General features: G+C 43.8%; 3 protein-coding genes across 6 annotated transcripts; all 3 read right to left on the bottom strand.

Moving 5' to 3' along the window:
- Window positions 1-1,560: 1,560 nt before the first annotated feature.
- PIGQ (phosphatidylinositol glycan anchor biosynthesis class Q) lies at window positions 1,561-51,428 on the bottom strand. Of its 4 annotated transcripts, none has more exons than XM_072982397.2 (11): window positions 50,733-50,865; window positions 43,575-44,275; window positions 39,492-39,623; window positions 36,883-37,003; window positions 33,445-33,571; window positions 31,592-31,745; window positions 28,938-29,049; window positions 26,048-26,128; window positions 24,199-24,313; window positions 21,749-21,810; window positions 1,561-1,803 (listed from the first exon to the last, which is right to left on the bottom strand). In XM_072982397.2, exons 2-11 carry the CDS (start codon window positions 44,246-44,248, stop codon window positions 1,753-1,755), a joined length of 1,629 nt encoding a protein of 542 aa, XP_072838498.2. In that variant the 5' UTR covers window positions 44,249-44,275; window positions 50,733-50,865; the 3' UTR covers window positions 1,561-1,752. The 4 variants fall into 4 exon arrangements, with proteins under 4 accessions (XP_072838498.2, XP_072838496.2, XP_020668251.3 ...); XM_072982395.2 differs by lacking the exons at window positions 1,561-1,803; window positions 50,733-50,865 and adding exons at window positions 17,033-18,876; window positions 51,214-51,428; XM_020812592.3 differs by lacking the exons at window positions 1,561-1,803; window positions 50,733-50,865 and adding exons at window positions 17,033-18,876; window positions 51,309-51,392.
- A 2,106-nt stretch (window positions 51,429-53,534) lies between these two features.
- On the bottom strand, window positions 53,535-56,551 carry NHLRC4 (NHL repeat containing 4). Its single transcript, XM_072982615.2, has 2 exons — window positions 56,438-56,551; window positions 53,535-55,067 (listed from the first exon to the last, which is right to left on the bottom strand). The coding sequence occupies exon 2, from the start codon at window positions 55,056-55,058 to the stop codon at window positions 53,970-53,972; it is 1,089 nt and encodes a 362-aa protein (XP_072838716.2). The 5' UTR covers window positions 55,059-55,067; window positions 56,438-56,551; the 3' UTR covers window positions 53,535-53,969.
- Window positions 56,552-65,118: 8,567 nt separating this feature from the next.
- Window positions 65,119-104,684, bottom strand: PRR35 (proline rich 35). The gene is made up of 3 exons (XM_072982575.2): window positions 103,018-104,684; window positions 71,691-73,416; window positions 65,119-70,082 (listed from the first exon to the last, which is right to left on the bottom strand). The coding sequence occupies exons 1-3, from the start codon at window positions 103,355-103,357 to the stop codon at window positions 69,158-69,160; spliced, it is 2,991 nt and encodes a 996-aa protein (XP_072838676.2). The 5' UTR covers window positions 103,358-104,684; the 3' UTR covers window positions 65,119-69,157.
- Between the last annotated feature and the right edge of the window lie 13,953 nt (window positions 104,685-118,637).

The following is a 118,637-nucleotide window of genomic DNA, read 5'->3' as shown; positions in this document are numbered from 1 at the left end:
GAATTTAGAGTCCCACCTCTTTTCTCGGCAGCTCCTCATCTTTAATAAACAATCGTGGCTTCTCAGATACAACCAGGTCCTCTCCATAGAGCTGTTCTACTAACTGGTTGATATTCTTAAATTTAATTTAACGTGTCTTTACGCGCTGGGCACTTAACACCCAGCATTGCACAATTGATCATGTGGTTCATTTCACAACCTGCATCTTCTGCCTTGCTGCAATTTTTTTTTCTGCCACTTCCGCTGCTTCTCATTACAAACTTGTCAATGTGCAATTTCAGCCACTAAATTTGGTGAATTTCAATGGTGGAGAATGTGACCACCGCTCAGTTTAGAATAATCTGCCAACATGAGGACTGGTTGCCTGAGTGGGGTTTTAAAAATGGGATTGTTGTGTTTTGCTGCTTTGAAGGTGTTTTTATTATTGCTTTTGTTTACCACTTCTTGGAGTGATATCTGTTTGATCCTTTTTAGCATTTGCATAACGATTCTTTTTTTTAACATTTAAATATTGTCTTTTAAGAATGTAAGCCACCTTGGGTCCCTTTTAAGGAGAAAGGCTGGGTAAAATATTTAAAACAAATAAATAATAAATAAATGTCTCTATACATGGTGCAGAAATAAGTTGAAGCTGAAACAACTTCAATGGGAGAGGAAGCATAACCAGATTTTCCTGCCTGTACTTAATGCACGACATACATTAAGAAGTCCCAGTGAGTTCGCTGGGTTTCCTCTCAGATAATAATTACTGACAGTTGACCCAAGTAAGACTTTCTGGCAAGTAAATGTTGTTAAGATTGGACAGTCAGAGTGTTTTTTTTTATTATTTCTGGTTCTTGTTTTGATTGCATCAGTGCGACAGACACAGCCACCTCTCTGGAACGTTTTAGAAGCCAGGCATCGGCCAGCTTGTTAATTATATGTCAAAGCATTTGGTGAATCATTTTCTGTAATGGATCACGATGCTTGTTTGTTGTTTTTTTGCTCACAATGCATCCATGACAAACAAAAATCCAAATTAACTGTTTTTTTTAGTTTATTTTTGAAAGAGAACGTTTTCAAAAGGAAAAGAAGAGGGAAAAAAATATTACAGGCAACACCAGGTTTGTAAGAAGAGTGAAAGTCTCATTTATGGCTGTAAATCTCCTTGCACACACACGATGGGCAACAATACTGCCTGGACAAAGGATGATTATTACAGCAGGAGAGATTCCCCAGTAGGCTTGCCAGATGTCCCTTGTTTTAAAAGCCAACCGTCATGTAAAGGGATTGTCCTTTATTACATATCACCCCAGCCACAGCTAATGTAATGGGAGGGGATTAGAGTGGCCAGTTATATATTACCAAAAATGGAAGGCATGGTCAGTCAAAAGGAGGATAAAAGAGGGCACTGTTACCATAAATTAGCATATGCTAATTAGAAACTATTGTTATAATTTAAATAGGATTACAGAGCATGTAATTTAGGTGGAGAAGATGGTATATTGGACTTATTTTCAAAGAGGTACCTGTGTCAGTCTGTTTCAGCAACAATATTAAAAATCATCAAAAGGACTGCGCTACCTTTAAGACAAATGCATTTATTTCCACGTAAACCTTTGTGGATTGCAATTCACTTTTTCAAATACAGATTATTTATATCCCGCCAAATCTGCTTCCCAGATGCTCACTATGGACGGGTAACTTCAAAGTCCCTTATCACTCTCCTTCATGGCTCTTTGTCTTTAAATAAGACGTCAGATGGATGGATCTTCAAAAGGAGGATCGTTGCCTGGCAGCCTCTCCCTCGGAGGACTCTTCTTCCTAAAATGAAAACATGTGGACACCCTAGAGAGGTCCTTTGTTACACATTGCATGGACACTGCTCTGACAAACATCAGAGGCATGATTATCTCAAACCTTTGGGTTGCAAGATTATTTTGGTAACCCTTTGATAACAGTCACTTGAGACAGTGAGAGACCATTTCTGTCTCAGAGGTCTTCCAGAAAGAGCATTTGTTTTCCTTAATCCGTGGTTCCCAACCTTGGGTAACCTAGATGTTCTTACAGTCCAAGAACATCTGGGTTAACCAAGGCTCGGAACCACTGTCCTTAATGTATTTGGTTCCTTCTAAACTTATTGATGTTGTTCCTGCTTGTCTTGGTTAGTACAGAGACATCGTCCATGACTTTCAACATCTTTCCTTCCTCTCCTGAAAGTATGGTTTACTTTTAGTACTGTATTGCTTTGTTCCAGCGTGTGAAGTTTAGTGCTATGGTGCTTCCTATTTGAAACTGATGTCTGGTGGGAGCCTCCTGGTCAGAAACATCCAATTAATACTCAAATAAACAAAGCCCCTGAAGAAAATCTCCAGTATAGGGGTGCATGAGGAAGAGCTATGGATTTGGCTCCCTGATTTATGGTGCCAGTGTGGCTGCATTGCCGAGGAATTGTCTTGGGACCCGTTCTCCACTGGGCTTAGGACTTATTTGTGGTTAGTATTTATTATAGAGTTTTTACAATCTTGAATGCTGCCTCTAATAGGTGTGGCTGGGAGGGTCTTTTCTGGGTATGGGCAACTGTCAATCTATTCAGCACTGACCAATGATTCCTTTCTGCCTCTGAATTCAAAGAGAGACCCTCCTCTCTGTAGAGTGATCTTTTCCCTCTCTTTAGTCTCCTCGGGGAAGTTTGTTTGCAGTGGATCTGTTCACAATGGATGTGGCTTTCTCGTATGGATCCCTTAACATGCCCACATGGGAGTGGCAGATGTTGAAACAACAATGCACGGTAATAAGTAATAAGACCAAAAGAGGAGAAAGGGGGGTGGGGAGACATAAGGCTAGTGTGGAAAAGATACCATGTAGTGGGATCTGCCAGAGAAGGCAATTAGCATACGGTTGAAAACGACGTGATAATAATGACCAGCATCTGTTTTTCCTCACTGGTGCTTTAATTGTGGAGTCTCCAAAAAAAGCTTCTAAGGGACAAGCCAAATGTTTTGCAGAGCATATTTTAAAAGACTGATACAGTGGATAATAATTTATATAGCATCCCAAACTGCGCATTACATCAGATCTGTTCCTGATTTTAAAAAAACAACAACAGAGAGCAGCACTCTCTAATTCATCTATATTCAGGGGAAGGAAGCATTGATGTGTTTAAGAGGCTTAATCTTAGGTAAGCAGAGTTTCTTCCTCTTTAGAGAATAAACAAGTGTTCACCTCTTGTGTTTACTTGGGGTGGAAGTTAAAGTACAATAAAGATGCATTGGTGTCTCTATGTTTCAAGTGTGTGGGGACTGATCTGCAGTCTGAATTTCCTCCTCCCTTTTGATACAGCTCTGTTTTAATCCAAATGTTCTTTTTCCTTGGGGGGAATTTTTATTCCTTGGATTAGCTTGATGGGCAGTTTTCAGGCTGCTGAGCCCCTTTTGTCTTGGAGATCTTTGTCCCTAAATTGGACTCAGATCAGACAGCCCTTCAAAGAGATGACACCATCAAACAGAAGACGGCCATCTGTGGAGAAAGGAGACACGGCCACCCTGTTACTATTGCTCCAGAAACAACTCCAGAAAGACATGACCAAGGTTGTGTCTTCATCATATGGAAACTGTTTCACACGGTTGCAGGATCAGCAGCGTGTTGGCTGGAGTGAGCGAGATATGGTCGCCGTTTGAAATGCATCTGTATTGCACTGTTTTCCTCTTACTGCAAGAGGAAACACTTTAGGCACCGTCTTCCATACTAATGCCCGTGAATGCATCAGACGCCATAACATTTCTCAATTGCCCATTAATGGGAATGCTCCTCGCCTCTGTGCAAACTCAAGCTTTAAGGGCCTTCCCGTCTCACGCTCCCATCCAGGAGCCAAAGCGATGAGTAAAAACTTCCCCAAACGGCATACTGATGACAGAGACCCTGGGTGGGGGAAGCAGGCTGCGCAGCCCCCTTTGTCTTCCTGGCAAAGGAAGCATGGCTTTCACCCAGCCTGGCTTGGGAGTTTTAATTAGCAGTTTGTACAGCTATAAAAGGATTAGCCCAAAAGCATTGTCTACCGTGCCGATTTGTCATTGATAGGGGCTGAGCAGTGGCCAGGCTTTCTCTCTCCAGACACGGCCTTCGCTGCAGCTACAGAGGTGTTGCCTGGAAGAACTGGAAATGCATCTCTCTCCCTCCCAATGAGCGGGGATGGACCTACATTTTGGGGGCCCACAATCTTTTCAATAGATTCACCTCCTTTCTCTTTCTTCACCTGAAGCCATTTCTTAATTTCTTCTTCTTTTTAAGTTAAGCAGATCTGGACACATGGGAGCCCATTTAAGGGCCTCTATGAAGATCGTTCAGCATTTTTTCAAAAAACTCCACCACTACTTGTTTTATTAATATATGTTACTTATTGTTTGTTTGTTTTAAACAGAATCCGGTGGGTGGGGGTGGGGACTCGTTTGTGAATGTCACAACAAGCTTTGCCTTCTGCTCCCAGTAAATAGCATATAATCCTAATGAGAAATCCTTACCAATCCACCACAAATCACCCTCCAATCTACCAGTAGCATCTGGTCACCTCTGCCCTGTATCTATAATTTTTCTCTTTTTTTGCTACTGAAGATCCCCAGATTCCTTCTTTCATACCCGTCCTGTCCTCATTTTTCACCGGCTGCCAATTTATTCAGCTCCAGCTGCTGTAAAGTTGCATGCTGTTTATTTTTAATGCAATTCTCTATACACCTCCAACATACACACATTCTCTCTCTCTCTCTCTTTCTCCTGGTTTCATTTCACTGAATAATTAAACTTAGGTGGGCTGTAGTCTCCTAAGAAAAAAAGTTGGCTATGTACAGTAGCCACAGAACCTTTTTTGTGAGCATGGGTGCCGGCGTCACAAATTCATTCTCATTGTCGCTATCATCATCAGTCAAAATGCAATATACCGTAAATACAATTAAAACAAGGAGTTCAATAAAGTTCAATGGCAAAAATTTTAAAACCTTCTAGCAGATAAGCAAGCAAGCAAAATAATCTTATTGCGTGGCACACAGGCCATTGCATCATACATCAGATAAAACAATATAATATACTCCATTAAAATATAGTACAATAAGATATTAAAAGCCATTTAGAATCGGGTTGATTTCTATTACAGCACAAAATTTTGACATCTAAGGAGAGGACAAAGACAGATGGAAAACATTAACCAATGGCAGCAGCAAGCACCTATCGCAGGGGGAATAAGCCCAAAGATGTAGTTACTTAAGTATTTATTTAATTGGTAGAGGCGGGGATACAGATTTCATTGTTATCAATGTAGAGATAAAGTGTGCCATTCGGAAAGTGACAAATTTGTCTCTGTCGGAAAGTAGAATCTTGAGTTTTTCTTGTTCAGAATTACTAGAGTGTTTTTGTAAAATAGGGTTGAGTCTTTCACGATAGGTGTCTAATAGCGGACGATAGAGCACTACATGTGCCAAATTCTCCACTGATTTTTTATCACAAGAGCAAACTCTCTCGTGATACTGAATTTGTTAAAACAGTAAAAACCAAACTAAACGGGCCCATGTTTGGTTCAATATTTCACTTGTGACAAAACTGACTTGTACCCTGCTGTAACTGGTGCTTGGGTGGGAAAGTGTCCCATAAGTTTTGTCATGTCTCTCTTGAGGTCCCCGATTCTCCCCACAGGACCCTTCTGCTTCCCGTCTGCGTCTGAATGTTGCTAAGGCAAAAAAAGCAAGAGCTATCGAAACGAAACAAAATGAAAAGGTGGCCTCTCTGGAAAGCAGTGAAATGCCAGGCGAGGTGGCTGCGCTGAACGAGTGTGTACAGGAAGGGATAATTTTAGATGCTAAATAGAGCATTGTGGAAGTGAATTATTAATAGCACAGCCGAGAAGTGACCTGGCAGCTCATGAAATACTCATAACTCAGCTCACTTTTTAAAATCACTCCTGGCTTTCTGAAATGCAATCTTTGCTTTTTGCTCCTTGTTGAGTATATCGTACGAACCAACCACAGTAAATTCATTTCTGTGCATGTTGTCCATTGAACCTTGTTGCTGAGTTAGGCTCTCTCTGACCAGGCGGGGTTCACCATCCCCCTTGAATGACTGAGGTTCTACACAACTCCCAGGTGGGTCTCTAAGCCCAAACCTGAAGCAATATTTATTTTTATTCCCGGTGAAGAGAGGGGCGAAGGAAGTCTTGAGAGGAAAGGCTGGCAAGAGTTCTGTTTGGTTGTTTTTTTATAAGAACCCCACCACCACCACCACACACACAAACATTTTCCCATAAATCTGGAAGAAATAACTCTAGGTTAACAAACTTTCAGCCTAGGAGAGCGTAAAACATCACAGATCTACTTTTAGAGAAATGCAATTTTGAGCAGCAAGCTCGTAAGTCTGAAGCATAGGACTTCTACTCAGGCTGAAGCTGATCCGCACGCTCAAGCTTGTATAGTAATTGAACATACTTGTTTATGAGAGGATTCAAAGTGGCAAACGGACTGTCAAAAAGTAAATTTGATCTTCATGGATTTCGAAGATTCTGGGGGACATCGCACATACAAGCTTTTGCTAGAAGCACTAATTGCATCCAAGTCTTTGACAGCATCAGCTCAAGAGCAGCCTTGGTCATCCCACTCTATACCCCCTAGTATTTTTCCAGATCTCCCAGGCAAATCAAATTTAATTTTTATTAGGCTTGCCTTCAGCCCAAACACATGAGCCCAGGCGTTTTAATGAAACAATAAAAAGCAAATGTTTTAATGAAACATAAAAACATAACCTAACAACTGTGGTTTTAAATCAGGTATGCATGGAGAGAATATCTTTTGAACACAGTTGGGGAGGTCACACAATTCTATTTATTATTTTATTTTAGCTCGCTGTTAAGTAAACAGAGAGCTAAAATAAATGACCCTCTGGTGGCCGTTTATTTTAACTGTCTTCCTAAGAGAACAAACCAAGTCCGGGAGGAAAAAAACACATTTTGGAATTCATTGTGTGAACGTGAAACAGCACCATTCTTAACACAGGTCAAACCCAGGTCTTCTAGCTGTGTGACCAGGCCCTGATTTGACGTCTCTGTATTCAGCCATATTTGTTGTGATGAGGGATTTATTTTATTTTATTTTAATACCCCCCAATTAGAGAATTCACACCACTCTGGGCAGTTTACAAGCACGAAAAACCCCACAGCTGCGTTCCCATAAAAACAAGTGCCTCATTTTAAGCAAATACTTTGTAGGCAGCTACTGTATAGCACAGTCCTCTTCTTACCAACGGCAGCAATAGCTGTTAAATAGCAATAGTACTACAGATGGGTCAGATTTATTATTATTTTTAATGTGTGTGGGAACTTCAGGTCGATTCACTTTGACTTGTGCATCATATAGACAACAGAAAATAATGTAAATCTGACTGCTCCGATTCTGGAAAATTTATTGTCGCATTTGCCAAAGTAGTCGCCCCCACAATTGGAAGCTGATGTTTGGAAATAAGATTTTGCAGCCTGCCTGTGAGAATTTCCTGCAACTGCATGGTAAGCTCATCTTGGAAGCCAATGGTTTCGTGTGGCTGAGCAACACCATCCGTCTTACTCAATCATGGTCTGTTCAAATCCTTATTTGTAACAATGGCCTCGGTTCCTGTTGAGACTTCTTGGAACTGATGGGTCGGCAACGCTCAGAACTTCTCCCGTCTGCACCTCTTTGCTTTGGCCTCCTTGAAGTTTCCTTGTCAAGCAGAAGCAGCTCCCAAGAGGAGGAAGAAGAAGTCGAACACATGGCAAGGACTGCCCGAAGCAGCCATGATTAATTTTTCATACACATATTTTTTTTTTAAAAAAAATTCATTTGCTACTGCTAGGAGGAGAGGAAGAAAAGAAAACGGAACCAGAGAAGATCTGGGTGGAAGTCAGAACTGGAAAAGCGGACAAGTTGCCCTGAGGAAAATGCTGTATTTAAGACTAGGATTCCTCCCTAGATTCTAGGCCAAAGAAGGGCGGGGGAGTTGGGATTCGTTAAGGTGCTCCTCTGGCAGCTATTCTCCAAGGCCCAGAATTATTTTCTTTTGACTCACATTCAGCATTGAACAGCCTGAGTTGGGAGGAAAACTGTTAAGCGTGTTATTTTCTTATGCATAGCGTGCAATGTGAAAAAAGAGGACACCAATTTGCATAAAATGTGCATGTGTTGATTCATATGTAGTGATGCATGCTATGAAACAATGACTGTAATTTAAATAGAATACGCATCACCATAGGGACCCAGTGGCCTGTGTGCCTCCAGCTTAGCTTCCAAGGTGCTAGGTATGGACAGGCAACTTCAAAGCCCCTGATGATCTTTTCTTAAGCTTCTTTTGCTCTGAGCTAGACTGGAATGGACCTAAACATTCAAAGAAGAGCATGTAGAATGCATGGCTACAAGAGATGAGCATGGATTGTCAGTTCGGTGGTTTGGTTGGAAGCTTGTTCCACAGAATAGGGGCCACCACCTATGCATCTTGTTCTGGGTTTCAGTGGTGTGGTATAGCAAGAATGCTTCAGTTTTCTTTCTTATTTTAAAAAGTAATGTTCTGTTTTAGAAATACAGTGGTGCCCCGCATGACGATGATAATCCATTCCATAGAAATCGCTGTTTAGCGAAATCATCGTCATGCGAAAACCGTTTCCCCATTGGAATGCATTGAAACCCGTATAATGCGTTCCAATGGGGAAAATACATCGTCGTTCTGCGAAGATCACCCATAGGGAAGCCATTTTGCGAGCACCAATCAGCTGTTAAAATGGCTGTCCTGTGAAGCATCGGTCCCGACAACACCCATTTACCGAAGCGCCGATCAGTGTAAAAATCATCTTGCGAGAAACGGTTTGCGAAGCAGGGACCCAAACATCGTCCAGCGAAAATCGCCCATTGGAATGACTGTTTTGCGAATTGTTATAGCAATTGCAAAACCTCATCAGCATGCAGATTCGCCATTTTACGAGGTCATCGTCTAGCGAGGTATCACTGTACAAGACAACGGGGGGGGGGGGACAACAGCCAATACAGTATCAGCTGGAATCAATACGCCCAGCCTGCTTTGCATTATTCATTGCAGGTTCTGTATACATTTCAGAAGAGTTGTCCCTTGACATACATCATCTGCTTTCTTTACTCTTTTGGATGTCCAGTTCCTTAGTTCTTTCTTCCTGTTCTGAAAGGCAGAGCAGCTGGTCTCTACCAATAGTTCCCAAAGCCAGCCACGATTGATGTTAAACACTCAAGGGAGACCCTTGATCCCAATAATCCAAAGGTCACTGGATAGCTATGGGAGCTTCCCATCTTTGGGAACAAGGCAGGCGGTGCCCAGCTAAGGAGTTTTCTACTTCTTGTATTTCCTCTCCTATTGGAGGTTGCACATCATCACGGCTGCTTTAACTTTGGAGGCAGTCAGTCTACACAAAGCTGTTGTATAGCACCCAAGCCTGTCTCCCAGGTTCTTCTGATTGCTTTGTCTCCTTTCTGTACTTCTTTTTCCATCGATTCTACAATTAGAAGCCACAATCTATACCTTTAGATTCTCTCTTTTACGACGGGTATTTGCATATTAAATTCAACCATTGTATCACTGCATGTGGTGCATTTTGCATGGCATCAGGATGAACTGAACCCGAGGATGTAATACAGTACAAGGGAATAGCTCATTCTTATCTCAAGGCTCAAATATGAAGAGATTCAGCCCTGGGAAAGGTCTGGGCTGCATGTGGCCAGAGGGAAAGAGAGAAGTCATGGTAATGGGACTCCCAGATGATATCTCCTCTTCGGTTCCTTTCGCAAAGCCTCGAAAGAGGAAGAGACGTCAAAGGTCAGCAGATGGCCCTCTCTCCATTAACCAGATGACATAAATTTTCCTCACTTCTGAAGCTCTGATCATGAGTATCAGAGGGTGCTTTTTCTCACCGGCTTTTCCATTCTGAGAAGTGTTTTCTTCTTTTGCCGAGAGGAAACAAATGTCCTGAAAGAACCTAAGAAGAACTGTGCTGGATCAGATCTAGTGCCGGATCCTGTGCACAGAGTCCGCCAACCAGTTGCCAATAGGAGACTTGGCAGTGACACATGAATATCGCAGCACACTCTGCTCCATGTTCCCCAGCAACTGGTGTTTAAGGACATACTGGCCAGAATCCAATTGTGTATTTGTGCCAGCGTGAGTACTGTGTCAGAGCTCAAATCAGAGAATAGCTGCTAATTAGAAAGCACCAGATTGAGTTCCTAGTCACGTCCTGGGTCATGTAACTGGTGTCATGACTAGGAATTCAGTCAGGGACTTGTTAATTAGCAGGTATTCTCTGCTCCAAGTTATGCTACTCCACTTACACAAGCATCAATTTTCAATGGGATTTTGGCCACTGCCTCTCATACAGCGGATCACCTTCTTTCTCTGTAGTGGAAGTAATCCAGTGGTGTTTCTGGAGTGGATCAACTGACAGGATGATTTCTTTTCCCAGGGGGTGCCCAAATGGGTCCACAGTCCTCACCTTTTTTAGGGAGATCCCTTCTGTAAACCCACCCACCCCCCATACTGGGGTGGTGGTGGTGATATATTTGGCAGTAGTTGCTACCCATAAACTCCACAATTTTATTTAACTGTCTTTAAAGCCGCCCCAACTTGCACTCAGCATAACATTGTGTGGCAGCAAATTTTCTGAAAAAAAGTGCACTTTTTCTGAGGGTGCCTCACTCTTGACCAGTGTGGTCAGTGCTGAAGGACTATACAGTACTTTTAAAGAAGTAACATGTGCCCCTCCCCATTTGAGTGTATATTTGTTAACGCAAGGCTGGCACTCCATCATGTGTGAGAGGCTTCCCATCTCAAGTAGGGAAACAGAGAGTCTGTCAGTCTCACCTTCTCCCAACCTAGAACTTCTGAAAACGTCTGGGTCTTTCCATGAATATGAAGGAATTTGTGAATGTTGGTCAAAATTCTTCAGAATGAACTCAAATAGACTCCTCCACCGTGTGCACCAGCCAAATTGGTAGGTTCATCTGTTTCCCCCTAAGGAGGACACTCGGTTGTGTACTTGCCTGTCATATAGGTCAGTGGTCCCCAACCTTGGGCCTCCAGATGTTCTTGGACTACAACTCCCAGAAGCCTTCACTGCCACTTCTGCTGGCCAGGATTTCTGGGAGTTGAAGTCCAAGAACATCTGGAGGCCCAAGGTTGGAGACCATTTATATAGGTGGTAAGGATGAGGAGCCTTTAAAAGAAAGGGAGGGAGGGAGGGTGACAACTCTAATTCAGGATTAATTTGGATGTGGTTAAATTCACATGGATTCAAGGCACAGTGTTTAAACAGAAGGCACCAACACTCTCTAGTTTGTAGAGTGAATCTGTTAGCTTCAGTTTCCCCCAAATATAGGCTATTTTTAAGAGCTCAAATTCTTTCTATCTCAATTCTGAAGACATTTGCAAATGTGGACAAATGGCTGATTTAAATGATTATATCACAGATGACAGCAAAAAGTTTACCCATCTGAGGGTAGAAATGGATGGCGACTGTATCAGTGGAAATAATCTGAAGTAAGAGCCGGCCCACTTGGAAGTAAGTGCCTAAGGATGCTAAGAGCACATGCAAATGCTGCTCTAGATAATCAGGCCCCAAACAAAATAAAAAATAAAGATGACAAAAACACCTTAATCAGCAGTGTTCCTTCATTTAAATAACAAAGGACACTCGTTTGATGACCAAGATGTCCTCATTTTGGACAAAGAAGATAGGTGGTTTGAGAGAGGGGTCAGGGAGGCCATACATGAGCATATAGAACATCCCTCATTCAACAGGGGTGGAGGCCTTAGAGACAACCTGAGTCCTATTTATCATGCTACCCCTTAATCCCTCCCCAGAAGGATCAGAACCACACAACAGAAAGACCACTGTTAACTATTGTTAACGTAAGGATGGGTGGAGAAAGACTGCAGAAGTGGGATTACCCCTCACCCCCTGTCCTTTGTCCATCTGACGAGCCTATTCATTTCAACCAAATAAGAAAGAAGTCCAGTTGCCATGACTCAACTTCCAGATAACCTCACCGGGATGACTGAGAATCTTCTCAGATACAGATAAGAGAACGCTTTCAGACCGGCTGGGGAAGGCGGGGCACCCCTGAAGCTCATGGGCATGTGTGAACAATTGAATGCGAATGAGTGTGTGTGCACATACAAACGGTGGTGCGGCAATTATGCACACTCGCTCACTCGTGCGCATGCACAAATGATGGCACGGTGCTCACACGGGTGCGCGCAGTATGCGCAAATCAGCTGTGCAGGGGTGAGTGCGTGCACGGGGGGGGGAAGTCTGTCTCTACGGCCCGGTTTGGCTCAAGCCACGGACCAGCACCGGGCCGCGGACCGGTGGTTGGGGACCTCTGCTGTAGGACTTGGATAGCCAATGGTGGCTCTACAGATGCTTTTTGTCCGATTGCAACTCTTATTATCCATCACTATTGGCTAAGTTCACTCGAGCTAATGGGAGTAATAGTCCGACATCTGGGCATAGGTGAGCTACCTCTCTTCTTGGGACCTGCTGCAATAGACTATTTGTCCGCTCTACGTTGATGGCAAACTGTGTAAATTGTGTGCTTTGTGTTTCCTGGTACAGAGGAATCTCCCTTCAGCTAAGGGGGCTTAACCTAGTATCCTTGAAATCCTTTCCCAGCACACATGGCACACATATAAAAGACAAAGTGGCTTATCATTGCAGCAGCAGCAGCCACAGAAATTTGGGAGGAGCTGATTATGAAGCTGAAAGCAGCACCACTGTATTGGTACTGAGCTCCATATTAAAATTATTTATTGCAGGACAAATGCTGTTCTTTGGAGGGCTTGTTTTTCAATTCCTGTAGTTAAAACTACAGAGTCGGAAGGTAGCACAGCAAGGGCCCTTGAGATCATCTAGACTAGTGGTTCCTAATCATGGGTAACCCAGGAATTATTGGACTGCAGTTCCCAGAAGCCTTCACCACCAAAATGCTGTCAGGGGTGTCTAAGAGGTGCAGTCCAAGAACACCTGGGTTACCCAAGGTGGGGAATCAGCAATCTAGACCCTAAGATCTACCAGTAGATCCCAATCTTCTGCATGGCATTGCCTATCCTGTCTGGCAGGGGATCACCAGGGTTTCAAGCAGGAAGACTTTCTCTGGAGATTGCAGGAACTGAAATGGAGTCCTTTTGCATGCAAAGTCAGCCACAGAGACTGGTGAAACATCAGGAAGAACAACCTTCAGAACACAGCCAAAGAGCCTGAAAAACCCACAACAACCATAAGCTATGAGTCTTCCTCTCCACTGCCGGCAGCTGTACAAATGGTTTTCGCAGGGGGAATAAGAAGGCTTTAAAAAAAAACCATGAAGATTTTGAATGTCAGCTTGGTGAAATGGTATTTGAGTGACTGCACTAGAAAAGGCTGCAAATCTCCATACATACCACAACACACACACACAAACCAGCTGGCACATCCCCTAGACAAACAGAAAGCTCATGAGATCAGCTGGTTTGCAACCCTGACTCACCAGATGGTTTAAGTGGTTTGAATTCGATCCAGACCTAAAGCAACAGAAGGGGCTTTGGAAAAGGCAGAACGAGAGGCAAGTAGAGATTCACATTCTTTTCCCATTCAGTGGACCATATTGGGAGAATTAATCCTTCTGTTCTCCCATCTACAAGAAAGATTAAATCGTGTTGACAGTGCCATGGATATACAGGATAATTCATGAATAAACTGGAAAGTTATTTGCTATCAGCACAAGAAGTGCACATGGGCGAGGGAAGGGGGTTTCAAAGTGCTGCAAAACACCAATACTATTATACCAATGAGCCGACACCCTCCACTCCCCTATTATTGCTTGCTGTGCCCCAGCATAGTTCACTCAACTATACTCAGTCATATTTTGAAAGGCCTGGCTTTGATTTCCACGACGAAATTGTTCAGAGACAGGAAAAGCTGATTGGGCTCGCTGGGGCTTCTAGTCCAAACATGTAATTTTCCCAAGCTTTGGAAATTCAACAACGTTCAGTACAGAGCCAAAGAAAAAGTCCAGCAAATAGCAATCCAACAGTGGCCCAAAGCTGTCTTTGTTCCAGAGTGCTATCCATGCCAGTGAGCTCACTGGAGGAAAAATCACTACAGGTCCGGGAATTTTGCTCCAGTGCAGAAGAAAAGTGGCAAACATAGGACCAACAATGTATGGGGCTCCATGCTTTGGTGGTGACATCTGAGCCAAACAGATGGATTATATCCAAAAGAAAACACCAAGATGCCACAAACAGAGTATATATTTTAATTGCATTTTAATTGTTTTGCCTTTTTATTGTATTTTAAATGTTGTAAGCCGCCCGGAGACCTTCGGGTAGTGTGGGCGGCATATAAGTTGAATGAATGAATGAATGAATGAATGAATGAATGAATGAATGAAAAGTCTTCATGTTTAGTTTAAAGAGGTAAGATTATCCTTAAAATGATGCTGCACAGGAGAGCCAGAGTAGAGTAATTGATAACATGTTGAAGTAGGACTCGGGGGACATGCTTTAAATCCTGGTTGGGCCATGGTAAATCACTAATTAAGCATTTCCCATATCTTGAAAATGTAATTAGAGGTGCTGTAAGTTGGGAGTCACTTAATTGCACATAATAATAACAAATGAGGCATGGGCATTTGAGCAAGGAAAGGGAGATGCCCTTCAACTTTGGGCAGCTATTACAGTCCATAATAACTTAAGATGATTTTCAAAAAAAAATATCCATCCATGCTATAGCAGCAGAAAAACAACAGCATTTAGTGGACTCCAGCCTGCTTCGGCCAAGGCCTCTCTGATGAAGTGGACTGCATGCAGCGCATGACAGCTGACACCCGATAAATCCTGTTTGCCACACGACTCTTTGGTGTTTTTATGGTGATGACTTTGCATGTCAACCTCCACCCCCCGGGAATTCACATAACAAAGAATTTTTATTAGCAACAGTGTTCGGAGATGGAAGGAAAGAGAAACTCCAGCCTTGAAAGTGCCAGCGCATAGCGCGAGTTCCGGTTCTCTCCAAAGGCTTGGCAGCTTCCGAGGCAGTCCTGACAACGTGCAAGCTCATGGGACGGAGAGTTGTGAAGGCTTCCTCCCTGACTCCTGGACCCCTGGAATAAGCACACCAAAGGCAGCTCGGCTCAGCAGGAAGAGGAAAGCAGCTCCCTTTCCACACAGGGTGAGTTAAAAGGTGCTGGGAAGGAGGAGTTCTACGTTGGCCAAGAGAAATAAAGAAATCCCTTCTACACAAGAATGCGTCTTCAAAAGATGATCTGCAGGACTTGTGTGTGTGTGTGTGTGTGTGCGCAAAGGGACCAAGATGGAAAGAGGGGTCATTGAACCATTGTTTATGACTGGAGTAGGGTGGCATGCGCTGCCTCCCTCAGGCCAGCAACTCCCACACAGGAGCGAGATGTGATAAGAAGCAGGCACAAGAAAGATGTCATCCATATAAATAACCAATAAATCGATGATGATTAAGAAACTGGAACGGATTGTGGCCATATTCTTGTGGTTAACATGGTATGGGAAGACATACTGAGTAAGGATATTGGAGATTTCTGCTTCTGTGTCTAAAATATAGTTCCCCTGAGGGGCACCCTAGTGTGGTCCAGAAACCAGGTATATGTGTGTGGGAGAGGGAGAGAGATAAATGGGAGGAAATCTTCCATGTGATGTGGGAAGATGTTATGAAAACCCACTGAGCATGTGACAAAGATCTATGGGACCAAGATTATGACTAGACATAACAATCACTGCTAAAAGGCTTGCCTCCTTTGCTATGGCTTAGTAACATGGAAGATGAGCGCATGGCAGTGCGCATCATCATCTTCAATGCCTATCTGGGCTACTGCTAAACAAGAGGCATAGTAGCTGCTCAAAAGGCAGTCCAATTAGCAAAAAAAGGCAGGGGTCATTGCAAATGTTACAATGTGCACATGGTCATATGGCCCCAAGACATACCACTTTAAGCGGAACATGTCGTTAGAGGAGTCTGTCTATTTAATACAAGAGGTTATGCTAAGCCTGCATCCTCTGTTATCTCTTTGCTCATGAAAAGGTGACAGGTTTGAAGAAGGGAGGCTCCTCTATTTTGTGAAGGATCTCTGTGCAAGGCCAAATAAGGGGGGAAACTGAGGTTCTGGCTCACATGAGGGGCTTTCGTGAGTAGAAAATTCCATTTTCAAGCCTAACGGTTCTCTGTGAGCAAAGCAACAATGGAGGGGCAGGGCTACAGCACCTTCTCCTTGCTCCATGATGCCTAAGCACACTGCCCTGCATCTTCTGCTGTGCCTGTGTTGGTGGCATATCAAAAAGTCCTAAGCAAGGGCCAATTCCTGGTTTGAACACGCTCAAGGCAAAGTCCTCCCACTGGCCCCAAGGCAAGAACAGACGGAATGGTTTCAGAGGACTCCTAGGAGAAACCATTTGAGAGCAAGCAAGACAGCCTGTGTGCGGGGCTTTTTTATGATCAAAAGATCCTAGTCCTCAGGCTATTTGCATAGAACCAGTCCTATCGGCTTCTGTTCATCCTATTCTAACATCAGAGTGTGCTTCAGATTGCTAAACCTGGAATGGTTTTGCCCACATCAAGTTGACTCTTACAGCCACAGTGCAATGAGGCCAATCCTGTCCCTACTTTAAACACCACATAAGATGCAAGAACAACCCCCACTATGTTAGAGACACCCTTAAAAAAGTTTCTATTGGGTTTTCAAAGCAGGTGTGCCTTTCCTACAGACTCCAACTATCAAATTCTCTTTTTTTTGTAGCACCAAAAGCCTAGATACAGAGACAAATTCCTGCACAAAAGCACTCAAAATGTTAAAATATTATCCAATAAGGATGATATGGGAGATTTCACCCCCTCTGAGCTATGCAGTCTCTTGTTATTTTATGAGCAAGGCAAGTATGCACTCTGTGCTAAATATATCTCAGAAGTCTGGACAGTTTACATTTGGGGGTGTCATTCCAGATTTTAATAATGATTTTTTTTAAAAAATGTATTGCAACATTTTTATTGAAACATTGGGACAAGATGAGTTGGGAATGCATTTTTTGAAAATAAAAATATACATTTGCAGATAGAAAACCTATGAAAGACAAAACTCTAGGATAAGAATCCTTTGTGATCTGAGAATATATTTACATAATTTCAGAAGACTGTATCTAATTTATTCTGCAGGGTTTGTTTTTTTGACATAATTTATTCTGGGTTTCCTAGTCACAGGGAGGAAGGAGCCTTGTAGACACAATTAAACATGACAACAGTCATGCAGTTTGCTCTTGTGTAATTGATTTACTCCAGTGAAAGTCAGACTAGAAGCAGGCAGAAAGGTGGGCTTTCCTTCTGCCTCACTGCAGCCCTGATTAGCATTCTAGCTCCCCATACATACTGGCTGCTTATATGAGACCTAAAACTCCCCTTGATATCAGTGGAAGCCTTTCTATCTGTGAACAGCAGGTATGGGGAGTAGCTCCTATTGAACCAGACATACTGTGCTGGATTACTATGCTGAATGGGAGATTCTGGGACCTGGAGCCTAAAATGATTTCCCCCGCCCCTAAGATCTGTCCTGTTCCTGCATCCCACAGCCCTAATCTAGTTCATTCTGCTTTCCATCAGTTGCTATTTATGTAGGAGACTTTCACAGCAGGACTAGCAGGATAACAAAGTTCACACCTAGTTTGGCCACAAAGCTGCCACCCCTATGAAGAAAGGCAGAACCCTACAGGATGAAGAGGCAGCTCCATTGAGTCCTGCAACCCAGTTCTAGCAGGAACTGTTTCCCCAGGATGGCCCTTTACAGCCTTTGGACATGTGAGGCAGTTGTCCCATTAGCTCTCCAGATTTCGGCAGGAATTGCCCACAAACTTCCAATCCACCTTCATAACTATATAAGGGCTAGAAACTTGCATGCTGAAGGAAGAGAAGGTGAGATTCTCAGGAAATGGAATACCGTGCCGGTTCCTTCTGGGGTGGCAGCATCTTATGCTAAATCCTTTTTGCTATGAGCCACTGCGGACTGCCAGTTAATTTTGGCCCCTGCTACTTGCAGCGCCACCATGTCAGAGGCGATGTGGTGGCGCTGCGGGTTAAACTGCAGAAGCCTCTGTGCTGTAGGGTTAGAAGACCAGCAGTCGTAAGATCAAATCCACGCAACGGAGTGAGCTCCCATCGCTTGTGCTAGCTCCTGCCAACCTAGCCGTTCGAAAGCATGTAAAAATGTGAGTAGATAAATAGGTACCACCTCAGTGGGAAGGTAACGGCGTTCTGTGTCTAGTCGCGCTGGCCACGTGACCACGGAAACTGTCTTCGGACAAAACACTAGCTCTACGGCTTGGAAACGGGGATGAGCACTGTGCCATAGAGTCGGACACGACTGGACTAAATCTCATGGGGAACCTTTACCTTACTTGCAGGCAAACAGCTCTGGTTCAGGAGAAAACATTTTATATAAAAAATGAATATCTGATGCAGGTGAGGAGGGGGAAAATCACTCAATCCATAACAAAGGCATAGCCTGCCTCCCTCATTTCTGCATATCTTCAAGTTCCTGGCAAAGAAAGTGCCAACATGGGCACCATTTGGCACATGCCATTTCTGAGGATGTCTCTGGACTAGGAAATGGTCCTTCTTGCAATGGCTTCTTTTGGCACCGACTCTCTGGAGTCCATCTTGGTTGCTGTCCATCAATCCTGCTTCTCTCTTTTGTGCTTCCAAGGGTAGATCAACTCGCCGACAAACAGCTTCTTGCACAAAGAGGCCCAGGAGTCCTTGGGGTAACAGCTGTAAGTTGGGAGCCTGTACATTTGCACCACATGGCCATAGGTCAGAGGGTTTATCTGGTGGCACAGAAGGAGTGAGCGTTAGACACACAGAATTAACTCTAGTGGGTGCACAGAGATTTTTTGAGTCTTGTGCTTTACCCAGCAACGTCCACTCAAAGCGCTTCACTTCCAACTACATGATGGTTCATTTCACCCTTTGGCAAAAAGAATACCCACTGACACAACAAAACAGAACAAACGGTACTCTACGTGGGGCGTCTGACTAGGTTTGGAAGGGAGAAGAGCAGCAACGAGGGTGTGGGGCTCTTTAAGGATTAAGGAACTCACCAGAAATGACCATAGGAGGCATCATGTGAAGATGTAGCTCCCTGCACTTCATTGTTAAGCATAGTCCATTGCAGACATGGCACAGTAAAATATAACTGTTCTGGCTCTGACCCAGGAAACCACTTACACCCAAGCTTAGCTCAGCATCTAAGCAGATCAAACTCTGTTCAAATTGGACAGGATCCAAAATAGGGCAGCCGACACCTTTATTAGGGGGCTACATAAGTGACTGGGGAAAAGAGCGATACAGTTTCGGAGAATAATGAAGAATAGCTCTCTGGAATTCACAGCAGGTTGGCAGAAACCTTGCTCCTAAGTGCTATTAGGACAATTTTTAAAAATCTCATATTTGCCAGTTTTAGGCACTATAACACCAATTAAAGGGTGGATGTGCTTATGCTGAATATTTCTCTGCAAACAAACAAAACATTTGAAAACAGATTCTTGCTGTTTTCATATTTGCTTTCAGCCCACTTCCTAAGCAGCTGAGATCCAAATTTGTAAAAAAACACAAAACATAGAGCACTAGAACACTTTATACTTAGTACATAAGGGGAAATGTGTAATGTGCACCACAGTTATTCTAAAGGAACAGTGAGTGATCAGTTTGGTAACAAGCTATTTGATCCAGGGTCTGATTTGGTTTGGCTTTCACACAAATCAGAACCAGCTGGATGATGATTAGTTTTCCAAATGCTGCTATAAGAAAGATCAGATGGTGCTAGCGGGGAGGAAGGATTGCAAATATCTTGAGTCCCGTTCCTATTGTTTGGCAATCTTTAAGGTCCAAGTGTGAATACCTAGTGACAGGACAAGAAGACAGGATTGGGATTCAGTTGGTATCTCCTATGCTGCTAGGCAACTATTTGTCTGCCTTAATTGGAAACGGCAGCATCACAAATGGTGCTGATTTCCCCAGAACTAAATGTGTTGCTGGATGTTAACATTCATGTCAAGGCTCCTTAATCATATCAGGAACCACTCAGGGTTACGCAACTTTCATGGCTGCTGTGGGCCTGTTTCAATTGATGTCAGGACCTACATGTGTGGCATTGGCGACGCTGGATCTGATTCTGCTGGCTAGGGCAACAATGACTCTTCTTCTCAGGAACAGGTCATTTTCTAAGAGGGTTTTCATGTGCTGGGACACTCAATCTCTGTGGGGACAGGGGAACTGTTAAAATGGCCCAATGAATCCCTAAGGCTTCACAAATGTTCTGGAGGGATTTCCCAGCAGCTATGAGAGCTGCCAATTGTGCTGACATCGTGATTTATCAATGGAATGGGGAGACGACTAAGGCGATCAATATAATTGCTCCTAAGCATTCCCTATGTGAGTGCAGAGCATGGGCTCCTTGGATTCCTGAAGAGGTCATCTGAAGCTTTGGGGCTGGATCTCAGCACTAGGTTAATAATATCTAGTTTTATCTCTCTTTTTCAACCAACAGCAATGAGGGTGTGGGAATCCTGAATTGCTGTGTGGACACAGCGAGAGAGGTGGGTCAAAGTGGCAGCTGGACTGCTAAGACAAGCCATGTATCACCTGTTTTGCACCAACTGCATTTGCTTCCTATTGTTTTCTGAATTTAATTCAAGATGCCGGTTTTGTCTAAATGACTTGATGCCCAGATACCTTCTCTGAAATGTGCCTGCCCGGACTGAGAGATCTTGAACAAAGGCCCTGTTGCACGTTGCTGAAAAGCGAGGCTGGTGTGTACACGAGAAAGGGCTTCCTCCATGCCAGCACCATGGATCATGGAATTTCCTACCAAGGGAACTCAAACTTGCTTTATTCATTATGAACTTCAAGTAAGCCAAGAAAATATTATTTTGTACTGTGTGTGCAGAGTGGTTTTGGAGCTGGCTTTTAGAGTTGCTGATCTGTTCTTAAAGAATGCTGACTTTTAACGTTGGTTTTCAAATCACTATTCATAAGTTTGAAGGAATGTTTTTCTCTTTTATGTGGTTGAGCCTCATTTTGGGGCTCCCTCATCAATTCAGAAACAACTAATAACTACTTTAAATAAAATAAGAAGAGAGAGAGAGAGAAAAAAATCCAATCATTTGAAGGAGCAAAAGGCCTTCAGAGAGGTTAGGTTGTAGAGCTAGATGAGCAGAGTCATGGGTGGGAATATGCTTTGATTTAAATGTGGAGAAATGAGGATAGCAAAAAAAAACTATATAGGATCTCTCTCTCTTTCTCTCTCTCTCTGTGTGTGTGTGTGTGTGTGTGTGTGTGTGTGTGTGTGTGTGTGAGAGAGAGAGAGAGAGAGAGAGAGAGAGACGAATTTGAAGGAGAAACAGTAGACAAGAACTGTCCCTCCTCCCCCCCTTCAAGGGTCTGCATGTGCTGTGTGAATTAATGTAACCCACTCCTCGTACAGAGGATGAAATCTTTTATGTTTTTCACTATGTAGCACAAAAATATCAGTTGGGAGATGTGCCAGTGACACACACAGCAACAGAAGCATCAAGCGTGTAGGCTAGGAAAGGAGCGGACCTGGGAAGTGGAATCAAATGGAGAGAACTGGCCACATGTTATTCCAAAAGCAGGAACAGTCCCCACCTCCGCACGTCGTCAAGCAGTGAAAGAATTTACCTGCATCAGAAGTCGGAGGGGTTTTCCAGCCTCTTGCTCCAGGACTCGAAACTTCACACCAGCTGCAAGTACATAAGGAGAAGCAGGTGATGGAGAAATAGAGGCTTGCCCAGCTGTGTGTCTGCAGTGAGAGAACTGCAAACTAGAGGAGGAACATATGGCCCTGCACAGGTTGGTGAGTGACAGATCCTAGGACCCACTGGCACCAGCTGCATTGGCTAAGGCCAGCAGGGGCGGCAGTCCAAAAAGATCGGCAAGGCCACACATTCTGCAACACTGCCTTAAATGGCACAAGAAAAGTGAAAACAAGGAAGAAGATCATAGACAAAGGAGACAAACTACAGATAGAAGTCCTGCTTCCTACTCACTTGGCTCGTGGCTGAAGTGTACTGAGGGTCTGCTACCTGTTTTGCAAACCTTATGCTCGCGGGGCATCATAAAAACAAGGAGGAGGAATCACAGCTCCCTGGTAGAGTTCTGCGTGCTGAACCTTCCAGGTGCAAGCCAGGCTTGGTCCCTCCAGCCCAAAGGGGTGATAGGAAAGGCCTGCTTCCACCTGAGATTCTGGAAAGTGGGCAATGTTGGACAAGATGCACAGTCCCTCCAGGTAGAAGGCAGTGCTTCATGAAGAACTCCCCTGCATTCGGATAATCTCCCTTCTGCTGTGTTAAATAGTGTGTCCCTACCCATGCATGCATCAAAGAGCAGGAGCCTGATTGGACAACTGTGTGGTTTCTTAGTTATTAAAAGCATGTTATGCCTTCCCATAAGTCCATTTAGCACTAGGGTTGTGACCTGACTCCTGGATTTCTATCTTCTTGCACAGGAGACCCTAATACTTGTACCAGCTTCTACCTTGTATTCCTTTGTGGAATACAGTTTCCTCTTTTTGTTCCTTTGTGGTATACAGTACTCGTTAGCTGCCTTCTTTGATTCAAAGTCCTGCCTAGCTTCTGGTAGCACTTTTGCTTTAGAGCAATGGCTTGGCAATGGGTTAGAAACAACTGTTTCTAGTTTCAGCATACCCGAACCAAGGTTGGGGGACCCCACAGTCCCTTATTATGGGACATGCTGGGCAGGGCATCTGGCAGGGGGTGCTCAAAACCATGCTGATATCAAGGATGTGAAGGCTTTACATTTGTTCTTCCTAATGCATTTTATCTGAACTGGGACATTTCCTCCATTGATTAAAGTGCATTTGTGTGTGTTTTCTACCTGAGTTGCAGCCATCCATTTTTCAAAATGTGCAACCTGTTTTGGTGTATTATTTCTCCAAAACACTGTGTAAACCTCACACATGTGCAAATTCTCAAGACTGGATGCATTCTTTTTTTGCAACAAGTTCTGAGAGGCAACTTCCATAGAGACTACAATGTTTCCCTGAAAATAAGCGCTAACCTGAAAATAAGCCCTAGTAGGATTTTTCAGGATGCTCGTAATATAAGCCCTACTCCAAAAGTAAGTTCCAGTTAAGTGAAACCCAGCCCTCCGCCCTTGTGCAGCAACCAGAAGATGACATGACTGTATTGGAATAAATGTAGATTGTTGTCCATGAAAAACATAAAACATCCCCAGAAAATAAGCCCTAATGTGTTTTTTTTGGAGCAAAAATTAATATAAGACCATGTCTTATTTTCAGGGAAACACCGTATCAAACCGACTAAATCTTTTCCACCCCTAGCTATGGCTACTCATACACCCCAATACTCCTGCACATTAATCAGCACTTTCTGCCGGCAGACTAGCCTAATATCATTTTTAGGCTTCTTTTTCATTCATTGACTGGCCTTGCATTGGTTTTGAGCAAAGTCTTTTGAAATCAAGTCCCTAAGACAACCCTAACCTTTTCTAGAGACAAAGTGTGCAACGAATCCAGAATATTCATTTTTCCCCAGAAAAACTATAAGAAACACTGGGTGGTGATTATTTCTTCTAGGACCTCCAATCTCTCCAAACAATCAGGGGACAGAAACAGAGCAATGGCTGGGCCACAAGACAAGACTGGGAAGAAGAGCGGGCAGGTGGAAAGGGTGACTGACTGTTCGTGTGGCAGGAGAGAAAAACCAGTAAGAAAGAGTGGGAGCAGGACAGAGAAAACAGAAGAGAGAAACAAAAGGGCAAAGATAAATTATAGGATCTCCATCCCTGGCAAAGCTACATACTTTTGCTATTGAAAAACAAGAGGTGCAAAAAAAAGAATAGTAACTGCAGAACATAATTTTTTTAAATCAACCCCCCCCCACAAAAGTAGGAAATGTTCCCCTCTCCTAGTTAACTGAGATTTTGAACATATCACACCATAGGGACAACACTGATTTAGATCATCTAATTCTATTGCGGCACTGGTGTTTTATTCTGTGACTGAACCCTGGATTAAATTTGCAAAGCCCTGAAAATTTCCCCAGTCAGGAGTCTTTGCTGCGGCTACAACATAGCCTTGTTGAACTCACCTGCAAGCCTGTAGGATCGGCAGAGCCGAAGAATGACCGAATAGAAGGGCAATGAGTTGATGAGATCCACCAGAAGACGGATCAAACCTTGCACAATCACCACCAACAGACGAAGCTAGGATGGGAGGGAAAAACCTTTAGCCAGTTGTAAAAGCCTTAAGCTCTTACAACAGTTCCTTTTTGGAATGAAGAAGCTGCAAACACCTTTGCAAATTCTGTGCTTAAGAGAGAAAGTCTGAGGACACTAACATGCCAAATATTCATCCTGGGGTCTTCATCTGGGCCTGGTAGGAAAGCCTCAAACATGTATCTTCTCATGCAGTCAAATGCTGTTATTAATAGGTGAATAAAAGGCAGGTGTGGGCATGGAGAACCAATATAAATCCATGGTGTGCTCTCTCCTCACCATGCAACATTTAAGAGGCTGGATAGCATCATGCAAAACTTCACATCTGGGGAGGAGATTATTTAGCTTGTGTGTCTGGCAGTGCCGATCATAAAGGAAAAGAGCCTGCCACAGAATCACAGAATAATTGAGTTGGAAGGGGCCTATAAGACCACTGGGTCCAACCCCCTGCTCAGTGCAGGAATCCAAATACACATCTGTCAGCAGATCTGACAGAGGGTGGCCCAATTTTCCCTTGAATGCCTCCAGCGTTCGAATGCCCACCACCTCCTAAGGTAATCAGTTCCACTGTTGTACTGCTCTGTTAAGAATTTTTTCCTGATATTCAGCCTAAATCTGGATTCCCGTAGCTTCCCCATTATTATTTGTCCTACATTCTGGGATGATGGAGAACAGATTCTGCCCCTCCTCTGTATGACTACCTTTCAAGTATTTGAAAAGTGCTACCATATCTCCCCTCAGTCATAATTTAAATTGGGTACTTGATTCATTTTTTTTAAAAAATTCACTTCTCAGATCTTGGAGGATGAAAAGATTGGGAAATGATAATAACAAAATGGTATTTACTTAACAGAAGTGATAAAGTGTTTTTACCGAATTTAGGTAAAACCATATTGTGGTTTATTGCTTGTGAACAACGTATTGAATCAATTCAACTATCATATCAAACCATAATTCAGGATAGTTTCATGTGATGTCTGAATTGACAAACCATAGCTTGTTGCAGGAGAGCCACTATGATGTAATGGACAGAATACTGGAGGAGGACACAGGAGACTAGGAGTCAAGTCCCAGCTTGGCCATGGGAACTCACTAGACCAGTGGTTCCCAACCTTGGGTTTCCAGATGTTCTTGGACTAAAATTCCCAGAAGTCTTCACCACTTGCTATGCTGGCCAGGATTTCTGGGAGTTGTAGTCTAAGTACATCTGGGGACACAAGCTGGGAACCACTGACCCAGCAATAAACTACACTTTGAACATCTCAGATATCTTGAAAACTGTATTCTGCCTTCAAAGGCTTATGCACTGTGGAGATGGACGAAAATCTATGAAATTACTAAAGAAAGTGATGAGAAAATGGGAAATTAGACTGAGGAAACATCTCTGCTGTACACCTGGAAGTTCAAATCATGTATGGCTTTTCAATTCTGATTTCTGCAAATCATAGTTTGGCATGAAGTTTATATTGACCTTACTGTCATATAACCTATTTACGGAATTTCGAATACTGTGCTGCTACTGCAGTGCATTGATTTTTTAAAAAATCTTGCCTTTATACCAGAGAGTTCAACCAGTTCAACCCAAATCTTAACTAAACTACACTCCACAGGCTAGGAATATTTACTTCAAATGTTTGCACATTGCTTTGAGTTGAGAAAAAGAAAGGCACAAATGCATTTTTTTAAAAACCATAATCATAATCACCACGAAGGCAAACTTACCAAAGTAAAGACTAAATAGTACAGCGCAGTTGTTGGCAAGAGGAACAGCAAGATGGTAAATAATAAAGTGCCAATAAATAACTAGAGGAGGAAAAGGACATTAAAAAAACATATTAGCAGACATTAGGTGTAAAAGAAGATCTTAGCTGTGATGGAAACGTAAAGCGGAGAGTGTGAGGGATCTCATCCTCCACATTCTCAGCCAAATAGCACTGCAGTGATCTAAACATTTCAATTTATGTCTTCCTCCTCATTCCCATCAAGGCTCTCTCCGCAGTACGGTATACTACGCAAGCCAGGAAAGATGTGTTTCTAATGCTCTGAGTCTGCAAAAGAGGAGGCAATGCAGCAGAGGTTCATTTGACCCTCCAGAGGCTTTGAGATAGAACAGCTGCTGCCTCCATCCAGAATGGAAAGGACCTCTGTAGTCGAAAAGATCTGGAGAATCCAGGTTCCCATACTTGCTTTAAGCTGCAAATACCGTTTTTCACCCTAAATAAGACAGGGTCTTATATTAATTTTTGCTCCAAAAACGCATTAGGGCTTATTTTCAGGGGGTGTTTACTTTTTCCCCATGTACAACAATCTACATTTATTCAAATACAGTCATGTCATCTTCTGGTTGCTGCACAAGGATGGAGGGCAGAGTTTCACTTAACTGGGGCTTATTTTTGGGGTAGGGCTTCTATTACGAGCATCCTGAAAAATTCTGCTAGGGCTTATTTTCAGATTAGGTCTTATTTTGGGGGGAAACAGGATAGTTATGCAGGAACTCCGAGCAGGGTATAGATGTAATAAACAAATCAATTAGTAAGTTGCCTCTCCAACAGTGCAACGAGGCTAACAGAATGAAGATCACTGTATCAATTTACAACTGAGATGTTATCCGGACCCAGACCTTCCTGATTTAGCTGCTACACATTGCTTCCTAATTATGGAAAGAAGCTAGTAAACAAATTCCCTTGTTAGCTGTGGTGTTCTGGGGTTGTAGTCCAAAGACGTAATGTCTCTGCCCACATGTTATGATGATTATATGGAACATTTTGGTTTAGAGGCAGTATACCAGTGGGAATGATATGCTGGGGAGCAACACATAGAGAAGGCAAGGGTCTGTGTAGTTTTGCTTATGGGCTTCCTAGAGGCAGATGTTTGGCAACAATAGGAAAACAGACCCAGTGGAGTTTCTTTTATATTCTTGTGAGATGACTGAAAAGGGAACAAACTGGACCAGATTTTCAGCTGTAACTTATCAGTACAAGCCAAATGTATCTAATGTTTACGTAAAATTTCAAGCTCAAATATGGAAAAGGCACAAGTAAAAAGAAGATCTACTCTTGTTTCTACAGAAAAAAAATACATAGTATTAATGAGATGTCAGGAAAATGATGGAAACACCCTTCTGCTGAACAACAAGGTACACTGGGGGTTGAGCACTTCTCTAGGAAGAACTTAAGAGATTGGGCATCTCCTTCAGCAGCTCAAGGTAAAACCATGCATCAACCCTTAAAATTTTGCATTGCAGACTGCCTGCAGAAGTTATAAAAGAGTAGCTCTGCAAAAATCAGAGAGCACCATGGCAGAATCAGCAAAGAAAAAGCCAGCCATCTGCCCCAGGCCAGAAAAGGAATTATAATAAAAAAAAGTTAAGGAAGTTTCTCAAAACCTAAGCTCTCCTTTTTTCCCCCTTTCTCTTTCCAGAAAAGTTTGGACTGAGGTGGGTGGGAAAGATCAACTATAATACTGATCATGCTGTTGCCTTGACATTTAAAAAAAAAGGTACGAAGGAGCTAGACTATTTTCCACACATATGCACACACACACATAAATATATATCCCACGCCCTGGTGGGAGTGTGTGGGCCTAACTCCATCGGATGTGAATTAAGCAGGGCCTTTTAATAGAAACACAAAGCCACAGGTAACTATGGAAACACTGTTGGATACAGCTATAATTATTTGATGCCTTTTACACAAATTGCTTTCCTTGCCACTGCCGCTCCATTATCTCTCCTGTGCTCCGAATTATGTGTCACTAGGCACCTGCCGGAGAGACTCTCAGGATTAGGCCCCCTTCAGTGATAATTGTTTGAGAGCTGGGCTGAAACTGGTCAGTGGAGAACAGTGACGTTCAAGGTTCAATAATAAACAAAAAGGCTGTGCCTGGTCATGTTATGGACAAAGAATAAGAAGAGGCCTACATATTCCTGCTTATCTCGTGTTCAGTCTGGACGGTGGTCTCTACCAAGAGTATGTCTGGCTCAAAACCAAAACAGACTCAGTTGCTGCAGCTTCTGCCAGCAGACCTACGGATACCTTGGTAGCAGGAAGGAAAAAAGGGTGTCACCAAAATTACGTCCAGTTAAGCCTCTTGAAGATATGGCTGCTGGTCCATTGTCGGGTACAATTTAAAGTACTGGTTCTTACATTTAAAGCCCGAAATGACTTGGGTTCAAGCAGTCTTAATGACTGAGTTTCTGTCTTCTCTGTGGCTGCACCAAGACTCTGGAACTCCCTCCCACTAGAGGCCAGTCTGGCTCCATCTTTGCTGTCCTTCCACAAGCAGGTGAAGACCTTTCTCTTCAGACGGGCTTTCCCTGTCTGAAAAGCTGTCTAAGAGTGGATTTTTAAATGGGGTGTTGTGCCTTGTTGCTTTGAATCTGTTTTTGGTGTTGACTTTGTTTACTATTTTTAGCGTGGCATTTCTTTATTCTTTTTAGTATTTGTATACTTACTGCATTTAGCTTTTAAATGTGGTCTTTTAATAATGAAATCCGCCTTGGGTCCTTTTTAAGGAGAAAGGTGGGGTAAAAAAATATTCTAAATAAACAAACAATGTGATTTTTAACTACAATTCACACTTCCTATCCTCCCCTGCCCCAAAAAGCCTTCACCTGGTCCAAATCGTAGGAGCAGGAATCCACTCGTTGCCTCAAAACATTCCATTTTTTCCCACGGAACAAACGCCACAGTGATGACAAGCCATAGATCTTGAGGCAGTAAAGCCTGCATCCAGAAGAAGAAAACACAAAATCAGGGCTACAGAAAGCACCAATTTTCTAGCCCTAAACCTTCTATTCTTGGGGTGGGAGACGATACTGTTTCACTTTAACTCCTGTCACTCCTCATCACTAGGTTTTGATGACATAGACAAGGGGATCTGAAAATCAACAACACCTGGAAGTCACCAGTCCTCCAATCCTCACATAGCGTGCTTTCCTTCAAGAGATGGTAATCAAGGTTCTTCTCCTTTCCTGCGCCTTCTCAACAACCTTGTGATGTTGTGATGACTCGTTGCCTCAAGACATTCCATTTTTCCCCATGGAACAAACGCCACAGTGATGACAAGCCATAGATCTTTTAGGTTATAATGTTCAACAGGCTCACAAATAAGAACTTGATGGCTGAATATGGAGATCTGAACCCTTGTCTTCCCAGGATATTTTGACATACAGGACTAGGCAACATTGCTGGTCCACAATTCCCTGGCTGACAAGAGTTCAATCCTACAATATGTGAAGAGCCATGTATCTCACACCCGTAATACACGTGCTCTTATACTGCTCAGAAGACTGACCAACAAGATGATCCATTCAAAGGGAAGTGTCCCTGGTTCTTGACTGGGTGCTACTGGTGCTTCCAACAGGGCAGAACATTTATTGCAGACAGCTACGTATCTTTATTCCGTAAGACATTCAACAATAGGAAGTCAACTGGATGCACTGCACAAGTGCCTACTGGCAAGTGGCATCCATGTAGAGTTGGAGAGAAGAAGGCAGGCTCACCCGTCCGGCAGGTCTTGATTGTGAGGTTGGAACTTCAATACGGAATACCACTATCGAGCCCAACTGAATAATTGGGCAGACACAGTTGGGACTAAGAACCAATTCACATATTAGAGAATTCCCACGTGGAATTTGTGTAATGTATGAAGTGGTCTAAAAATCTGGTTCCCATGACTTCTTTGTCTTTCCCAGAGTGGATTTTTTTTCATGCTTCTCAGAAGTGGTGACAATAATGTTCCCATCGGGAGAGGCATACGGAGAGCAGCCTCATTCATGAAACGCTGGGGAATAGTGTCCATTAGCACAAATACAGCTCCAAGTTTTACTGTATTATTGAGGTTTCACAGTGTTCCAAATATTTTGAGAAGCAGTAGAGTAGTGGAGAGACAGGAAAAGTCCCAAGGAAGGGGCAGAAGCCCTTTCACTGTCCCTGGCCATTGCCCTTTTAGCATGTTCTGCGCCCTCCTTCATCTGAATCTAGTCTGACTTTCCATATGATCTGTTCTATGTACAGATGGTTTGTTTGTTTGTTTGTTGTATTTATATACTGTATTTATATGAACCCCCACACACACCATCAAATCAAAGGACACAAATAATGAACAGGTCAGGGGATAAAATGCACCTTTGTTGGAGACCTTTGCCTATAGGAAATGATTATGTGCCTCCATGTTCTGTCCTAATGGTATTCTGTCCTAATGGTAGCTTGTTGTCCACAATACAGACTATACATCTGAACAATCAAGTCCCGAGGCCCACCCATTTTTTATAAAGAAAACCCATAGTTTCTCATGATCCACACAGTCAAAGGCTTTGCTGCAGCCTATAAAACATAGATTGATCATAGATGCCCTCTAGTGGGTCAAATAAGCACCAAGTGTGGATGTGATGGTTGGCAGAAGTTGGGTAAAAATGAAATTTACCTGCAAGCCTTGAAGAGTTTCTACCAGTTAGGGAATACAACACTTGACTACATGAGCTGATAGCCCGATTCGGTAGCTTGCAACTTCACAGAATCTTTCCTAATCCCAATGGAATAAGAGACTTGTATCATGTCCCAAATGCGTCCAAGATGGAATATTTAATCAATGTCATTTACACAGAGATTTTAATGTTATTAGTTGGCTGGATAGCTCAGTGCTTTAGGTATCTGGCTGTGAAGCCAGAGGCTGGGAGTTTGATTCCCCCACGGGGCTTCCTAGGAGTAGAGTCAACCTGTGTAGCCTTGGGCAAGCTGCACAGCCCCAGAAGAAGGGAATGATAAATCACTTCGGAGCATTCTCTACCTGGAAAACCCTCAAAAAAGGTTGCTGTAAGAATTGACTTGATGGCATATGATTATTATTACTACTATCTCAAGGTCAACAACAGCAACAAGCACAAGAAATTTATACAGCACCTTTGCTCAGAACACTTTACAAACCGCTGTTGTAAGAAATTCTTATAACAGCCGTGTAAAATAAAGTCAAGATGAATCGAGACTTTCTAGTCTATAGCTCACATTCTTACAAGGCAACGAGGTGAGGGGAGAAAGAAGTGGGTGGATATGTGACTTGCTCCTGAGCTAATGAATTAGGGTTTGCTGGACTGGAATTACTAGGTCTGAACCAGACCAGTATTTGCATCTGCTTCACAAGTATGCACTCTCTCTGTTTTACAAATGAAGAGCCAAGGATGAAAAGCCAGCCAGTGAGCTCATGAATGGTGAGAAATAAACTCCGTTTCAATTCACCTTCTGTGGAGCCATGCTCCAGAACACTCACCTGGCTCCATAAACATAGAAGCAGTAGATGTGGAAGGTCAGGAGTGCGATGATGTCAGAGAGGATGGAAAGGGCCACAGTCAGACCAAGACAAGCGGATAAACCCACGTACCACAGGATCATCTCGATGAATGGAGACATCAGGTGGATATAGCCTGGTGAATGGAAAAGACAAAAAAGTAATGCCAAAAAGAGCACCATTGACTTTTGGAAACCACAAAAGGAAACACTGAGGCGGATCTTCTAGCTCTCATGAAGGCAAGGGTCAAATTTCTTCCCCCCATCAGAGCCCCTTCTCACAACAGCCAAATGACCCCAACTAAGTGGGTTATCAACACATCCGTTCACCAAACGGAACCCCAGCAAATACACAGCTCCACGCACAGTTGGCCTGCCTTATCTGGGATGTATATTCAAGCCTGTTATTGTGAGGGAAGTGGGAGCAGCGTGGAGCACTGCAGGTGAACATTCTGAATGCTGTTTGCTGGCAGAAAAGCCAGATGTAACTTTAATGAAAAAAGATGGAAGGGTGGGGATGAGGAGGTGGGTGGGAGGAGAGGGAATATGTTGATGTGCACATCTGAGAAAGAGATGAGAAAGGGAATACCTGGAACATATGAGGGCAAAGGATTGTCTGGATGAGCATTTGTGCATTTACCATGAAGTAAACGCACGAAACTCTTGATTGTCAGATTATGTAACTGTTTTGGACTACAATTCCCAGAACCCTGCACGGGTACTAGGGATACGGGCTGGGCATGCTAAAAGTTATAGTTCAAAACCTAACATTTCCATGCTATAATCTATGTGACATGGGAGGCCAAGGGAGCCACTAACTCTGGCCACATCTGCTGCAAGCCAGAGTTTTGTCAACTGCTGCCTTGGGCACCCTTCACCACCAGCACACAGCTCTTGTGAACGAAAAGATTGCCCACTGGAGTTGAAGCTCCCATATTCATTTTATTCTCCCCAGAACAGTTTAGAGACAGGAAACGTATTTTGCTCGAAGGGTGCCAGACTCTACAGCAAACTTTATGGTGGTTAACTCCTAGGGTTTGAGAGCAGTCGAGCATATGGACTCAGATATGGCCAAAGCATCATAGGCTAAACCCAGGAGAAAGATGTCGAAACATGTAACAGTGATATTTCTTTGTGTGGTGTGAATGAAACTGGAAAAATCTTCTAGTAAGCTGTGACAGAAATGTAATCATGAAATGTAATCATGTCAGGGCACAGAAAAGACTGGGTCCAAACCAGAAGCTATCAAATGGACAACTCTGGTTTAAATAAAATAAAATAAATAAATAAATAAATAAATGATATGAACCATTACCAGCCATGCACTGTTCTGGCCTTGTAGCTGCTAACTCAATGCAGCTAGAAAATATTAAAATACAAATAGTTACTAATATGCCAAATTCTACTCTGGAAGTATTCCTTATCATGAAACATTGATTTATTTATTTACAAGATTTTTTTAGCCGTGCCATTATATATCCCCCTGAGGGTTCTAAAACATTTGGGTGTGTGTGTGTGCATTTTGGCTTTGTTGTAGAAACACTTGGTAGGGACGCACTGTGAAGATCCAAATGGAACTCACCCAATGCTGAGGTCCCTCAGTATAGTTTTTCCAAGCAGGTCTGATTGTGTTCAGAAGGGTGCTGGTCGAAGGGCCGTTCAGTAGGTCCCCAGCCCCAATGGGGCTCCAACAACCTCAGTAGATGCTGCTAATTCTCACTTTAATTTCTCACTGTGTCCCAGGGCGATGCTGCCCTAAATCCAACTAGTAGCCATCTCCTTCTAATCCCTAGCTCACCTCAGGTTTAGTCACCGAAGGAAAAAAAAGGCACGTACTTATCCAGAGGTGGATGTGGTAAAGGAAGAACCGGCCCAAGACTTGGTCCAAAGCTCTGTTCATTTTTAAACCCGCTGGCACACCCATCAGCCACTGTAAGAGGTTCTGGAGCTGCTGCGCAACATGCTACCATAAAGGAAAAGACAAATAAAAGCAGTTAGCTCAAAACTGTTCCTCTGTACGTGCAAAGCACTACCTACAAAATGCTAATGTCAGATGAAAAAAAATTGCCACTTTTTCCCCTTGTGGAAGGGGAAAAAATGATCTCGTGGCTGCAGTGGTAACATCAAACATGCTTGGATAACACAGAAAAGGGGTGGGGGGTGGGGAGGAACCCTATGCTGCCCTTGTATAAAATCCAAAACCAGAGGGAGAAATACCTTTACTGCAACTACTAGAAGATATATATATATAAGGCAAGTGTTTGAATTCTGCAGGACTCTTCCCCAGGCTGGGCATTGTAGAGCTGTTGCTAAACAACTGAAGATTACGACCTGGGAACTCCTTCCCCATGAAATTCAGTCAACGAGGCACTGCAGCTGCACAACAGAAGCCTCCTTCAGAAGAACCCCAGAAAGGTGCATTAGAGATCATTACAAAAGCCCAGTAGCCTTCAAGTTGCATGATTGTTTTGCGATGGCAGCCAAAACTCTCAAGGGATCATCGAAACAACTCTACAAGCTACCTGACAGCTAAACCCTTAGACCTTGGTCTTATATTGCTATAGTTGCGGTCTTAGATATTTTACTTTTTTGTTTGTCTGGCTCTTTGTAGTGCATGCCAGTTTTTGAAGTTTTGCATTCAATTTTGTCTTCCGTATGGCTCGATGCTGTAGCAATAAAGTATGTATGTACCTGACTGTTCACCTCCCCTACAAAGGCTTGCAGATCATCACTTGCCTAGTTGCCCCTGATGTGTAAGCATAACTTCCAGGCAAGCTGGCAGGCTGATTCTTCTGTGTGTTTTAAACAATAACTGGTTCTTTTGATTTTCTTTCTGTTTACTTGCTTAGCATAAACAGATGAACTGTAATGCCTGTCAGGTAACAACATGTGCGCTTACTTCCAGAGGTGATATAGAGAGGATTCAACAGCGCAGAGATGGTACATCTAAAGAAAAGGGTCCTTCATGACAAAAATCCCTTCTCAAGCACGACTGATCACACTGCATCTCTTAGGACTCTCTGAAAATGCAAGGAACTCTTAGCTTGGAATCCCAGAGGCTAACCTTGAGAAAGCTGCTGCCCTTTAAATGGAAGCACTCTGTTCTATTCATGGCAACAGTTTTCTATTTACAGTAAAGCACTGCTTATGCCAAAACACACACACACACACACACACACTCAAGATAAGCAGTTCTGCTCCACAGAGCTAAGCTGAGCTAAAGACATTTATGGAAGGTATTGCACATCTCAAGAATGGCTTCCCAATAATGGTATAAGGAGGAGCTCCCTATGACTGTTTCATTGCTCTAAACATTCCATGTAAAAAGAGGACCCAGAAGGACAAAATGGAACAAAATCCAAAGGCAGGCAATATTTTTTATTATTTATGCATTATTTCAATTTGTATACTGCCCCATAATGCACACAGCTTACAACACATTAAAAATAACGAATATTCAACAATAAATTTATCTATAAAATTGATGAATCCTGCCATCAGCTAAAACCTAACTTTCAATAAAATTAAACAAGTTAAATCAAATGAGAGCATTTCAGGTAGTTAATAAAAGGCCGTTTTGAAAAATAAATACAGTTTTTGCTAATTTTAGAAAACAACGAAGGAAGGTGCCTGACAAGATTCTCTTGGAAGTTTATTCCACAGGGAAGGGGCCAGGATTGGAAAAGTCTTAACTCTTTTGGTCACCTTTGGTGTCACTATTTTTAACATTATGGACTGTGAGGAGCAGGTGGGATGGGCAGCTATTCCAACACACATCAAAGTCTTAAACAGTGAAGGGCTTTATAGGTCATGCCTTTAAATTGGGCATGGAAACTAAATGAGAGTCAATGAAAGTGTGCCAAGACTGGGGATATGTGCTGCTATCTGCTGGTACCTGTGATCAGTCTGATCACTGTATTTTGGACCTGGTGAAGTTTCTGTACTAACTGCAAGGGCAGCCCTATGCAGAGACTGTTACAGTCCTCTGTTTTAGAGATTACCACCTTGAACCACTGTTGTTAGGCATTTCTCCTCCAAGCTGGGCAATCAACCAAAGCTGATGAAAGACACTCTTGACTGCAGCTGATATTTGTGTCTCTACAGACAGAGTTGGGTCTAAGATGTACACACATTTGATCCTTCAGGGGGAGTGTAACCCCACTGAAGCCAGGTAAATATGCCTCTAACCAGTCCAACAGTCCATCCAAGAGAATGATCTCCATCTCGTTGGGATTCAGTTTCAATTTACTGACCCTCTTCCAGTTCATTATCAATGCTACACAGCACAAAAGAACTTATGCTGCATCACTGGCAGATGAGGAATAGCAGAGAGAGTGATGTGTGTCATCCACATACTGATGACAATGAACTCCAAATCTTCATACGGCTTCTCCCAACAGCATTATACAGTTGAAGCTAGAGAGATCCCATAATGAAGATCCCAGGGGGTGGACCTCACCTCCCCAAGTTGTATCATCTGAGATCAGCCCTCAAGGAAGGACTGGAACCACCAAAGAACAGAACCTCCAAGTCCAAAACTCAATAGCTGTCTCAAATGGATACTGTGGTTGACAGTATCAAAGGCTGCAGAAAGATCCAGAAGGGCTAGCAGGGTTATATTCCCCATGTCTGCCTCCTTCAGGAGATCATCTTGGGCAGTGACCAATTCCATTTCAGTTCTGTTGTACGGCCTAGGCCTCAACTGATATGGATCTAGGCTATCCATTTCCTCCAAGAACATCTACAGAATATGGTCACCACCCTCTTGATCAACTTACGGAAACTTACCAACAGGTCTATAGTTATTAAAATCACCCATGGCTAAATTTGGTTTCTTTGGAATGGGTATTATAATGGTCTCCTTTAAGTAGGAAGGTAAAAAGGCCTTCCATAGAAATGAATTGATGATTTGTGTGGCCTATTCCCTGGTTGACTTCTCTGCTGATTCTAAGACCCACAATGAGCAGTAATTCAAACTATGCTTCCTGAGGCTTCATTCAAAAACCTAACACCATTACACACACTTATCTGCACAATCTGTACTTTTAAAAGACACCTACCATATACTTTTGTGCTGCTGACAAGCATCTCATCACTGTGTCCATAGAGACCATTTCTTAACTGTAGCCGTCTTCCCTGAGCCAGCGCCCTGCAAATGGGATGGACTATAATTCCCCAGCTGGTGGGGGACAATGGGATTTGGAGTCCAACACATCTGGAGAGCACCTGGTTAGGGACCTCAACTGAAAAAAAACACAATAAAAAGAAACTTACGTCAGCCATTGGAATGAGGGCATTGGCAAGATACCCAATCTGATTCTTCTGGTACAACCAGGACATCAGCAGTATTCCAAGAGCCACATCAATAAAGATGGAAAGAAAGATGTTGGCTTTTCTGAAAACAGGGTAATTAAAAAAAATCAGATTCAAGAAGCAGCTCATTAAAAGATTTAAAAAACACCTTCTAAAGTAGCCTTCCTCAAATCTATTCCCCATTCTCAATGCTTTGGATTACAAGTCCCATCAGCTTCAGCTGACATGGCAAATGGTTGGGGATCATGGGACTTGCAGTTCAAAACTGTGGATGGTGCCAGGTTAGGAAAAGCTGCTCTACAGGATACCAAGGCAAATCAATACAGGAAGAACAGCTCCTCTTATGGTACATACCACTGTGTCATGTTAAGTATGATTCAAATTAAGAAAGAAATCTAGAAAGCTGATCACGGTGTCTCTTTGATGCTTAAATTCCAGTCATGTATCTGAAGCTTTCTTAGATGCACTTCACTACTTTAACTGAGTGAACTAAATGATAATACCAAATACTGGCTTAGAATGTAAACCAACACATTAAAATTTCTAAAGAAGCAGGAAACCATGGGCAAGACCTGCATATTTACTTTTATTTTCTTTTTGATCAGCCTGTCAATCTCACCCTGATTTCTAATTCCTGGTTTGTTTCTTTATCGTAAATCATGATCTGTTCATTCAGATTTTGCACAAACCACAGTTCAGCTTCTTTAACTAGGGTTTGGCATAATGTCCTGAGGCTCCCAAGGGCTTCTCCAGATTAAAAGGGGACCCAAAGGAGTTTCAGAACCTAGGGTGTGTATGTGTGTGGAACAGGAGACTTTTAATGAGTGATAAAAGCCTGTGACTAATGACATCACGAACTTACACAGGCGTAAATGTTCACAAAATTTCGGCCACCACCTCTTATCTTCACTTGATCCCCCTTCTCAACCATTTGCCTGGACAGCAGTGTTCATTTGTATGAATACTTGTAGCCCAGCAAGGATTTAATAAAAATATTAATTCATGCAAGCTTGGTACCCATGGTCATATCTTGAGCTCTTTAGTTACCACATCACTTATAGTTGGGAAGCCCAGCATACCAGTCCACAGTTGTTTTCTACCAGTGAGATTTTCACCCACTCTGACCTTCAATTGAAGGACAGCTTCTGTGGATCTGAGAGGCCCAAAAGGTCCAGCCCCACCCAACCATGCTGGACCTGGCAGAGGAATCAGTTCTGGTAAAGCTATTCATCGAATCATAGAGTTGGAAGGGCCCTATACAACCATTGAGTCCAAACCCTGCTCAAGGCAGGAATTCGAATCAAAGCACACCTATTAGCATATTATCATCCATAAATGCACTAATCCAATTGCAAATCCCAGAGCTTGCAAAAGTTCCATTTTTTGAACAGCAATGCCCAGAAGTCCTCAACCCCCATGGGCCAATGGCCATATTGGTTGGAGGATTCCTCTTGCTGAAATCCTGAAAAAGAAGAATGTTTCCAAGCTCTGGCAAACCTTGTATGCTTCTAGAACAATGGCCTATAGGGCTACTCCAATTCATTCAGTGCAGATATAAAAAAACAAAACAAAACAAAAATGCATTTGACATTCTGATTTAAAATATCAGATTTTTTTTCTCTAAAAATTAAATCAATTCTGAGGAAAGAAAGCAAGAAGCAAAAAGATATAAATAAATGTGTAACTGGTGTGTCAGAAGCCAAGAACACTGGGTATTTGCAAGGGGGCATCTGAGGTCACTGCAACTATGGAGGCAGCAGAGATAGATGTTTCTATACAGCTGTGCTGGTTCTTCCTTGCCAGCCCTGTTTCCTGGACAACTGCGAGGGAGGGTTCGGCAGAGATCCCTCCAGCAGGCTGTTTAGCCCCAGTCCAGGGTCGCAGGAAAGCAATGTATCCTTTTTGGTGGGGGAGATGGTACTCAGCTGACCAAAGGAGAAAAGGACTGCACAATGCAGACCAAAGTGGGGTCAGAATCACCACAGATGAGATCCCTGACATTTCCCTCGATTGGGTAACAGAAAAAGAAACCATTCCTGCCCAATCAAAAGATGGTCTCTAGCTCAGTGTGGATTATTCAGATGCAGCACCATAAACATCATAGAACAGAGGCATGTTTCGATAGAAACAGGGCAAGGGGAGCGCACAATTGTGTTCCATCTCGTCTATAAAACCTGGCAATGTAACATAAACTCAGCAGCATTTCATGCTATACGTCATCAACATCACTGGTACTTGCCAGAATTTTCCAGCTTCGCAGAACTCTTTCCGCATAGAGTTCACTTCAATCACAATGGCAAACCACAGCACTCGTTCAGTAAACAAGCTGGCACAAATTTTGGGCTCGAAAATAATTCTGCTACCCCCACCCCACTCTGCATGGCCACAAAAAAAAGGGAACGGTGAAAGTGCTCATTTTCATTTTTAAATGAACCGTAGCTGCCTTGGACAGCCCCAAACCAGGCAACAGCAGTCTGTTAGAACAAACCACAGTCAAGCATGGTTTCGGATTATTACCGTACCTGTTCTAAGAAACCAGAGAACAGGGAACCGCCACCGGCATGACTTACCTCATTAGTTGGATCTGATCGGGAGCTTTCCTCTCGCTGCTGATGACTTGGAGGTGCTGCAACCGATGCCCCAGCTGCTCACAAGTTGACAATTTGCTCCAGATGAAAGACAGAGGCCAGAAGGTCAAAACCCTAGATATAAGAAAAAGAGGAGTAAGAACAAGCACACTCTCCCGAAATCTGCAGCCAAAACCACCAGGGCATTCACGCTTTCATTATTATGAGAATCTTTCCCGGTTCAGTGCTCTGTTGTTATACAAGTCATTAGGTGTCCCCATTCTGGATGTTGCTGGTGGTTGGAATGAGATAAAAACAGTCAACATTCCCACAACGATTTAGGGTTTATTTGGCAATAATTCATTAAAAAAATAATTTACTAAAATGTTCAACAATTGAACATTCATGATTCCAATTGCTAAATAACAACTTACACTGATTTCTTTAAGCAATGAAGAGAAGTTAACTGTGTTTTAAGTTGTTACTTTTGGTACTATTTGATTTTGGTCATTTTTTACCAATACAGTAAATTTAAATTGTTTTATATACTAAACCGGGGGTGTCCAACCTTTCACCTTCACTGGGCCACATTAGAAGATGAAAATTTGGTTTGGGCTGCACATAAAATAACGATTCAATAATTGACAGTGTCAACTAATGGTTAACATTATAAAGTTCATACATTTGTCTCAATGTCTCAACATTAACAGATCAAGTTAAGATTTTAAAGTTAATTCACTGGCCATACTTTTAACACTTCCAAGATCAGAGCGCATTGCTCCCCTCCCTAGGTAATATAAGAACAATGAGAAGTGAGATTGCCAAAACATTTACTATCACATCTTAGAAATACTTCATGGCAATATTTCGGCATCCTCCTTGAAAGGACCTCTTTGGGCTTGCATGGCAAAAATCAAACATTTCACAGCTCCTCGGAGGAAAAACACTCTCTACAAAATAAAAGCACAGCTTTTGGGACTGAACTGTAGTACCGAAATGAATATCTACTTACACTGTGCTAGCCTAGAACTTTTCTACCTAATTTACTACTTTTTCACAGCCTAGGAACTTCGATCCAGGAGCATTTAAACATGCCATCCCATCTTCTAATAATCTTTTAAGTTTCAGTAAAGTGGTATATATTTCAAAGGTCAACATTTGTCTCCTTTTAAGAATCTTCACATTGATGTAGTAACCTTACTTGCCAGTTAGACCATCTGTACTAGGACTATTATTTGTATTCTTCAGCCACAATGTGTGGAATTTCAACAGATTCTGCAATGCCAAACGAAAACATGCATGAATCTGTTTAGCTATGTCAAAATATGTACTTACTTAAGACATTCATCCATATTTGTACCTTCTGTATTTTTATCCTTCATTATCCTCCATCCAGTCATATGTATGTATAACTATACTGTACGCTTAATCTGACAAAGTCTAGGAAAGATGAGAGTTACGTTGTAATTGCCTTATCTTCTTTCAATATACCTTCTACAGGGTTATTACATAATGGCTTTGTTGCCTTTCTTTTCTAATGTTATGCTTTTGATGTACTTAGAAAGAAATTTTATTAGCAGTTTTTTTATTGTTCACAGTGTGTGTTTTGCTTGAACTGTGCTGCATTCAAACATCTAACAAGGAAATGTTCCACTGTGTTAATTTAATTTCTGATAAACGGCTTTAGTATGTTTGCCTAAAAGCTCATCTCATTGTATCTGGTGGAAATTACTTGCTAGCATAGTGTGTTTAGGATTACAGGAATAAAACAAATACTATACACAAGATGGTGCCACAGAGCAGCCTATAGTGGAAAGAGGCACACTATAGCGGATGGCTAATATTCAGTATAACAATTTAAGATTCTCCTGTAAACCTACACGAGCATTTAGCCACAGCCAGACTACGGGAATACAGCAAAATATATCTACTTCCCTATAAGCTGAGACTTTTATTCAATGTACAGCCATGAAATTGATAAGCAGGAGTAGAATTTGTACTACCACTGAAAAACTGTATTGCTGCTACGGGATATGGAAAGTTGCCTTATAAAGAACGTCAGACTATATGTCCATCTAGCATAAGTTGTATTACATTTTCTGACTGGCCGAAGTGCTCTGTGGTTTGTGGCAGAGAGAGACAGGCCTTTCTCATCACTAAGAACGGCTGGACTGCTCAGTGATCTAACCTCCAACTAATGATCTACGAAGCTGTTACAAATTGGTCACCATCGGGCCTGCTGGAAACATTTTCACCCCATCTGTGTTCATGGACATCCACCTGCACATACAAATCTGAAGCCCAAGACAAAATCCCCAATGCCTTAAAGGCATATAAACGCATTAAAGAAGCTAAAAGGTTTAACACATCATACAGAAAGCATGAAAAAGCCAACTGTAATCTTCTATGACAGTACGGCTCAGTTTGAAACCTGTTGATGTACAGTATTCTGTTTCCCATAGCCCAAGGCTACACTTGCTGAGGTTTGCTCATGAATGCTTTAGCAACTCGCATCCTAATGGAATTCATCAAGCTGTCCTATGCCAGCTCAGAAACAAAACTTCCAATCCACAGATTCGGGCAACACAACATGATCACGCTTGATGGGCCTGCCCAGTTCTAGTGCTGAGCATTATCGGCTAGAGCTTTTCAACTTCACACCCATTCAGAGTTACACTTGGAAGCCAGTATTTTGGCATTCTCCCAGGGCTTTCTGCTGAAAGCAGTAAAAGAACATAACGGGCCATTGCTACATTGCCAGATATGGCACCTGAAACCTGTAATCTCTGAGCAGATTCTGTAGCCCTCATTTCAGAACTTGGTATAAACAAGAAACCTGCCCTGAACATCCGGCCATGGATTTTGGAAATTTTGATTTTTCTGCACTACCCACAGCTCAGACTCATGTGGAGTTAAAAACTGTCCTTCGTGTGTGAGGTTTGAGTAGTCTAATAAAGGTATTGCCCTTCATATCTTCTGATTGTTATTCATCCTAGTGGATCATAGTTTAGGATTGGTATTTAAATTAGGATTCAATGCGTCTTAAACTGGGTTTGTGAGAATCCCAGGAATTACCTGAATTAGCCGCAGAGTAACAGCAAACAAGCTTTCCTGGTGCCATCTGGAAATCAGATTGTTCATAACCAAAATATATACATAGACTCAAGGGAGTCACTATTTTAGGTGCTATTCAACAGCTCACACCAAATTCAAACGTACACCTTACATCAGCAGTAGGGGAGGTTTGCTCCACCAATTGTTTTGGCCTACAGTTCCCAAACCTCCTTACCACAGTCCATGCTCCATGGAACTTGGGAACTGCAGGCAAAGAATAGTGTGAAATTAAGTTTCATTGCTCTTCTTTTAAAATGTGTGAAAGAATCCTTTGCAACACACAGGTATTTCTTGATAGATGCCAACATGGAATAAACTAGACTAAAAAATTAACTGTTCTTAGCTTTAAATATGGTCTTTTAATGATGCAAACCACCATTGTACAGTGGTGCCTTGCAAGACGATGTTAATTCGTTCCACGAAAAACGCTGTCTTGCAAAAACATCGTCTTACAAAATGTGGTTCCCCATTGGAATGCACTGAAATCCATTTAATGCATTCCAATGGAAAAATTGTTGTCTTGTGAAAATGGTTCATAGGAAACATCGTCTTGTGAAACGCGGTTCCCCATTGGAATACATTGAAATCTATTTAATGCGTTCCAATGGGGAAAAATATTCCTCTTGTGAAAATCGTCGATAGGAAACAATCTTCTTGCGAAGCGCAACAGCGATCACAAAAACTAATCATCTTGCGGATTAATTGTTTCGCGAGTTAATTGTCTTGCAAGGCACCATTGCATACTCACTATATTCAGATTTAAATATTGTCTTTCAAGGATGTAAGCTGCCTTGGGTCCTTTTTAAGGAGAAAGGCAGGGTCAAAATATTTTAAATAAAAATAAAATAAGTGAATATTCTTGCACGTTCTTGGGTCTAGCTACGCAGGAAAGGCATGTCTGACTGATTCTGTTCTATGTTTGAATTTGTTTCAGTTCACTTGATGAAACTGGCTCCATATCACATGACTTACCTACTTTTACAGATTCCAGAGATAAGCGAAAGGAGGAATGTTACCAGCATACAAACAGGTACAGAGGCCTGTTTCAACAGTTCCACAATAATACTGGCTTCGACTCCTTCTGATTGCCAGTGGGTGAGCTTAATAGGCCCCTCGTCATACCTATCTTTCATGAAAAGTAACCTGCTGTTTGCAACAGTATCAAACACAGCAGCAAGTCTGGAATTGTCTACTCCATTCTGATCAGAAGAATGAAGTGGATCCTGCAGAGAGTGAAGCTGAGAAAGCATCACTTTGCGCTGGTCATAATAAATTAAGATAATTTCATCTTCCTCATTGCCATTGGACTGGTTCCTAGTGGCCAAGCAGGTCCAAAACTTGCTGTTTTTCTCCCTGCTGAGTTGGATCCAGGGGTCATGTGAAAAGATGGCACCAAGATCTTCAAAGAACCTTTCCAAATTCTCTTCCTTGGTTTGTTTGCTGTTAGACCACGAGCCCAACACAGACAACTTGACTCGTGTGGCATGTTGCATTTCAGAGAGATACTGCTTCACCTGTCCAGGGATAAAAGGGAAGTGGATCACAGCCAGGACCACAGCGGAGTTCTGTTCTGGAATCCATCGTCCAATCAGAAGGCCACTTTCTGCCGAGGAGCAGCAGAAAGGGAAGAAGATCTTCACCACCATGATAGAGAAATGTGGAAAATACAAAACCTAGAGATAAAGCACACATACAGTTATACTCAAGATACTTATGAGTCAAAATACTAATGTGCATGAAGATAAAAGTTGAGAATTTAACCCCAGCCCAAACAACTAAGACATGTATAGCTGCTTCTAAAACTGAAAAAATAAAGCAATTGTCCTTTTGAGATGCTTGTTTTCACCTGGACCACAGTGCAGGACTAAAAGGAATGGATGGAGAGTTAGATTTCATCTAAACTTGGGAAGAAAATTCCTACCAGTAAGAACTCTATAACCATTGGAAGAAATTACCTTCAGACTTGGTGGGCTTTTCTTTTTAGGAGATACTTGAAATGTTTTCTACATCTTATTCAGGAAAGCAAACAGTAACTTACCTTTTAAATTCCTTTGTTTAAATTCCTTTGCTGAGCCAGGAACAAAGATAGCAAGGCAAATGTTGTAGACATGCAAACACACCCACCCACCCCACTGTGAATTCCAAGGTGACACTAAAATCTCTATTTGTATAACCAGAAATGAAATGCTGACCAGGAAATAAGCAAAACTGTCTCTTTAAATAACTCAGCAGCATCCAACAGAAACATCATTCCCGTGATGGGTGGGGGGTAAGCCCAGAGATAACAACATCCGGCATTCATTGTCCTTTTCTGTCCTTCAACACGGCACCAGGCCTGCCATGTGAAAAACTCAAACCATCCCTCTGGGTGTATACTCTTGTGAGGGCCCAATGATTAGAACTTTTATTGCCTCCTGTATACAGAAGAGGGACGCCCCTGCTTAACCTTATTTCTCTTTAATGAAGTACAATAGAGCTCTCTAATAGCTTAAGATTCTACATTTCTCCCAAGAAAAGATACAGGTCATTTGAATTGGGACATCTTTGCAGCCTGGCTGATTTACTCAGAGAAAACACCAGCCTGTCAAACGATGCTGCAGGAGGCAATGTGTTTTCATGGATGAATTCCCAGTCCCTTGAGGGCAGAAGAGCAATGTCTGTTTGGTACATGTCCCGTTTACGTGTAGGAAGACGATGACCACAATTACTGGGCTCAGGCCTCACTAGCCTTTTCTTTTAATAAGTGCTGAAGGGCCCTCTTTCGCTGAAAAGAAGATGTAGACAGCTAGGAAGAACTTAGGAATGCCGTTGGGTACGAAGTGAGCAGCCTCACTCACCGTGTGATAATTCCTCTTCAGTCGACTGGAGCAGCATTCACTGACAAACCCGCAGCCTCCACTACCCCACGCTTCGGCAAGAGCACTTGCTCCCAAACCGGGGGGTGGGGGGGGTTTGAAGAAATTCTATGGGGAGCACAAGACTAGGATATGTTCATAGCAGCAACCTATTTTTTATGACTTGAAACATTTTTTTAAAATGTCACATTCATTTTGTTTCTGCCTTATTCCTCAAGGCACATTATATTTTTATTTATTTTTGTGCCAAGAAAAACTATTTGTCCTCATTTTTAATTTTTCCCCCCTACCGTTTGCATTTATATTGAATTACAAATTGTATTTTTTTTTGTAAAGAAAAGCGGGGAGGTGGGAGTGTTTCTCAGAGATCAAAAAGAGGGCAGGAGCTGGTGACTTTGGCCACTGCCGGTCAGGGTGGATAAAAATCAACCATTTTTAAAAATCAAATTGAGTCAAATCATGATTGAAATCAAGATTTCAATTTAAAAATCTGATTTTTAAATTTTAATTGGGATTTAAATCAAATCCACTCTGCTGCTAGTACAGAGGGCCAAACCTGAGCTTCCAAAGAAAGCAGGCTCTCAGAGCAGAATCTAACACTGTGGCACATCCATGCTCTGGTGCCTGCAGAGCAAACACGAATGCAGGGACAGCAATAGCTTTTGAGAGAGTGCAAGAAAACACCATCCCAGATCCACCAGCTCTACCCTTCAACTGCTCACTCTCAGCTGTTTTTCTTTTGGCCATACTGTTTTTTCTTTGTTCAGATAGGAAAAAAAAATTGAAAACTGATGTTAGCAGAACAAGGGTGAGCCAGCTGCAATCTTGCAGAACATGTTGGACTATATTTCCCATCTGTCCTCGACAGTATAACCAGTGGTAAGGATGTTGTGTGCTGCAGTCCAAAAGATCTGTACAGCTGCACTTTGCCCACCCCTGTACGAGTAGTGGAACATTTGTTGGGAGGAGAGAAGTCAGTGGGTAAGTGTCTCTCACTTGTCTCCTAAATCTGCCCAGTGGTTTAGGTATCTGGCTGTGGAGCCAGAAGTTGGGAGTTTGATTCCCCCACTGTACCTCTTTGACAAGAGCTGGACTTGAGGATCCATAGGGTCCCTTCCAGCTCTGTAGTTCCAAGAGTATTCTTATTCTAAATGCTTTGTGAAGAATATAAGGGTTTGGGACAACTTTATATTTTTCTTGCAGTGGGCTCTGGCTGCTACAATCTCCCATAACTGAAAAGAGATGAAATACTAAGTCTACAGCAGCAATTCTCAATAGGGTCATATGGCCCCAAGGGGGTCCTGGCACATCTGAAGACTAGAAACACTTCTTCACATACCATCCTATAAGGTTTGTTATACGATTTACACAATCCTGATTCAGCCTATGTTTCTTTCATCTTATGTTTATGTGGCAAAAAAAAGAGATGAGAATGGCTGGTCTACTCTAGATCAAAAAGAACACTGTGCGAATGCACAGGAGGATAACACAAAACCCGAAAAAGAAACAAACAAGCTTAAGGCATTATTGAGCACAGCACACAAATGCAAAGTTCATTCAGATCTGCAGTATGCCTAAACAGCACCAGAATATGCTTATTAAGCCATGGGGATGGCGGTCATAAAAGCTCTTTATTGTCTGAATACTAGGACCTCAGAGTAATGAAAGGTTATTTTAAAAGCAAGCGCTGATGCTGAACCAATAGAACCACTTCTGTTCAAAGATTTTTTTGGTAATATTTGAAAAAACCTGCACAATCTCATTAGAGACAAAATGATTACATGTACACATCATATCAAATAATATCTTTATCATACTGTTTCCCACTCTCTGACAACTTCATCAGTGTAACAGGAAGCCCTATTTCAATTGTACAATGAAACCTTCAGATTGGACATCTATTGAACAGATTAACTTGCTTTTATATATTTTTATCTTTTTAAACCGCCCTTATTTCCAAAAGAGGGCAGCAAAAGTTGAAAAAGTACATTCTACAACAGAAATTAGACAGAACGCAAACAATTCAAGACAACTGAGCTCAGGAAAAAATGGCTAAAGACGATATACACAGCAAGCTTTAGAACTTAGCAGGCATTTGAACTCAAGCCCCCTGAGATTAATTCCAGAACTCAATCTACAAGAGATAGTCAATTCATTTACGCTTGGGACCCTCTGCTCTGAAGATAGCCAGGTGTGAGCCAGTACTATATTTGCTACACAGACTAACAAGAGATACCTTATGTGATCAGACAGCTGTACTTAAGCACAGCATTACATAATTATAATTACAAATATACAATGATTTTAGTGTTCAAAGCAAATTCTTAAAAAACAAAAGAGAAGACACTGAATGCAACAAAACAAAGAGGAATGAACTGTTCTCTGAAGTTCCAAAATCAATTCAAATCCCATGTACAGTGGACCCTCTACTTACGGAATTAATCCATATTAGAACGGTGGCTGCAGGTCGAAACGTCTGTAGGTCGGGTCTCCATTTACCTACAATGCATTGAAATCTGATTGATCCCGTAACCGGCCGTTTTTGTTCCATTTTTGTTCCATTTTGGGTTTTTTTCTGATCTGTAGGTCGATTATCCGGCTGCAAGTCGAACCTAAATTTTGCGGCCAGAGAAGTCTGTAACTCGAAAAGTCTGTAAGTCGAGCCGTCTGTAAGTCGAGGGTCCACTGTATTTTAAAAAACAAGGTTTCCTTCCTTGGATGTAGTAAGCAATCTGGAAAGTTAACTCCTTTACAGTATTTTGTTATTTTATGGTTTGTTGCCATTTTAAACCACCCAGAGTAGCCCTGGCTGCCAGAAGAGCAGCATATCAATAAAATAAATTCATTCAATCAATCAATTTCATTGCTGTATATGTACCTTATTATGTCACAGCCCATTCACTGGGTCAGACAAGCCCTGATTACAGAATCATCTTAATTAACATTTGATGCTTGTGGTTGACGTCACTCTCCAGGATGTCTGGCTCAAGGTCAGCAACCACACTATCTGGGTTATCCGGGATATCCAAATCTTTCTGGTATAATTCCTCTGTGTATTCTTGCCACCTCTTCTTGATGTCTTCTGCTTCTGTGAGGACCCTACCATTTTTGTCCTTTATCATGTTCATCTTTGCACAAAATGTTCCTTTAATATCTCCGATTTTCTTGAACAGATCTCTGGTTTTTTCTTTTCTGTTATTTTCCTCTATTTCTTTGCATTGTTCATTTAAGAAGGCCCTCTTGTCTCTCATTGCTATTCTTTGGAAGTCTGCATTCAGTTTTCTGTAGCTTTCCCTATCTCCCTTGCATTTTGTTTCCCTTCTCCTCTCTGCTATTTGTAAGATACTACCTGAAGATCAAATGGTAGTATCTTCAAGCTTGTGGCATGGGAGAAAGAGGGAAGTGGAAAGTTAAAATGTATCTATTCATCTGTCTATTCGAGGCCTTACAAATAGCCAGATGAATAGATACATTTTAACTTGCCACTTCCCTCTTTGTCCCATGCCACAAGCCTGAAGATACTACCATTTGATCATATTGAAATAGGGCAGAAAAAAGCTTTCTTTTTTTTTTTTACAATAGAATGAAATCCCAATTCCAGTGAAAAACTTAAAATATCTGAGAAAGAGGAACACAGTCCAAAGTGCCAAATAGCAGAGGGCAAAGTAACCAAATATAAAAGGAGTCAGGTTTTTGTACCTTACTCTGAAGCTGAGAAAAACATTTCAGCATATCGGGATTTGGAGGTGTAAATCTATTTGCTATGTCTCGCTATTCTCCTTCAGTGGAACTTAAGGTGCCATATAAGTGCCAGCTCCACACCTTGCTTCCTTTTAGATACCCATTTAGAATTGTGTGGGTAAGTAGAAAGAGTACCAGCCTAGCTGCTCCTATTTGTTAGCTTTAAATCTTGTCTTTTAACCATGTAAGCCATCTTTGCATACTCATTGGTTTTAGCTTTAAATAAGCCACCTTGGGTCCTTTTTAAAGAGAAAGGCAGGGTAAAAAATATTTTAAATAAATAACCAACTGCTTCCCTGTAGTCATCAGAAGAGAAAACCTTTCAGATGTTCAGAGATTCTGAGCTCTCCATGACGGATCAGGAAAGAGATCTTGGTGTGCTGGCGGGCAGCTTGATGAACGTGTGGTGAGGGCATCTGGCCTAGATGCTTTGAAAATGGGATGGGGCAGATTTCTGGAGGAAAAGTCCATCACAGGTTACAAGCCATGATGGGGATGTATCACCTCCAGGCTCAAAAAGAAGGTACCTCTAAATGCCAGATGCAGGGGAGTGGGATCAGGAGGCAGGTCTCTTGTTGTCTCATGGGCTCCCAGAGGCATCTGCTGGGGCCCCTGGGAGATCCAGGAAGCTGGACTAGATGGGTCCTTGGCCTGATCCAGCACAGGGCTCTTCTGAGGTTCTTATGATCTGAGGCTGGAACTCCCCATCATCCCTCACAACAGATTATGCCAGCCAGTGCAGATGAGAACTGAGGTTCAAAAACTCCTCGAGAGTCAGATTATTTATTTACCCTGTTTTCCCGAAAATAAGACCTAACCTGAAAATAAGCCCTAGTAGGATTTTTCAGGATGCTCGTCATATAAGCCCTACCCTCCAAAATAAGCCCCAGTTAAGTGAAAGACCACCCTCCACCATGGAGCAGCAACCAGAAGATGATGACTTGACTGTATTTGAATAAATGTAGATGGTTGTCCATGAAAAAAAAAAAATAAAACACCCCCTGAAAATAAGCCCTAATGCATTTTTGGGGCAAAAATAAATATAAGACCCTGTCTTATTTTCGGGGAAACAGGGTATTTAAATTTTTTTTGCCCCACCTTTCTCCCAAGAAAGGACCCAAAATGCCTTACATTAATAAAACACAACATCAAAGCTCAAAACAGTCAGTTATCCAAATATTCAACGAAATAATAACATTATTTCGCTGAACGTTAGGTAACGCATGAGTAAAACAGATTTAGAAGCAACAAAATGCAAACCAGCTTCTTTTAAAAACCTCTCCTAGACAGTCTAAAAGGGAAAGCCTGCCTAAGGAGAAAAGGTCTTGTCTGCTGGCGGAAGGGCAGCAACGAGGGGGCCAGCTTGGCCTCCCGTGGCAGGGAGTTCCACAGGACATGGAGAGAAGTCTCCTAACAGCTCTGAAAGGCGTCGAATATGAAGCCCGCCGGAAAGCAACTCATTCCTCGCAGCCGCTCCGTCCTCTCCTTCCTACCCAATTTCCGCCACGGCCACCGTTTCCCCTTCCATACTTACTTCCCTCCGCTTTTTCTTTCATCAGGTGCCTCTTCCACCTTCAGGGACAACAAAAAGCAGGCCCCCGCCGCTTGGCTTCAAGCCACTTCCGGGTGCTGTCGGCCGGTTGCTAGGAGACCAGGTTCTCCTCTCAATGTGTTCCGTACAGATTCCTAGCTGTATTGAATTAGCGTTCCTAAGCATTTAAGTTCCGTACCTAATCGAAGGCGGGAGCACCACGGCGTATAGACACTTCAAATAAATAAACATGAATAAAATTCTCCCTATAAAGAGGCTTTCTGATGAGCTGAAAACAGTTTAAGCTGCTCTTTTCTCTTTGGCTTCTCAATTTCCATCCATGTATCTCACAGACAACCTTGAATGTTGGACACATTTTTTTTAAGACTCTTGTTTGGCTGTCACCTTTTATTATTATTTTTATCCCCCTTTTAAATTCCATTAAAAAAAGAAAATGCATGGCTACCTGTAAATAAAATCTTACCACGAAATTCAGACGATTTCAAGCAGTAACCCTGGGTTCCTTTATACTGATACTCTGGAAGAAAAAGAAAAAAACCCAGGATATTATATATTCACCTTGAAGCCTTTAGTTTCATACCAATCTGATGAGGTCTCCTGGTTTAAATATGAGAGAACAGACCCCCTGAACAGCAAATTACTCTTGGCTAGCCACAGGAGTAAAAATATTTTCTCTACAAAACCAGGGAATGTGAGTAAAATTCAACGGTTGCTGCCACACCCTCTGTGAGAGCCACACACCTCCCTTCCAAGGCAATCTGCTTTTTTCTGATAAGCTTCAAAACTGTTTCCATAATTCTCGGAAATGTGATTGAACCCTTTTGTCAGACGCTGATAGCGATACAGAATATATCTACATATGCTATTATGCATGTCTTATTTGTGACAGTCCAGCTTCTGCAATGAGGTCTTTTTTTTACATTGTTTGCACACCATTAATCTTGTACAAAAAGAAATACAGATGTGTTATAAGCGATAGAAGAATAAAGGACAGGAAACAACATGGTTTATAACATTCTTTTATTATTTTGACCTATTCAACACACTGTTATGGTCTAATATCAGGTTATGATTAGATAACTGCATTTAAATTTATTCTAATTGTTACTATTTTCTGTGATATTCCAGTAGTTCCCTCTCCACAACATTCATATACATTGGAGAAAAAGTACTCTTTAATAATACATTGGCAAAGACACTTCCTATTTTGTACAAGGATGGAGAAAATCAGAAACGGGAAATGTATGCACATTTTCCAAGAAAGAAGTTCCTCTAAATTCAGTGAGACGTCCGTTGGCACGACACATTGCAGACAATCCACAGTAAACTTTTTACTGTCTGTTAGCTGCAACTCAGAGAGAAACTGGATATCACACGCATGTGTGTGACATAAATGGAGCTGCTATCCAGCCAGTGCCAAAGTAGCTGAGAAGCCTCCCAGCGCTGGCCTTCTGGCAACATTTCTTTTTAATCCAGGAAGGAAGCTCCAATGACTCCATTTTTGCCACACAAGGAGCTGGCTGCAGAGATTGGGGCGTACATCTTGCTGCTACCCCATCCAGCTGCCCAGGGTAAAAGAGCCTGAGTGTGTTTTAAAATGGCACCCCATGTGAAGGCATGTGAAGTGGTGAAAGCCACTTCCCATTGATACCAGTTTGAAGCAAACGTTTAATTCCAGCCTTGCTTTCACTATACCAGTAGGACTGCCTCCTGACTCTGCTGCACGTTTGACCTTTTGCTGAATCACCAGGTTAACAGTTAGTGAACAGTTAACAGGTTAACAAACAGTTAACAGGTTAACGAACAGTTCGGCTTCTGTCGTCTGTTTCATACGTGATTACAAAATGCATTTTGTCAGCACTCTTCAAATAGTTCCCAGGAAACAATTTCATGAAGTTGGGGGCAATGTCCACTCACCATAAATGGAATTGTGGAGATGAAGAACTGGAATAGAAAAAAAAATAAGATACAATATCTCCTTGTAGGAGATATTTAATAGTAACTTACCAACCTAAGCAGGTTGGGTACCCATTGACCTGGAGCGCTTGAAGTTCAGGAGATCCTACTCTTGTCTCTCAACTGCTACCAGAAGATGATGCTCAGAAGCCACTTCTGAGTACTCTATACTTAGGAACCTCTGGCACAGCACATAATTACTCTTATACCAGTCCAACCACTGTCACCAAGGGAGCTTGTAGCCACAGACCGAAGAGGATTTGCTGAAGGGTTTTGTAATGCCAACCCTCTCAAACCTGGCTGGAACAGCCTCTACTCTACTTAGGAGAAAACATCTGGGTACCTCACTTTGAAAATACAAGATAGATTTAATGGATTTTGGCATTTGGTGGTAATTTACGTCCTGATGTTCCGATCAGTGATCGATGCCGAAACAAGTTCTACAATTTTTCTTACTCATCACAAGGTGGTAAATGCGAGTAAAGATCGAATAGGGTTAGAAGCAACATTTTTTTTCTTCTTCTTCAAAGCCTCTAATTAATTATGTTCTCTTTTGATAGTTCCCCCCCCCAAGGAGAAGTAACATCGCCTCACAAAGCCAGAGCTGAGAGTACAGTAAGTTCATTCTTGAAACAAGAGAACAAGTGTTTTTAGCTATTGACAAAGACATTTTGGCTGCTTTATTGTACAGTTAACCCACCTCACATGCAGACTTTTACGGAAAGTTCAGTCAGCACAGTAGTCTACGTATAGCTCTCCAGTGTAGTTTCACCTTCTCTTTTTCCTACTATAAGAAATCAGTTTAAAAGTGAAAGATGGAATAGTTACTTTTCTTAATGGTAGGGCTTAGAACTGTTCATCTAGAGCTCCACCGGCAAAAAAATTATTGAAAATTGTTTTCTTTAAATACATTAAAGAAAACAATTCTCAATAAATTGTTTATTTATTGATTAATTTTATTTATATCCCACCTTCCTCGCAAAATGGGGACCCAAGGCTGCTGGGTCTCCCTGTCCCTCTCTCTCATGTTTTCCAAGCCTGTTTTGGATAATGCTGCTTTCTTTCCTTTTTGGCCGAAGTCGACTCTTATGACAAAGGTATCCCTTGCTGTAATAAGTCCATGTCATCACTAGAGCAATTTAATACATCCTTTGACATTTGAATATGCTGTTGGGTGAGGTAGCATGACCATAAAATTGACATAGTAAATAGATACATGTAAAGTGTGATGATGACAAATCTATTCTGCCCTGCCTTGAGGTCCTAGAGACTAGAAATTAGAGTGGGGCTGTCATCGTGTATAAAATGAAGGTCAGAACTGTAATGGGGCCTCACACGGTATCTGAAGACTTTAACATCGTTGTCTCCGCTATCGGTCACAAAAAGCAAGCCCTGGGTGGAACAAGCGATTCCTGTCGGCCTTTGAAGACCTTTGGAGACCAAGCAGACTGGAGATCCACTCCTGGGAAACAGATGTACACTCTGATGCTGTTCGTCCGCTACCATGATGTTGCCTTCTCTATCAGTACAGAGGCCGGCAGGATTTCCAAACTGGTGGCCATATTTACTGCTGATGGAGCAGACCAGTTTGTGATTGCTGTTGAACACTTTGACATCTCCACATTCTTCGCTGACCACGAATCCTCCTTCTGGGGCTGAGCACACATAACGTGGCCCCTCCAGGTTGGAGACAGAGTGGGTGCCTTGCACCTTGAAAGCACGGTCCAAGGCAAAACTATAAACCTTCCCTTCTGTGTAGTCCGCCACCAGTATTTTTCCGGATGCATCTACAGCAATGCCCCTAGGAGAACAAAACTTCCCAATTCTTAGCCACTCGCCCTCGGAGAACTTGGAATGATGACTGAAGATGTGGATAGTTCCGTTCAGCAGGTCTGTCACAGCCACCATCCCTGCCCTGGTGACAGTCACATCCTCTGGCAAGAAGGTCTCCTTCTTCCATTCTACACATGGCAAGGCCTGAAATGTTTGGCCTGATTGGTGGCGAATCTGGACGTTGGGTGCGTTTTCACTAGTCACGTAAATAGATCCATCCAGTGAGCAGTGAATTCCACATACGTTGCCATAATGTCTACCATTGGGGTTGGGGATTTTGCGAACCAAGTCATTCTGCCGGAAGTAAAGATGGTTTTTGATATTGTCCAGGTCATGGCATATGGTCTTGGCTTTCTCTGCCAGCTGGTGAACTTGCTGCTCTGTCACCATGCCCATGCCAGGGTGGCTGTTCAGGAGAGGACTAGCTTTCTGAAATGTGACATCAGATTTAACTTGGAGGCTGTAGACGGCCTTCAGAAGCTTCTCCTTGCGCTGTGCATCCTCCAAGGTATAATCCATGCTTTCCCTCTGTCAAAAAAACCAAAAAAGTGGCTATAAAATTGTAGCATATAAAGGCATGTTTTGAACTTGCTACTTCAGCAAAGATGTTGAGTTATTATCGTAGACATAATAGCCATTATTTTAACAGTGGTGCCTTGCTTAACGAGGATAATCCGAAATCGCTGTAGAGCGAAATCCTTGTTAAGCGAAATAAAAAATCCCATTGAAACGGATTGAAAACCCGTTCAATGTGTTCCAATGGGCTGAAAAACTCACCGTCCAGCAAAGATCCTCCATAGGGGCGGCCATTTTCAGTGCCTGCAAAGCGAGGAATCTGTCCAAAAACACAGCGGGGAGCCATTTTACACAGCGGGCGGCCATTTTGAAGCCACCAATCAGCTGTTTTAAAAACATCGTAATGCGAAGAATCGGTTCCTGAAGCAGGGAACCAATAGTCAGGAAGTGAATTTTGCCTATTAAAACATTGCAAAACACTCATCGTATAGCGGTTTTGTCATTTAACGAGGCAATCGTTAAGTGAGGCACCACTGTACTCAGTAATTACATATAAGGAACATTGGAAGCTGATTCATGTGTAGTGCATTAGTTAGGGTGTGTGTCTGTGCGTGCATGCGTGTGTGCATGTGCGTGAAGCATTATGGGAGTTCAAGCCCACAGTTCCATACTATAGACACCTACATTTTGCTCACCTGGATGACGGCCTATTTCCGAGGCCGCATGACTGCCTCAGACCTTGTTTCCCATTGTTAATGTACAAAAAAAGTACTTCCAGGCAGTCATAGTCTCGCTGATGGTCAAAAGACACAACACAACTGTTTCATCTTTTCCACATAGGTGGAAAAATATGGTGGGGAACACAGGTAGGTTGGTGGAAGGCAAGAACATATGGCCTTCCCCCCCCCCCCGAAATAAAATTCTAGTAAGGAAGCAAGACAGTAGCCAAATGGCAGCCTTAAACTCAAAGGGGTAAAGGTGAATCCAGAGAGGATTCTACCTCTCGAACCAGCATGGTATAAGGAACAGACTCAAGAGACCCACATTGAAACCCATACTTGGCCACAGAAGCAGCCATTTCTGTGTATTCTCTTCCTGGAAAATGGTGAAAACGATCACCATAAACCAGAATTAACTTGATGGCACATTATTATTATTATGTTTATTATATCTCTGGCAGAGCATAAAAACACTATACTTTTAGACCACAACTGGGAACTGTAATTAAAAAAAAAATCCAAGCTTTGCAGGTGGATGGTGTACCCACTCAGATTGTTTCTCTGTACCCCTGACCGGACCATTAGCCCAAACTATCTAACTACAAGCTTTAGAAATAAAAGTTTAGCTAAGAATGTAGGGAAGAAACATTTAAAATGGTTTACCTCTGATCAGAGCACTTCTGCTTTCTACTTGAGCACAGCTAGAGGTTGGACTGGTTTAGAGTTCTGGAATTAAATTAGACTGTTTCGTTTCCATCTACTGTTGCAATAGGTTCCCCAGGGCAATGTTGTTAGTGACATGAAATCCTCTCACCTTTCCTGCCCATGGTTGCGTCAACAGAATTGTTTTGCCGGAGCAAACATGAGGAAACTCATCTTAAAGCACAAGAGAAAACCCCTCGCCACACCCTTGTGGGGCAAGGCTCCATTAGTACAGGGAAGCTGGCTGTCTTTTTGTATGGAGTGTGAGGGGGTAGACTTTGAGAGGATCAGTATATAATGAATGTTGCCCACTTATTGAATGGAATAATAACAGCAATTTGCTGCATTGGATACTGTTGAAATCGTGATCACGTGCATGTGGATAAGAAATGTTTAATAAATAAAGTAAAATTAAGATAACATTCTAGAGCAGCCTATAACAGTGGTTTTTATACTTCTGGCTGATCTCTTTCTGCCCTTTTTCTTCTGGGGTCTATGAGTTCACACCACAGATTCACAGAGCTCAGAAAAGCACAGCCAGCTTTGGTGAAAGTTTCTAAGATTTGCGGTTCTAAAAACTGACATTTCCAAACAATGTAGATCTGAGGTGACACCTATAGAATAAGTGTTCGAGCTAGAACTGCATTTTCTTGGTTTTGTGCCAAAAGAGTAGGACAGAAAACAGTTAAAATTCAGGATGTGTGGGTGTTTTGCTTGTTAGTATACAAGGGCACCATGCTGTTTGTAGTGACCTGTGTATATACGAAGCTTTATAAAGTACAAAATAACATGCTCTTGTAAAATTTGACATGATGGAAGAAGAGGGCGGGGATGAAGGCAAGATTAATCAGGGGAATAATGTAAGGTTGCCAAATATTTGTGAGGCGTGTAAAAGTACAGCTTGGTTCACAAACATTTGTTTTCTGCAGGAAATGAAATGTTTGGGGAGGCTTTTGAGGTTGAATTACCAGGGGCTGATGAAGAAGTGGATTCCGTCTGTATCACATCATTATTAATGATGACTATTTCCCAGTCAAGATTATTTAATTCGATTAAACTTCAGTTGTAATTCAAGTTAGCTTGGCTTGAATAGCTCAGTTTGGTTTGGTGGTCCGTGTTGGTTTGTTTTTTGGCCGAAGAGGGTGTTTGAGGCTTCTCAGCCCCGCCTCCTCCAGCAGGCGCCCACTCAGGGGCAGCACCCGGAGGAGGCGGAGCAGGGAAGCCAGGCATGCTGAGTGGGCAACTCACCAGAGGAGGCGGGGCTAGGAAGTGCCTGTTCGGCTGAAAAACGAACTCGCACAAACTGCTGAACGGGCAGTTCGTGCCCATCTCCAGTAGTGATTCTGCACGAACGTGGTCCGCTGCACTTTCGCATCTAAAATTTTGAATTTCGAACTGAATCCACCTTCTCCTCAGTTCAGCATCTCTGAGTTGTTGGGGCTGAGCCCCAGAAGTTAGTTTTTGGCCAGTTTCTCCAACAGCAATGGAAATCAATTAAATAACCAAACCTGACAAGTAAACAGGGTTGCCTCAGCTGGACCCTGGCAAGTCGGTGGGAGACTTTTGTCTTTTCCCCCTCCCACCTGTTTTCTGGAAAGTAAAAGCATCTCCCACGGCAATGGTCTCTGACCTTTTGTTGCGCTGTTGTTGCTTTAATCACCGAGAATAAACAAACACACAAACTCAGCCTCTGGCACCCATTCACCTTTCCAGGGCTGAAGGCCTGTCAAGGACTGTTTGAAAGCCGCCCCCAAGCCTCTAGTGACACCTTAGCCATCGGCGGGCATGGTGGTAGGCCTTTGCGCCCATGCCCTCTCTTCCCTTCAGCGGGCAGCACAAAAAGGGACCCCTCCCGTTCCGTGTCCTCACGAACGATGGCCTGTAAATCAGGAGACGTCAATTTTAATTTCATTTATTTATTAGAATTTTTCTTCTGTCCTTCCACTGGGAAGTGGAAGCTTCAACTGCAAGATAAAGATGAGTAAGACTGTGGTATTTTGGGGCGCTGGTGAAAGCCAAAGGGGAATTGCTGTATCTCTTTCCAGGACTCCAATCAGTTGGTCCTATAGAATCATAGAATAATTGAGGTGGAAGGGACCCGTAAGGCCATCCAGCCCAACCCCCTGATCAACGCAGGAATCCATTCTGTGTCTAGTCGCGCTGGCCACGTGACCACGGAAACTGTCTGCGTACAAATGCTGGCTCTACGGCTTGGAAACGGGGATGAGCACTGCACCCTAGAGTCGGACATGACTGCACTAAATGTCAAGGGGAACTTGACATTTTCATGATCACTTTACTGATCATGTGTAATTTTCAGCATTTTAAGGAACATTTTAGGAGGTTGTTTCTTGGAAGAATCATCATATAAAAGCTGAAAACGGGGTGGAGAGGGGATCAGTGACCTTCCAGATGTTGTTGAATTGTAACTTCCAACATCCCTTATTCCTGACCAGACTGGCTACGGCTGATGGTAATGGGGATCCAGCCATACCATACCTACCACAGCCATGCCTTAAAAAAAACAAACCCTAAACATGATTGTTTGTTCAACCTGTAGGGTTCTCTCCCACATTTCTGTGTCCAATAGATATCTTTACTGCAGTTTCAGAGAAGGATCACTAGGGGGCGCCCTCCCTCCAAATTACCAACCAAGGAAAATGATTCCTCAAATATTGGATCTATTGGGACATGTGTAGAGTCTTTACCACGTATTTTAAAATTAGAAACACGGTGCAAAGGAGAGGGTGGACATTAACCAAGCTATGCATTAATACATTTAATTTGGAGATAAGAGGGAACATTTCTCACTATCTGAGGAATGTTAGGTGAAACAGCCTTCCGAGGACAATCAGTGGAGCAAAGAAACTGATTAACTTAAACAACAGAATAGTGTTCAGAGTTGTTTTCCAGGGTGAATTTTAATTTGAGTCTTCAGTTCTTCCATACCTGAGCAGGGTAGATCCCTCTTCCACGCTCCCAAAGTTGTTGTTGTTTCAGAATTTGTGGCAGTTCATTTTTTTTTCAAAAAGCTCAAATTCAAAGAAATGAACCTGTCTAATCTCTGGTTTGGGAATAGAATTGCTTCTACAGTAGAGGTTTTAAGCACAGCTATGGCATACCTTCCCACAGCCTGCGAGAATCAGAATCAACCTAAAGAGCAATACCCTTTTTTTTTGTGCACACCATTTTTTATTTTTGTGTACACAGGAATATTCTCCATACAGAGAAGATTCTTTCCAATATTACTGAAAAGGTGCCTGCTTGCTGGCTTTCTGCTGACAATGAATAGCCTCTGAACTGTACAGGAATCTCTTTTTGTAGAGAGAGAGCATTTTCTTTAAAAAAACATAATATTATTGGGTTATTTTCATAATTTCTTCTGTCTTAGTCCCCCTTTTTGTATAGCAAAATATTTTGCAATTTATCAAATGAAATAGCGAGAGAAAAATTCCCCCACTGGAACAAGGCAGTGAGAGTTAGAAACCAACACAGATTTGTCAAGACCAATCCTGAGAACCAATTTTCTCTAATTTTTTGATTGGGTAACCTCCCTGGTAGATGGTGGGAATGTTGTAGCCATAATATATCTTGACCTCAGCAAAGCTTTTGACAAAGAGCCCCATGGTATCATGATTAGCAACCTAACTAGCTATGAGATGGACAGAATAACTCTCAGGTAGATGCACAACTGGTTACAGAATCATACTCAGAGAATGTTTATTAATGGCTCTTTCTCAGACTGGGAGGAGGTAGTTTTTTGGTACCACAAAGCTTAGTTCTGGGCCCATCACTCTTCAACATTTTTATTAATGGCTTGGATGAAGGGGTGCAGTAAATACTGATCCCATTTGTGGATGGACTAGCTAATGCCCTGGAAGACACAAACAAAATTCACAAAGATCTTGATAGGCTCAAGCACCAGTTTGAAAACAACAGAATGAAGTTTAACAGGGATATCAGGGATAAGTGCCAGGTTCCATACCCCCCCGGGGGGGGGACCAAACACACAGTTACAAGATGGGGAATACTTTGTTCACTAATACTACAAGCAAGAAGGATCTTGGAATAGTTGTAGATCACAAGCTGTGATGCAGCGGCCAAAAAGGCCAATGCTATTCTAGGCTGCATGAACAGATGCATTGTTTCCAAATCCTGCAAGGTGCTAGTCCCCCCTCTATTCAGCACTGGTTAGGCCTCACATTGTGTACGGTAGCCAATTCTAGCCACCGCACCTTAAGAAGAATGCAGACAAAATGGAGCAGGTTTGAAGGAGGAAAACAAAGATGATTAGGGGACTGGAAACCAAGCCTTTTGAGAAGACTGGGCATCTTTAACCTTGAGAAAAGAAGATTGAGAGGAGATAGGATAGCACTCTTCAAATGCTTGAAAGGTTGTCATATAGACTGAGGATGGGCAGGATCTGTTCTCAATCATTTGGCCCAGTCACCTCTTTGCCTGATCCTGCTGCCTCTTTGTTCTCTGCTGCCAGATGTGCAGAGAGAGCTGTCCTGGCTCCTGGAAGGACAGGTATGCGAAGCAGGACACTTTCAATGAAAAGCACAGTGGCCCCGGAAGGCCTCAGTAACACCTGTTCAGCTTGGACAGGCCAGTGTGGCAATTGTGTTTGTGTTTTAATTGCTGCAAACCCGGCCTAAGAAGACACATGCGGGCAAAACGTAAAACATTCAAACCCGACCGTTTGGTCGACGTGTGGCTGTTTTTTGCCACAGAGGCAGAAGGACAATGGACGGGCAGGGGGTCCCTTTGGTGTGTGAGTTTGGGAAAAAGGCAGGCGTTGTTCGCCGTTCACCTGAAACCAACCCAGATGCCTATCAGGTGAGCTGTACCTTAGCCGAAGAGTAATGTCTGCCTATCAGATGCCTTTAGGTTGACCAAATAACCGTGTAATGTGGCTGGCACCGGAGCAAGCTGAGCACCCTCGGGGCCCGATTTGAGAGGGGGATAAAGACCTCCATGTTGTTTTACTCCCATCCAATTATTTAAACACAAAGGTAAAAACGCTTTTGCCTTTTGAACTTGGAATCTGTCCACCTCACTCGGAGCGCCGCGAGAAGGGCTTTGCCCTTTTCTCCTGTTTTGTTTGCCTGGCAGCTGTGTGGGCGCTCTTCTAGCTAAACTCCCCTCCCTTCTCTTGTGCTTCGCTCTTCTGGCATGGCTTTACAGACACACCCGTTGACCTTGGCCATGGTCTGAAGAAGAACAATGGGACAGAGCAGCTGCGGCGACGGAGGTTCGAAGAATGACTTTTTCCGACTACAGTCCTTTAAAAAATCTCCCAGGAACGGTCTTAATCCCAAACGGTAACTTTTCCAGATTCTGCGCTGAGAAAACTCCACCGCTCTCCTCTTCGAATCAAGGAGCGGATTTTTCAGCCTCTCTAGTTTTTGCAAATCTTGGTAAGAAGCATCGTGCTTCTCTCCCTCTTCCTTTCTGTGTTTCCCTATCCAGCGAGTGAAAGAAAACCGAATTTTCAAATCATTTCCAGGAGGAAGGAAAAAAAAGAGCAGTTCTATACAAAAGCATAAACTGGCTGGTTGACTTGAGAAGCTGTTTTTTTCAAAAATAACTTTTCAAAGCTTTATGGCACATGTGCCTCATTTCCTGGTTTCAATCCTAGCCTCTCAATAAAAGGATCATGTTGCAGGTGTAAGCACAGATCTGAACCGGGGCACCTTGGAAGGTAGCTACCAGGAACCATAAAGAGCATTCTGAGCTTAAAGGTGCCCACGGTTTGACCCACTGGCTGGTGCAGCTTCAGATATAACAGGGCAAATGCAGTGCTCTGTGAGAGAACATCAGCTTTGCACATAGAAGGCCCCAAATTTAACTCCTTGTGCTACTAATTAAAAAGATTAGGTAGCAGCCCGGACCGGTCATGCTACAAAAGGAAGAATAAGGCAGTAGTGTCCTTAGTTTGAGTGAATGCAGGGGTTCATTAGTTACCTTACCTTCGGTGGCAGCATGTCTAAAGTTGTCTTTGGTGGCAGATGATGGGACCCTGGAGATCAGCTAGCTGTCAAAACGGGCAACACAAAGCTAGAGAAATAGCTTGACCTGGTACAGGCTGAGGTTGAGCAAATTACTTTTTTTGGTTTATATCTCCCAGAATCCCCCAAGGCTTCATGGCTGGCAGATGTCATCTTTAAAAAGCAACTTGTCCCATCTCTGCTTATAAGTCAACTTCCAACGTTCTACTGAGCCAATGGTTCCCGATCTTGGGTCCTCAGACATTCTTCGACTAAAACTCCCAGAACGCTTCACCACAAGCTGTGCTGGTCAGGATTTCTGGGAGTTGTAGTTCAAGAACATCTGGGGACCCAAGGTTGGGAACCACTGCAATGACCAAGTGGCATGTTTGGCTTTATGCACAAACTAAGCAAACTGCAATTTAGGGGTTGAGATTATATCAATTATGTGCCATCAAGTCAGAACCGACTTATAGTGACCCTAACAAGACCTTCATAGTCTGTAAATCAACCTATTACACCATACTGGGTATCCTTGAGATTATGAGAATCAATCAATCAGTCAGTCAGTCACAGAATGATACAGATTTTTGGTTCTACTCCCAGGTCTTTCAAACATAACATACGCTTGACTTAAGTCATCTTCACCCAACCCTACCTGAATAGCAGGTCATGAGGAAACCGACATAAGCTGCTCGTATCTGAACTTTCAGCATTACCGCTGATTAAAAGAGTAAGATACAAGTGTAATAAATACACTGTGCTTGATCTTACATTTAGCATGTGGTCAGGACAGGTGTGATCTTTCAGCTGACTGTGAGCTGTTTTGATATCAGTTATATGTGATCTGGAGAAAATCGTCAACGGTTGGTCAGGTGCTGTAGCCCAGTCAGAGTTGGACTGAATCCAGCCGCTTGGCAGCACTTGGACAAAGTAATGATTCGGAGAAAAGAGGCAATTCCCATCATCCTCATAAGGTAGATGACGAAATTAATACTGTTCAACATTGCCCGAGACTTAGTCATTAGAGGATAGCAAGTTGGTTTTGCCTCCAGTGCTGGACTTTGGCCAAATATTTGACCAGTAATTTGGCTGAAGCTCGACTTGAAAAATAGCTACCTTCATGAATACCTTCATGAATACTCAACAATTCTGATATGGTAGAGACTCTGGAAAACAACTGTCCCAAAGTATATACTTCTGCTGAAAGTATAGACTGATTGTTCATGTACTTGAAAAAAATAGAAAGACTCATAGGATAGTAGGGGAGAAGATGGTGGAGAAAAATGGAAGTACAGGACAGAGAGGATGTTTGATCTGTAGGACAAGCGGAGGTGGAAGGGACAGGAGGATAAGACAGAAGAGGCATTGGGATAGTCAAGGGTTCTTGAAGACAGTGTGAACTACTTGCCAAGGAGAAGAGGACAGAATGTTGTAAAGGGTCCAGAGTGGCCTCTGGCTAGAGGGGCAGTATATCAATTGAATAAAATAAATAAATGGAAGACACGGACAAAGAACAGAGAAGGGGCCACTATGGGATAGTAGGCAGAACAAGTTGTGGAGGTGGAGATGGACAGAACAGGAAGCAAGACAAAGAAGAGGGTGGAGAGGAGAAGAGAGCCAAGGAGTCCACCTGGGTTGGTGGGAGGAGAGTGTATGGAAAGAGTCTGAGCATTAGGAAGAGGAGGCAGAGAGGACAGGGTTGAGAAATTAGAAATAGAGAAGAAGAGGGGAGGCTTGGCTTGGCAGGTCAATGTTGTGGCTCTGCCGAAGCCAGAAGAGGACCTCCAGGGGCTTGGAAACCAGGGGTCTGTCACCAACCTTGGGAGAAAACAATCAGGGGTGAAGAACGCAGTAGACCAGGAAGGAAGTCTTTAGATTTTGGCTCTTCCAAATTCTTTCTCACTGAAAACACCTTCTTAGAAGTGCTGTCTGCACTAACCATGGACCTGGTCTTGGGAAAAGTGACTTGAGGAAGGATGATGTTAGTATCCAACCCTCTATTCTGCCCATGCTTCTCCCATGCTGGCTGCCCCCTGCCCGCTTCCTACAGGGAGACTACCCGAGGTATCTATCTGGCCAATATAGGATCACAGAAGGATCTTGGAAAGGACGGGTGTTCTTGACAGCCTGATGCCCTCCACCTAAAGCAGGCTTCTTTCCACCCAATGCTCTGTAAATGCACTAGACTGTAGCCTCCATCACCCCAGATAGGATGCCCAATGAGCTGGTGAACAGCGGGCGTGGGGACTCAAAGTTGGCGGATTGGTGGTCAAGTCGGACTTAAGTCGCACTGGTGACTCATCTCAGACTTGACTCGAGATTCCCCCCCCCCAATGACTCAGACTGAACTCATGACTTGGAGCCCACCCACCTTTCCCAGTTTTCTGGGGGGAAAAACTTGTTTTTAATAGGGACTTGGGATCTGATTCCAAAGATGAAGTCAAGACTCAGATCCAAAGACTTGCCATCATCTCTGCTAAACAGACGTGTAGAATGTTCCCAACATGTTCTATAACTCCTTTCTCCGGGCATTGGGACCGAGGCACATAACATGATCCTTTGGATAGATGTAGGAAATAGAATATTCCATGATTTTAGGCTTTTTTCGTCTGTAATAGCAGCATCAAAAAAAGGCGGCCAGGCATTCACTTTGTCATTTTAATTTAATTTAACTTAATTTATTTTAATTTAATTTTTACATTCTTAGATGTGTGGACAATAAATAACAGGTGAATACTCTTTTATTTCATCTCATCCCAGTGACCTCCCTCCCTCCCTCCCTCCTCCCCTCTTCGAAGCACCATTCCATGTTTTAAAGAAATTAGGTGTAGGATGTACAGGTTTGCTCACCAGTGATTATCGTCTTTTGACAGAACGAGTGCGGGTGTGACGATGCTCCAGTGTTGGTGTGTGTTTGAGTGACGGCTGCATTTCAAGGGAGGTTGTGGTGACAGGGGGGACTTTTTTCCCCAAACACAACTAGCTGATCAGCTCAAGAGGAGCTGCTGTGAAAAGGAAATGTGAATGAGCAGATAATAATGTGGCTAAGTGGGGATGTCATCTGTTCCCGACCCCCTTTTCTCTGTGTCTACACTGACCTTTCCAAATGGCAAAACTTTGTTTTCCCCCTGCGTCAAAACATTATCACGCAATCACTTTGCTTCTGTACAGTCTTGTGTGATTCAATCCGAGCAGGCATGATAGTGTATCTCTGGGAGGTCTAGCGCTAACCATTAGGCAGCAGAGTTGGGGGGGTCTTAAGACAGGACAGCAAATTATTTAATTTGGATGAGTAGGGGCACCGTTTGCAGGTGGTGGATGGTAGCAGGGTGCCTTTGACTAGGCTTGAGTGTGGGGTCCACAGCCGCCTCTCGATTTATACTGGAGAAAGCAGCGAGGGTCGCATATTCTACTCATTCTTAGCCAGATGCCTGCAGGTACACTACAACTCCCATCTTCCTTTCCAGCACACCCAGTGGCCACAGGCCCATGAAGACAGTCTTAAATGGATCCCATTTGGCGTGTTTGCCATACTCCATGTGTTTGGATGAGATCATACAATATATGCATATGAAACTGTATGAAACCCCCCCCCCCCCAATCTCTCACCACATTTAACTCTCAGGGAAAGAAGGAATGAAATGAAGTCTCTTATCTTGTCCCTCCCCAGCTTTTGCCAACCACTGCACAGTCTAACCCCCCTGTGTTGCAGGGCAGGAGCGGGCAAAAGGCAGAGAACCGAGTCGCCGGGCTCACTGTCATGTCGGGCTTAAGTTGCACCAGTGACTCGACTTGAATTCAACTCAAGGGCTTTTTCTTAAATGATTCAGACTCAATTTGCGACTTGGAACCCATTCATCCTCTCTCTTTTTTTTTCTGGGGGGAAAAACTTGGTTTTGATAGGGACTTGGGACCAAAGACTCAGACTTCCAACTCGGACACAAAGATTTGCCAACGTTGCTGTTAGGATCCCCTGGTAAATCTCTGATCATCTTTGAACTACAGTATAGAGCTGGAAGGGATCATCGAGTCCAGCCTTTACCAAGGAGGCCCAGTGGGGGATTCGAACCCCCAACCTCTGGCTCCGCAGCCAGAGATGTAAACCACTGAGCTATCTAGTAGCTTTGTGATAGCTCTCTTGCAGCAGATCAGCAAAAGCTTCAGATTTCCAGCTCTTTCCAAAAGCACCAGTCGGTCTTTGGCAGCTGAAATGGTGAAAGCTGTAGAGGGCGCAGGGACCTGCGGTGCATTTTTATATGAAAAAGGCTTGGAGCTTCTTGCTGATGATGGAGAGAAACTCCTGGGCTGAACACTGTTCCAAAGTACCTTTTAATTCTAAAATCCCATCTGTCTCACAATGCAACAGAGCATCAAAAATTAATTGTAGCATTCTAGAACCATTGAGTTGGAAGAAGGGCCTATAAAGCCATCAAGTCCAACCCCCTGCTCCTTAAATCAACTCAAATGCCCCATATTTTCCTGGGGCCATGCTGAAAGGGGCCAAGGTATTCTGGGAGTTTTAGTTCAAAAGCGGAACTTTTCACAGCTCTGCAAATATTTGGCTCTATTTGGTGGGGTCTTGGGGGGGTCTGTGTTTTTTTTTTTTTTTAAGGAGATCTCAAGATCCATCAAGTCTGCACAGCTTTTGGCACACAGAAGGCAGTAAAGAGTACACAGTAGCTTCCAGATTGCTGCGCTTGTGATGCGAACAACACTTGTGACACAGGATTAGGGTGAACACCTATAGTTTGCTATGTGATAACACAAAGTGTGTAGAATCCTTGCGTCACAAAGGTGCCCCATGGTGTTTCGATTCATTTTCAAGGTTGGCCTTCCTCGTCAAAGGAGCTCCTCCAGCTAGGATGAGGGCTCGGGTGAGTTCGCTCGAGGGAAATAAAAATAACCTGGAATTTGGAGCATTCTCCCTGCTTTGCAAAGGCGGGGGGCTCAGGAATCGTGATGCGTCCCTCTATGCAAGCTAAATGGGAAACTGTGGAAATTGTACGCTGTTGGAAAGTTTGAATCACCCCATACGCCTCCTTGGTGGTGGCCCCCAGTCTTTGGAAAGCACAGAAAGTTGGTTCCTTCTCTCCTTCTCTTTCCATTGACAGGCAAAGACCTTCCTTTTGAGGCCGGCTTTCAAGCAGTAAGTCAGCAAGGCTAGTTTTCAACTTACAGCTTTTTAAATGAGTTTGAATTGTTTTTAAATCGGATTTTAAATATATGTTGGGTTTTAAAAAACTTATTTTATACAGTGGGTTCTTTTTAGTTTTTTTTTTATTGGTTGTGTTATCTGTAGGAAGCCGCTTTGAATCCCCTCTGGGGAGAAAAGGCGGCAAATGAATATTTTAAATCAATCAGTCAATCAATTAAAGTTCATTTTCAACCCTGTGTTAACCAGCATGACTTCCCACTCAGAGAAGGAGTCCTAGGAAGTTGTCTGTTAAATCGTCGGCAGTTCTCCCACAGATCTGTCCCTCACTACCAAAGACGGGGAATATTCTCCCAGTAGAATTGTGCCTGGAAATAGGAAATATCGATGCGATCCACTTGTGGTGTTAAATATGTTGATTCCTCTGAAAGGGTTATCAGGAAAAGGAAGCATTTAAGATTCACACCAAGGCCCAAATCCTATTCACTTAACTTGGTGCAAACTGATGACGTAATCTGAGTGCAGCACTAAATTTTTTTTTAAATTAATTAAATGCTTCCTACCTTCCCCACACGCATTTTAGGTTCTCAAGCTCCCTTGAAATGCAGAGGGAGAGCCTTTAATCGCCAAAACCCGCTGCTGGATTGTTGCTATTGGTCTCGATCCTTGTGGAGGTGAACTGGAGGGGGCAGTTTTTTGGCAATTAAAGGCTCTTCTCCTCTTATTCCCCATTCTGAGGCTCCGAAAGGCTGTCCCAGAGCACACTGCTCTGTGATTCCATTAGGAATCACTAGGATAATACAATTAAATAATAGTAATATTTTTTTTTCAAAAGAACAACAAGAAAGAGCCAGAATCTAACCTGTGTCCTTCAGGATCCAACACAGATCTTAGGCCTACAGAAATATTTTGGCAACTTGGGTATTACTTGGATGTTACCTGTATTGGGGGAAAATATTTACCTGGCTATTGGCAGGGTCTTGTAAACCTGCTGTCGTTTATTTCCCTACTAAAAGCCCACAAAGGGCATGGCTAATCCATAATTTGTCTGAGGGTTTGGTTTTAATGTTGAAGGGGAGGGTCTTAGAGAGGCAACAGAACCCAACAGTCCCTTTAATTAAACTTCACAAGAAGTTCTGGATCAGAAAATGTATCTTGTTTAGGCAGTAATGGAAGAGATGGGGAAAATCTCGGACACATGGATTTACCATTCTTTTAAAAAGGTTTCTACTGTGTTCCCATGGTCTCCTACTACACCATAGCCACGTTGGCCACGTGTGAATATAACAGAATAAGGATATATAGCTGTGCCTCCCAGTTGCAGTGCTTTTCATAACATTTGGAAGAGGAAGGCGTTATAAACTATCTGGATTCTGTGGTGATAAGCTCAAGACACACAGAGTGATGGGAGGTTAGCTTCTAGCTCTGAAAGTCGTTAAACAAAATTTTTTTTCTGGTTTGGAGAAAAAAAATGTGGGAAAGAACATTTTCAAAATAAAAAGTCAAAACGCTCTTGACTGACGGAGACGGAGTGCATTATGGATCTGTACTTAAGGGACTGTGAAGGCAAACCCCCTCCGTCTCGTTGGGCAGACCGCATGACAAGGAACGAGGGAGGGCCCTACATCCCAACGGGACGTCTTCGGTAACGGGGAGCGGAGGCCCTTGGCTGGGGTTGGGTCTCCCATCCGTGCAGAGCAGGACGCTGGAATCGGCCTCGCATTTGGTGGTACGGCTGTAGTACGGCTCCATGACGTGCCTGAGTTCTAGAGGTACGTTGAGGGGGAGCACCTCAGCTTTGATGACAGCTCCCAAATGGGCCTCAGAACAGGCGGCCCGGAGACTCTCCGAGCGGCTCATCTTGATCAGCAAGTCAATGGTTTTGTTCTCGGTCTCAAGGAGACAATTGGACACCTCGTCCCCTTGACTTTCTTCATCCGTGGCCAAACATCTGTTGATAGAATCCAGATCTTTGCCTTGGACTCTCCCACCCTTGGCGGTCATCTTAGACTCTTTCAGGTCTAAGTACCCTTTCTCCAGATCTTTGGAGGACTTCTTCACTGAGAGATCTAAAGGGCCTTCAGTAGATTTGGTTGCTTTCTCCAGGGCTTCGTGGATATGGAAAAGTTCCTGGCGAATTTTGACCAATTGGCTTCTGAGCTGCTTCTGTGCCGGGCTGTCCTCTTTGGCCATGTCTGAGAGCTTCTTCTCCACCTCCTGATACTCCTCTAAGGTCTTGGACAAGTCCTCAATGAGCGCAGTGGCTTCTGGGTCTCTCGGGCCAAAAGTTATTGTTTGCTCTTTGCTTGGCTTAAAAAAAGAATGATCTGGGTCTGTGATCACAGGAGGTAAAAGGTCAGGGCCACTGGTCTTCTGTTGGTCTTCTGGTGGGCAGGCATGGAGCTCCACATGCCAGTGGTCCAGGGGCCTTGAGGGCTGAGCGGGGGCAGCTCTTAAATTGCTATTAGAGGAGAAACAGAAAGAAGACAAAAGGGAAGAGAATTGTTAATATGAAGAAATACAAAAAGCTAGACTGAACAAGGTGCAAAGTTAAATGGCTGCCATTTATTTATACAGTGGTGCCCCGCATAGCGACATTAACGTCGCTATCCGGAAACATCACTATACGGAATGTAAAACCCCACAGGAATGCATTAAACTCCGTTTAATGTGTTCCTATGGGGTGAAAACTCACCGGTAAGCGAAGATTCCCCATCCAGCCGCCATTTTCGCCGCCTCGGTAAGCGAGGGCAGGGCGTGAAAACGGAGCGGGCGGCCATTTTATTCTTCCGGCGACCATTTTGGAACTGCCAATCAGCTGTTTTTAGAACATCACAATGCGAAGATCGGTAAGCGAAACGCTTACCGGTCATCGCAATGCGCTTTTTGCCCATTGGAATCATCGCAATGCGATCGCATTAGCAATCGCAAAAAATGCGTCGCTATGCGGATTCGTCGTTAAATGGTGCGCTCGTTAAGCGAGGCACCACTGTATTTTGCCTGGATGCTGTTTTTTAAAACTTGGATTATACTACACACCATGTGGCACAGAAACACATAAATTAATCTTATCAGTCAGAGCAGGGCAGCTGTGGTGAATGTACACTGCCAACTCCCATCAGCGCTAACCATTGGCCATGGCAGTCATTGTCTGAGAACATCTGGAGAGCCACAGATTTCTAATCTCTGGACTAAATTATAATTAGAGTAAGAGGATGGAAAAGTTACTCTATTTTTTTGCAATCCCCGAGTCTGTATGGCTAGCTGGCTGAATAGGGCCAGCCTGGGTGGCCTTGGGCCAGCTGCACCATCCTAGGATGCCCCCAGTAGAAGGGAAGGGGAAATCACTTCTGAGTATCTCTACCAGAAAAACCCTGAAAAGGGTTGCCTTAAGCCAGAATTGACTCAGCGGCCCATGATTATATGATTAGTCTGTATGGCTACTGGTCTTGCTCGGTGGTGGGTTCTAGTAGCCGTAGTCAAAACACATAACTGTTCCAAGCACCGACTAGAAAACAGCATACGATCCACAGCAGATAGGATGGCATTTTGATCATCTGCCTTAAACAGCTAAATATCTGCAGCCTGTCCACCATCATACCTTCCGCCTCTGGGTCATGTGATCTGGACTGGCTCCCGCTATGCAGAGTTATAGGCTGCATGTCTGAACCTTCTGCAATGGCATGAACCTATCTGACACACCTACAGCAGTATTCACACATTCAGAGAAACACATGGTTGTTGAGACCCAGGATAGCGGATGGAACTCTTATATCTCTCTTATATGTATCCTGGGAAGTGCAAATAAGTTAATGAATCAAATAACATTCTTATTCTTAATCTTATTTTAAAATTGCTTGCAAAACGTTAAAGCAGGAGGAAAGAACCACTGGCCTTCTGCTTGTTATGGACTACAATTCCCTCAGTTCCTTAGTACTAGTCATGCTGGTTGGAGCTGATGTGAATTTTAGGTCAGAACATCTGGAAGACCAGAGGTTCTCCACCCCTGCCACTGAGTTTATCTTGTGCAGAATGTACTAGACAATGGAGTTCAGGTGGCATGACATACCTGGCTTGGTATCTCACTTTCCTCGTGGTCAGCATGCTGGTGCCTAATAAATCAAGGCCATTGCCTGGAAATTTCCTCTTCAGGTTGTTGATGGTGGTTCCGCCACTGTCCAAGCAAGTCGTCACTGGCATTTCTGCCTTCCTGAGGCTGTTGGGGAGGAGAGGACCGCCATCTTTCATACCCACCAGGTTCTGGTAGGCATCGGGCATTGGCTTTTTGCAAAGGCTGTTGAGCAAGGCGTTGGTCTCCTTTTCATGGATCAGCCACTTTTCCTCTTCCTCCTGGTGGAGCAAGGTCTTGGGGCTTTGCTCTGGAGGAGGTTCTTCGTGGAAACCTTTCACCCAAGGAAGGCCAGCCTTCAGGACAGGGACTTTCAACAGCCCTGCTTTGGCCGGCTCCTGGGGGGTTTTGGCCTGAGAGGGGACCGCCATGGACGATGCTGGTTGCGGCTGAGCCTCAGGCTTGGTGGCCGCCATTTTGCTTTCCGCGGAGCCGAAGGAGTGCTCAAAGAGCAAGGGGTAGTAGAAGCGCGGGAGAAGCGTGGACCTGTCTGGACTTTGCAGGGGCTGGAAATGAGCAGAGTGGGGATGCATCAGCTGGGCAGTGGACGCCAGGAAAGGAAGTTGGGTGAGGTGGGATTGTGGAGTGGCATTGTTGGCCACGGTAGGACCAAAGTAAGAGAAGAGGTTGGGGTTCAGCGGATAGTTAATCCCCAGCAAGGAGAGATTGAGGCTCTGAGGCTCATGGAACTCCCCGTAGGCTGGAGGTGGATAACAAGGGATGATGTTCCCATTGGGGCAGGGCGCTGGGATTTCACCGGCGCCTCTCCGTTGGCCATTGGCCACTAACTTCCATTGCTCCATGAGGACCGCACCATTCCCTGGGCATTTCTTGGGCGCTCTGCCGTGCTTTGCCTTGGCCTCCAACTCTGGAGAGGTGGGCTCCTTCCCTTTCATCACCTGTTTCTTTAAGGAGAAAACATCGGTGATGATAAAATCAGGCGCGGGGTCTTTACACGGCTTGTCTCTTTTGTTTTTGAATCGGAAGAGCAGGGTGTTCATGTCGGCCTCTCTTGACTCCCCAACTGAATCGGCTTCTTTGGCTTTCCCTTTTTCCTCACCCACATCAGCCTCCGGTAACAGCCCAGGTGTCCCTTCCTCTTCCTCCTCCTCCTCTTCCTCTTGGAACTGGTTGGTTTCGTCGCTCATTTTCTCTGACCCGTCCGTCCCCATAGCTTTGCCTGCTCCACTGTCTCTCTCCATGTCATGCTTCAGGTCCGTGGCTCCCGCTGTCCCGGCTGCAGCATCACATCCCTCTGCCTCCTCCCGCCTCCCACGAGCGCGGGAAGCTTCCGTGGCATGCAGGAGTCGGAGCTCTGGGTGAAGGAGGTTCCCTTTCTTGTAGGGCCAGTCCGATTCGATCAGCAAAGACAAGGAGTTCTTACACAGGCTGTACTTCATGTGATTGTAAAGGTGGGATTTCTCCATGCAGGTGAACGGGCACTGGAAACACTTGTAATTATAGGGCTTCCCCCATGGCCTGGGAATGTAATGGGGCTTCTTGGGTTTGCGCTCCTTGTGCTTGTAAACAGGGGCCAGCTTACAGCCAGTTTCGTCCTTGGACATGGCTGCTGCTGGCAAGCTAGATCTCAGGATACCGGCTGCACGGCACAAGGCATTCACCTTTCTTGGCCTGCCCGGCTGGAACCACCGGTCCACAGCACAACCTGAAACGAGACACATTGCAAAACAGTACATTTATCCGCATTCAAACCGAGAGAATGTTTGCTTCATTTTCTCAGCAAGCATTTCCAAATCTGTTTGTGAAGGCTTTCACAACAATACACCCACAACAAGACACACTAATCACCCATCTACAGAAAAAGACAAAAACCCATCTCACAGTCATAAATACTCCACTCCCAAGCCAACTACACCAGAGCACAGAGTGCTGTCCTCTGAAGATGCCGGCCACAGAGACTAGCGAAACGTTAGGAAGAACAACCTTCAGAAGACAGCCAAAGAGTCCAAAAAACCCACAACAACCATTTCCAAATCACTACGTGGGCATTCGTCCTATGACCCTTCGGGAAATGCTGATGCTTGCGTTTAGAGTTCAATCCTCTGCTATCTCTGAGAAAAAGCTGGGAAGGATCACAGTTTGAAATCTTTGGTTCTCTTGAATTTTGATCTTCATCATCATCATCTGAGAAATGCAGAGCTGGAAGGGACCCTACGGATCATTGAGTCCACTCCGTCTCAAGGAGGCACCGTGGGGGAATAGAACCCCCATTTTCGGGCTCCAAAGCCAGAGACCTCAACCACTGAGCTAGGTTTCCATGAAAATCTGTGCACACTGTTGCTTCACATTCCTCCTAAAGCACATGTATACAATATTTTTGAATGTAATTCTGCCCAACATACACATTTTTGCGAGTCATTTGTCTAAAAGCCTTCAAACGCTTATTATTTTCATGTACATATATATATATATTTGCTTACAGTGTTCCTCAATATACCCATTTGGGATGCCTTTCCCGTGGTAAACTCTGGACAAGTAATTACTTAGAAGAACAGCTGAGCTGCTTGATCCTGCATTATTTTGGGAGTACAAAACTTGGCAAGTTCAGATTCAAAACAGAAGCCGATGAACTTCCCCTGCATATGCTAAAATACTGCAGAAACTGACTATTTCAATAATTACTGGAATTATCGGACTTCCAAAGGAGGGGAAAATGTTTTGATGGATGAAACAGGGGATAGATGGACAATTGCAGTTCAAAAATACGTTGTTGTTTTTCTGAACAACACTGCATGATTACCATGTTTCTTCAATGTAACCAGCTTGTTTTGAGACCAGTAGAATCTTTTGGCATAAGGAAGGTCTGCGCAGGTTTCTTCCCTGTCCATCACAGGCCCCCCCAAGGCTTGAATCAAACAGTGCCTGAAATAATAGCCAAGCAACTCAACTCTACTCATCTCTGCAACCCGTTTGCAAGTTAGATGCACGGAAACCTTTGCTGTTTATCTGCCTGAGGCAGCCTCAGATGAATTCACTGGAAGAGCAGGACCGGTTGTTCTATTTCGGCAAACTCCACCCCCCCCCCCCCAAATCCTCCCTCTTCTCTGCTAAACCAGAAAATAAATATATCTACAATGTACTTTCCTTTGTAGACGTTAATGGAAATAAGTCCAGTAAGAGTGAGCGTTGCATGGTTAAGATGCTGCATTGCTGAAGACAGGCAGTACAACAGAATAAAAACGAGGCTATGGACCTACATATTTGCATATGGTAGATGTGTGTATATTCTGTGCTGTCAAGTCACAACCGACTTATAGTGACCCTAATAGGGCTTTTAAGGTAAGCGAGTTATTTTAAAGAGTGGGTTTTACCAGTTCCACTCCATGGCTGAGCAAGGATTTGAACCCTGGTCTCCAGAGCCCTAGTCCATCACTCTGTCCAACCTTGGGCTTCCAGATGCTCTTGGACTTCAACTCCCAGAAATCCTGGCCCGCAGAAGTGGAGGTGAAGGCTTCTGGGAGTTGTAGTCCAAGAACATCTGGAAGCCCAAGGTTGGGGAGCGCTGCATGATTACACCACACTGGGAATCCCTATGGTTATTTGTATCTATCCATTATAGTGTTTAACTTCCATATTTCTGTACAGATGTTGTTATTTATATTTGTAAAGAAATATGGAAGTAAGCACTATAATTTAAAATAGAAGTGCTAGATATCAGCGACCAGGCCACTCGTGTGCCTCCAATTGGACAGGTTGCCTGTCTAGATGTTATTTAGCTTCCAGGCCTGGAGAGATGGGATGGAATGGGAAAGGACATGGCTGGCTGTGTCAAATTTGGAAGAGGACCACTTTTCATTGCAGCGTATTTCTCGCAGGCCCCACACACATTACACTTCACTCCAGTTCAAAGCAAGACATCCCGACCATGTTGGTCCATTCACTTACTCAGCACATTAAACGGTGAATTTCTAGTACGGCCAATTCCGTATATTCAGCAGACAGATCTATAAAATGACCATTCATTTCTTGCTTATCAATGTGTAAGAATTCATCTCTTAAAAAAAAAATGACTAAACGGAGGCTATCATATTTCGGACACATCACAAAAAGGCTTTATAGGTTTAGGGCTTTATAGGTTAGAACCAACACCTTGCATTCAGCCCAGAAACAGATCAGCAGTCAGTGGAACTGGTATTTTTGTTGTTTAGTTGTTTAGTCGTGTCCGACTCATGATCCCTCTGAGCAGCCACAATTAACCATCTGGCTATTGTGTTTTCGACCCACCGAGGTTTCCTGACACTTTCCATAGGCAGCCCCACATGGAGTGCATTACAGTAATCCAGCTTGGCTGTAACTGGCCAAATCTGAAAGCGCAGAAGGCCAAAATGCCAGCATCGTGTTTTCTCGCGGTGCTAGTACTACCTAAGCCTTAAGAGAGGGATTTGAGTCCTTTAGAATCGGGGAAGCCGCTGAACGATGCTCTTCAGTGGGCCAGACGGAGATCCTTAGAGGTCTCAACGGGGTCCTGTAGCCTAAATGTTGCCCTTCCCTGAAGTATAACTTTTTCCATGGTGCAACCGGTCAGTTCAGGAAGCCACCCTTGGTCCAAGCTTCAATCCTTGGTGGGTAGCTTAATTCTGCTGTTTCTTATTTCTCAGTCCAACGGTGTCCTGTTTACTCTGACGCCAATGGAATCTCACTTACGGGAAAGAGGAGGAGGAGGGAAAACCAGGCCGTTCGATCAACCCCCTGCTGTCTGTGGTAGTGGTGGGGGTTCCTCCTTTGCTACCCGGCGGCTTTGGGAACCAGCCTCCGGGGCTCTGCACCGAGAGAGACAGGTGTTGCCAGGCCAGCCTGGCAAGCCATTCCCACACTAGCAGATCTTCTTGGTCTGTTGAATTCCTCTACCTGCCACTACGCATTACTTCCACCGGGCTGCGGAGACACGGCATTATGGGGACGTGCCTGGGGGCCAGCACCACGTCAGAGGCTTTGCACCTGTGCGAGGGAATTGCCGGATCCCTTTGCCATGAGCAGCCTCGAGAAAAAGGAAAAGAAAAAAAAAGAGGAGCCAGACACAGAGCAGAGAGGAAGGAAGTTGGAGCAAACTGGAGAGGAGTGGGAAGGAAAGTGGAGGCGGGGGTAGAAGAACGTGCAGGCGCGAAGTCGTCCGAGGAAGAAGCGGATCAAGAGAGGGGCCAACGCTTCTCTAAGGGACTGCCATTTCCCTGCCCTTGTGCCTTGCAATCAGAGACAGTCTCTCACATCTGCAATCATCCCTGTGAAGTCACAACTTAGTACATGCTAGCTAGCTAGCAAGCAAGCAATTCACTGCTTAAAAGCATGGAAGCCAAGAGGCTGACTATACGGGCTCTTTAGCCTGCTGTTTGGAGCACCGCCGGGACAGGATGGCGCACTCTGAAAGACAGTGATCAGAAAACGTGTTTGTTTGCACCATCCCCCAGAGGACTCCCACCTGCACTATTCTGGTCTCTGTCATTCATAGGTAGGTAGGTAGGTAGGTAGGTAGGTAGGTAGGTAGGTAGGTAGGTAGGTAGGTAGGTAGGTAGGTAGGTAGGTAGGTAGGTAGGTAGGTAGATAGATAGATAGATAGATAGATAGATAGATAGATAGATAGATAGATAGATAGATAGATAGATAGATAGATAGATAGATAGATAGATAGATAGATAGATATGTCAGTTCAGCCGTGCTTGAGGATTTTGGGGGGAAAAAGACACAACTGGCCCTCTTTAAGGATATAGCTACACTAATGGCAGTGAGGGAACTAGTGTTAGTTGCTTGGGAACAGTCGGGCTTGATTAGAACGATCTAATCAAGTCTGACCATTCACATGGAAATGAGTCCTGCTGATATCATGAAGTGGCTTAATAAGAGAATAGCTTCCAGATATTGGAAATTAATTACTCCTTCTGCTTGGTAGAGAGCAGGGGAAGTGAAAATAATTATTTAAAACTTTATATAGACTATTGCTGATGCACTCCATCAATTGTAATTTTTTTCCTTTGCCTTCTCTTAAAGGGCTGATTGAGAAACCACCCACAGTCAAATCTGTGGGAGTGGCCTCAACTGCGGGCAGTTTCTCAAAAGAGAAGGCAAATAATTTTTTTTACAACTGATGCAGTGCATCAGCAATAGTCTGTATACAGTAAAAAAAATTCACTTCACCTGCTCCCTACAGAGCAGAGGGAGTGATTAATTTGCCAATATCCAGAAGTGGCTCACTTATTAATCTACTTCACAATATTGGCAGGACCCATTTCCATGTGAGTGATCAGGCTTGATTAAATTGTTCTAATCAAGCCTGACTATTCCCAAGCAGGTCACACTCTCTCCCTCCCGGTTGCTAGTGTAACTATACCTTTAAAAAGGACCAGTTCTGTATTCAAAATTCCCAAGCAGGGCTGAACTGACATTTTGGTACCTAGCAGAAAATCCAAATGGCATTCAGTCCCTTGAGCTTGGGAAATTTACTTTTGTAAACCTAGTATGCCCCAGGCAGCATGGCTAATGTTTTTCCCCAAGCTGTACTATGTCACTTTCCCTAGCAATTACTTCCATGGGGCAAGACCCACAGAATGGCATCCTATTCTCTATAACCCATAGGGCTTCTCTTCCCATGTAGAACTCTCTCTCTCTCTCTCTCTCTCTCTCTCTCTCTCTCTCTCTCTCTCTCTCTCTCTCTGTGTGTGTGTGTGTGTGTGTGTGTGTGTGTGTGTGTGTGTGTGTGTGTGTGTGTGTGTGTGTGTGTGTGAGAGAGAGAGAGAGAGAGAGAGAGAGAGAACCGGGCTAATTGGACATGCTACTGACTAATTTGCTAGGGATCCATTCTGGACCTTAGTTTGCACTGCACAGGAGCTGTCCAGGGTACTGAACCTCCACAAATAGTCTAAGAACCTTGGAGAGTTCCAGTAGAATCGCAGGTTAAAACCCAGAGTGGGTTCACAGCACCACAACATTGATTTTTTTTTCTCAGAAAGTGTCCTGATGCCCTTTTGGGAGCATATGGGATATTTCTGCCCTACTTTAAGGCCCCTGCCAGCACGTCTTTCTCCCCTGAGGGACACTCAATTTATATATATATATGACTTGTAACTGATGTCTATGGATACAGGGGTCCTACTGTACAGTCCTGGTTGTCTATTATCTGGCAGCCATTAGTCAGCCAGGCTCTTCAGAATTTATTGGAACCATAACTCACATAATCCCTCACCTTTCATTGCCTAGGGCTCATAGGTGTTGTGATCCTAGAACATTTGAAAGGATATGTGTTCCCTAGTTTCATTCTACATTTTGGTACACATTAAGAAAAGCTCTTCCGATAATGATTTCTATAGGAAGAACCAGAGAACAGGGGAATCTCCTTGCTTTATCCCCCTTGAAGGCCATCACATTATACGGTTTGCCTCTCAAGATGGGTAATGAATTCTGGACGTGCCCAATTTTCCAATCATGTTTCATTTGCTCAAACCTCAGCACTGCCGATCCTGCAAGAGGAAATTGAAACAGATGGCGTGCATGAGAAATTAAATTACCAATGTAACTTTGCATAAACCTTTTTGGACAATCCATTTATGTGCTCACCCATGTATGCCCACCTCACCTTGAGAGTGAAAAGCGTCTAGATTGCTCTAGAGACCAATCCATTTTGCAAACCAGAGGGAGAATTTTTGAAGAACTAATTCCAGGTGGCATAATTATAATAATCGCTTTATTCATCCAAGAGCGATTCCCCAGATCAAAGCTGGGAAACATGTAGCTCTTCAGATTTTGCTTTACTGCTCCCATCATCCTTCACCACTGGCCATGTTGGTTAAGACTGGTGGGAAATGCAGTCTAACACCATCTGGAATGACTAGCCTTGTTCATAAGCAGTGGTTCCCAATAGTTTGGTGGGTTTTCCGGGCTGTTTAGCTGTGTTCTTAACATTTTTCTTCCTAATGTTTCACCAGTTTCTGTGGCTCCCAGTGGTTCCCAACCTTGAGCCCCCAGATGTTCTTGGACTGCAACTCCCAGAAACCCTTGCCAGCAGAGTTAGCGGTGAAGGCTTCTGGGAGTTTTAGTCCAAGAACATCTGGGGACCTAAGGTTGGAACCCATTGCTCTAGAAAGACCATTCAGATCAAAGCTGGGAATGTTACTTGAACTACAACACCCCAGAATCCCCCAGCTAGCCAGGAATCAGAATCTCAAATTTCTCCAGACTCTGGGCTATACAGAGAGACCTTATTTCTATTATTCAAAAAGACATTGTGCTGTTTTTCTATCTTTTCCTCTTTAGCCGAACGTGGAAGAAAAGGGGGGAAGAACAGAAGGAGCAATAGGAAATAATGATAAATTTGTAAGAGGAAGCCATCATTCTCATCCCATTTATGGTCTGTATATGGGGCAGGACAACTATATGACAGAAGCTTCAAACGGGATCAGTTTTGAGAACTAGAACCAGAGAAAGACAAGGTCTTGCCTAGGATATATGCAGAGGAGATATTTAATCAGAGACCTTTTGTCTTCCTCCCTCCCCACTGAACAACTTTTGTGATGCTGACAATGAAGAAATAAAGGTGTTGTACCTCTTGGTTCAATCATCAATCCAAACGGGGAGGGCGGTCAAGAAATCAGAAGAGGACTGAGGCTCAGATGGGCAGCAATGAAGGAACTTGAAAAGATCGTCAAGTGTAAGGATGGGTCACTGGAGACCAAGACCAAGATCATCTACCCTTGTGTCTCCAGTCACCATGCATGGGCGTGAAAGCTGGACAGATAAAGCCGACCAGGGGGAAAAATGATCTCTTTGAAATGTGGTGCTGGAGGAGAGCTTTGCTGATACCATTGGAAGGCAGAAAGCCAACCAAATGGGTCCTTGACCAAGTCAAGCCTGAACTAGGCAAAAATGTTGACCTTATCCTACTTTGGGCAGCTCATGAGAAGGCTGGGTTCTTTGGAAGAGACAATAATGTTGGGAAAAGTGGAAAGCAGGAGGAAAAGAGGAAGACCAGTTATGAGAGGTAGGCTTGGGTTTACAAGAGCTGAGCAGGGCGGTTGAGGACCGCACCTTTTGGAGATTACTCATTCATAGGGCTGCCATCGGTCCGTTGATGGCACATAACAACGAGAACTCCTTGGCTGGCAACTCAGCCACCACCGTAAGAAGCTGCATCTCAGGACATTCGCCCCGGCCACCTTTTCTGTCCACCTACTCTGTCCCTCTCCGTACTGCGCTAATAATCAGCCTTTGGTTAAGAGCACGCTCACTGGTTGTCGCTTTTCATGACAACCTCATAAAAGCTTGATTTGTTTTCACCCGGGGCTACCAAAAGAACCCAATGGAGCCGAGGTGCTTGCTAATAGCTCGGAAAGGCCCAGGAGTCAATCATCCTACGACTCATTGGGATAAACGGTTGGTATCGATCAGTGTTTATGTCAGTGCTGTGTCAGCTGCTGGGGGAAAAATAATCACCCTGCTGTTTTCCTCCCTAGTTTAGCCTTTTAGCTTTTTTTTTTGACATGAAAATTAAAGTAGAGAGCTACCCACAGAGCAGGATGTGGGTTTGGGGGGGGGTGGCGTTTGTGTGTTGCTCTTTGCTCGAATTAAATGCTCTTTTGTTGTAATGTGCATGAGATCTGGGGACAACCCCAGAATTATTTCAGGGCTTATAATGTTACCCCCCGAAGAAGGGGAGGGTAAACCACTTCTGAGTATTCTCTAACTGGAATACCCTGAAAATGGGTCACCATAAGTCATAATTGTTTTGAAAAACGCCATGATTGCATTATGCGCTGGTGACCAAAATGCAGTCACTCGGCATAATTAATTACACTAGAGTAGGCCCCTGGATCAATGGAACCTGTTGAGGAGTTGACTCATTATATTCCCACTGATTCAATGGACCCACTCTATTTACTGTGTTAAGCAACCAGACAAGATTTGGCCACTGGCAGCTTCACAGTTAAAAGGGGATACAACTTTATTCGTTAAGAGATTGGGCATGCTTAGCCTTGAAAGAGAAGACAGAGGGGTTATAAGATAACGCTTTTCAAATACTTGAAAGGGTGTCCTACAGAGGAGGGGCAGGATCTGTTCTCCTTCATTCCAGGTAATGGAACATGCAACGATGGGCTCAAGTTACAGGAAGACAGATTTTGATTGAATAACAGGAGAAACTTCCTAACTGTTAGAGCAGTACGACTGCTGTGTTATTTTTACTTTTTTTTTTTACATTTTTATTTCTTGCAATTCGGCATAGTGCTAGTACAGAATGACAGATAGAAAAATATTTAAAACAGAAGCTTCCCTACAGCTTGACACACATGCATGGAGACAGACCGACGGACATACCAACACACCAGCGAGTGGCAAACACCACAGACACAATTTACACCAACAGAGAACTCCACATAGGCCAAATGTATTGACAATAAATAGATTTCACTTGTGTGAAATCTCACAGCCAAGTAAAATACCTTGGTTTCCGACCAAAAAACATGCTTCTCATGCAATATGCATCATGTAGTTACCTTTTAAAAAAATGATTTGAAACATGCTAAACCCAGTTCAAATACAGAGGGCTTTTTTCCATGTGTAACCATGCTCTAACAGAGAAGGGGGAGATAAAGAAAGAGAGAAAAGAGGCTAGCAGAAAGTGAGTCAGGAGAGACAGTAAAAGAGAGGGGATTGACTGTATAAGAGAGGGAAGGAGAGAGGAGAAGAGATAAGATGCCCCACATCTTTTCCACCTTGGCCTTGCCCACTGGAAAAATATGGATCTTGACCACAACAGCAACATGCCACCCACTGCCAGTCTGGCAGCAATCTCTGAGTCAGAAGGGCTGTTCTTATGCAGGCGGCATCCGTCCCTACTTCTGGTATATGTGAGATTCCTTCACCACATTTCCAGTGGCGCCCTTGTGTGTCCTTAAGTAAACAGCGGGTTTTTTGAAGTGTGCCACCCATTCCTAGCTGGAACCAACGGCAAAGGGCCCGTGGATTCCAACGAGCCTGTGCCGCACGCAAAGAGCAAAGGCAATTATATAAACAGGGGCGCTTCCAGATGAGTGAAAAGCTTGCTCTTTCCGTGTCTTGTGGAAATAGCTAGGGGAGGCGTGGGGTGGGGATGGGGGGGGCGCATCTCGGAAGACACTTCCTGTCGAAAGCTCGCCTGGGAGCAAGTGATCAGTTAAAACAATTGGACAGATCATTAGGGGATGTATTCGAGCAGAAGGATCGCAGCTGACCTTCCAGCGTGTGCCAGAAATCTCTAGAACGGGCGAGGACCTAAAATCTTCAGGAAGCTGCTGGCACCCATTGGGTTGGATCAGGTGCCTCTCCTGGATGCCCCAAACCCAGAAGGGACCCAGCACCAGAGGCAGAACAGGGGGCAGGCGGGCGCCAGCACCTGGCATCTCCTTAGGCTCTCCCGACGGAGTAGAGGGGTCTGCATACCTTCGTTTTTACTTCTCACAAATGCCCACGTAGTGTGACACAACGTCAAGTTCTCTTAAATGGGGCATTAGACTGGCAGCTCCTGGACAACTTGGGATGAATGTCACTGCCCCAATAATTGGCCATAAAATAGAGGGGGGGCATCGTCATAAGAGCAGCTCACACTCTGCCCTAGACTCCCTCCAACACAGAGCTTGCTCTCTCAACTAGAGGCAGCTTATAATCAGAGTTCAGTACTGCTATTTTTGGACTACAGACCTCACAATCTGCCAGCTTTTAAACTACCGTATTTTTCTGTGTATAAGATGCCCCCATGTATAAGGCACCCCCCCCACTTTTCTAAACCTAAGTCTAAGTGGGGCTTAGCAAGTGGAGGGGGAAACAGGGATCAAAGCCCTGCCGGATCGCTTTGATCCCTGCTTTCCCCTCCACTTCTTTTTGTTCTTTCCTTAGCTTACTTCCGTGTATAAGACGACCCTCAATTTTTAGTCTAAAGATTTTAGACAAAAGTGTAGTCTTATACATGGAAAAATACATGGAAAAATACGGTACTTTTAGACTGTAGATCCCAGCATTGGACACCCTTTATTGGTGTCTGAAAACATCAAATGCTTTCCATTCCTCGTTCGAGGAAATCCTGCGGATTCGCCAGAAGCCACCAACTTCTCATCAAAAGCAAACTAAAAATAAACATTCCACCCCTATTATGTCCAGAGCTTGGAAAAGTTACTTTTGGGGGGGGGCTACAACAAGCAATAGCCACACCGGATGGGGTATACTGGAAGGTGTCGTCCAAAAAACTAATTTTCCCTACTCTTTATTTGAGGAAACCTCACAAACTACCGCGAACTGACATTTATACACCCATATACTCAAAAGGAAACATCGAGCTACTCTATATCTCTCATCACCATGACCTTCCCCTCCTGATAACCAGTAGAATTCTCTCCATTCCATAAGAGTGCCTAGAAATGATGGAATCTATTATCCAACTGTTCTGGAGGGAACTAAGTTCATAGATACTAGAAACCTGTGCTATGCACTTGAGCATGAATGAAAGGACGAGAGTAAATATAATGTATCATTTTGAATCAAACTATACATTGCATTAAGGATATAACTGACAACTATGTCTGTCCCTTCCTTCCTTCCTTCCTTCCTTCCTTCCTTCCTTCCTTCCTTCCTTCCTTCCTTCCTTCCTTCCTTCCTTCCTTCCTTCCTTCCTTCCTTCCTTCCTTCCTTCCTTCCTTCCTTCCTTCCTTCCTTCCTTCCTTCCTTCCTTCCTTCCTTCCTTCCTTCCTTCCTTCCTTCTCTCTTTTCCTGCCTTTCTAACTTCCTCCTCTCTTTTCCTTCCTTCCTTCATCCCTCCCTCCCTCCCTCCCTCCCTCCCGCTAATCAAAACCACAATGCCTCCATCTGCCATCTTCCTCTAGAGAGAATTTCTGCACGAGAAAGCTTTGTGAAATTGTAGTCCAAGTGATCTGTGTCACATCTTGAATGTGGGAAGATGAGGCTGCAAAACCAGGATGGGAGGGACCGCTCGGGGGGGTGGTGGTTTCCACACCCTGCTCTCTTCCATAGTCTAGTACAATGCACGGGACCCAGCTGGGACCTTTATATAGAAGATGAGTCGGGGAGTCACAGTCCAGCCTGTCCTCTCTTTCGTGGGCCAAGCTGGTGGCTCACAGATTTGTTTCGCTGATTAGAGAGACGTTCATGTTTCTTATGTGTGTGCCATCTATGCACGAAAGCTCCAACAGTGTCACACCCAAATCAATAAGACTGATAATCTGAACAGGGCAGCCGTGGCAGAGTGGTTAGGGGCGGATTCTGATCTTAATTCCCTCCATTCCAATCAGCCCCAGAGTCTTGCTTTTTACTGTCTCTCTCGGCCACACGCCCTATGCCCGTCTTCTTCGTTCTCACCCTGTCATCCAGGCTGGGAAAACCTGCTCTTCCTCTAGGTCTAATCAGGATCTCATGCCTCTCCCAGCAATGTGGTCTGTGCGGCTGGTAAGCTGACGAAGCTTTTCCTGGAATGGAGATACGGCAAATGGAAGAAGAAATTTTTGCAAGACGCCTTAACGCCAGCGCCTTGCAAAAGCGCAAGAACCTTACTGGGAATCAAGGGATGTTTTTCAGAGAACCTAAAAGCAAAAGGAGGGCTGCCCAGCCTTTACCGGTATCTTTACAAAGTTCATCCTTCATCACTTTTGCCTTCATGAGCACAAGGATCCCCAGCCCTCCCTGCAGAGATGGGCACATATGGCCTTCCAACCCACCCTGTCCGTTGCCCGTCCCAGCAAGCCAGGATGCCAGAAAGCAAGGAAAGCTAGAAAGCGATAAAGTTCTGGAGTCTTGCATCTGAAGGACTTAATGTGAATCGAACCTGCCTGGTGCTTCTTCTGGATTGCAAGCAGGTGGATGATGATTAGAGAAGCAAGTGGATTGCATCTGTTCCATGGCACTCACCTGACAAGGTGAGCTGGCTGAAACGCCCGGGAGAGTGATCCCTCGGTGACCCTGATGCCGCTGTTGCCAGAATGGCACCAAGCTCCACCTTGCATTAAGAACACCACCGAGCGGTCTGCCCTCTTCCTCCCTCGACGCCCATGTGTGCCAAATTGCCCTCTGGGGTTTTTATTGTTGGTGGTTTGCATTCACCCTGGCAAGATGTAAAGTAGGGAGGAGGAGAGCAGAGGAAAAAAAGGGGGCAGAGTTGAAGATTTGGAGCAGGGGGAAGGTCAGCTCCTGCTTGCCGAAAGCTGATCAGACACGGCGAGGACCGCTGCGGGCACCGAAGATCGGTTCAAACAAACCCAGCTGGGCAGGAAGAAGAACGGTGGCTCCCCCAAACAGCACCAGACGGGTTGCAGGTTGGTTGGGCAGAACGCCGGGCTTCTTTGCAAAACTCTAGCTCAGCCCTGCCAAAAACTGAAACAGACCTTTGCCAGCGTATGCACAATACAATAACAATGGGCAGGCGTAGCGAAGGGAGCGGTTGCAGGGTTGATGGCCCAGGGCTTTTTTTGATTCGCATAGGAGGTGACCATGTATTTTTGGTACCCACCTCTCTGCTTGCTGTCTTCCCGTTGAGCTCAGCAGCTCCTAAACAGGGAGCCCCAGATGTGTTTGTACTACAAATCTCAGAAGCCTGGTTCCTAAAGTGTGCCGGCTGGGAATTGTAGTCTGTGAACATCTGCACCCCCCCAAGTTCCAGAACCACTGCTTTGAGTTGATTGATTCTTTTGATTTCTATCCGATCTTTAAACCCCCTGAACTTTATTCCCAAAAGGGTTTAGCAAACGCTTGAAAACCGTCCGCGATGAACACATAAATAGTTAAATAAATTATAAAATGGAAATGCTTCCGAGTTAAAACGAATTTAAAAGCCTATTGATAACAAAAGGACAGAGCCAACTCTTAAAATATATTTTGTCAGCAGACAATCAGTTACTCAAAGTCCGTCTTAATTTAAAATATATATATTTAAAAACGCAAGCTTATAGGTATATGATCAGTGCAAAGAGGGTGGGGCAAGAAAGGCAGTTAAATATCCATAAAGAAAGTGTGGAATGTGTGGACAAAGATAAGTACCTTGGAAATGGATGAATGAACATAGCCATGCAATAAAAGCCGGAATAAAGATGGCCTGGAGCAGCTCTCTTAAGATGAAGAATGTGATACACAACAAAAACTTAAAACCAGCTTTGAGAAAGCACTCTGAGGCTGAGAGGCCGCACGGTGAAGAAGTGGTAAGACAAATGAACGATGGACAAGAAACCACAGCTCTCATAAAATGCAGATCGAGAATATTTTGGCCACATGGCGGGAAACAAAAAAAGTGCAGGTTGTCACAGCGGATCATTCAAGGTGAAATGAAAGGGGGAATAAGTACAGGGAAGCGATAAAGCTAGTGGCCAAAGAACCCTGGTTCTGGGGTAGCGCAGCGTCATAGTTGTGACACAGGAGAACGGCAGTATCCACAGGAAATCAGTTTCAAGCCCTTCCAAGGGACTCTGAAAAATGCAAAAGGATTGAATGTTATGCATTGCATAGTCTCTGGCTTCCTCTAGTGGCCAGGTTTGGTAAGTACAACCTGGAAATACATATAAATACATATTTTGGGGGTTTTATTTATTATTTTCAGGATGCGGATAAGTGTATCAGTGGATGCTGATCCCTTGGATGGGATAGTCCTACTGTATTCAAAACCATGCTATAGCCACGATGATGCCCAACATCCAGCAGAAAAGGAACATTGAAAGCAAAATACCGAGCGGTTTGGTGGCAACACGTAGCAAGACCTGGTTCCGGGAATTTTCTGCTAGAATATGGAGTTCTGTGCAGAACTGATCAAGAGTCTCCCTCTGAGACTAAGCCAGAAGTCATGGTGGCAGAGGCTGCCCATAAGCCCTTCCTTTCCTCTGCCATCATTCCCCTCCCCCCATGACATCCATTCCCCCTTCTTTGACCCTATTCACTCACCTTCTGCTTGGAGGTATGGTGGATTTGTGGTTCTCAAGCGAGCATGCATGTTTCCCTGGTGGGACACATAATAAGTTCACGGGGGCAATGACATTAGCCATTTACCCTGCAATTGGCATATAGAGGAATCTAAATAGAAGCCCAATGACTGCGAGATGTTAAAGCTGAATGGGGGGGGGGAGCCTACTGTGGAATCATCTCTTTTGAGAGGGGAATCACCTTTTTCCGTTCAGCTGGCCACAATTAAGGGGGTGTTAAGAGACCCATCCTGTTGTTTTTGAAGCCGTCTACAGTGATATTTGAATCCCTCTACAGTGACAGAAGAACGGGCAGGACTCCTTACCTCCGTGCTGGCTCAGGGCGCCAAAGGACTGGACGACGTCTCGTGCTGACCTTCAGCGCCCAGATGGCACAGCGTAAGCCTACACAGGTGGCTGATCGCGTGGCAACAGCTTGGCAAAACAAGTGGCTTTCCGAGGAGTCTGGGAAGGAGGGCCTGCTGCGCTTTCCCTCCTCTGAACAGCTTGGAAGAAAAGATGCCCCGGGAGGAGACGAGAGGAGGCAGGGGCCGGGATGAATGCAAGGCAGGGTTGAAGAAGGTTAGAACTCTTGGCCTTGGAAAATGTTCCAGCAAGGAGAGGTTGTTAAAAAAAACCCAACGACTGTGGTATGTATGAGAAAAACAGATGAATCTGAGCTAGGAAAAGCTTCTTTGGGGTTTAATAATTGCTGACCGCCAAAGAATTGATGCTTTTGAACTGTGGTACCGGAGGAAACTCTTGAGAGTCCCTTGGATTGCAAGGAGAACAAACTTATCCGTTCTGAAGGAAATCAACCTTGAGTGCTCACTGGAAGGACAGATCCTGAATCGGAGGCTCCAATACTTTGGCCATCTCATGAGAAGAGAAGACTCCCTGAAAAAGACCCTGATGTTGGGAAAGTGTGAGGGCAAGAGGAGAGAAGGGGACGACAGAGGACGAGATGGCTGGACAGTGTCATCAAAGCGACCAACATGAATTTGACCCAACTCCGGGAGGCAGTGGGCGACAGGAGGGCCTGGCGTGCTCTGGTCCATGGGGTCACGAAGAGTCGGACACGACTAAATGACTAAACAACAAATTCCACATCATGGGAGTCGTAGTCCAAAGAAGTATCTCATGGACACACCCTTCTCCCAGAAGGTCCCTTGCAGAAGTGAGGCGAGGCGGTGTGTTAGATAAAGTTTTACTGTTTCATGGAAGCCAGGAGTGTGAAAGGTAGGGTGTTGGCCGGGACTCGGGAGATCTGGGTTCAAATTCCCAACTACTCATGGAAACTCATGGGGGGTTAGCAATGGTAAATGACTCTTGAACTTCTCAACCTCCTAGGGTTGCCGTAAGTCGGAAGCATAAGGCGGAGGCATGGAAGAAAAACAGAGGCATCAACAGGCGGGAGTCAAAATGGCCACCTCCAGTATCAGAGGCAGTGTGGCTTTCAGTGCAAGTTCTGGAGGATGCCAGACACACCGTGCAGTTGTCTTTGTAGCCTCTGCTTGTCAGGATCCGCTGTAAGACGCGAATGCACACTTTACGCAACCAGCAGTAGGATTATTTTAATGGATATTTGGGTGAAAATGCATCGTTCAGCTCCAAGGCCGCCATCACGCTAAAATCTTCAGGGCATCAAATGTGACAGGAGCCTGCAAGAAAAATAGCTCTAGTCCAGCCCTGGGAAGTGCTACTTTGGGGACTACAATGCCCAGAATTCCCCAGCCTGCAGGGCTCCTAGTCATATTCGGTGGGGAATGCTAGGAGTTGTAATCTCTCCATTACCTTTCCAAGCGCCACTAATTTCCCATGAAGCTGGGGAAGACTATGGTGGTTATTTTTTAAATGCTGCTTTTCTGTGTCATTTCCAGCTGTTTGTGACTTGGGTGGCATGTCGTGGCTTTGCCCCACGAATCCAGCTTCTCGAATCCAGACCTTGTCCAAGTACTAAGGGCATCTACTTCTCCTGGTTTTCTTATGCAGGTCTCCTAATCCTTTGAAGAAATCAATTCCCTGCCCTTCCCCAGGGCAAGCTTTTCCTCCAAGGACGAGGCGTTTATCTCGCAGAAATATCGGTATTTACATTCCTCAGCGGTTCAAGACCCGGAAGGGTAAGAAACTCCTGCCCACCAATCCTGTTGCCAAATCATGTGATTTTTTTAAATGACAAATTGCAGAGTTTTATTCACATGTTTTCCCATTTCAGTTGCAGGGCAGCCTTACCCTCTCATATCAAGCAGGAATATTTATTTATTTATTGGGGAAAAAATCCCTGCATTTCTCCCAAAAAAAGACCCAAGCTAATATTCAAATATTAATAGATATTGGGGAGCTAAGGCAAAGTATTTGAGGATAGTTCGGGCCTGAATAGGTAATTAAAAGCCATTGACTTTACAAATGACCTGCTTCCCGTTTGTTGATATTGGCCCATCCAGCATCCTGTATTTTAGGATTGTTTTTTAATGCATAGAAAGTGCTGACTATGAGGACTGCCCTAAAGAGAACCTGTTCTTCCGAATCTACCCTTACATCACTGAGTTTGGATCTTTCTCTTCGCTCTTGTAAGAACATCTGGAATTCACACGGAGTGCAGCAGGCCAGTGCTAAGCACAGGTGGTTGTTAAGAATAACTGACCTGGAAATTAGTATTTTGGTAAAAATAGGAAAACCATTATTGCTTCAGGAAATCTGTTCAGGATGGGGGGAACCCTAAACTTTGCTAAAGAAGCCCCTAATGCTGGCTTCTCAAATTGGAGGTACCCTGCTAACAATAATGGTGGAGACCCCCATGTTAGAAGGGTTGCCTCTGTGTAGCAAAGCAAAAGAGGAATTTATTCGCAACCAAAAACAACAAGCCAGCCTGTCTGTCTGTCGTCACCCACTGCATTTGGAAGCTCAACGTCTTTTACTCTCTTAACGTCTCTTAGTTTATTCTCGTGACTTCCCCAAACCCCAGTTTTTAATGGCTTTGCATTTTGAATCATCCACACAGAGGCCGGGGCCTTTTGGAGCAACGTCGTGTTAATTTGTAACTCGTCCATGTAATTTTTGGAGGGGTTTTTGTGTGTGTTTTGTTTTGGGTCATTTTGTGTCACAGAGCCCAAGGCGATGGTTTGGGGAGGCCCAGACCTTCTGCGGGGGAAGCTGTCCTTCGATGAGACGATAACCGAAGTGGCTTTGCACATTTCAAATGACAGGGCGCTGGAAAGTTTTATTCCTCTCCTCTCTGGCCGGAAAGGTCAGGGCAGTTTGCCTCCCCATCAGTTTTTATCGGATGCCCTTTTGTGCGTTGATAGGGAGATATGTTCCTGAACGATCGCTGCTGCCGCGGCGTTGGGATGTACGTGACTGGCCCCTTCTGGCTTGGTTTAACCTCTAAGGAGATCTGGGGACAGGAGGAAACGGTAAACTCACAGTGACTGCAGTTCAAAGTCAAACGAGCTGTGTGTGTAGCCAAGAGAGAATTGCCGAGAGACAGAGAGACAGAGGAAAAAGATGAAGGAATATGGTAGGGTGGCCATTTGCCTTATGCATGGGGGGCAGTCCTCTGTTTGAAGTACTGCCAGTTCAAGTCTGCTTTAAAGGAGGAGGAGGAGGAAGAAGGGGGTGGCGGGAGAGCCCATGCAGAACAAAGGAGCCTCAAACTTGCTTATCCAAAGTTAGGATGTAATTAGATATCAGCAAAGGATCTTGCATGTCCATGCTGGGAAGGGTTGCTTCGCTGAGAGCAATCTCCCTTAAATGGGCCCTTCTGTCCAGCCCAGCCCTGTTACTGGACCAAAAAAGGTCCCACTTAGGATCAGGTTGATTCATGAATGATCCCCTGTGCATCATGCATTCACTGGGAAATATGTATGCAAGCCACCCAAAATGCAAGCTATTTCCCCTGTCTGATCACACTTTTATAGTAGCAGTGATTCCACTATGAGAAGGCAGAATCGATTTCCACCTTTGCATCTTGACCTGGAATTATGGGCAATTTTTGTGCAAATCTACAGCCCCTTCCGAGACCACGTGGAACACTCTTCTCTTCCTCCTTCCTTGCTCTGGTTCTCCGACTTCAATCAGACCCTCCCCACCTTGGGAACCAGGTCAGCCAGAGGTCTCGAAGGGCTTTCAAGCTGCCTTTGTGTGTGTGTGTGTGTGTAGGTCATCCTCACAAACCACATTCAGGCTTGATTTGCTCTAAGACCCACTGGTTCATGTTTCTGGCAATCCGGGGTATCCACAAAGCTCTCCTCCAGCACCTCCCATCTGCTTTCTTTACTGTCCAGCTTTCAAGCCCATACCTGGTGATCAGAAAGACAAGAGTGTGGACGATCTTGGTCTAGTACGTGTCATTAGATCTCTCTCTCCCCCACCCTATAATTAAACCTCAACTAAGGATTGAACCCTAAGGAGAGATAATTTGAATCCAAGGCCTTCCGATCCAGCCCAAATGCGCTCACCAGGACACACACTGGTCAACAACTTGTGTCCAAATACAATCTCCGATTTGGGGCCATGTATAAATATTTGCCATGTAGTCCCACTCTTAGGTCTGAGGAAGTGGACTGGTCCACGAAAGCTTGTATTAAAATAAAGCACTTCGACTCTAAGATGTGCTGCAACATTTTCATCTCCTTTATTTTGTATTTTTTTTCTTTTGTTTCGGCCTGATATACCTACACAAACGGTCTCCCTTGGTGAAGGATCCAACCAGACATGGTCCAGACAGCATCTTGTTTTACTGTTTCATTGGCACCTTGAGAGGTCAGCTTTTTTTCTGACCTTGCGGGGGGGGGGGCTGCTTTGGTTCGCCCACCCCGATCGACCAAAGAGCCGTTTTCAAGGATCACGCAGCAGAGGGACAGACTCTGATAACGGAAACCCAATTCAACCTCTGCCGATCCGTGTTTCCGAACGATGTGGTCCAAAAGCATAAATTCGCACCGTTCTGATCCCAAGCTTCCACCGGCTACTTATTTGAAAAGGGAGTCCGAAAAGGCCCTGTAAAGCCACTAGTCCTTCTGGCTGGGGATGACGGGAGTTGTAGTCCAGCATTTCTCGGGGGCAAGAGACAGGGGGAAATTGCTTTTGCTGGTACCTTGACTTAGATTGGCATCCGGGTGGTACTGTTGAGGGCGCTCTTGACTTGATCATCAAGGCACCTTAAGGGCACACACTGGCAGATGCCTTTTCTCTGAGAAAAGAGTCTGTCTGAAACACCCATTTGCTGGGAAGACAGGTTTTCATTCCTATACGCCAGGGTTTTGTAAAATGTAACAGCAAGACAATCGGCCTCGCCAGTTCTTCAGAGGCCTCCTTCATTGGTGCTCTGACAAAATGCCTGTCATTAGACAGCCTGTAATTCTTTCCCAGCTGGGTGGGTAGCTCCGTGGTTTAGCTCTCTGGCTGCAGAACCAGGAAGTTGGGAGTTCGATTCCCAGCTGTGCATCCTAGAAGATCCAGCCTGGGTAGCCTTGGGCAAGCTGCACAGTCCCAGGGCTCCCCCTAGTGGAAGGGAATGAAAAATCACTTCTGAGTACTCTCCACCTAACAAGCCCTGAATAGGGTTGCCATAAGCCAGAATTAACTGGATGGCGCATTATTATTATTAATTATTTCACACAGAGGAGGCTTTACAGGGCTCTTGGTCCTCCTTTGTACCACAGAAGCCTTTCCTTTCCCTTCTTTCTTAGCCAGGATTCGATGGATAAACGTAAAAAGTAGCAAACCTCGCCCTTGCCAGGAGTAAGTAAATCTGTCAGGTTCAACTCTCGCAAATCGGCAGACTTGTATAATTTTTCTGAACCAAGCAATTTTGTGCTTCCCCCTTTACCAACCCGGATGGCCTCGGACCCCTCAATGCCAGGGGTGGCCCACATAAATGCTGCTAGAGGAATATGGTCCTGCCTGACGTTACAAGCCTGTCTGTAGCCCCAGGCAAACCAGGAGAGGCTTTTAAACACACACAGACACACAAGCACACACACACACACACACACCCCACAAGGGTGGGGTGTTGGTGGTGATGTGGCTCCTTTGTTCGTTTAGCAAAGGAATTCCCAACTTGGAGTTTATAGATTGGCCCCTTTAACTACAACAGCCTCCAGGGCCCAGAGAAACAAAGTACACTTCGGTGGGTTGGTATTGTTGTTCTCTCTCTCTTTTTTAAATATTTTATTAAATATTTCTTAGACAGAACAGCCTTTGCCCAGAAGGAGCGAGCATGAAAAATGTATGTGAGGATCCAGAGGAAGGAAGAGGCTGGCTGGAAAGAAGCGATCGATCAAGCCGCTCTGAAAGCCACACAGCTGTGCTGGTTTCCTCGCGTTCGCGCTGCGCGTCTGTTATCGCTGGTCTTGTCGGTGGTTGGACTGTGGGCTTGTTCTCCTAAACCGCACAGTCAATCCATAACAGTCAGCCCGTTGAAGGAAGGGAGGGCTTGTGGACCCCGTGAAGAAAGAAGACAGACCAAGACTTTCTCTCTCCCCAACCCAGCCAAAATGTAAATAGCAAGGGAGGCTCTACCTCCCTGTCACACCCCAGCCAAAATCATACCTATCTGGTCAACCAGGTTGAACAGTATTTGCAAAACTGCATAAGCTGGACAAAACCCTCCAGAGTTTAGAAAAATAATGTTTTTAGACCACCACAATCCCTCAGCTTGCATCGCTGAGTGTTGTCGTTTCTGAACTCTGCAAAAATTTACAATAAAATAAATAAAGAAGTGGCTATACCCATTTATTTCTGCACTTCACGGACAGAAATCTAGGGAACCTCCTCCATCTCTATGCTCAACTGTGTTCGTTTACTTGGCATTAACCGGTTTGGCACTGATTCGAAAGAAGGCAGGTTGAATTTCCTCTGCTGGCCTCCAGCAGAGTAAGGCGCAACAAGAGTAAGCCTATGGAATCAATGGAATTTATGGAGCAGTTAGCTCACCAAAATCCCCATGGGTTTTGTTAGGCTGCCCTAAGTTGCAGGCTAATAAGCAAAGCAACCTTGCTTCACCAGCACAATATCTTGTCAACAGTCCAAAATCTGCTTCGGCCGTCGGAGCGCATGAAGCAGCCGGAGCTGCGCTGCCTGACACCTTAATCGTCTTGCGCCAGTGTCTCTGTGGATGCGGGCAAGAGAGAAAATGCAAACAGAAAGCTTATTCCCAGTGAACCCAAGAAAGGAAGAGATCTCAAAAAACATCATTAAAAAAAAAAAGATCCCACAGCAACACATTTTTGAGTATAGTATTTACAAAGCTGAGTGGGGACAGACACTGTAACGATGGTGGCATAGAAAAGATGGTAGCTCTGTAAGAGTGTGTGTGTGTGTGTGTGTGTGTGTGTGTGTGTGTGTGTGTGTGTGTGTGTGTGTGTGTGTGTGTGTGTGTGTGTGTGTGTGTGTGTGTGTGTGTGTGTGTGTGTGTGTGTGTGTGTGTGTGTGAGATTACTACTCATCAGAATCGTGTGATGATGCGGGCTGGGAGATTTGGGGAAGTAGCCATTTAGAAAAGCAACTTTGTCAAACTTCTCCATGACCTGGGGATAGCCTGCCTTAGTGATCTTTGGGTCCTTAGCTACTGAAAACATGCCTCATAAAATCCTCAAGAATATCACAGAATCATAGCATAATGGAGCTGGAAATAGGTTTATAAGGCGGTTGAATCCAAGCCAAGCCCCTACTCAGTGCATACATCCAAATCAAAGTAGATCTAAAAGATGGTTTCCTATTTTTTTTTCTTCAACACCTGCACTGCTGGAGCACTCACCACCTCCCGAGGGAAATTGGTTCCATTGTCGTACTGCTCTAACAGTTAGGAAACCAAAATTTGGCTTCCTGTAACTTGAACCCATTATTATGTATCCTGCATTCTGGGATGGTTGAGAACAGATCCTGCCCCTCTTCTGTATGACAATCTTTCAAATATTTGAAGAAAGAAAGAAAGGAAGGAAGGAAGGAAGGAAGGAAGGAAGGAAGGAAGGAAGAAAGAAAGAAAGAAAGAAAGAAAGAAAGAAAGAAAGAAAGAAAGAAAGAAAGAAAGAAAGAAAGAAAGAAAGAAAGAAAGAAAGAAAGAGAAAAGGGAAGTAAGTAAGTAAGTAAGTAAGTAAGTAAGTAAGTAAGTAAGTAAGGAAGGAAGGAAGGAAGGAAGGAAGGAAGGAAGGGAAGGAAAGAAAGAAAGAAAGAAAGAAAGAAAGAAAGAAAGAAAGAAAGAAAGAAAGAAAGAAAGAAAGAAAGAAAGAAAGAAAGAAAGAAAGAAAGAAAGAAAGAGAAAAGGGAAGTAAGTAAGTAAGTAAGTAAGTAAGTAAGTAAGGAAGGAAGGAAGGAAGGAAGGAAGGAAGGAAGGAAGGGAAGAAGAAAGAAAGAAAGAAAGAAAGAAAGAAAGAAAGAAAGAAAGAAAGAAAGAAAGAGAAGAGGTAAGTAAGTAAGTAAGTAAGTAAGTAAGTAAGTAAGTAAGTAAGGAAGGAAGGAAGGAAGGAAGGAAGGAAGGAAGGAAGGAAGGAAGGAAGGAAGGAAGGAAGGAAAAGAAAGAAAGAAAGAAAGAAAAAGAAAGCCGGCGGCCATTTTGAAGCCACCGATCAGCTGTTTAAAAAACATCGTTTTGTGAAGACTCAGTTCTGGAAGCAGGGAACCGATCATTGCAAAGTGAAATTCCCCCATTTAGACCAGTGGTTCTTAACCTTTGTTACTCAGATGCTTTTGAACTGCAACTCCCAGAAACCCTAGTCAGCACAGCTGGTGATGAAGGCTTCTGGGAGTTGCAGTCCAAAACTCCTGAGTAACCCAAGGTTAAGAACCAGTGATTTAGACCATCGTTTTGCGATCGCAAAAAGATTGTCGTAAAGCGGATTCGTTGTAATGCGGGGCAATCATTAAGCGAGGCACCACTGTATATAAAATTCTCTGTAATATGGAAGGACAGTTTGTACAGAGCAACAATGTATGCATGTGCTGCTGTCTGACTCCAATCCTATGCTTACACATAGTGTTGCCAAATTTCTTACTGCTGCAACGGACATTAGAAAAAAGACCGTAAAAGTTCATGAGCCTCTGTAGTTAGAGCATGGTTGGCTAGGCATTTTGGAATTGCTTTAGGGGAGATGTTTTGATGCTGTTGTTGTTCACCTCATTGCTTTGCATTCGATCCCAATATTTTTGTATACTTTTGTATATATATATATTTTGATGTTTTATTTGTGGCTGGTCTTTTGACCGTAACAAAGTTTTTATCTATCTATGGAAAGACAGTTTGCAGTGCACGATTCATTCAAGAAAGCTTATATCCTATGCTAGTACGTATTTTCACAAGCATAAAATATGACAATGTATAAAATACAATTCAATTTCAACAATTTAATATTAAAAAGTCAGCTAATGTTGGTTGTGCATTCTTTATAAAAACAGGGAGTAGTAAGAAGGGAAGCAGAGTAAGTGGTTTTACAGGTTGTGCACCCAGTAGGGAGAAAGAATTTGATTTCTTGATTTAAAACCCTGCTCAAAGGATTTGGGGGGAAATATTGGGGCTAGCATTTCTGGGGCAAGGAATATAAGATTTGGCAGCAGGCTTAGCCTCTTATAACTTGCTTTTCCGGCCAAATTCTGAGCATGGAAAAGCTACTGAAAGCTGTGCCTCCAGATTCTGAAAAAAAAGGAGTAACTCTACCCAGAGCTAGAAAAATTACTTATTTCCTTAAAAAAAAAAAAACTACACTACAGCTGTCATTCCGACTGGAAGAGTTTAAAAGCTGTAAGGTTTTTTTGGTGTTCTGGAGGTATCAGGATTACTTCGCCACCCACCAGTTTTCAATCCTACAGTTGCAATGCGGAGAATTATCAAGAACCGAAACAAAGCAAGATAGTCATAAATCGGCAGCGGTGGTGGTTAGGATGATGCAAAGCATCGGCTGGATTGTGAGGAGTATTTTAAAGCCAGAGCTGAGTCAGGGTCGGGGACCAAAAAAGGAAAATTGATGAGAGGATCAATTAAATGGACTTACTGTGAGGCACTGATTCTCATTTGATTATTTAAAGGAATGCTTTAAGAGAGTCCTCATAATGCCATGTTTTGTTGGGATATTCTGCTGAAATTCTGAACACTGCTAATTCGATCATTTTGTGGCATATTTACAGAGCTCCCTGTATTTTGCTTCCTCTTTTCATTCTCGTTTACATTTTTTGTATTTATCGTAGAATCGTGGAATAATGGAGCTGGAAGGGACCTTAAAAGGCCATCAAGTCCAACCTCCTGCTCAATTCAGGAATCCAGGTCAAGGTAGATCTGGTAGATGGTTAGTCTAGCTTTACTCTTGAATGCCTCCAGTGTTGCAGAACTTCACCTCCTGAGGCAATTGGTTCTATTGTTGTACTGCTTTAACAATTAAGAAGTTTTTCCTGATATTCCACCAAAATCTGGCTTCCCGTAACTTGAGCCTAATATTACATGTCCTGTACTTTGAGAACAGATCCTGTCTCTCCTCTGTATGACTCTACCTTTCAAATATTTGAAAAAAATGTTATCTCCCCCCCCCCAGTGTTCTTTTCTCAAGGCTAAACATACCCAGTTCTTTCTTCATATTCCCCATAATGCTTGTTGTGAGAATTACATAGCTTGGCTAAAAAAAATTGAGGTTGGGAAGAATTACTAGCTTGAACATTTTAATTACATTTCAGTTCTGAGTATTAGTGAGAAAGAGGGAGGGAGATATTTCATTTATCTGACCCCCCCCCCCCACACACTCTGGGGCCCTACAATGAAGGTGGAAGAAGACTAGCAAAAGCCAATTTATGTCAATTTATGTTGATTGTATTTCCTGCATCAAAAACACACACACCTTAGTGGCTTGTGTGATGGGTCAATAACAGAGCACATGTCTCTATTTTAATCTGGCAGTTTCTTGTTTTTAACTGCCCGTTTGCCTGTATGGGCTAAATATTTTCATTTCTTCGTGCTTGGGTGGATTTGACGTGTTCCGCAGAAAAGGTTATATTGCTAAGAGTGCTAATTTTATGCACAGCCTGCTCGTTATCAAATGACATCTGAATTCATTGGCAATTTGACACTGGTTCTGCTAAATTTTAGGCAGGGAACACTGGTGCCGAATTCCACTAAAACCAACTTTCCTGAAACAACAAAATCAGAGGCTTTGGGAGATAATTCTCCTTCTTTTTCTCTGCACTAAACACAGCTTGGAAATGTTGTTTTAATAATAAACAGATCACAAGTCAACCTTCCGGGAGTTGTAGGACGAAAAGGAGCATTTTCAAGAAGTGGTAACAGGGGACACTGAGCTACATCAACCTGCCAACAGTTTTTGTAATCTTGATGGCATCCTTTGTACCCCATAATCCAGCTAAATTACTTTGTTCTATTTCCCACCAATTTCTCCCAACCTACCTAGATCTTTGCACTTAAATACTTTAGTTCAATCTGTTTTGTAAAAACAACAATGTATTATAATCTGCACCGTTTAATCTGTCCTGTAAGGACTATTTGTCTGCAGCATCTGGCATGACCCTCTCTCATCGGAAAGGTTAAATCGCAGCTGTGGAAATGGAAAGGAATGGTACAGAGATCTTGGCAGTACAGAAAAATAGCCTCTTGCACTTTACATGGACAAATACCAAAATGCAGAAAACAAGCGTCGGAAGAAATCCGTTTGCTTAGAAATCATTATTGATCTCTTCCTTTCTTCTGAGATGACCAAAGCTTTCTCCCCCTGATCTAAACCCAAAATAAATTACTCTCCAGATCTTGGCACCCTGGTATTTATGTACCAACATCTGAAAGATTTGCGTTCCTACACAATTATTGGCAGGACAGGGAGCCACATCTGTTGCAGCACGAAACTCCACAAATTTTGTGGCATCTTAAAGCTGGAAATATTTTATTTCGCACAATTTTTCCTGGACAAAAGGTGGTGTGTGTGTGTGTGTGTGTGTGTGTGTGTGTGTGTGTGTGTGTGTCCTATATGATCACAATTTTTACACTCAGTTTTAATACGCCTCTCATGTGATCAGTAGCTGTTCATAGTTCTGCTTCTTCTCTAACAAATCCTTCATTAGTAGCCAAGGAAGGAAGGAAGGAAGGAAGGAAGGAAGGAAGGAAGGAAGGAAGGAAGGAAGGAAGGAAGGAAGGAAGGAAGGAAGGAAAGCCAGGGACCTGTGTGGTATAGTGGATAGAATGATGGAATAAAACTCTGGGGAACAGGATTCGAATCCCTGCTCAGCCATGGAAACTCACTGCGGGAATGGAACTGGTAAAACCGTTCCTTAAATATTTCACTTACCTTGAAAGCTCTGTTAGGGCTGCTATAAGTCAGTTCTGACTTGACGGCGCAAAACACACACATACACACAAGTGGCAGTCAAAGGAACAGAAATGAGTTGCTGGGAAACATCCACAGCATAGTCCTTGTGTAGTACGATTGTAAAATTTAGGCCATTTCTCCCTGAAGTGGAGTAGAGGCATTGCTGGAATAGAATAAGTCAAAGACTAGATGCATTAAGTTTTTCGATTATAGCTCTCAGAATCCCCCAGCCAGTAGAGTCAGGGCTGGTTGATAGATTCTGCGAGTTATAGTCCAAAAAAACCTGAATGCTTCCAGGTTGAACTCCACCCGATCTAATTTCATTTTCCACAACAGCCAACGCCATGCCCTTGGGAAGCCTAGAAGCAAAGCTTAGAAGAGCCACCATTTCGTTCCCTGTTGTGTGCAGATCCACCGGCATCCTGCCTGTTTTCACAGAGAGTCGTTTTTCTGATACGGCTAACAGCTGCATTGTGACAAAGAGCTGTAACGGGAACATATGAAACTGTCTTGTAGTGAGTCAGAACTTTGGCTATCGTAGCTCAGTGTGGTCAGCACTGGCTGGCAGCATCGGTCTGGGGTTAGAGGGAAAAGGTTTTAACTTGAACCCGGAACCGTCTGTATATAAAGCATGCATTTGAGTACCAAGCCACAACCTTTCCAAAGAGTTTACCCTTGTTGGGTTCCATCCCACAGTTTCTGGACTACGTAATATGTCCTGCCACCCTCTGATATCCATGACATTTCTGCAACTCATTTGAGCCACAGATTTCTTACAAAACAGGGCAAAAGGATCTGTCCCATAGGAGCACAGAGAACTATTTCACCACAGAGTGCTTCTTGATCTGAGTATCAGGAAAAAAGTAAACGCACACATCTAAACACATACATTTGGTGATGGCGCCTATACTGAATACGACCACCATGTAATAAAAGGGATCTATATTCAAACAGTCTTCTTTCTCATTGTGTATGGGGTGGGGGGGGGAGATGGCACAAGGACCAGGGTCTTCCTTGACATTTTGCATATCGGAACACAGTGTCTCCAAACTGATCCAATTCCTTTATTGCAATCAACAGATCAGATCAATTTCCTAATGTAAAGCCTCACATTGAGATATTAACACGACTCAAAGTCAGAATACACAGCGTACACCCGTCCATCATTGCCACCCAATTAAAGCTTTTTAAAAAGTTGCTTTCTCTGGAATCAAACTCCAGAATTCTCGGATTCTGGGACAGATAGCTGGGTTAAAAAAGTAACTTTCCCCACCTGTGTTCTCAGTTTCTTCTGAAATACACACACACACAGATTACAGCTCCCTTTTATATTACGGCATATTTAATGACAGAGGAATATGTATTCCATGCATCTGGTGGTCTGTAGTCCGTAAATATGTAAGTGTTAAATAAAATGGATTACTCTCTAAGGGACCCATGCCCCTTCACCACTGTTTGCGCAATAAACTTAATTTGGCTTCCCACTGGGAAACCATGCACCTAAGATCATTTCATGGACTCTGCCACCACGAGACCCCCTTGATTTCTCCCAGTCTCTTGCACACCAAGGGTGTAATCCAGATCTCACTGTTGTGAAAGTGGTTATTTCTCACAATAGGCAGGCTGCACCCCATCTTTTTTCAAGCAACTGTCTTATCAGGTTGCCCTTTCTCTCTCATCCCGGCTCACAAATTTTGGGGACTTCCCTGCAAGACTGCGTGGCAGCTAAAGTTTCCCTTTCCTGGAAACTCCCTCTTGTTCCAGCTTGCGGCCACCATAGGCAATCTACATCTTCTAATCAAATATCTGTCCGTTCATTCTTAGCATACCCGAGATTAAAGCGAAACAGCACAGTTGGAAACAGCGATTGCAGCTGCATCGCGCCCATAGTGAAACTTTAAATCAACCCGTGAAACAACTTAACACCGTGCAAACACACAACCCAACTCCCTGAGCCGATAATGTATAAACCTGGCATTGCCTGCAAACTATTTCAAATGAAACCTGAGCCATGTTTAAGCAAGCTGTGCATTCAAACCAAACTAAAGTTTTATTTAAAAAAAAAAAACACAGAGCAGGAAATGCAAGAGAATAACACTATAAGTGTGGCTTAAAAGTGTCAATTTGTGTAAATGGGGGTCAGGAAAAAAAGAACAGTTTTCAGGGATCTCTTGAGACAGAGATGGCTAAATTCAGAAAGTTCTGCATTTATAATTTTTACTTTCCTTTTAATTAAACTTAAATCTTAAAAAAAGTTTCTTTAAAAATATTTTTTTTTAAAAAATGAAAGTCCCAAAGTAAAGGATGCATTTAACCCTGAGATCCTCAGAAAAAAGTTTTTATAAAATCCAAAGAGAGTCATTTGCCCAATACAAAATTGTAGAAGAATGTGACGCCTTTATTAGACCACTGAAAATCAAAGAATTCGTGCATGCTTTCGTGGAATAAATGAGCCGGCAAACATGTTTGTTAAGCAAACAGTTCCACAGACAAGATGTGATTGTGCCACACAAATGCACACCTAGGGGGAAAAAAAATCTCTGGTGGGAGAGGATGTTTTTGCGAGAAGCCCCCAATTAGATCTGCTTGGATTTCATTGGGTGAAGCAAGCTAAAGTCCAGAAAAGTTTACACTGAATAAAGCATCTTCGTCTTAGAGATGTCAAAAAACTCTTTGCAGCCTTTGGTGGAACAGGTTCACCAACGGCTAACTCCACCACAGATTCCAGGACCTCTTTTTATGGTAATGAGAAAATTCAAAGCTCTGTACATCCTAGTGATGGGGATTCTTGGATCAGTGTTTTTTTTTCTTCTTCACTAGGTCCTCAACGGCCATAAAACATCTGCAGCAGTTTTTTGCAGTGGCCGGACAAGGAACAGGCTGCACACACTTTTCAAATAGGAAACAGAAGATATAAAAACCCTTCCTTGGGAGAAAAATAACAGGTGGAATTTGGAACTGAACCCACCTCTTGGAATTTCTGCCAGGACGTTGGCTTCCTTCCCACCCACCCTTCAAGTCCCAAACCCAAGCCAAGGGTCTTACCTTGGAGCAGGGACCTTCTGCCTAGCCGTCTGCTCTGCTCTGCCTGGTGTGGCTCTCCCAGCAAAAATGAGAAGCGTTGGAGAGCGTGCGGTAGGTATATATTGTCTCCCAGTCTGGCCTTAGGGCGTCCAGCACCACGACCTGGGTTTACTCCTGCCCCTCTGAGAAAGATGCTGTCACATGCTTTGCTGCTTCCAGCTATCCGTATGGCCAAAGCAGGGGGGTGTTGGGGGAGAAGGGGTGGAGGGGAGAAGGAGGGAGAGAAGGGGAAGAGAAGGGGGGAATAGGAGAGAGAGAGAAAGAGCGAAAGGCGGGGAAAGAGGAGGGAATCTTTAATCATGGGAGTGGGGGAGAGAATTTTCCAAGAGAAACCCCACAAGACAGAAATCCCCGCCTGACGCACACTTTTTCGGATTGCTTCTTTTTGTAGCTGTGGCTCCTGGCATCGCCTTTCATGTCCCCTACGAGGCCTTGAAGATGTATAGAGAAGTTTGCCTTGATCCCCTTTCGCCAGCTTCTCACTCCCTGGGAGTTTGAGCACACACGTTTGGTCTGTGGGTTATAGCATGTATACACAAACACATCACACACACAGCCCTAAACACAAACCATCCATAGAGACACTCTTTCCAGACAAGAGGGAAAGACCAACCTCCTTGAGTTTGCCAAGTATATTTTCCATGCTTCTGGTACCCAGAGGAAGATGCTCTAAGCTTTGAAATAGAACTCAAAACCACTAAATTACGAATTGTTCTGACGTTCCTAGCAGGGGTGTGTGTGTGTTTATGGCATTAAAACCCGTCACATTATTTTTATATCAATATTGCTTTTAGTAATGGGAGGGGCACAAGTCTCTAGTCCTTAATGATTTGATTTGCCTTTCTTCCCTCTGCACGATCAGGACTTTACACGCAGAAAGAGAGGATTGTTGCCTGAACTAAATTTAAATCATCTAAATTACTGACTGACAGAAAAGGGGGGGGGGAAGGAAAGAAGAAGAGGGAAGGGGTCCTCTATTTTTCTCTAGGGGAGGGATACAGATTTGATTTAATCACCCTGCATACCTGCTTCATTATTTCAGAATAGGCACAGCATACAAAATAAGACGTTCATGAAGGAAAACAAAAATTTAATTATTTCTGTAGACTTCCTTCAGCTCTGCTCCTCCAAAATCCTATTATCCCTGAACTGAAAAAACATGTCTAAACTGACCTTAAAATAGCTTCCGGATAAACACGGAAACAAAAATTGGGGGCAAAACTTTCTTCTGGACTCTCACATTAGAAACAACAATAGATATATAAATCATGGGAACATGGTACTCAGAGTTCTACACAGAAGTCAGCCACCAGTTACAAACATTGAAAAGATGGCATAGCACCGTGGCTGCAGGAAACGGAGCTATTCGTCAGGCGGTTCTGGATTCAAGTCTCACTTCTGCCCTGAACTCATCACACGGCTCTCTAACTCAGCCAGCTGTCTCTCAGCCTCAACTCCCCCTGCAGTTGGAAGCATAAAAGGATCAACTTACCTCCTAGGTGTGTTGTAAGGACCAGCGGTCTATAATTCATGTATACTCTTAAATGCTTGAGAAAAGTATGTGAGAAATTATCCCTGGCCAGGTTTCCTGCTCCTAACAGAGATGAGGTGCCTTCTGCTTGTGGATCTTCCCAAACGGCTCGGACCGTTTGTCACGGCATACTGGGGAATATCAATTCAAGAGTTTAGCTCCTTCAAATACATTTTCCTTCCTCCTGTAACCCCCCCCCTCGCCACACACGCACCCCGACCACCAAACATTTCAGAGCTCTGGAAACAAATGGCTCTGACAGCCTTGGAGAACAGAGTTTATACAAGACACAACTGAGAGCCAGGATCCAGTCCGCTGTCCATCTCACCGGCAGAAGGAAAAGGGCACCTGGATCTCGTCGTCTGGGGGCAAGGGGGGGCCTTGCATAAGAGATCTCCCCCGTGAGCAACTGCATGGCTATGGGATGTGTCCCCCCCAGTAGTGCTAGCCCCCCCATGAGAGAATCCATATTGTTGTTGTACCACCTTTATTAGGCCACTTCAAAAAGGCACAAACATATGTACGTACGCAAGCTTTTGAGGTCTTCAGATCTCTGCATGAGACATTATAAAAATTACTATTATTGTTATTAACGTTGCTCACTCATTTATGACATTTATAGGTGAGCTTTCTTCCAATGGGTTTGAAATGGTGAACATAGCACTCTTTCCTCTCCTTTTTTCTTCGCAACGGCAAAGTGAGGTGGATTTGGCTGAAAGAGTATGATCAGCTCAGGGTTACACATGACATGACACGATAGATGACGACCTGAACCCTAGTCTTTCGAGTCCTGATCTAACACTCTATGACTCTATACTGGCTATTGGGGTTGTTCTTTTTTGTAAACATTTTTTAATTAATTTTCCAGTCTATCTACATTGTTTGTGCTTATCAGACATCGTGTTACATACTTGCTTACAATTATTTGTTTTTTACATCTCAGTGTCTTCTCGATTATCCCCCCCCCCAAATTCCGACCTTCTTTCAAACCATTCATATACAGATTTTAGTATATAGTATAGCTACTATCATAATATTACTCTCATATTATATAAAGTTCTCAAGATCTTCTAATAACATTCTTATTGAAAGTGGTTCCAGATCCATGACCCAGCTTTATATATAGTTTAGTTTGCCTAAAATAAAAAGTCACCATATTACATCTTTACCCTGATTCAGGCTCCCTTATTTCAATTTAGTTCTCCTTTTAATATATAGAATATACCCTTTTACAGATCCAAATGATAAATATAAACATGTTTCCAATATTAAGGGGCCCTTCCTTGTTTTCCCTTTTTTCATCTTTCTAGGTAATTCCCTCTCTGGTTCCTCTTTTTTCATTCACTATTGGGGTTGTTCTTATTGCTCTACAAAAGCTGGCTCTGACTCGTGGAGACACTTTCTAGGCTTTGCGAGAGACAGAATGCTCGGACATGGTTTACCCTTCGCTTCCACTTCTGGGACTGTGCAGTTTGCCCGAGGTTACACAGGCTGGCTCTTCCCCTGGGAGATACAGTGGGGGAGTTTAAACACTCAAACTATGGCTCCATGGATTCCAACACGTTCAGATCGTTGGCTAAAGCTTTCCATCCTTCCAAAGTCAGTAAAATGAGTACCCAACTTGCTGTGGGCCAAAGTATTGTTTGCATAACTATGTGATAAACTGCCCAGAGAATTCAGCCAGCAGGGGTGGTTTACCTTTGTTGTGATGTCTTTGTCTGCTTTCTGCCAGTGTTACTGCCTGATCTGAAGCAAAAGAGAACTCGCAGGGGTGGCTGTTCCCCTCAGTCGAGTGCCCTTTGTCTCCAAGCCACTTCTTTTTTCAAAATTTAAGCTCAGTGCTGGAAGAATTTTGCTAGGGCCTCTGACAAGAACATGAGAGAGAGAGAGAGAGAGAGAGAGAGAGAGAGAGAGAGAGAGAGAGAGAGGTGGAAATTGCCAATTAGCACTTGTTAGCATCTTGTTAAGGAATCTTCTGGTGTTGGAGACACTGCCCCAAGTCTGGACAGTTACAATGATTTCACTTTGGGAAACCTGATTCCCACATTTGGCAAAGCACAGCAGATCAATTCATATTTTCTCCACCCTGTGCAAATATTTTTCACCTTTCATCACATAGGAGAAAGGAGAATGTGGTGCTCAGAGCGTGTTAAATCAACAAAAAAGTTACGAAAGGCCAGCATTTTTATCTTTATTTTCATGTCAATTTTACATATTTATCAGTAGGCACAACATTATAAACAAGGGTCTCATGCCTGAATTTCTGGTGTGAGACCCCGGTTTATAATGTAGTGCCTACAGAAAACAAGGGGCCAACCTATGATGCTGATTTTGTGATTGTCATCCAGGGAATACTGGAGTTGTGAGTGCAGGGATCGGCTGTATTAAGTTTTGTGCCTCGGGTGCTGAAACGACACAACCAGCTTGGATGCCACACACTTTGATTTGGGAGTGAGAGGGTGTTGCGGTTGTTCTGTTCCAGGCAGAAGAACGTCTTGGGCCAGCCCTGCTGAGACTCAAAGCATTGGTTGAATGGAGCAGAAGGTTTTTCTCAGGTAGACAAGTCTCCTCCCTAAGGTCTTCAAAGGTGAAAATCAGTAGCTTCAACTGAACCAAAAAATGGGGAAAAATGGGAAAAAAACCCCACCTTCCAGAAATCAATTAAGCTGGCAAAGATACCAGCGTTGTTAACGAGTTTAAGGAAAGTGCTGAAGAGGAAACACCATTCTCTGTAAATGTGTTAAGTCTAGCTTCTGCTGCATCCAGGATATAGGTAAAGGTAAAGGTTCCCCTTGACATTTAGTCCAGTCATGTCCGACTCTAGGGGGCAGTGATCATCCCCATTTCCAAGCCGTAGAGCCAGCGTTTGTCCGTGGACAGTTTCCGTGGTCACTTGGCCACCGCGACTAGACACAGAACGCCGTGGCCTTCCCACCGAGGTGGTACCTATTTATCTACTCACATTTTACATTCTTTCGAACTGCTAGGTTGGCAGGAGCTGGGACAAGCGACGGGAGCTCCCTCCGTCGCGTGGATTCAATCTTACGACGGCTGGTCTTCCAACCTTGCAGCACAGAGGCTTCTGCGGTTTAACCACATCCCTAATCTTTTCGGTTAGTTAGTGAATTTTTTTATTTTAAACAGCCTCATAATCATAGTTTTCCTGGATACTGTAGAACACACGACAAAGTATAAAATAGGAAAACAGTAAGCAGCAGTCAAAACCAGTTGCAAACGGATCTTTGTAAGGAGCAGAATACTCTCCTTCCTGTCTCTCCTAAGGACCACATGACACATTCAGGCAAATGGGTCCATCTTCCTCATACAAACTGGCATCCTGTTGCTTAGGGTAGCAAATTGTGCTAGAGCCGGCCCGTTGAATCGATGGGGATTTGGTGAGTCGTCTCCTCTATATTGGGCAAAAGAAAAAACAAAAAGAAAAAATAAGGAAGGCAAAACATTCTTGCACTTTAGACACTGACTGCTATGTTTTAATCTGAGCTTTTGTGGAGATGTCTACTTTTGCCTGATACGCGAACACAAACTACCGTGTTTCTCCAAATATAAGACAGGGTCTTATATTAATTTTTGCTCCAAAAATGCATTAGGGCTTATTTTCAGGGGATGTTTTATTTTTTCCATGCACAAGGTCCATAAGGTGCCTTCTAAGGTGGTGGTGGTGGTGGTGAACTCACCAGATCTCCATTGATTCAGTAGGCCTACTTTAGTGCAGCCTACTACACTAAGCAAGAGGATTTCAGCCTTGTCATTCTAGATGGCTATCCTTCTAGGCACGTAGTCTTTCAGTGCTGTGGAACTGAGACAACTGACCTGTAAATGAAGACATCCGACCATTGACTTAACGAATTACAAAACAAAATCAAAGTACTTTGCCAAGAGCGAGCTCCTTGTAGAACAAACAAGCTGTCTTTTGCCCTGTACTGCTCCTGGCATGAAAACAGGATCCAGTCAAGTGATGTTTCAGGTTCTTGAACACAGGGATCAGAATCCCATCAAAACATCCCCAAGAGCAAAAGAGGGGGGGGGAATTAGAAGGTTTACACCCATGTGGAAACATAGGAGGAATACCAAGAGGACTTTAAAATATCAATATAGTGTTCTCAGGTAGCTGCATAGCTCTTTAGTTCCCCATTCAATGTCTTCCTGAAACAAAATTCAGAGCATGTTGGAAGGTTTCTCTAGTGAAATCGGTGGTGGGCTTTTCCCGGATGCCAAGGGTTGTATTTTGTTCAGAGCATAAAAGTCAATCGCATAAACATTTCTGCGTTCTAGCAGGCCCCAGTTGCAGGATACAGGCAATTCCACACCTCATCTGACCAGCTGGGTGCCTGCGAAAGACAGTCAGCCAGAGCAAGGGGAATGCTTATGTCATTGCCCTTCTGCCGTCATGTAATGCAACAGGATACTGGCCTAAAGTTTTGTGTTGTTGTTTTTTTGACAGATTAGCAGAATTTTTAAAAGGGGTTGATCTGATCTTCCATTCAATGCCTTCCTTAATCAAACTGCAATTTCCTCTCTTTTCAAAGTTCAGGCAATGGATGTCGTTTTTTATCCATTACATGAGTGGACAGTGACTGCAGAAATAAAAATAAAAATAAACAGCCCAATGGATAGTGGATTCTGATTGAGTGTTGATGGGAGTGGAAGGGAAAGAGGGAAAGGAACAGAGAGGAAGAAAATTTGGTTACCGAGGAAATGAAATGGTATGGCTTGGTTTTTGGCATCTGGATGTGGGAGTCAGAGGTTGGGAGTTTGATTCTCCCCATGGTGCCTACCTGACATTGACTAGACTCAATGATCCATAGAGTCCCTTCCAACTTTTCAGTCCTAGGATTATTCCAAGATATCTAAACTAGCTGGCATCTCAAAGAGGAGGATTCACACAGGCCCTGTTTTCTCTCCCACAGCAACTGGCTGGAACTGCACCTTTGGAAGCTCGCAAGCAGGTCACACCGATGGTGTCCAGAAACTCAACAAAATGCCAGACGTGTCACCAGAGAACGGTCCTTTGCTCTTGTAACTTTCGGGTGCATTCCACAGAAATGACAATCTTGGCGTCTCAGTCATGTCTGACCTTCCAGAAAAGCAAATGTATGACCCATTACCCCCTTGCTCAATCAATCTAGCACCTCATGTTAAGCCAGATGCCTAAAGGAAGTCCATAAAAAAGGATGTGGAAGTCCTCTTCTGCTCTTGTTTCCATTTAGCTTGGCCTTCATTTTTTGATCGAATGTTTTTCTTTTTCTTTTTCAGGGGCTGAGGAAAGTCTCTGGAGTATGACAGGGACCGTGGACCGCAAAGGCCACAACAAAATGTGTCCCGCATAATGTTGCTCATGGGAATGGTGTTAAGGTTACACACACGCAACAAAGATGGACGGACAGCAGTGGAAGAAACCATACTGCCCGTTACAGGAGTTGTCATAATAAGCGTTTGTCACGGTGTCGTCTTCCTACAGAGCGCATGGATTTAGCATGACAGCATGGAGAACGTTATGTGACAAGCATAAGATGGTCCCCTGAGAACCGGGTGCTCTTCTTTTGCAAAGATGAAGGACCGGTTCAGTCCCCTAATTTAACCTTCCCAGCTGTCAAAAACTCCCATTCCTTCCCACCGTCCCGGCACCTGCCATACGTTGCCAGCGGTGGTGGCACGAAGGACCTGGCTCACGTCTACCTCGCGCATGGGCGTACGCGAGCAACACATGCCGAAGTGCTCACGGTTTCTTCACGCCTGGGGGCTGCTTCTGGGATGGGTGGGCGGGGGTGGAGGAGGAGGGCAAAGGCAAAACGGTGAGCTTGCCAGTTTCTCCCGAGGTCCACAGAGAGGTGTCTGTAGGGCTTGTCTCGCAGAATGTCAGAGTGCATGTGCTCGGCAAGATGGCCTTTCAGAAGTCATCAGTCCCGCTGTCATGCAGGCCGCTGCAAATCAGGAGTGACAGCTGTCTCTACACGCACCATCCATCTGTGGCAAATGTGTCAGCTAGCTGAACGCTCCCGAGGAAAACTGTTACACAGTCCGGGTATGAGAGGAGAAGATCGACAAACAGGAGCAACCACAGTGGATCGAGCTGGGTGGCTGATGAGCATCCGTGGACCTCCCTCTTGGACAGAAGAGATGCCCCAACATCCACTGCTATGGTAGGAATGGGTGGGCCAGTGACAGTACGCCTCAAACGGGGGTCCATCCAATGACCTTGATGTGATGGGGATGCTGTTTCATCTCCCACACGTGGTCCTCCAGATGTTGCTGGACCACCGCTCCCTTAGCCAGCATAGCCACCGTTAAGATGGATAGGAACAGCCCAGGAACATCTGGAGGTGTGTGCATTCTTCAACGCTTCGGTGCAAGGCTATTGAACGTCACACAAGGAAAGGCTCTGACAGAATCTGGAAAGGAAATAGTGGTGCTTAACTTAGGATTCTCAACTATCCAGTCCACCTTCATCTCTTTTTTAAACAAATCATTGCTTCCTACTTTGAACGGTCTTCTCATTCTACAGCTTTCACACACTTTTACATAGGCATAGATGAGACATTTAAGCCCTTTGCTATGAACATTTAAGCCCTTAGCAATGAACCCACCCGTGGTATTCATGACTGCTCTCCTAGATCATATATCCCCCCCCTTTCACATGTCCCCCACCCACATTTGTATTTTATGACTAAGGGAACTGAACCTGTTGGGTGCTTAGAGGCTGGTCTCGTGGCTTCCCCACCACCAAAGAGTCCTTCTTTGCTATCGAGACAATGTCCATCTCTGAACGTCGATCATCTGAATGTCCACCATCTGAATGTCCATTCATTGTCACTCTTTTGGAGAGTCTGCAGCCTGCCACTGACAAGTGTTCCAGCTAAAGTGCGGAATATGTTAACAGTGGTTGAGTACCTGAATGTGGAGCCAGAATGTGCAAGCTGAGTTCTCCACTATGATTCCCATGAAAAGAGCCAGCCTGTGTATCCTTGGTCAAAGCACACAGCCCTAAAGCAGCCTCCTCAGAAGGGAATGGTAGACCCTCACTTCTGAAGGTTTCAGTCTAGAAAACCCTCAAGTCATGACTTGAGATGGGCACAAACTGCTGGTTCGGGCCGGGGGCTGAACCACGGATCAGCTGCTGGGCTGGGAAATGAACCCCTCGGAGCCACCAAACCAGCCGTTCGCGCCCATCTCTAGTCACGACCTACAAAACCTTCGCCAACCCAGAAGACCACCTCTAGTCTACTCCTGGAACCCGTCATGATCTTTAACATCATAAGTGATTCTGGGGAATTTTTCTCTACCCGAAAGTAACGTTGTGCAAGCATTACGGACCGATTCACAAAACCTAAGGAGCGGTCTTCCGCTTTGGCCCAGGCTAGCCGGTCGCTAGTTTCTCGTGGCACACAAGCAGTTAAAACAGGGGGGTTTCTGACATCCTCCCGGTGTCCTTGGCCTGTCCCTCCGTACCAGCCAGAGGGCGGCTTGTCGGTTCAATCTGAGAGACCCCCTCGGTTTTCCTTTATAGAGCCAGGCTGCCTTCAACAATCATTATCGACAAACCTGGGGGAAGAAACCGTTGGCACTTTTCGTATTTGTTTGTTTTCATTAGTGTTGGATGTAGGAAGTTTCCAGTCCGGGATGACGCCCTTACCTGTGAATTAAGGCCATTCCAAGTGGACTGGAACAAAGTCCTGTATGAATGGATTTACATACGGTCTTCCGGCTCTGTATATATATTCTCCTGTATATATATATATTCTCCTGGGGACCCTCTGAGCTTTCAAGAGCTATGAACACGGCAATGTTCTGCTCTCTTCCAATGGCCCGCAGGAAATCACCGGCTGATGTTTGAGCGATGGACTTCGCATCAACATCTTGGCTGTTTTTCTTTCATGACGGTCTCCAAAACAAAACAAAGTGCCTTATAAAGTACCGTATTTTTCTTTATAAGATGACCCAATGTATAAGACGACCCCTCCGTTAATGAAAACCATGGATTTCTTTTGTGTTTTGGGGGTGTTGGTGTATTCCTCTTTCTCATCTGCATTGTTTCCTGCTGGTGAATTGAGGATGATGCTGACATGCTGATAAATTAAAAACTTCATCATACCATTAATGCATGTAAAGGTCCGTGGATGATTGATTTTCCCCCCTCTAGTATTTTGGTTACTTTTGGAGAGGATGATTGTCTGTTGCCTTGCCCCTAGCTTTTTTTAAAACTAGTTTTGAGGATTCTGTAGGGCTCCACTGAGTCTAGAATGGGAAATACAGAAACAAAGGGATTTTCTGAAATTGCTTGTACCTAAAAGATAAACAGACACAAGAAACTCCGTATTGCAGCTGAACAAAACTTAGAGCATTAGTAGGTGATTTACAAAATTATCAACAAAAATGTATCAGTGACTTATATCAAACCATAACAATGTTATATCTCGTAATACAGTACTAAGCAAGTAAATAATATGATAAAGTTCTCCAATGGAAATATGTGCAGTCCAGTGTCCCTACTCATAGAAAGTCAAAGTCTAGGGTCCAGAAGTGTGGGGTAAAAGAGGACTAAGCACTAATTTAGACCTTTCAGCGTTTTTATAAACTGAGGGAATTACAATACAATAGAGAGGAAGGTCCCTTTAAGAAATTCTGGTAGCCACCAGGGAGTATAAATTACCTTGATTTCTGGGAATGATTTACAGCAGAGAACGAACACGGATAAGAGGATGCTAGCATGAGGAATTGAATTATATTGTAAGGAAGATACTGTTTACATTACCTAATAGTCGGGGGAGTATATCCACCAAAATGAGGTCTATTATTGTGTTTGAAAACTATTTTAGGTTCATGAATGTTCCTGTTTTCAGCATCTTGGAGGTCCCAGGGATATCTTCTGAAGAAGTAAAAATACCACAAAATGAGCTTAATGGACCATTATTTATGCTCCGAGCTCGTCATTTACCCCAAGGATCCAAGACCTTGAACATATATTTGAATGGATTTTTTTTACCCAACACTTCCAGACCCTAGACTTTGATTTTCTAGGAGTTGGATTGCGCATATTTGCATTGAAGAACTTTATCTTATTATTTACTTGCTTAGTATTGGACATAACATGGTTTAATATAAATTGTTTGATGGTTTGATATAAATTGTCGATACATTTTTGCTGATATTTTTGTATATCGCCTACTAATGTTCTAAGTGTTGTTTGGCTGCAACACGGAGTTTCTTGTGTTTGTTTATCTCCTATACCATACTCCCTAGATTTTGATAAGTTTGGATATAAAAGAGACTGAAACCAAGAACAGCCCCACACCCCAAAAGGAAATCCTAAAGTTCTTCTCCCCCATAGCGACAAGTGAGGTGCCTCTCGGCCGAAGGTTGTTCAACTAATGATAAGGATAGGCTCACCAGATTTGCAGGTGACTTTAAACTGGGAGGAGTGATGGATGTTTCAGACGATAAAAGCAGGATTCAAGAGGCCTTTGGAGAACAGGGATAAGTATAAACTTCAGGATTTAAGTAGGAAAAATTAGATGCACTAATCTGCTGTGGGTTACCAACGGCCTAATAACAGGATATGTGAAAAGGATTTGGGGGAGAAACAAGAATTTTGGTAAGAAAGACTCAACAATTCAGTTAATCGTTGATCTAATTCTCTACAGTTCAAGTTGGAAGGGGCAAATTTTTAAGTGAACTTGAGACTAAATCTGGTTTTAGCTAGATGACTGCAGTAACACTTTGCTGGGGAAAGGTAGAAAAATCCAGCCCGTTATAGTACTCCTTTTATATCATCCTTGTTTTGAGCTTTGGGTCCGGCTATCTTATTGATTCCCCCATGGATCCCGGCAGTAATCTCAGGGCGTCAGAATATAGTTTCTTGGGCCTGAGGTGGATCCTGTGTGTAGAACAGAAGATCACCATCCACTCTTGATGAAGGCAATGCCCTCTGACAGAACTTGTTCCTTCTTTCCTTCCTTTGCCAGTCCCAGGGAATCTTCACGACTCCCATGGTGCAATGGGGCATTTCCTACTGGTTGGAAGAAGAGGCACCTCTTGCTGGTTTGAGGGCTCCCAGTCCCATCATTTCACCTGGGGGTGGGATTTCTGCCAAATTATAATCTTAGACTCTTAGAACTGCAGAATTGGAAGGGATCCTATAGATCATCCGGCCCTTGTCAAGGATGCACAGTGGGGGGATTGAACTCTCAACCTCTGGCTGTCCAGCCAGAGACCTGAACCACTGAGATCTCCAGCATAATGGACTGAGGGTTCATTAATGCCCCAACTCCCATCCCTATTAACTGACTTCCATCCCCGCTTTAAGTTCATACGCCTTTTATTTTAACCCAATTTACTCAATTACTGCCATGGTGTTAGGGACATGTGAGAAGTTTTCAGTTCTCCTGATATCTTCCCAGATATTTGTCCGACTGAGGACTTTCACCCCACATTGTGTATCAATGCAGATGGCCTCTGTAATTCTCAGTTTTAAAAATTCTGTTGAGCTACAAAATGCATGATTGGGAGGAAAGTGATGACAAATCTTGACAGCATCTTAAAAAGCAGAGAGATCACCTTCCCGACAAAGGTCCGCGTAGTCAAAGCTATGGTTATTCCAGTAGTGATGTATGGAAGTGAGAGCTGGACCATAAAGAAGGCTAACCATCGAAGAATTGATGCTTTTGAATTGTGGTGCTGGAGGAGACTCTTGAGAGTCCCCTGGACTGCAAAGAGAACAAACGTATCCATTCTGAAGGAAATCAACCCTGAGTGCTCACTGGAAGGACAGATCCTGAGGCTGAGGCTCCAGTACTTTGGCCATCTCATGAGAAGAGGAGACTCCTTGGAAAAAACCTTGATGTTAGGAAAGTGTGAAGGCCAGAGGAGCAGGGGACGACAGAGGACGAGATGGTTGGACAGTGTCATCGAAGCTACCAGAATGAATTTGACACAACTCCGGGAGGCAGTGGAAGATAGGAGGGCCTGGCGTGCTCTGGTCCATGGGGTCACAAAGAGTCGGACACGACTAAATGACTAAACAACAACAACACAAAATGCATGAAGGGAACTCAAAGCTATTCTGGTCCAAGGCTTTTATTTTCTTTTTTCTTTTTTGCTCATTTAGAATGTTTCTGGTAAGAGTGGGGTTGATGTGCTAAATGTTTGTTAATCCTTTGAAAAGAAACCTTTCATGATTTATGAATGACGAAGCTCTTCAGAAACACCATCAACTGCGGTGTTTCTTGAACAACATCAAACCAGAGAAATTACATTTGATGGGCCTCCTTTCAAGAATTCTGCTCTGTTGAGCTGCAGTATGCGCTTGAATTTAAGTGTTATTGAAATGTGCTGTTGACTTATTTATTCTTTTTAACCCACTAAATGTATACCTACAAGCTCTCAAAAATCAAAATGATCTGTATCCTCCCTCTTAAATCAAGATAATTTCTGAATTTTTTTCCCCCATCACCTCAGAATTTTAAATGTAATGGGCATTGAATTAAATTGTTAAATATATATTCTTCCCAGTAAGGAAATGGTGAAGGCATTCATCCTTGCTTTGGTCTTTCATCTATGCTATATGAGTGGCCAACTAATTACGCACACTCCATAAAAACGTAAATTCTCAGGACAATTTACCTGATTACCACAATTCCTGTACATTTCCCTACTCTGTGATCTGAGGATGCTTGATGAAAATTAAAAAAACACAAGTGATTGTTGAGTGTTAGTGTTTTTTATGGGACATGGTGGCGCTGTGGGCTAAACCGCAGAAGCCTGTGCTGCAGGGTCAGAAGACCAAGCAGTCGTAAGATCGAATCCACGCGATGGAGTGAGCGCCCGTCGCTTGTCCCAGCTCCTGCCAACCTAGCCGTTAGAAAGAATGTAAAAAGGCGAGTCGATAAATAGGTACCACCTCGATGGAAAGGTAATAGCGTTCCGTGTCTAGTCGCACTGGCCACATGACCATGGAATTTGTCTTCGGAAAAACACTGGCTCTATGGCTTGGAAACGGGGATGAGCACCGCCCCCTAGAGTCGACACGACTGAACAAAAATGGTCAAGGGGAACCTTTACCTTTACCTAGTGTTTTTACACTGAACAAACAGTGTTCTACACACACATATATATATATACAATATATTTGTACAAATAAATTTGTATAATTAGGACAACAGTGACAGTATATCAATGAAAGAAATAATGTCTGTGCTTTGAAGTGTAATAGCTTTAAAGAATGAAGTGAAATGAGCACCATCTGGTGGCCTCTAGGTGTCATTGGTGGACATGCAGAGATGAACAGAATGTGAGATGCTAAAAGGATTTGAAGGAACAAGGAAAAGGCTGTGCGGTCGTGAAGATTACACAAATATAAGAGAGGGTGTTAACTTTTATTGGACAACTCAAAAACTAAACAAACACAAGATTTTGTGGATAAAATCCACTTCCTCAGGCTAGAGAACACCTAGCAAAAAAAATGGTCCAAAAATTGATGTTACAAACTGTGAGGTACGGTTAGGTCTTCTGGTGAAGATGTGACTCTAGTGTCTCTACAGCAAGGATTAGGTTAGTGAGAGTGTAAAGGGAGAGAAGTACCTTCCACCATGGTAATGATGAATAAAAATATTCTTTAGCAGCAGTCCTCAAGCGACTCACAGCCTGCTTCCAGCAGACTCCTGCAGATTCCATTCTAACTGCACACTAACGGCTAACTGCCAGCAGACTTTTTAAAAAAAAAAAAAGAGGGGAAAAGTCCCTCAAGGAGTTGTGTCTCTCATTGAAATCAGAGGCAGGGAAGGAACAATCAGTTACTGCTGGATTGATTGACAATCTCCCAGCCAAACCTACTAAAAGGAGCACAGGAGGTTGAAATAACTCCAACATAAAACCCTTTTTTAAAATACTACTTCCAGTCTTGGGAAACTTCCAAAAATCTCTTTTCTGGGTGTGTGGGTAACGCTGTTTTGGCCATACTCAGGATGTGATCTTGCAAAAGTTTGTCCTAGTTTAATCTGACATTCTCTGTTCCGTACTGTGTCACTGAATTTGCAAATGCACTTCACACGGAAATGTTTAAGTCTTCCTGGAAGGTGTGTTTCAAGTGTCCCCATACTATACAGACACTATTTCTCCCTCACACTTCTCTGCCATGATCACTACCCCTCTTACCCACCCGTTCCTATGGCATTATAATCCCTTCACTTTTTAGCAAGTGTCATAGCGCTGAGCTGACAAGTGCTGGTGACCTAAACTGGGAGGAAAAAAATATGTTAGAAACACAATTTACAAATTGCATTGCCGCTGTAGTTCTTACCAGTTGCACGTAGAGGGCAGACAAAAAGGGCAGGGTCTATTCCCACACCATGCTCCTCTTTGCATCATCCGTAGCATCAGCTGGACATGCCCATCAATGGCTCTAAAAGACTCAGATCGACAATGATGCAAGTCAAAAGCAGGACCCAATGATGCAAGCTGAAACACTACAGAAAAAACACAAAGCTCGCCAGCCAATCAAAAATGTGCCACATGCTCATGCCTAAAACTCCCAGAAGCCTTTGACACTAACTGTGCTGGCCAGGATTTCTGGGAGTTGTAGTCCAGGAACATCTGGGGACCCAAGGCTGGAAACCACTGCTGTAGTTGACAGAATAAATATTGTAAGGAAGAACGGGAGACACAACACACTCATAGTTCTCTACATGACAGCAGATATGAGGGTTCTCTTCCTGCGTCAGGCCATTTTGTGACATGGAAAGCCTTGCGCAGAGGCAGCAAAGTTTTTATGTGTGAACCTGCCTTTAGAGAAGAAGAAGTCCTCTGGGACCAGAGATGTTGGCTTCACACACGTACACGTACCTCTACATGTGGTTCAGCCCTTCAGCTCTAGCTGGGCTCCTGCTGAGCTTGGGCGCTGAGCGGCGCTGGCTGGATCGCGAGAGGGGGCCTCTGCCTGCAGAGTTAAAGTGACTCGATATGACACGCAACAGCTGTTTGGTGGAACGCAATCTTCCCGCGGGTGGGAGGTGGGCGGCGGGGCTGGAGTTTGAGCCGC

Source organism: Pogona vitticeps, chromosome 13 (genome assembly GCF_051106095.1).
Source record: "Pogona vitticeps strain Pit_001003342236 chromosome 13, PviZW2.1, whole genome shotgun sequence".
Taxonomy (NCBI): domain Eukaryota; kingdom Metazoa; phylum Chordata; class Lepidosauria; order Squamata; family Agamidae; genus Pogona; species Pogona vitticeps.
Note: the sequence above shows the minus strand (reverse complement) of the source record. Positions and strands in the feature narration are given on the sequence as shown.

Bases quoted from the DNA above. Each gene is read 5' to 3' on its own strand.
- PIGQ (XM_072982395.2), bottom strand. From the start codon at position 44,248: ATGGTGGTGAAGATCTTCTTCCCTTTCTGCTGCTCCTCGGCAGAAAGT. The intron at 26,129-28,937 runs GTGAAGGCTTTT...TTCCTCCTCTAG, and splicing joins GCTCCTACGATTTGGACCAG to TTATTTATTGGCACTTTATT. The intron at 18,877-21,748 runs GTAAATTCTTTC...CTGTGCCACCAG, and splicing joins CCCTCCGACTTCTGATGCAG to ATAAACCCTCTGACCTATGG.
- NHLRC4 (XM_072982615.2), bottom strand. From the start codon at position 55,058: ATGGATTATACCTTGGAGGATGCACAGCGCAAGGAGAAGCTTCTGAAG.
- PRR35 (XM_072982575.2), bottom strand. From the start codon at position 103,357: ATGATTAAAGATTCCCTCCTCTTTCCCCGCCTTTCGCTCTTTCTCTCT. The intron at 73,417-103,017 runs GTAAGACCCTTG...GTCTCGTTTCAG, and splicing joins CAGAAGGTCCCTGCTCCAAG to GTTGTGCTGTGGACCGGTGG. The intron at 70,083-71,690 runs GTATGTCATGCC...CTCCTCTAATAG, and splicing joins AAAGTGAGATACCAAGCCAG to CAATTTAAGAGCTGCCCCCG.